The 144,179-nt window shown below is 32.5% G+C and overlaps 5 protein-coding genes and 1 pseudogene across 7 annotated transcripts; all 6 read right to left on the bottom strand.

Moving 5' to 3' along the window:
- Positions 1–29,119: 29,119 nt before the first annotated feature.
- LOC127719295 (ankyrin-1-like) lies at positions 29,120–32,926 on the bottom strand. The gene is made up of 2 exons (XM_052225307.1): positions 32,788–32,926; positions 29,120–32,175 (listed from the first exon to the last, which is right to left on the bottom strand). The coding sequence occupies exons 1-2, from the start codon at positions 32,924–32,926 to the stop codon at positions 30,914–30,916; spliced, it is 1,401 nt and encodes a 466-aa protein (XP_052081267.1). The 3' UTR covers positions 29,120–30,913.
- LOC127720629 (uncharacterized) lies at positions 32,743–35,111 on the bottom strand. The gene is made up of 2 exons (XM_052227316.1): positions 35,020–35,111; positions 32,743–33,997 (listed from the first exon to the last, which is right to left on the bottom strand). Exons 1-2 carry the CDS (start codon positions 35,087–35,089, stop codon positions 33,282–33,284), a joined length of 786 nt encoding a protein of 261 aa, XP_052083276.1. The 5' UTR covers positions 35,090–35,111; the 3' UTR covers positions 32,743–33,281.
- Positions 35,112–36,118: 1,007 nt separating this feature from the next.
- Positions 36,119–39,683, bottom strand: LOC127719294 (uncharacterized). Its single transcript, XM_052225306.1, has 3 exons — positions 38,831–39,683; positions 37,059–37,288; positions 36,119–36,142 (listed from the first exon to the last, which is right to left on the bottom strand). Exons 1-3 carry the CDS (start codon positions 39,066–39,068, stop codon positions 36,119–36,121), a joined length of 492 nt encoding a protein of 163 aa, XP_052081266.1. The 5' UTR covers positions 39,069–39,683.
- Positions 39,684–51,356: 11,673 nt separating this feature from the next.
- Positions 51,357–73,341, bottom strand: LOC127719293 (ankyrin repeat domain-containing protein 17-like; annotated as a pseudogene).
- Positions 73,342–73,400: 59 nt separating this feature from the next.
- LOC127720620 (ankyrin-1-like) lies at positions 73,401–120,764 on the bottom strand. 3 transcript variants are annotated; one of them, XM_052227304.1, is made up of 6 exons: positions 97,159–97,492; positions 96,464–96,566; positions 92,016–92,482; positions 88,661–88,890; positions 81,095–81,191; positions 73,401–76,333 (listed from the first exon to the last, which is right to left on the bottom strand). In XM_052227304.1, exons 3-6 carry the CDS (start codon positions 92,233–92,235, stop codon positions 73,401–73,403), a joined length of 3,480 nt encoding a protein of 1,159 aa, XP_052083264.1. In that variant the 5' UTR covers positions 92,236–92,482; positions 96,464–96,566; positions 97,159–97,492. The 3 variants fall into 3 exon arrangements, with proteins under 3 accessions (XP_052083264.1, XP_052083263.1, XP_052083265.1); XM_052227303.1 differs by lacking the exon at positions 97,159–97,492 and having other exon boundaries at positions 96,464–96,717; XM_052227305.1 differs by lacking the exons at positions 88,661–88,890; positions 92,016–92,482; positions 96,464–96,566; positions 97,159–97,492 and adding an exon at positions 120,551–120,764.
- Positions 114,036–116,888, bottom strand: LOC127720622 (ankyrin repeat domain-containing protein 50-like). The gene has a single exon (XM_052227306.1). The coding sequence runs from the start codon at positions 116,738–116,740 to the stop codon at positions 114,305–114,307; it is 2,436 nt and encodes an 811-aa protein (XP_052083266.1). The 5' UTR covers positions 116,741–116,888; the 3' UTR covers positions 114,036–114,304.
- Positions 120,765–144,179: the final 23,415 nt, after the last annotated feature.

The raw sequence follows: 144,179 nt of genomic DNA, 5'->3' as shown, positions 1-144,179 counted from the left end.
CGCATTCTTTTCATTTTAAGTGAATTTCGTACAACAAAATACCACGTGTCACTATACAAGTGTAACCAGAAATGGTTAAAGGAGTTAAGGTCTATACCAATAACATGAAAATATAGGCAGGGACTAAAACGCCGGTTATACTTAATATAATGAGGGCAACTTTAGGTAAGTGTGTGTACCACGTTTCAACGTAATGTTGTCTCTATTTGAACATCACAAATTAAAATACTGGCCACCTAGTATACTGTCCTTAAAAGGATGTGTGACTGTCAAGTAATTTGACCAAATTGGTAAGCTTAAAAAAAACATTACTAAATCACAACCAAGTATTAGAAGATGGGATACAAAACACCATTACCAATACTGTGTATTAAGAGAGGAAAGATTTTCCATTAATATCTGCTAATTCAACCGCTATCTACAGCTAGTGCAAATAAGTGACAATAATCAATGTTGAAGTCACTTGTTCTACTCTCACAATACGCTGCATACTTTCAATATACTTTGCAGTAAAAAAAAAAAATTTACGTCGTTTATAATGTTCGAACCAGTTCTATGTGTTAATGTAATCTTCACCTAAGCTAATACATTATGTTCTCATCCCGCTAATATCATCACAAGCAGTAGTAAAGGACACATAATTGATCTTTCCATCTTCAAAATGAGCTAGCTGGTTTCTGTAATATTTGATTCTTGCTAAGTCAGCTGTTGGTGTCGTATCAGTTCTCGGTGGTAAGTGATCGTATCCACCGGTATGTTGAGATAAGTTTGTTAGGTTCCTGAGTAATGCTGCCATTAAAGTAACATCAAACGTCTTAGAAATTGGTGAACCTGTAAATGCAATGTGTTTCTACAAGTTTTCATATTTACAAATCAATATGAACAGGTTTAAACATATCTTAGTACTTCAGTTGATGAATTTCAGATGCTTGATGAATTAAAAACCATTTATAAATTGATTTTAAATGATGACACATAACAGGATGAAGTGAGATCAATCAGAATGTTTTAAACACGAAAGACTCATGTTTTTTTAACTAGATATGAATACAAGGAGATTTGAGGTAAACGTCATAAAAAAATAACCAAAATAAATCTTCAGGACCAAAAACCGTTTGCAACAATAGAAAAATGATCGCACACTATGTCAAGCTCTACATTGTCCTCAGGCTTTCAAAACTGTGACTAAATAAAAGAAATCATTGAAAGTCCGTTGGCTTCAATTTATCTTATCAAATCAGGAAAAAAAACTAAATTAAAAGTTTTCATGATATATTTCATCTGTTTTGAAAATATAAACTCAAAATAAAAACAAAAAGATTGCATACAATAGTGAAAGCATATTTATTTTACACATTTCTGGCATCGGATAGCATTCTTCCATGGTAAGTATTCCATCAGAAGATGACTGCATGTAAAATTTAGACACATGGACGGAACAACGCCTTTGCATTTTAGTTCTAAATGATAACTTTACCAATATCCAATCGATTCTCTGTCCGTTAAAACTGTTCTTCGTTCGATTAAAATACATTACCAATATAGAAAAAGTCACGTTGCAAGTTTGAGTATTATGGCAGCTGGATTCTTTGTTTTTTAGATGTCAGATAGATGTCTCAGCAAAATATTACAAGACATACATATATTCTTTTATTAATATCAGAAATATGAAAAATCAAAATAAAACCACAATAAAGTATCTTTTACGTACCATTACTGGGAAACAGTAATTTCCATTGAGCTGCAGAAATGACACGCTTTAATTTCAAGTCTTTCAATTTTGAATATTCCCTTTTAACAGAGGCATCTAAGCAAGAAGGATGAAATTCTTTATCGAATAATGCTCGTACAGCCCTCGGTGAAATTCCATTCAACAACAATTGCATTCTCAAATAATTTTCTTCTTCCTGTGAGACATGTGTGGTTGCCATCCTGTTTATTTTATTTCTAAGCGCTTGATGTGATGCTAATTTTTCTTGTTGCCTACTTATTCTAGAATTTCATGTTTCATGCATAAAGTATGGTGTGTATTGTCTCTTTTGTGATTTGTAATTTCCAGCATAAAATGATGCTCTAACTTGCTTCACTTGGTTCGACTATTCACTGATCAACAAAATGTTATTCGAGTTGTCCAGTGATATAAGCGGTCAAAGGAATTCCCCACGTTGTCTCGTTAGCCTCATTATTGTATTTCTTGAAAGGTAGGGTTTTTGTCTATAATTAAAAAAATGCTAATATTTTTGACTGTCATCCTTGTTCTACTGATATTTAAACATTTGAAAATTCCTTGGATAATCTCGCTTGTTTATTCCATCATTTTCAAATAAATGATTACCTCCCTCGCTGTCTGTTTGTACAAATCCGGTAATCATGGTAATGTTATCCCTAACTGTTGAGTTATTCCAGTAATTATATAGTTTTATACTTTGCTGTGCAATATTTAAGAATTCGACTATTTCTAGTGTAGTTTTCGATGCTTCCTGGTTTTTCATTTGCCTTTCTAACTCAAATGTATCTACAGTATTTTTTTTTAGATATTTTCGATTATCTAGTTCTCCGTAATGTCTGTTTTAAGTCCTAGCTGTATATAAAGAATATAAATGTATTACTTATACAAATAAATGAGTGAAGTATTTGTTTTCTAAACATTAACCAATATCGTTAAGATTTATCAAATCATCACTTAGTTTTAACCCATAATGAAATATTTGATAATTGTAAATTCCAAAATTTGAATAGTTGATTTTTATACGAGTGAAATTTTAAAGCTAGCTACAGAACTAGGTTAAATACGCTTTTTTCTACATAAGGAAATACCTGTTTTTGATTGTGCTATTTGATACATAAAGGACTTTCCGTTTTGAATTTTTGTTATTTTCTTTTTTCTATTTTCAATCATTTTAGTCATGTCAAAAGTTTTTTTAAGTACTACAAATTGAATGATTTTACACAATAATCATTTTAAACCTATTGCCATGGTGGCAATGTTTTTTGACAGGTTCATGCATAAAGTCTGCCTTGTATGAATAAAGGAACAAGTTAACAAAAACGATAACATAGTAGGCTACAACAGAAATGCCGAATGTTTGTTAAAATAAAACGACTTTTAAACGTTACGCAAATGTTGTCAATAAAACAAATCAAACATACATATTCATACATGTGCTGATGTTGTCATTTTCAGAGAACTGCAATGTTCGATGTGTCCTGATGTAAAAGAGAGGTGCAAGATGCCAGAGGGACATTCAAACTCATAAGTCGAAAATAAACCGACAACGCCTTGGCTAAAAAAAGAAAAAAAGACCAATAGAAAAACAATAGTACACAAAACACAACATAGAAAACTAAAAACCAAGCAACACGAACCCCACCAAAAACTTGCGGTGATCTAAGGTGCTCCGGAAGGGTAAGAAGATCCTGCACCACATGTGGCATCCGTAGGATATGTAAGTTATTGCACTCAAATGTCTGCTGTTTGTTTGCCATGTCGTCCCATGACTTCTTTCTGAATTTGTGAATGCTTAAACACTGAACGGTCGCCTACAGCTACATGTTGACCAGGACTGCATTATGTATTCTGATCTAATACCAAATGCATTATGTTGAAATAAGCTCATTTCGACAATGAATGTCTCTTTGGTGATGCTGAGATCAACATATCCGAAATCATCCACCACATAAAAACCATGAAATGCTGATGAAACCAAAAAACAGAGTATCACATATATAGTCAAACCGGAAAAATCAGTTCTTTACACGACGGAGATACATTCCTTAATTTGAAATGATTCCACAAATTCAAACAGCCAATTGCAATAAAATAATATGCATATCTACAAGTAATTTTCTGCAGACATGTTCGTGGCAAAACTATTTGAAAGTTTAAAATTAAACAAACTCTGAAAAGTTTATAACACCGAAACAGCCAAAATTTATAATAAAAGTATGGAGCAGAATGTATAGGCAAACTAGATGATTAAAATTCGTATTAAGAACAACAACTGTATAATACTATACTGAAAAGGGGATTTCTTTAGAATAACGCCTTCATTAAATCTGTATTTCGAAAAAGCTATGATTATTCAGTACAATTGTCATATCTTTAAGATGTATTGGTCAAGCTAAATCAATTGGATCAAAATCCCTGATGCACCACACAGAAGGAAATAAATAAAAGAGTACAACATACAAAATATAAATAAGTTATCAAATAATTTTCCAGAAATTTTACGTTTGTTTTAACGGCGATGTTTTACTTTCAAAAGGTGCATCACAAACGGTCGTTGGGGTTTGTTAATGCCGAAAAAGAAATATCAAATAGTTTCCGGACAAATGTAAGTTTACCTTTTAAAATGAATAAGCTTAGAATGAGCCAGCATGCGTTTCAAAGTATACAATATGGACAAAACAATTGAATATATCTTTTTTTCTGCGTTTCGTAGAATTGACAACAAACAATTACGACTGAAACGGAAGGGTAAAAAAGAACAACATAATAATAACACCAAAATCATGAAAAAGATAAAAGAAGTCAATCTCAGCTACAAGGAAGTCCAATGCAGAACGACCAGACAAACTCAGCAATACAAATTTTCAGTGAATGTATTAATTGTTAACACAAAACATAAATATAAGTTTAGAAAAGATTAAAACCGATCAAATCAGATTAGTTGACTCTTATAGTTATTGCTAAAGGTCAATCCGCAGCATTTCCCTTTCTTTTGCATAAAATGGTATTTGAGGTTAACTAATATAATTTCGCCTGATGAATTCATATTTAGACCCATTTTTTTTTCTGGCAGACATTAAAGTTTGATATATAAAAACATTCCCTCAGTTATACTAGGGCTAGAGAATGTATCGTCAATCGTTTAAAAGAAATATGTGGGATTTGAATATTGGTTTACATTCACTAAGGGCTAGTGATGTCACAATAGCAGCGAATTCAAATATCAGCGACAGGTGTTGGAAACGTCATGGTCGTATGATAAGTGTCTCGCAAAGGACGGTTTTGTCGCAGACTTATTGGAACATTGATTAGAAGTGACCAAACATTTATGTATTTGATACTTTTGAGGAAAATATTTTCTATGATGCATTTTTTTGAGTCGTTTTGAGGCGCTCTTTTTTTTTGTTGTGAATTTTTTGTAATTCGTTAGCATGGCAACTGCAACAAATATAAGTTAAGTAATTTTTTTAGATTTAGATTGTTTTTAAGTATAGATCGTTCGGTATACTGTTCCGTCAACATTTTGAGTTTGTTTGGTCTTTTAAGTATTGTACAGTTATTACATCAATATTAATATTTTCGGATTCCTGAATTGAATGGCGAGTATTGACCTAATTCTTGGACTAAATTGTTTAGCCGATAATGTAACTATAATTGTACGTTATTTATTAGAATAAGGCTAAATAATATAATATTTTTTTTCTTAAAAGAAATAACCTATATCTAAAGTAAGTCTTAAATTGATTAATTATATCTATTTAACTGATATATTATATATATGAGAAAAAAATATGATAATGTGCCACATGATCACAAGTAGGTTATCAGTATATCATAACAATGCAAAACTGTATTTTTTGCATTTTTTACTTAATTTTTAGAATTGATAGGTTATTGCTAGTATTGATGTAAAGATAAACAAAGGCAAAAGTAGTAAACCGTTGTTCAATAGTCACAAATCGATTAATCGAAAATAAAACAGGGTTACAAACTAAAGCAGAGGGAAACACATCAACTATCAGATGAAAACAATAGAACAACAGAAACACTTGCTTGCCACAAAAATAAACGCCAAAATACATAGAAACGGACTTTTTTTATAACAACTGACATATTCCTGACTCGATACAGGACATTTTAAGAAACAAATGGTGGGTTGCACCTGGTTTTACGGCTAGCCAAATCTCCCGCTTATATGGCAATGGTAAAAATACCACTAAATTGACAACACTACATGACAAAAATGCAGTACAAACAAACGCAAGAAAACTCAGTACAGAGAAAAACATAAATATATAAAATGATAGTACATTACAACATGTAAACTGCAGAATAATTTATATAGTGTACTAAAGTTTAGAATGAATGACACTGAGCAATGTGAATGTCATCTGCATTTCGTGAATCTCACATGACGGGCACATGTTCTTTAGTTATAAGGAAGTATTTGAAAGAAATAATTGATTTATATGATAAATCTAAGGTCAAGATTTGATAATATCACATGATCATGTAAATTTGGTTATCAGGTTATCATGGATACGAAGGCATGTGAATGAATAGATTATTGTTATTTTTTTAAATGACACTCAGCAATATGAACAAATTTATCGTAGATACTAGGTTGTCACTTGCGTATTTCCTTGTGAATCTCGTTGACCATCATATGTTCATTTAGTATCGATAGAGTAATACTATCTAACTGATTGTACGTAAGGTTAACAGTAGGGTTGATGTATACAAATAATGCATACAAAATATATCAGGATTATAATGAAGTATGACGGACTAGAGTAACTTGCACAAAACGTATCTAACCAAAACTATAAGACGGCAAAATAAAAAGAAGTTGCAGTATAAAGACTGGAAATATTCACCGTACTTTTATATGTTAATCATGTTAATACCAAATAAAAGGGCGAAGGACGGGCGTGTTGTTTTCTGAAATTACCTTTTTTGTGTATTACTTAGGGGAATATTTGTGATGTCAATACTGTCTGTGAACAACATGGTCATCACAAAATAACGAATATGATAATTGATGTAAATATTTACTGCTTGAATGATTAGACTCTAAGTAATATGATTACTGTGTGCAATCATATGACAGAGATAATCAATAACAATTACAATAGAAAAGTGCATTTAATGGAAGCATATATATCAAACATGTTAAACAAAAATCATTGGACTAGGTGACACTTCATAGCCGTTAAAAAGCTTCAATATTTTATTGTATGATGTATTGTTATTCGACTGATGACATTTAAATCCTCCAAGAAATAGCTCAGGTTGCTTCATCTCAGTGTAAACTACCATACTTTTGTATGAAACAACTTGAGAACACATTTGTTTTTTGAAACAATAAAAAATGTCATCTTTATTCCGTTAGATTTTATGTTAAATAAAAATTTCATACTATGGAATGTATACTACTGCCCAATTCACTTCTGGAAATAAAAGTGATTACAAATTATGCAGGTCGATTATAGGTCTATTTGTTCAAAAACAAAATCTTTTCCTTAACAAATAATCAGAATTATTAGTCTACTTACTTCTCGCGGTATTCTAACTGTACAAGGACGTCAACAGAAGTCGAAAATATTTGATTTATATCCATATAAATGATTTATACGAATAATATAAGGTTACTATACGATAAAGTCACATGATGCAACATATGTAATCGTTACATCATAACTATGAAGAAACTGCAGCCTACAGGATTTTATATCGAGTATCAAAGTTTAGAATGTATGACACTGAGCAATGTGAATGTCATCTGCATTCTCGTGAATCTCACATGACGGGCATATGTTCATTAAGTATAAGGAAGTATTTAAAAGAGATAAATGATTTATATGATAAATTTAAGGTGAAGATATGATGATGTCACATGATCATATAAAATTGGTTATCAGGTTATCATGGATACAAAGGCATGTGAAGAAATAGATTAGTGTTATCTTCCAAAGTTTAAAATGTATGCTACACGGCAATATGAATGTCGCATGCATTTTCGTAAATATTATACGACGGTCAGGGGTCCAAAAGTTATGGAGAACTCAGGGAGAAAAATGATAAATCTAAGGTGAAAATAGGATGATTTCACATGATCTCATTATAGATAATCGATGGTTTTCAAACAAGAGGGTTTTTCTCAGCTATAATCTCATCGAAGGGCGACAGTTTCGGACGATAATCTTCTATTTGAAGCGAGTAGCATGATATGAAAAACTATTCCAAAAAAAATCAAAGGAAAAATACACAAAATAGCGATAAATTATGTTATCAGTATAACATCAGTATGAGGAAACAGCAAGCTACAGAATTTATATTGATTAATAGTATCTATCAAAGTTTAAAATATATGACACTCGATATTATGTAAGTCACCTGATCCTCGTCAATATCACATGCCGCACATGTAAGGGGAAAAAACGAAAGGTCATCATTGATTTATATACTAGTAATAAATTCAAAGTGAATATATGATAAAGTCGCATAGTGTGAATTAGGTTATCAATAGCTATCTACCAAAGTTTGAAATAGTTGACAGTCAGCAATATTCATGTCACATGCGTTCTCGCGAATCTCACATGATGAAAGAAGGTCATAAAGTACATTGAAATAATTGAGCAATTGTGTTAAAGATTAACTTTTGAATTTATATTAAAAAATTAGGCATAGAAGGTTTAATGACCTTGATACAAATAAATCCAGAAGTAAAGCGTTTCAAAAGTTTCCAATATATTTTTTAAAACTATTTTCAGTTAAAAAATGAGAACAACACGTTACAATTTTCATCCGCCAGAAGCGCTTTTCTGGACTCACCTTCTTCAGGAACGCTCAAAGCCAAATATTTTAAAGCCAAGGATGTATAAGTAAAATAACAAACAAAACAAAAACGAACTCCACGGAAAAATCAAAACGGAAAGTCCTTTAACAAATGGCAAAATCAAAAGCTCAAACACATCAAACGAATGGAATATAAGAACCGAAACAGTCGAAGAGCTAAATATGTTATATATATAGTAAATATATGTACAATTTAAATGTTTCATATAGATATATACATTTACGTGTTACAGACACACGGTGTCACCAAAACCTTTAAATTCATATTTTTTTTAACCTTTCTTGGTTCCGTATAATAGCTTAATCAGGTTGAAGTGGTTTTTGCAAGTAACCACACAGATCTTCTAGATTCAGGGATGACATCTTTTAAAACCAAATCCTAATCTGTAATGTTATGAACATATACTCGAGGTGCAGCAAATAACTCTACCCTTATTCATATTCATACCACTACCACGAATTTACTTAGCAAAAAGCGTAACACGACTTTTTAATAGCTGCAAAACAAGTAATACTGGCAAAAGTTATTTACATGATTAATACACAACCTAGACAAAAATACCAATAAAGCTTTCACACGGAAAGTAGGAGTTCTCGTCTTATGGTCACATTAAGCAGTTGCCAGTAAAATATCTTCATAATTTTCTCAATCAACTTGAAATTGTTATTTATTGCAAAAGTAATCTAGCCTCATAAATTTATCAACTAAAACATAAAATGCAATATATATTTGTCTAGGAAACAAATATGTATGTTTAAAAAAGTGGCCATTCGATATGTTAATCCCCATGTGTAGCCAAAAACAAAAACATCAAGAAGTTGTGCGCTTCAAAAACTTCAAATAACTTTTTTAAATACTGTTTTCAGTAAAATTTAAACTGTGCTTATACATAGAAGTTTATCAGAACATTTATAAAGTTTCTGTTCCTTTCAAACTTTGAATATGACGTTTGACAAAGCGACTAGAATCAAAAAGTGCCAACACGTTTCAATACGTGCATTGTTTTTCAGCTTACTACTTTCAATAACTTATATCACCTATACCTTTGTAATGGGATATTCTAAACATATTCAAATGATAAAATTCTTAAAACAAACTACAGAACTTCAAAGGAGTATGTTCAAGAAGGGTCAATATTGGCCGTCAAATTTAAATTTAATACTAATAGTTAACATTTGAAGACAAAATATGTAAAAATATCCCACAAATACAAAATTGCAAGTTCTGACGCATTAAAACACTTCAGATATAATAATGACGTCATAAATGACCACTCTTATGACGGAAATCGGAATTTTTACTAATTTTTTGTCTAAATTCAAATAGTATTTACTGCAAACAACATCGGCCACCTGCAAGGACCACCTAAAAATGTGTATCTGATCAAAATGCATTTTTGTAGAACAAACTTATGTTGGTCGAATGGTGCGGCCATTGTTGTTTTTTAGAAGGAAATAGTCAGTACACATTTATATATATAAAAGCCTGTAAGATATCATACTTTTGAAGCTGAAAAATGGTTAAAATGAACAGCATACAAAAAGGGTCTAGTTAATATAAACTTGCATATCTTAGATTATAATTATAGGTCTTTACATATAGTATTATAAAGTTTAATTTTTGGACCAGATCAAGGCATTCGTGGCCCAGCTCCTTTTCCCAAGAATTGATGATAATCAAGATATCATACAAAATAAGTTTAGCAGATACCGTATTGGACGTTGCAACAAATATGTCAGTGTCCTATGCAGCAGATTAAATCATATACTTAAACCAAGATTTCACCATTTTTAAAAGGTCTGTGGTATAGGAATAAAACATGACACATAGAAGAAAATTTTACAAAGGGCACAAAACGGTCATTATTGCCACTTGTCTATAGGGTTTTACCATATTTCAAAGGTCAGGGAAATGTCAGTTATACCGTGTATGAGGTTTAAGTTTTGATTTAATGAAAATTGAGATCATACCAAAATAGTACTTCACATTCGAATATCTCAAGAGTCCATGATTGCATTTTTTTCAATTAAAACTGATATATACATTGAATTAAACCAGCAAAAAAATCATCAAATTTCCATTTATCAGAGAACATACTGATTAAATCATAAACCGATCAAATGTAACATGTTTTATTCCATTGATTGGATGATAAAATAAAAACAAAACTCAATAATTTGAATTTGTAGATGGTTTTATGTAATTTTGTATTCGGAATCTGAGCTAGAAACACCAAGTTTTCAAATTATTTTAGAATTATTTTAGTGATGAAGTTGTGATAATCCAACTGTTTTCTTCTAATCGACAAATCATATTGATTGATCTTTTTACAGCAGTAATTTGCATTTTATATAGTTTTTGGGGGAAAAATTACAAAAATGGGCAATAATTTTATCAAAAGAGAAAAGCGGAACACCTTTTTACGTTCAAGCATGTTTGGGTTGACTGTTTTGTCCTGAAAACTAAAAAGCAAAAATATTTGATACATAATCTCGCTTCAGATCCAAAATTTTTTTATTTAGGCTTCATTTTGATACAATAATATTACAGTACCAAAACATGAAATATACGGGTCAGGTGAAATACCTTTCTAATGTGTCATAACAATTGAGTAGGTGTGTTTGAATAACAAAAGAAAAGCTTCGTGCTAATTCAAATGTTTAAACTGGATGTGTATGTCTTTCTAGGATTTTTTTTTAACTTTCGTTCACTCTTTTTTCAGATAAAAATGTAGGCAATTAACTTTTATTCATGAAATGTATAAACAAAAAATATTCATGAAATGTATATAAAGAAAGTTCACCAACACCTCCTAGAATTTTTACTAAAAGCCCTTGACTTTAAAGTGTATCTTTTTTTTTGGTGTGTGTTATCTAGGGTAAATAGTCTTCCATTATCTTTCAATCAGTTTAATTGAAGTCTGGATCTGGCATGTCAGTTAACTGCTAGTAGTCTGTTGTTATTTATGTATTATTGTCATTTTGTTTATTTTCTTTGGTTACATCTTCTGACATCAGACTCGGACTTCTCTTGAACTGAATTTTAATGTGCGTATTGTTATGCGTTTACTTTTCTACATTGGCTAGAGGTATAGGGGGAGGGTTGAGATCTCATAAACATGTTTAACCCCGCCGCATTTTTGCGCCTGTCCCAAAGTCAGGAGCCTCTAGCCTTTGTCAGTCTTGTATTATTTTTAATTTTAGTTTCTTGTGTACAATTTGGAGTTTAGTATGGCGTTCATTATCACTGAACTAGTATATATATTTGTTTAGGGGCCAGCTGAAGGACGCCTCCGGGTGCGGGAATTTCTCGCTGCATTGAAGACCTGTTGGTGACCTTCTGCTGTTGTCTGTTCTATGGTCGGGTTGTTGTCTCTTTGACACATTCCCCATTTCCATACTCAATTTTATTCAACATCTGCAAACGTTTAGTCTGCCCTTCCACAAATCCTTACATAGATTATTTTAGTGTTTTTTAAACCATTCGAAAATCCCACTTGACAACCAAATAGACACTAGATTTTAGTTGACGAAAGCCTAAAAGTACATAAAATCATGCTTTATAGGTAGTAGATACATTTGTCTTTTAAAATACAACTGTCACGTAAGGATTGTGACTATTCCATGTGGATAGATTTATCGGTGTTCAAGATTTAAATTGAAAGCGCGTCTCTTTATTTTACAAAGTATAATGTGAAGATCGGTCAATTTGCAGCTTCTAAACAGAGCCAATAAATTAACAAATCATTGAAATTATTTTTTTTATAAATTATTCAATATGTTTTTTATAAATGCCTGTGGCACGGTACGCCTTGAGATGACCCCTTCTCAAAAAGGTTACCTGTCGTCCTATGTATAGGTGTAAGCGTCAGTATCGATATGTCTTTGAAAATGTCTAGTACTAAGTGCTTGAACGTTCTAGATATATAACATAATTTAGTGCTGGTGATTTCATAAAATAAAGACCAATTCGGAAATTGTTCAAACAATTCAAATTTCATATCTCAACATGTTGCAATTGGCAATCGGAAACGATGGTTTATGATTTCAAATCTAACAGTCACATATATATTAAACATTTGAATTGTACATGCATTTTTAGAAGCTAAAGGTTACAAAGCTTTTATAAAGTGTGTAATCAGAAAAGATTTTAATTATAAGTATCAAATTGATATCACACCAGTACATAGGCAATTGCAGCAAACATTCGGAACCCATGAAAAATAAAGTATTGCTCTTTACAAAAACGGCTCTATGCTGAAGCATTGAACATGAATGTTTGCTGTTGAATAAAACAAGTGAAGTCTACGAACGAACAGGTTTCGTAATTTTGTTTGCTTTATCCTACTGAAACATTCTGAAATTGATTTGTTTGTCTCAATTCTTCTGAACAACACTAAATTATAACGATCGCATCTGTGGTCCAGTTGTAAAATAGGGACGAAAGATACCAGAGGGACAGTCAAACTCATAGATGGAAAACAAACTGACAACGCCATGGCAAAAACTAAAAAGACAAACAGACAAATAACAGTACAGATGACACAACAAAGAAAACTAAAGACTAAGCAACACGAACCCCACCAAAAACTGGGGGTGATCTCAGGTGCTCCGGAAGGGTAAGCAGACCCTGCTCTACATGTGGCACCCGTCGTGTTGCTTATGCTATTATAAATCCGGTAAATAGTCTCATTGGGTAGGTCATATTCGAAAAAAGGGAAGGGTATTGTAGTTACGACATAAGGAACATATCCGATATCATCTGTGAAACGGTTATTCCATAATGGTCAACCAACTCGTGATAGCGTCCGTAAAATTTACGAAGGGATGATTTTAACTGCACCATTTGGAACTCTTGGTTTAATAGCTTCCTTGTGAGCAGCAATCCTCTATCAAGGAAATCATGATAGGAAATACAAGCCCGGGAATATCGTATCAATTGTAACCTGGTCGTCTCGAGTCAGGAGGTCTGGGGTTTGATCCGCAAAATGTTCAAACCAAGGACTTGAACACCGATATTTGCTTCTTTTTTTGCTAGCCGCGTGGCATTAAGCAGTTAGAACTAAGGCTGTGTTCATGTTAACTAACACGATAAACATACAACTCGGCCTGTCATCTAATGCAAACCAATGTTCATTTCCATATCACCATAACAATTTCTCGTCCCAATGTGCCTGAAAAACTTGATACTAGACAATAATCACCGTCCTCCTCCTCCTCCTCCTCCTCCTCCTCCTCCTCCTCCTCCTTATCATTATCATCATCATCATCATCATCATCATCATCACTAAATTGTATTTGATTGTCCAAACAGTACTGACAAACACTATAATATTGAACAAACCTTTTTTCTGATAGAGAAGCTATACTGAGCAGCATTACATTGGTCATGTCCACATTTTTCTGAGCAGCACCAACATCAAAATTACCTAGTAACATAGTGAGTACTAAATTGTACTCAACTTTATCCAAAAGAACCTGCACCGAACATCCCTTTATTGTATTTTAGTCTTTCCAAACTGTATTGAACAACACTTCATTTTACCAGAAGATGTCTGACAAACTGCAATAAAGGTATTACATCACATCCGACTGTCCTTATCATCATTTAAAATTTCTCAAATCTGTCCGCAACTGTACTAAATTGTACTTCGAATTCAATCTCAACTAATAACGTATCTGTATTTTACACATATCAAATGAGACGCATTAATGTACAAGCCAAATTGCGTTTTCAACAATAAACTTTTCAAAGATTTTAATGTTAAGTTAATCTGACCTTTAATTAGTAGTTTCAAAGACAATAATTTAAAAAAAAACATAGTTTCAAATATGATAAAGGACGTGTTCTAATTGGCGTAACCACAAGCACTTCTTTTCCTTGATTATGGCCTACCAAATTAGACTTATCGCCGGGTTTGTATTTACATGAGCAACACGACGGATGCCACAGTTGCAGCAGGATTTGCTTACCCTTCCGAAGGTCCTGAGATCGCCGCCGAATTTTTGCTTGGGTTCATGTTGCTCAGTCGTTAGTTTTCTGTATGCGTTTGAATATCCCTTTGGTATATTTCGCCTGTTTTTTTTTATATTGAAATACAATTTAGATTTTTGTGAATACTAAATAGATAAAGCTAATAGGAAACAGAAATAAAGAGAAAATGTTATGTTTGCAACGCAGGTTTTTCTTCAGTCGCAACACAATTGCATATGTCAGGCATACACCATACTTTGTGTACTATTAACTACAAACACTTTTTTGTTGACGTCTTTGTCAAATTTTCTAATAACTAGAAAAAAGCTATATATTTAACGTCTTTGTTAAATTTATTTGTATGTAGGTATGTTGGAATACTTTAGTCAGTTGTGGTGTATGTCTGTGAGGTATGTTTTAACAGCACTGGCAGCTGGATCTCAATTATTGTAACATTAACCTATTATGTCTGTTTGGGTTGCTCACCCAATTTTGTCAATATAACGGAACTATTTACAACTGTCAATACAAGTGGGAGATTGAGCTAGCTATAAAACCAGGTTTAACCCAACATTTTCTTGGAAAAAGGCCTGAACCAAGTCAGGAATATGACAGTTGTTTTCCAATCGTGTAGTTGGTTGATGAAGCCTAACTTTGACTTTTGACTTCATCCTTTTTGAAAAACAAAAAAATACAAAAAAAAAAAATCATTGAAGTTCGGTATTTTTGTTATACTTTTTTGTAATTGTACAACCACCATCTCGTCCTCTTTTCTTCGATTGTGACATCACCGACGGAATATAATAACCGGTTTCACGTGTCAGCCAGAGTATGCTGACCCTTCTGGAAAACCTGTGAACCCACTGGTTATTTTGGGGTTCTTGTTGCACAATCTCTTGTTTTTAATGTAGTGTACTGTTTTTGTAATGTCTAGCTTTTTGCCTGGGTGTTATCAGTTTATATCGACTTGTGAATTTTTAATGCCCCCTTGTTATCTTCCGTATTTTCTATAACTCATTTCTCTCATCTACATTTACTGCAACTGATTCACATCAATAATTATGTCTAGCCGTACAAGGGATGTAACACAAACTTCAAATTTTCCCTGATTCTGTATGTATTACTAAATAACTGCAATTCAACTTCTACTGAAAATAAAGTCCTCGGTGCTCTTCAACTTTATACTTTATTTTACTTTTTCGATTTGATTGTCACTTATGAGTCTTTTGTAGACGAAACCCATGTCTAGCGTACAAAATTTAAAACCTGGTATCTATGATGAGTTTATTTACGTATGATCATTTATTTGTATTCATTTCAAAACAATTTTGTTGGTGTAATAAAAATATCAAAAAGTATAAAACATCTGGAATACACATCACAATTTCATTGACGAAAATAATAATCATCATTACTAACAAATATGTCTATAAAGATAATCTCAAAAACATTTCATTATAAAATACTATGTATATGTACAAATGCATGTATACAAATGTAAAAGAAAGAACATTTTTTTCAGTTATATGCTACAATAAGGTAATGCTAATGGCTACCATCACAAACGTATTGGGACTAGATGGTAATAGAATGATTTTATCAATCACTGATAGTTAATGTATTACTGGCAACATATATTACAATTGAGAAAGATACAAAATCAAAAAAATAAATGTAATTATAATGAACAATAATAATAAGGTCAAGGATGGACTACTTTTTACAGATTGACATAAGTGTGAAACATGTAACTAAGTTGTGATTCTACATACCAAATACATATGGTTGGCTTATTCTTATACAATAAAAATATAAAGTCTGTAGTCACATAAACTGGATTTACTTATTTTAGGACCCGTAAGAACCATCCGTTAGCATTCCAAATACTGGTAGTTACATTGAGAATGAGGTAAAAAACAGTCAGATGAATGCTGCGAGACAGACTCATACACCTTACAAAATATCTATGAGTTACATATACAATTCATTTATTGTTTTTATTTTTATAACTAAGCCATTGATCGCATCATGAAATTAAACATTTATCTCTTTCAAACTGACATGCAGATAAAAAACAAAATTTCTCATTTCAATAGACCCTTTCACAGCTATTGCAGCCATATTGAATATACTTATTGATGTCTGCATTAATGTGTAATAACAGTTGTTCTATATCTATATGTCCTGCATGACAAGCTATAAATTAGGGAGAATGTTTTTTATCACAACACTTATATATATCTGCTTTGTTGTCGAGCAGCAGCTGAACTATATCCGTATATCCTTTCTGACATGCAATATAAAAGGGAGATACTTGATCATCTTTACATTTATTTATTTCAGTTTTGTTGTCTAGCAGGACTGAACTATATCAGTATGTCCTTCTTGACAAGCTATAAACAAGGGAGGTGCTTGATCATCTTTACACTTATTAATGTCTGCTTTGATGTCTAGCATAAGCTAAACTATATCCTTATATCCTTCCTGACAAGCAATCATCAATGGAGATTGATCATAACGACTGCACATGTTTATGTCTGCCTTGCTATCTAGTAACAGTTTTACTATATCTTTATGTCCTTCCTGACAGGCAATAAAGAAGGGAGATTGTTCATCATCACAACACTTGTTTATCTATCAAAAGGGAGATTGATCGTAACGACGTTTAGCAGCAGCTGAGCTATATCTTTATATCTTTTTGTACACGCTTTAAACAAGGGAGATACTTGACCATCTGTACATTTGTCAATGTCAGCTTTGTTGTCAAGTATCAGCTTCACTATATTTTTATATCCTTTTGCACTCGCAATAAACAAGAGAGATACTTGACCAACTTTACATTTATCAATGTCTGCTTTTTTGTATAGTAAGAGTTGTAGTGTATCTATATGTCCTTGTTAAAAGCTATAAACAAGGGAGTTACTTCTTCATTGTTATATTTATTAATATCTGCTATGTTGTCTACCAGCAGCTCAACAATCTCTTTATATATGTCTGACAAGCAATAAACAATGGGGATTCTTCAGTATTACAACACTTGTTAATGTCTGCTTTGTTGTTCAGTAACAACTGTACTATATCTTTCTGGTTTTTCTCACAATAATATACAAGGAGGATGCTGCAACATTATGCCATTTATTTAAATCTGCTTTGTTGTTCAGTAACATCTGGACTATAACTTTATGACCTACTTGATAAGCTATGAACAAGGGAGATACATCATAATTATCACATTTATTACTGTCTGCGTTGATGTCAAGTAACAACTTTACTATATCTTTATGTCCGTTTTGACAAGCCATAAACAAACGAGATGCTTGATCATCTCAAACTTATTAATGTTTGCTTTGTTGTCAAGCAACAGCTGAACTATATCTGTGTATATCTATTTGTACACGCCCTAAACAAAGGAGATTCTTGACTATCTTTACATTTATAAATATCTGCTTTTCTGTCTAACAGCAGCTGAACTATATCTGTATATCCTTTTGTACAAGCTATAAACAAAGAAGATGCATGACCATCTGTACATTTAATAATATCCGCTTTTTTGTCTAACAGCAGCTGAGCTATATCTTTCTATCCTTTTGTACACGCTTTCAACAAGGGATATACTTGACCATCTGTACATTTATCAACGTCTGCTTTGCTGTCAAGCAACATCTTTACTATATCTTTATATCATTTTGTACACGCCATATACAAAGGAGATACTTGACCAACTTTACATTTATTGATATCTGCTTTTTTGTTAGGTAAGAATTGTACTGTATCTTAATGTCCGTCTTGACAAGCCATAAACAATGGAGATGCTTGATCATATTTACATTTATTAATGTCTGCTTTGTTGTCTAGCAACAGCTGAACTATATCCTTATATTCTTTCTGACAAGCAAAAAACATGGCTGAACTTCCTTTACCTTTACTATGATTTATGTCAGCCTGGTTATCTAGTAACAGCTTTGCGATTTCGACATGGTTATTAACACAAGCAATTATCAAGGCAGATGAGTCATCTCTCCGTTACTTATTTATGTCTGCCCTTTTATCCAATAACATCTTAACTACTTCAGTATGACCATTCTGTACTGCTATATGTAAAGGACTCACACCATTTTACCTACACAGATTGATATCTACGCCATTATAAAAACACCACTGAATAAATGAAATGTCCCCTCCAAAACAACACCGTAACAGGGCAGTTTCTCTTTTATTGACATGACTGATTTGTGCTAATAGTCTCTGATATGATTTATCAAAAGTATTTAAATAACACAGGAATCGTAGTCTGAACTTTGGTATGTCCATATTTATATTACAGAACACAGCTCTTACATTACCACTAAACTAGTCATCAACCATTCTTTTCATGTACATTTGATGATATTTAGGCGAAACTACAGTGATGAACTGGTTCATATCGTTATTACTTTCTAATAAAAAACTTCCCATGATGAATTCTATGTGAGCATTCTTGATTAAGCACTGAATACACTTTTTTCCAGAATAATAAGAAAAGAAGTCAAACAGTTTATCATGTTTAGCTGTGTAAACACCATCGTTTAATGTCATAAAAGTTTGTTCAAGTAAATTTCAATATATATAGCACCGTATGCGTACCACTGCTAGTGAATTGATGGTATCTTCGATCATCTAGTGTTTCAAGCACTTATAGTGCATACATTATGCGTTAATAAATCAAAACATTAAAACGTCACTAAAGTAAAAACTCCCTCATGTAAAATTTTTCTTTTATTATTTTACTATTTCTATTAAGATCCCTTTGGTCACATAGCTCGTGAAGTTTAAAAAAAAACGGCGTTAAAAAAATACTTTCGTGGACCTGATAAAGTTTTATCAAGTAAAAAACATTTCATACACATAACATTAATGGAATCTCAGAAATCAATATTCACCAAAAATTTACTGTCGACAAAAAAAAGACACCGCTGACAGAAGAAACTAACCATTCAACAAAGTATATTACACTTTATCACGTTGCAGGTTTAATGTTAATAGATATACAAAGATGTGGTATGACTGCCAATGAGACAACTCTCCATCCAAATCACAATTTATAAGAATAAGTTTACTTATTGATATTTCTTATGCATCAGTTAAATTGGGACGGGTGCCACATGTGGAGCAGGATCTGCTTATCCTCCCGGAGCACCTATGATCACCCCCAGTTTTTGGTGGGGTTCGTGTTGCTTAGTCTTTATTTTTCTATGTTGTGTCATCTGTACTATTATTTGTCTTTTTGTCTTTTTATTTTTGGCCATGGCGTTGTCAGTTCATTTTCGATCTATGAGTTTGACTATCCTTCTGGTATCTTTCGTCCTTTTTTTTCTGTCTGATTTTAAAATATCGGGTGATTTAGTTTTACAAAGACGAAAAGCAATATAAGTGACGTGACAGTTAAATTCATGTTGAATTAAATAAATTGATTTTTCTCAATCTTTATATAAAATATTTATTAAGTCAAGGTAAACAGTAAAATTTCCAGATTGTCAAAGTAGTGTCACTATATTCAATGCCTCTAGGGATATTGGTCATATTTAGTATAAGCGTTATTTACCAGCAGAAGGTGTTTCTGTTAAACGGTTGGAATGTAAATGTTCAATTTTATTCTATCTTACATCCGTACATTCAAATAATCAAAACCTTTTAACTCCTCAAAGTTATTAACGGTACTTGATGCTATTGTTGATAACAAGAAAATAGTGAGGCACGAATTATATTTCTATGTTTATATTTAAAAGATAAAGGCCATAAACATTGTTTAACGTTACAGCCTAATATTCAAACATACAAAAATCATTTCAACTTAATTTTTTAAGTCTTGGATTTTCAAATGGTTTAGCATCGATCATCACTGAAAACACATTTATTGTCAAAATGCGCATCTGCAAGTACAATACCAATCACGGCAAAACGTTCTGAACGGGACATGATATGTTTCCGCACAATATGTGACCTTCATGGGGACTATAATGATGCAAGGTACCTCATGGTATTAATAGCTCTTCATTTCCGAAGTACAATTGAGTTAATTTGTGTTATAACTTTTATCTTTGTTTACAAGCACTCTAGTATCCTACGTATATTGAATGTTGGTTGCTAAACATCAAGTGGCAAATATTTTATGAATGTTCAGGAAAAATCAACAAAAAATACAATAGTTAGGTTCTGAAATAGATGCCATTCGGGATGAAGGTCGGGGAAATTCGGTCTACCGCTAGAAAATGAGAGTATATTGGAAAGGGACAGACATCTAGCCTTGCAACAGGCGACCTATTGACCCCTCAAAGAGTTGTTGTAAGGGTTCTAACGTGCAGAGAGCGTGGAGCTCTCAACACGAGGCATCGGCTTTAACGTCCCTATTCTGAGCGGACGTGACTGCGTACATCCTACACAGCTATATGGACATATTGACCGACTTTTGAATTCTAATAGAAGTTATTCATACATAGCAGGAGATGCGTACCCTGTCGGGTTCATGTGATTTCCGTAGTTATATTTGTTAATTTGACATGTCCCTTCCTAATCAATTTTTTGAGATTTGAACATCGGTAAAATGCTGTTGTCTTCATTTAGGTACTCTGGTGTACTTTTTGGAATAACTAACACATTTGCAACAATACCTGGTATGATTGCACCGATTGTGGCAGAAGGACTCACACCAAATGTAAGTAGCCGTCCGATAATAAAATTTTTAGTTTTATTTAGTATAGAAAAAGGAAAATGTGCTATAATTGTCAATGAGACAACTATCCACCACAGTTTAAACTGTCACATGAATAACGAGGGTAATTCAGTGCTTATATAACAAGGTTTTTCAGTACTCACTTTATTCGGGGTTAAACCTCAATTTCTTTTCTTACGGTAAATAAAGGGCACAATTATTGCACACACATCGCCAAAATAATTTAGAAAGAAGATCTCTCATAGTAAATACCTGTTTAAGCATCAATTGAGGTCTCTGTATTTAAGTTATTGGTAATGACATTTTATGTTTATAAAAATTAGAAATGATTTTCAAAGAAGCACTCAAAATGTTCCTATTCGAACGGTACTAAACCTCAATTTGAATTAGTTAGATGCACAAGATATATAAATGGATATGGTGTTTAAATTTTTGATGCAAAATATCCAAACAAACATGAAAATTTAAAAGCAGAGGAACAGCGCATGTAATGCCCTTCGTCGTCATAGTCACCACTGCATATTTCATGCGATAGCCAGAAGAACCCTGTTGAGCGAATGATTTGCTGAATGTCGATCAATAAAACATAAATTAAAAATTGACATAGCGCGGTTTGAGCTGACACATATTTTCAAGTTAATGATAAGTAACAACGATATTTCAATTCTAAAATTTAATCTTTTGTTATAACTTCATTTATAAAATTATAGATACCGATTTTCGGGTGTTTTTAAAATGCATGATAAATGCCGAAGGACGGATTAACATCTATGACATCTTTGACAGTGACAAACTACAATATTAGAACATTAAAATTATTTATGAAATGAAAACCGCTCAACCTCTCAAATGCTAGGAGTTTTAGCATCATCATATTTTGTACCTGTTCCTGTATATATTGTGTAATTCTCTTTTTGTGTTTTCTTTAATTAACGATTGGGAAAGACTTTTTTGGATTTCTTTATATTAATAGGATATAATCACGAATGAATACATTTAAATGCTATAATGAACCAGTGCTCAGCGTTTTAATGATATGTATAATTCTTATACCACTTATTTCAGTAAATATAACAAATATTATGCATTTTTAAGGATACCTCAGAAGAATGGCGACATGTATTTTACGTATGTGCTGCATTCTGTATACTTGGAACGTTAGTGTTTAAAGGTTTAGCTCATGATGAAGTACAGGAATGGGCCAAAGACAAAAGTGAAAATTAAACAATTGACCAATAAAAGTATAACTATAAATGAATTCCGAGTATTCCATAGACCTGCAATATGTAAAAAAGAAATATTCTATGCTTTTCTAATTTTGTTGTGTCCTAAAATGTAATTTGATTCATGTGTAATATATGTTTGTTAATCTTTACATGTACATGCATATGAAAGAAACAGTCCATTCGTTTGAAAATATATAACATCTTACTTTGTCAACCATTTTTCAATAATTACAATGCATTTGTTGTGTAACGTAAATGAGTGCACATGATGCAAGATTCCGAAAAACAAAACAAAGTCTTTAACACGACGTAATAGAACATAGCATCACTACTCAATGAAGAGATGACCACCAAATGAAATAATCACCATGTAAAAGCTACACAGACGGAGATTAAATTAGAGAATTTTTTGGCGAAAAATTGAAACGGTGTAGGTGGGTCAGTCTGTATTCAAAGAGAGGCGAAAGATACAGAATGGACATTAAAACTCATTAGTCGAAAATAAACTGACAACGCCATGGCTAGAAGAAAATTGGACCAACAAACAAATAACAGTACACAAAACATAATATAGAATACTTAAGATTGTGAGAAACGAACCCCGCCAAAATGTGTGGGTGATTAAAACTGTAAACTACAAAAACTCCCAAATACAGCCTTCCTTGTTTGCTGTGATTTGATTTACTAAATGAACACATGCAAATATGAAATGATAATCGGAATCAATTTAAAGTAATTCTACATTGATTTTCCAACTTATATTGCTCACAGTCTATGTTATTGCAAGAAAAAGATATGAAAATCATAGCCATCGCCCTCATTAGTTTCAACATCATTTTCATCATCTTGCAAAAGCAATACATCTTCATTTTCAAATTCAGCCATTGTAATAAAATAATTTGTAATAAATAAAGGTAAAACACGTGCTTAAGGTGTATTACCACCAAATCATAGTACGTCACATCCGGTTGCAAACAAAAATAGGTCGAAAAAAATATATTCCCTTGAATTTGACAGTTGTAGATAAATGATCCTACATTTCATTGCAGTAAAACATTTCTGGGGCATAAACATATATCTTGGGTATTTCAAAGCACCATTATTTTTTTATTTTGGGTTTCTATAGAATATTTTGGAAACTTGAGGTTACATGGTTACTAAAGCTTGTACACAGGTTAAAAAAGGGGGAAAATTTTATTGGTTAACTTCCAGTGATGGTTATTTTCTTATATGCAATAAAATGTTATGTGAAATTTTTTCTATAGTACAAGACAGGATAAAACTTTACTCATGCCAAGTATTTCTTTATTTGAAACAAAGATAAATTCTGCACAATTTTTTGAAAAGTGCAAATTTAACAAAGCCTAATAGGGGAAAATCAATGGTGGTGTTACACCTAATATGGGAAGCTGTACATGCACCTCCGGGCTCATGATTTCTTTTTCAAGAATCAACGATTATTCATTGTATCTATATAACAAAACCTACCTAAAATTAGCCAATGTGTTAATGAAACTGTCCAACTAACACTTTAAATAATTACTTATAACCATTTAGTGTTTGCAATACCGATATCTGCAATACACATGACTCCGCTAAACTAAATATTGGAGTTAAACTAAATCTATATCATGTATTATGTATGAAATATATTATGCTTGAAATACTTACAAACTTAAGGTTTTTTCATATTAGGACTACCGTATTATAGGTAATGTAAAATATAGGGTATACCCTTGTTACATATGCGTATCCCTCTTCTTGTAGCATGTTCACACATTTCATTTTCATGATATATCACACGTCCCGTTTGTATTATAGATTAAAGATGCAACTCCAAATATAATGAATACATATGACGATTAGAATTTAACCTTTTAGAGGGACGAAAGATACCAGAGGGACAGTCAAACTCACAGATCGAAAACAAACTGACAACGCCATGGCCAAAAATAAAAAGACAAACAGACAAATAAAAGTACAGATGACACAATATAGAAAACTAAAGACTAAGCAACACGAACCCCACCAAAAACTGGGGGTGATCTCAGGTGCTCCGGAAGGGTAAGCAGATCCTGCTCCACATGTGGCACCTGTCGTGCTGCTTATGTTATTACAAATCCGGTAAATAGTCTAATTCGGTAGGTCAGATTCGTGAAAAGGGAAGGGTATTGCAGTTACGACATAAGGAACATATCCGATATCATCTGTGAAACAGTTATTCCATAACGGTCAACCAACTCGTGATGGTGTCCGTAACATTTACGAAGGGATAATTTCAACTTCACCATTTGGAACTCTTGATTTAATAGCTTCCTTGTGAGCAGTAATCCTCTATCAAGGAAATCATGATAGGAAATACAAGCCCGGGAATATCGTATCAATTGGGAGATATATATTCCGTACGCAGGCGCTGCTAAAATGTTGCTACATAAAAATGGAAAGTTCACCATTGGGAAGCTGAAATATAAGTTTTCAGAGGCAAATTCTTAATACTATATTGTAAGTCATATTGTTTTCTCTATTAACTGTTTTACATCTTAATCTAAAATGGATTGGAGACTGCTACAAAAAATGTGTTTTTTTATTTTTTTTTTTGTCAATATGATTTATATCTTATAAGTTATAGGATAGGGTATATTTGGTAATTTGGTTTGCAATGTCAACATATCCATCACACAGCGTTAACTATACCTTAAACTCATTTCATTGACCAGTGAATCAAGGTTAAGGTTTCTTAATTATTGTTTGTGTATGGAATTCTTGTGAGGTGTTCATGTCTGTTTGACTGATTTCAATGAACCTTGACCTGATTTTTATGGTTCATTTATCATTTTGTGTTTTGGCCTGTTGCTTAGTAACTAATTTCTATAAGTAATTGTCCTAATAACAGATGGTACATATATGTTATATTTGTATGTCAATATGTTCATAAAAAAACACGTTTCATGTTGACTAGCTATATTTTTTAATTTTTGTGTAATGAAATTCAATATGGGTATCTTTCATCAGTAAATAAAGCAACTCAAACGATAGTCCAATAAATTGTATTATCATGATTATAGAAATGCAGTAACTTTTGAACACAATGACTACACAATTTAGTTCGCTTTTATTTTTAGTGCCAATATTTCTTACTTTTATTCAAAATTATGAACCATCACTTGAAACCTATTGTTTGGATATCAGGATGGTTTGCTAAAGAGGAAAGAGTTTTTAAACCACGAGTTTCAAATGGAAGAATGAATTTAAGCCATCATTATCCTTAAACGTCACTTTCCGCTATAAACATAATTTTTTCTTACTAAATAATTCAAAGTTTGGTGACTTTGTTGACACATCTAATTAATCAAACTTTAAATGAAAGTTTAATCCGTCTCACATTTTGACTAATATTTAGAAATTGACAATGAGGTTCGGTTAAGAACAAAACTTTACGACAAAAGAGATAATTCCATCTTCCCAATTGTGAACGTTCCATTTCTATGTAGCAATATTCCAGCGGCGTCATCTGAGATCACCTTCGGTTTTTATAAGGAGTTAGTGTTGCTCAGTCTTTATTTTTCTATGTTGTATGTTCTATACTGGTGTTTGTCTTTTGGTTTATTTTTGTCATTGAGTTGTCAGTTTATATGGACTTATGAGTGTTAATATCCTGTTGGAATCTTTCGACTATCGTTTGATTTCAAAGAAATAAAAATGCTATTTTATAAACACTTTTGCATTTCAAACACGTATATCAAAGGTTTTGTAAACGTATGATATTTCAACTAGTGAACTTTTCATTTGATTTCCTATTAAACAACAAATCTAGATAAATATACCGACATTCGCATTGTTTCCACCTTTTCAAAATAATATATAAAGTAAAAAACTCAGTTATTGTCGATACCTGATTATTAGCGAATTGGTGTTCCAAAACGTACAGGGAAAACAATTGCGTCCATATTAACAAGTTGCGTTAAACAACCTGTTTCGCTCATATAAATCTAAATGCATCTTTAAAAATGCACACTCTCCAACATTAAAGACTAGAACAGAATTCCTGTTAAAACTCTTCTTTTTTGTTGATCTTGTTTAGTTGATCATTTGTTTTCTCTTCATATTTCTCTTTATCTTCCTTAATTTTTGCCTAAAACACGAAATAACTGTTGAATTCGTCATTTTAGAGCAATCACTCCTATAAAAGGTCTACTTACGATTTGGTTTTGACTTATTTATAGATATTTCCTTGCTGATCATTTGCCTTGCTGATCATATCTAAGTGTTTATCTATCTTTCATAAATTTCAAGATAATAGACAAAAACGTAAAAATTATTATCAATATTTTCATAAAAGAACTCCAATAAGGGACCAGGTTCAATCCAACATTTTTTCTTAGAATGTCCTGTACCAAATCAGGAAAATGGCCATTGTTATATTATAGTTCGTTTCTGTGTGCGTTGCATTTTAGTGTTGAGTTTCTGTTGTGTCGTTGTTCTCCTCTTATATTTGATTAGTTTCCCTCAGTTTAAGTTTGTAACCCGGATTTGTTTTTTTCTCAATCGATTTATGAATTTCAAATAGCGGTATACTACTGTTGACTTTATTTAGTGACGCTTTAGGTCGTTTGACTTATTCGTAGATCTTCATGATGATCATTTTTGCTTTAAAGATTCTCGATAAAATGCATAACATAAAAAAAGAATTAAAATCATCATTCAAAAGCAATAATTACAGTAAGTGGTCGACTGACGATTTAAATAAACTCATTATTAAGCAAATAATTTGGTATATCTTTTCTTGCTGATCACTTCACTTATTGAAGCTTTTATAGATATGAGATATAAGGTTAAACGAGTCAATCAAAAATTGATATTTTTTTTATTAAGTGGGAATAACTCCATTATGGAGTTGTCGCACAATTTTGACAATCTGGCTTTTTTTATTTTAAAGTGCTTATGTATTTTATCATTATATTCCAAATATACAACAAAAACGCAAAAGAGATTGATGGGCAATAAATCAAATCAGGAGATGATTTCGACAATTTTGACATATTTGAAGATCTTGTTTTGCTGATGATTTTCAAGGTGATAGGCAAAATTGAAGAAACACTTTATAAAAAGGTTGCTTTTCATCCCCGTTATTCAATTTTTATTCCCGTCATTCGTCTTGATCACATTCTCTAGTTCCGATAAAGGTGGTGTTGCTTTAGAATTAAAAATTGTCTTTTCAAAACACTTTCATTTGATTTTATCAAAATAAATAGTTCGTTTTATCATAAAATCAATTATTTTTTTTTGTGTTCTTTGTTACTATGACAAATGTACATACGTTTAAAGGCAATATTGTGAAACTGACTGCTAACAAAACTTAACGACAAAAGAGATGATTTCAGCTTTCCAATTATGAACTTCATTTATATGTAGCAACATTCCAGCAGCACCTGCATACGGAGTATATATCCAGTTGATACAACATTCCAGGGCTTGTATTTCCTATCATGATTTCGTTGATAGAGTGTTGCTGCTCACAAGCAAGCTATTAAACCAAGAGTTTCAAGTGGTGAAGTTGAAATCATTCTATTGTACGTTTTACGAAAGCCATCATGAGTTGGTTGACTGTTATGAAATATCCGTTTCACAGACAATAACGGATATGTACCTTATGTCGTAACTACAATCCCGTTCCCTTTTCCCGGATGTGACCTACTAAATAAGCCTGTTAACCGGGTTTGTCCTAACATTATCAAACCACAACGGTTGCCACATGTGGAGCAGGATCTGCATACCCTTCCAGACAACCCGAGATCAGCTATTGTTCGGGTTCGTGTTGCTCAGTCTAGCTTTCTATGTTGTGTTTTATTACATTTACTTCTGTTTGCCTGTTGGTCTCTTTTTTAAGCAATGGTGTTGTCATATTATTTTCGATTTAGGAGTTCGAATGTCCCTCTGGTATATTTCGCCTCTCTTTTTCAAAGATATGAATTCTGATATATGATCGTTTAGGAATTTGTATAAACTTTTTTTATATGAGTACAACAATTAAGACATACATAATATACACAGTAAGTGACAATTTTAAAAACTTTCACCTTCACATATTAAAGAAATGCTTGAATTGTGACATAAACCATAGACTCAGAGTGTACTTGTTTTCTCAAGTTTGCTTTGTTTGTGAAAAGGTTAAGAGAGGTTCTAACAAACTACAAAACCAGTTGCTTTTCGATATTAGTTAAATTCTTGAGAAGTCTTTAAAATTTCACTCTCACGTGTAAATCACCGGGCTTCTTTTTGAGAAATGCGGTAACGTTGCTGCAAATGAATTGATATGTTTTTTGTTTCAAAGATTTTATAGGATTTGAATATATGATACTTTTTTTTCTTCTAAAATACAGCAGAATAATGACTATTGTAGACCAGGCATGGGGCGAATTGCATTGCAATGTAATTCATTATATTACAATTACTTTGACAAAACCATGCATTAAATTACAATTACAATTACATGCATTTATCAAAGTAATGCATTATATTACAATTACTTTTGCAAAGTAATGCATTGAATTACAAATTACATTTGTAAATTTTCAAGTGAAAAGAAAAATCAAACATTTTGAAAAACAACATGAAGTAACAAAAGATTCTAGCATATGCAGTAACTGTTCCATATATTGAATTTTTGGTATACATGTAAAAAGTCTATTCAATACGACTATTACATTTTAATATCATAAGGGTTTCGAAGGTTTCATGGTGAATAATATTTCTGACTACCCGACTGTTTTACAAAAACTATCAAAGTAGATTGCTCTTCTATCTTTGGTTTTAATGTTTAAAGGTACACATCTCTGTGTTTTCTCAAAAACGAGATTACAGAGATGAAGTTTAATACTTATTTTAACTTAATGTTAACTTTACTTTTATAAATATGCATTTTTTTAAAAATTTCAATCAAAATATTTACTGAGAATTTCTTTCCTGATTATATAATAAACAAAGAGCTTAATTTATGACCAAGTGTCAAAATGGTGAAAAGATTGATTGTAAAACAAACAAATTAGTGTTTTATGACAATGTTCAATTATCTGTTATTTTAATCATGTGATCTTTTGACAACAATGGAACACTTTCACAGTAATGCTTTTCAAATATCAATCTTTTTATGCAGGAAAATGTATAAAATAAAATGTAATAATTAAAAAAAAAACTCTATCTGATACACAGTGTTGTGTTATTCATTTAGAATTGTAATTTGGTCATTCTAGTATTATACCACTTTAATTTTTTTCTTTTCAAGTTCTACCTGGGGCAAGGCTTAATCACCGAATTTCCTCTAGTAATTTATGTAAAGTGTGAAATATAAATAAAATAGAAAATCAATATTTAAATGATTATGTTCTTAATAAAAACATCTTAAATTCTGCTTTAGTTTAATCTCCAACAATCTGTTAAAGATATATAGTATGTGAAAAAAGTAATGCCATGGAATGCAATGTAATGCATGAAATTACACAACTTTTTGCTGAAGTAATGCATTAAATCACAATTACATGTAATGCAAAAATTGCTGCACTACACATTACATGCAATTACTTGGAAAAATGTAATGCATTATCATGCATTACAATTACAAATTTGCATTACCCCATGCCTGTTGTAGACATAATTATGTTTGTTGTGATAGTTTAGAATGCTGATATCAGCAAAGAATGTTATAAGCGAAAAACACATGTAAATTCATTTGTCATTGCAATGTTTATATTAATGCGAAAATATGTCAGTATCTGGTTGGCAACTAGCATTCATAATTTCCATTATTTCCTTTACAATATTTTTTGCAATAATAGAAATTAAATTTGCCACTTTGATAGAAATCATATATTTGAAATAGTAAATGCACGCATAGATTTTTGGATTTAGAAGTTCGATTGCATTTAAAAAAAACATAGAAAGAGTCTATCCTCATTTTATAATCAAATATTGATAACTGAACCATACTATGAAGTCAAAGGCAAGTGAATTATGTCTGACAAGCATGCCTTTGAATGTTATCCGTGTAGCGATTGCATGAATCAAATGTTGTTTTCAAACTAAAAAAAATATGTTCTGCAACTATAGCATTTCGATTAGGTTACTTTCACTGGTTTATTATCAAAACTATGAGCTTGCAACGTCCCTGATACATAATTCACTATTGTACGAGGAACGAATTGCACTGTTCTTTTTTTTTTCTCAACAGAAGTGTACCTTTGCTTTGTAACTATCTCGTTCTATATAAACTGCTTATCTCTAGAATGTTTAAAATAAGAGTCACTAAAGCAAAATTATCTTTCTCAAAGGCAATTTGTTTTGGCGATCACTGGTACTTCAATTCCAATCTGATCTTTTAAAAAAAATATGATTATTTCTTCATCCATCAAAGTGGATTATACTTAATTACCGCTTCCTTTATCAATGCTTGCCAAGTTGTTAAGTAACAATTGGACTATATCATCATGGTTTCTCTGATCGGCAATAAACAGGGGAGATGCCCAATCATTCATACACTTATTAATATCAGCTTTGTTGCCAAGTAACAATTTAACTATATCAGCATGATTGTTCTGACATGCAATAAACAGGGGAGATGCCCCATTATTCCTACACTTATTAATATCAGCTTTATTTTCAAGCAGCAGTTGTACCACATTTTGACATCCTTGCTGGCAAGCAATAAACAAGGGGGATGTTCCAGTATCTTTACACGTGTCGATGTCCGCATCATTTTTTATTAATAGTTTTACTGTATCAAAATAATTATTCGGACAAGCAATAAACAGAGGAGATACTCCATTATATCGACACTTATTAATATCTGTTTTATTTTCAAGTAACAGCTTGACTATGTTTGTATATCCTTTCTCGCAAGCAACCAACAGAGGAGATGATCCACCATTGTCGCACTTATTGATATCAACCTCGCTGTCCAGTAACATCTTCTTGCATGAATTAACCAGAGACGATGCTTCGTTATTCGTACCTTTAGAGTCTGCTTTGTGGTCTAGTAACAGCTGTACTGTATTCTCATATCCTTTTTGACATGCAATTAACAGAGGAGATGCTCCATTAGTTCTAGACTTATTAATGTGTGCCTTGTTTTCCAGTAACAACTTAATTATGTCAACAAAATTGTTCTGACAGGCAGCAAACAGCGGAGATCCTCCAGTATCTTCACACTTATTAATATCTACCTTATTGTCAATTAAAATCTGTACAATATTTGTATTTCCATGGTAACAAGCTATCATTAGGGGAGAAGTCCCATCATTCCTACACTTGTTTGTGTCTGCCTTGTTTTGCAGTAAAACTTTTACTATCTCAAAATTATTTGTATAACAGGCAATGAACAGGGGAGAAACACTATCAGTTCTTAATTGATTAACGTCTGCCTTGTTGTCAAGTAACATATTGACTATGTCAACATAATTATTCTGACAAGCTATAAACAGAGGAGATACTCCTGTATCTTCACATTTATTTATGTCTGCTTTTTTGTCAAGTAAAAACTTAATTATGCCAACATGATTATTTTGACAAGCTATAAACAAGGGAGATACTTTATTATTCTTACATCTATCTATATCTGCATTGTTTTCAACCAACAGCTTAACAACATCAAACTGATTATTCTGACAAGCTATAAATAGAGGAGATACTCAGGTGCTATCACAAATATTAGTGTTTGCCTTGTTTTCCAATAACAACTTTACTATATCTATATGATTATTTTGACAGGCAATTAACAAGGGTGATACTCCATCATCCGTGCATTTGTTGATATCTGCATTGTTATCTAGTATCAGTTTAACAATTTCGACATAGTTGTTCTGACATGCATCAAACAATGGAGTTGTTTCATCATTCCTACAAACATTTATGTCTGCCTTATTGTCCAGTAAAAGCTTTACTATATCGACATGATTGTTCTGACAAGCAATAGAGAAGGGAGATGTGCCATCATTCACAACCTTATTAATGTCTGCATTGTTTTCAAGCAAAAGTTGAACTATATCTACATGATGGTTGTGACAAGCAATGCACAAGGGAGATATGCCAGCGTCATTACATTTATTTACGTCTGCTTTGTTTTCCAATAAAAGCTTCACAATCTTCTTATTTCCTTTCTGTGAAGATACAAGTAAAGGACTAACACCATCATTCCTACACAGGTTAACATTTACACTATAATCAAGACACCACTGAATGAACGGAATATCTCCTTTAAAACAGCAATTTAACAGGACAGTATCTTGTATAATAACATTACAGGTGTGTGCTAACTTTCTCTGGCATGATATATCAAATGTTTTTATATGTGCTAGGAATCTCTGTCGGAATTCTGGCTTGTCCATATTTTTGTTACAAAATACACTTATTACCTCCCCATTAAACCAGTCAAAAATCATTCTTTGAACATACATTGCATGATATTCAGGTGGAACAATAGTAATGAACTGGCCAGTGTCCGTTTCTCCTTCTAATATAAATCGTTCCATTATGAATGAACTCAAAGCATTTTTGATTAAACACTCAATCATTTGTTTTCCAAAATAATAAGATAAAAAGTCAAAGAGTTTGTCATGGACAGTTTTGTAAACACCTTTTTCGTTCTTAAAATATGTATGTTCGAGTAAATAAAGTTCGTCCAATAACGTCAACCTTGATGTTCCTTTATCTAGTCGACAGGCCTCACAAGTGTTCTCTATTATGGTTCTTATTTCAGTAATTATCTCTCTTATGAATAATTCCTTTGTCAATATATTATTGAACATGACACATAACGCCAAGACACAGTATTTTGTGTAAAGCTTTTTTTTTTATCAACTGTTCCATCTCTGCTTCATATACTGAATACGGATTCCGAAAGAAGTCTGTAATATTGAGTTCAGAATTATCATGATAGAGTTTACAGAGAAGCGGGAAACAATTATATAAATCGCAATACTGAATAATCTCTGAAGACTTTGTTTCCAAATACAACTCTGCTATTGACTGTTTTTCAGTTTGTGACAAACATAAGTCGTCTGATAGCAAGTTGCACACCCTGTGTTTAAAAATGGATAAAGATTCAAACCTTTCATCTTTGAACACTTGTAATCGACAGGCCACAATGATTTTTGTGAGTTTATTTTGAATGATGACTTCAACACGCCTCATGACAGGTTCCCAGTTGTTAAGGTCAGACTGGTTTATATAATATGTTCCACAAAAGTTATCGATAACAAACAATGTCTTCTGATTTGGATTAAAAAACTGAACAATTTCATGTGGATTGGTTACCAGTAATGCATCATAACCGTCTCCTATCATTTTCAAAACAACATGTCGGAGAGTTGCTGTCTTTCCAACACCAGAACTAGCAGTAATAGTTACACAACTGTGTTTCCTGATAAATTCTAACACATGTTTTGCAGCTCTAGTTTCCACAAAGTTAACATCATCTTTCTTCCACTGATCCAGTATCTGACGGAATTGTACTAAAATATGAAGAATGAAATATAGTCATCAGAGAAATATCTATATATCAACATAAGCAGAGTTTTGTTTGATTTGATTTTCCTATGAAAATGAAACTAACGTGCTACGATTGCAAATGAAACAATTATCTAACAAAGTTGACGTCAAAAAATAAATAAGACATGTGTTTACACAAAACAAAATATTCAAATAACATTGTTTTGTTACTTTAGAAGATCGTTAATTTACTTATTTGTTGTTTGAAGCAACATTTAATTGTTCTGGATGTCTTTTTGCTTTTAAATCAGAATACATTTTTATGGGGCATCGCAATATATTATGACTTTATACATTTTTTTATTGACTTTCCTAAAATAAAACCTACTCTGAAAAACGTCCACTGGTATTAGAATGAAGAACGGTATGTTTTCATATTTCCAAATCAAGTATTTAGAACTTTCTTCAGTAGCAACTAACATTCTTTGGTACGATGTAGTTATTTCCAAATGTTTTGTTTGAACATTTTGTTTATCTATCATACATTTTTTTTAGAATTAACTTGCACTTATCTAAGGATATTAACTAGTTTGTTCAGATCAAAAGATCAAAAGATTGTAATTCCATCATTGATAATTAGTCAAATCGACCTATTTATTTTTACTTTGAGAATTTTGTGTTGATGGAAGTTCTTTGCGAGTCTATGCTAAAAGCAATTTCCAATATTCTAAAACTTATTTTTTATACAATTCTAGAGTAAGGATCACGATAATGTAATTTTAATTGTACTGAGATTTATTTTCGCACCAGTTCTGAAAATTGACTGGCCATAATTCATGCTCGTGTCCAATATTTTGTAGTTTTTCCTTTTGCCAAATTGACCTTGGAATAATTCTTACATTGCACACTATAGAGTAGGTCTCAGATTTGTACCATCGATTTAGTGTTATTAAATATTTAATTGGAATACATTAAATAATGTTAGTTGTTGATACTTTAAAACATTTCAAGGTTTAGGACATTTATTCATTGTTTTTCTCCTTACCTTTAAGGTTCCAAGGTACTGTTGATTGATCCAAATGTTTTGTTCTTAGCTCTTTACATTCCTCAGCCATATCTGGACCACCTAGTCTTCTTATAGCCTATGAAAATAAAATGAAAAATGACCAGATGCCACGCAATATATATGAGAATTTAACGGCATATTAAATATATAGACGTCATTGTTAACGTATATTAGATCAGCCGAAGGTGTCAAAGACAGGACTGTTCATGTGTGAAATTTGATAGTTGGTGTTTTGATATGATTTTGCCTTAGACGGGGACTTACAAGACAAGTCAATACTAAAATAAACTGCACATCTTTATTCTCAAATCATCTTACACGAACTCGCACAAAAACACTATACGGGTCCGCCCTTACACCTTAATAACCTGGAATAGCCCAACCTCGAAACGAATCAACCGTACTACATGATCATATCAGTTTGCATTGTTCCAAAATATAATTGCTATAACTGTGTGACATATTTACGAAATGAAAGTTGACATACTTGACATCTCGCCTGTTAAAATGTTTTAAATTATATCAAAACTGAAAGAATTTTAGAGCTAAGTTCGTTTGTATTCAATCTTTGTAATACATTTCAAATTAATTTACTTCATATTATTTTGTAGTCGTTTCCTATATTGCTTTACGGAAAAAATAAACTCAAAAGTTTACCAGACCCAATTTTCTCTTTGATATGGATCTTTGCCAATTTTTGATTTACAATGCTGCACAATAAACGATCATTAATCAATGAAATCCAAACATTAAATATAAAAGTGTCGAGTATTCAAAAGAATATATGAAAAAATGGACGTAAGGTGCCATATTTCATATGTCGACGCTTCACCATATGTGCATTTCAACGATTTATAAACGAATAAGAATACTTTATTAAAGTCAATTAATGGGAAGGTTTTTGAGCATATACACATATATATAGTATTAATTATACAGTATTTTCAAGATATATAACATTTAAAATAAATGAATAAATAACTATCCTCCATACATGATGGTGTTTGAAAATAAATAAATAGAATAATAACCCTTTGTAATACATGAAACATTAACTACATTACAACCACATGTATATTTAGTCACTGGAATGAACTTTGTTCTGATTTAAAAACAAGTACTAATAAATCTTGACACTGATATATTTACATTTTCAGATTCACTGAACATCAACCAAACAACTTGTTCGTACTTGAAACATATGAGCAATTTTAACATTGAATACATGCTTCATCAAGAATAAAATTGCTCTTCTTTTCATATATATCTTATCAGTGGTGCTTCAAATTAAAAATTGTCAACCAGTGATAACTTTTGTTAACATTCAAAAGCAAAAATCAAAACTAAGACGAACATTTCTTTAGAATACGCTAATGAATATCTGTCAATTTTAGGAGGATAGGCTTTGATTTTGATAAAAATAACATCTGTTATTGCAATTGAAGGTTAAGACTTTCAAGAACAAAAATATTGTATATCGTCCATTGTAGTCGTTAATATTGACATAATAAAGTTGAGCATGCACCTGCACGATTATGGATTCAAAAAAAATGCTAGCAACTGTATATTCTATAAATTACATGACATCCATCATCAACAATAAACACAACAAATGAAAGATTGTGCGACCTTCGTGGCTAACCTCCGCTTCATTTGTTCACAGCTGGATAGATGTATCATTGGTTATCATACCACATTTTCTTATGTCTATACTTAAAAAAACTCACCATAGATACTAGGACCAAAACCCTTCACGCCAGATACTAAACAAAGCCCTATCAGTGACGCTCGATTTAAAAGAGCGAAGAAAGTAAGAAGTTGAAGACCATAGAGTACCAAACAATTCCAACAATTCATTGCTTTGAGAAGCAGCCTTTAAATGAAAGTCAGTACACACATTTTGCATGTAACACCCATTAAGCTTATGGTCTTTTAAAAGGTAATTCAAAACTGGACTCTTCACAATTACATGAATTATGCATTATTTGTTACAATTATCAGATAACTGATATTCTTACCCCACTGATATTTTCCCATGCAGTGGTAAATACTGCTGTCTTCATCTTTCCACCTTTAAAATGAGCTAACTGGTTTCTGTAGTGTTTGATTCTTGCTAAGTCAGCCATGGATGAGGTATCAGTCAAACATGGTAATTTGTCATATCCACCTGCTGGTTCAGTAAAATTTGCCAGGTTTCTAAGTATTATAATCATTAATGTCACATCAAAAGTCTGAGAGTTAGGTGCACCTAAAAATATACAATAAGAGTTATATCAATTTAACATGTTCAAGGAATCAAAACTAATTATTTCAATTTATAAATGTTTTTGATTCCTTTAAAAAAAATGATACTCATGTTCTCATGAAATCCATTTATATACAGATAATATTGATGATTACAGCACTTAATTGGTTGAATCCGAAATCCTTTGAGTGAAAGTTTAAAGAAATAATGTATCAAGTCATACCTCCGGAAACTTATTAAAATATGAACAAAAGCAATTGGTGTTTTAATTTCAATATTGGAGACAGTAACTCAATGGGAAAAAACAAACGAACGAGATGGCACCATACAGCTTTTCACAATAGAAAGATACACACACAATACATCGTCTTTCGTCAATATCTAATTAAATAAAAAGTACTTAAGAGGTTCCACACGTGGGCCATATATATGGATATTTGGCGAGTTTAAATTATCTACTAACCCTTCTACTTCTCCATCATAATCAGTCATATCAGTGTACTACCAACGAACATATATAGAAAAAACACCGTTATATATATCGGTTTATTTGCAAACAAACAAACCATAATAATCAATGGTATCATGATTACGAATTGTCGCAGTAACACAGCAAGCACAAAAGGCTTAACCTGCTGATTCACAGTCCTATAGTTTTTGGATTATAAGTGAAATTTGTATCGTTGAGTTACGGTTTCATTCCTAAAATGATTCTTTTTTTATTTCAAGTGGTTTAATAAGGCCCCAAACATTTTCAATAAGTATGTCATACCTATTATCCTAAAGATTGTATTTGAATAAAATAAATCAAACAATGACTGGATATGTGATATTTTTTTTAATTTAAGTATCAGCTTTCTGTGACGTTACAATGATCATCATTTCAAATTTTCATCCATATTCAAAGAAAACAGGCTAATTGACATTTGTTTTCAGGATCAAAAGCATATAGAGAAGGTGTCGACAAAAGCCCTTTAAAATTATATGTTTTATGTTTAGTTTGGTGAAGCAAGTGCTCTAAGTTTTCTTGGCCTACATTTGGGGGAAATCTAGCAGATTTTGTCAAATTTCACAAATTCTCAGTTTTGTTTGGAAGGAAAACTTTATTAGAAAACTCTACAAAAATAATTTTATGATATTTTCTCAGGGTTTCATTCACTCAATTACAATACTTTTCCTCTTGAAATAATGGACTTTATATTTGTGGCAGAATAGGGGCCTAAATCACTTACATCATTAGGTGCTATCAATAAACTGCAAAAGCATTCTGCACGGGATGAAATAAAGTTGCCTTTTTTGTCATTTGTGTAAGTCTTTCTGAAAATATTCTTTTTAGTCGGATTTTTTTATATACCTAACAAATCTAAATGATTTATGAATCAGTTTCACTATATGCTTGTCTTGCTATAATGTGTTGTTAGCAAGTCAACTCATTAGCATACATCTCTTTTTTTCTTCTTCGTTTAAATGTTTATAATGTAAGAAATACTATGATAAGTTTTAAAAAGAACAATAAGTCAACTGGATTAAGCATCTTATACCTACCACCACGCGGAAACAGTAAATTCCACTGAGCTGCGTTAATGACATGCTTTGTTTTTAAGTCATACAGTGTTACATATCCCTTTTTAATGGTTGCTTCTAACCGAGAAGGATGAAATTCTTTATCAAATAATATACGCACAGCTCTTTGAGAAATTCCAGTCACCAATAAATGCATTCTTAAATAGTTTTCCTCTTCCTCTGATACATGTAATACACATACAACATTGGAAGTTGCCATCTTCTCCGTATTTGTTTTTATCTTTAAGCTGTTCCTTAAAACCTATTGTCAGGATATCCTTTATGTATCTTGCTGGAATAAAAGTCCAGTATTTGCTGATTTCATATATTGTATTCCAGGATTTCTGTACATTTAGGCATATATTGATGCATTTATGCATACAGTTGTGTCCCTTGATATGGGTGTTTACAAATAATCAAAGCTGTATTCCTGGATAATTTGTATTTGAATTCTTAACTGTTTTAGAGGACAATCTTTCTGGTTGCAGTTTATTTAGGTAGATCTTGAAGCTCAGGATTCTAGCCATTCTAGCGTTTTTGCAAATTCTAGAACTTAACGAGTCCCATACTCGTCTTCCTTGCTTCTTAATAACGAACGCATTTTATTATATAAGAACTTTCCTGATCTCTAGATGTTCTAATGTTTTCTGATGCTAATACTGTCTATCTTTCTGTTGTCTTATAATTTTACTTTTATTGGTTCTCAGAGCTTTTTTTCCTTTTTAACTGATGCTAAAATCTGTTTCACTATCTAGATGGATATCCCTGTCTGCCAGTAGTGAATGTACTGTAAAAATGTGTTATTCATGAAAAGAAATTGAAATTGAAAAATGCTTAACCGGAGACCCCATTAGGTTGGATCACTCTAAGATAAAAAGCATAATATTGATTGCTAATTTATCAAAGTTGATGCATTCCAAAACAAACAATTTAACGAATGACCTTGGTATTTGTTGTTCAGTGAAGATAAACATCGAAAAGGTTACAATGCTTAAAGGTGGCAAAAGACCATTTCATAAAAACCTTAAAAAAAGAAAAGTAGTATTAATCATCATAGAGTAATAAACATCTCATTGCACAAAATACATATTAATAATAGTGGTTGTGCATTGTAGCGAAATTTGGATAATAAGTCATTGTACAATGAACGTACAAAGTGTATACTTTTTGCTGTTGCAAGTTGTATATGATGGAATAATAGATAGTATTTTTTATTGTGAATTTGACTGTGATTACATGATATTTTGGAGAATAATATGCTCGTATTGATTCATAGCGAGAAATAGTGATAGTTAATGTGCAAGTTGAGCTGTGTACATTTGATATATATTCCTTGCGTATTGAAGGATTTGTGCAAGTGTAATCATGTTATTGTGCTCAATAAAACATTCACTTTGGGATACTCCTATTTGTTAAACATTGTAAATATATGTATATATATTTAATTGTTTGAATGATACTTACCTGATACATGTTGCATTTGAGTCTTACGGGCATGGTGTTTTTCCAAGTGAAAAGTATATTTACCTTTATATAAGTGTACTGTGTATATATTGTGTATTCAGTTTAGGGCGTGTTAATTGATTTGAATACGAAAACTAATCGCTCGAAACACGTATTGAACAATATGACTTTGTGTATGCTACTAACCATGCTACCTGCATTCTATACAGACAACTTTGTGCATCTAGAAAAAATGTTAAGGCATTGATGTATTGGTAGACATGGATCATAGAGGAATCTTATATATCGGCACAATATTGGTGATTTAAATTGTGTAGTAAAATAAACCGTATCAAATGAAAATCATTGTGTGTTTAATTTTACAATCTTGTTGTTATGTCTGTAAAATCGAAACCGAAAGTAGAAAAAGTAAACACATATATGTATGTATTAAACCATTATCTCACATGCCTTTGCTGTTTGAAACGCAGTATTGCTTAGTTCGTGTCCATCTAATATTCTTTTAACCAGAAACAAGCACCTATCAACGAACTAAAACAAAGACCATAATTGTAAACTAATATATGTCCAAGTCAACAGCTTTCTTGTCATTATCTCCCCTTTTCCGATAGAAAGGGAGATAATGTATCTTTGTAAGTCTCAAGTTTAATTTTATCTAAAAAGCTCGTCTCAACTCAGTAAAATGACTTTTGTCAGCATGTATGTCAAAGCACTGTCCTACATACATCAATAAGATTAGACGTTGAATATGTGATATTACTAAACTAATCATAGAAACCAGGATTAAACATCTTTTTGTATTTAAATTTATAGTGTCACGTATTAGGTGAACTGACTACAGTGAATAACATCTGAATGTGAAAAAAATCGGCCGTTTGCTGAGTTAAAATCTACTTGAAGACACCCGTCAGCAATAACCGTACGTGTGCTCGATTTTGTACAGTCCATCTTTGTGTCAGACAATAAATTATTTGTGTACTTATCGGTAAAAAATTTCGAGACTTTACTCTACACAGCTTTGTATGTACTCTATATTCAAATAGTTTTATCAATGCAACATCATGGTTGGTAGGTTCAATACGAAACTATCACTTTAAAACCACTGCAACCTTTTTCAGGGAAACATATTGATTGTTGATTGTTGGTTGCGTTAACATCAAGTGGCAAATATTTCATGTATATTTACGACAAGAACAAATTACCAATACATACAATACGTAGGTCCGGTTAAAGAGGTCCCCTCAAAGAGATATTGCAAGGGTTCTTAACGTGCAGAGAGCACGACACTCTCTCTAAACGAGACATTGGATTTAACATCCCAATTATATCCGGACGTTGCTGCTTACATGATACATCCAAAACAGCCAAACGGACGCCCCCTCCCCCTTTTTGACAAGGCTTTAACTTCCATTCGGACGTTTTTTGTCGGAAGAAGACATGTAGTGACCAAATTTCTATTTCCCAGTCACCTTGAGGGATGGGAAACAGAAAGCATCGGATTAAGAATCTATTTAACAAACAATTATTGCCTTATATTTTCTTATCTTTCTGATCCTAAAACATTAACGCGAACAAACTGACATTGCATCATGTTTTATATAGGATATTGGACAAAAAATGTTGAATTTTGTTCTATTTCAATAATTCTTATCTTATGAGCTTTGCAGAGAATGAAAAGTGTTCATTATAAAACATTTTTTCATAATTTCTGAGTATTCTAAACTATAACCTGAGTATAAATTTTCATATTCATACATAAACAAACCAAAAATTCAAATAGAACACTGATAAATGTTTATGTCAAAAGATATAGATTTCATTAAATAGTTCTGATTATGTCAAATAAATATCAGATCCTAGAAAAAAAAAAACGATAAAGTAGTTCCTTCACATTTGCAACGCTTCCAGGAAAGGTTTCTCGATTTTTCTCCTTCGAGCCCATTACATCAGATATCGGATGTTGGATAAAGTTTTCAGGTTGAACTAGTAGGACTTATAAAAGATTTCTTAGTACATAAAAGGCTGAGTATATGTTTATGACAAAAACGTATAAATGCTTCTTAGTTTCAATAAAATGAAACAAGAGAAACACGACTGCAATATCTGGTTTACTCAAAGGTTTGTTTTATTGAGAATGTTATTCATTCTTGACATTGTTTCGATTAATGTTTTTTTTCCCTCATGTTGCTATTTTTGTCGTATCTTATTACTCGTCTTAACACACGATTAATAACAAAATATTTCAAACATGCAAAGAAAAAACGTTGGCACATAAGAGTATACAAAGAATAGGATTAATATCAGATTAAAGTTCAATAATTTTGTTACATAATGTGATACTTAGAGCAGATATATGTTTGGTACCTAGTTTGATCCGCCTATTCTAGATATTATCCTAAAAATTAGGATGCCAATAAGAAATGAACAATCATGTGAGTGCTCATAAAAACCGGTCACTTCAATAGGCCAGGCAGAACTCGAAACCACTTTTACAGGTTAGTCCTGTAAGTGTTTTCTATATATATACAATATAATCTTATTCTTAAATTCCAGATAAGAGAGCTGTAAAATATTTCAAAAAGTATAAAAAACTTATTTTGCTCCCGAACGATTAGGAGTTTGACACAGCTTTTAGATACCTGTATAGTAGTCTGTAGTGTCATCCTTATAATGGTTATATGGTTCTTCGCTGAAGCTTATCATTTTATCATTGACGTGTATCTTACAATACATCTTTAAAAGTCAAAAGATTTTAAAAAAACCTGTCTCAACGCTTCAGTATTGAGGTTAAACTTCACTTGTTGCCAAATGCGTTTCACTTCGATCTGAAAAGACCAGTAGTCATCACTTCTTATTTGATATGAATTATCATTGATATGGTCATAACTTAAAATTAACTGTTTACGAAACTTCAATTTATTTTAAGATACATTCCTTAACATGTAGCTTTAAACACGTAATACTAGTATAGCGTGATTCGTGATCTTCAACTTCTTACTATAGTTAGCCTTTTTAACTGTTTTTATTTGAGCGTCATTGATAAACAAATAAACTCATCATATATACCAGGATTGAAATTTTGTATTTGCGCGAGACGCCCGTAACGAGCATCTGACGTAACAATGTTTAATTCTAGTATCTATGATGAATTCATTGATAAGGACGGCCAGTTCATTACCGAAGGTCGATACGTTTCTCTGGACTCCCCGGCTTCTTTCACCAATAAAAGGGGTCATCATGGAATTGGCGTATAACACAATTATTCACACTAACAAACAAATAAACAAAACTGATTCAACAATGTGTAAGATTTTTTAGATAGCTTTTTTTAAGATATATATATATTTGATCACAATTTAGTTTCCGTCTTATCATTTTGTTTTTCTATCACAATTTCCTCTTCATCTTTTGCCCATTCTTGGATTTCGCCTCTACTAAAACAGCCATACACCAATATTCCTAGAACATTGAAGGCAGCACACACATAGAATACATTTCTCCATTCTTCTTGTGTGTCCTTAAAAATGTTTAAATATCATGATGATAAAGTTACTGTAAGATAAATATCATGTAATAAAATCTTCCAAGAGCCGTTTTCGAAATTGAAGAGAAAGCTTCATCGAAAGAATTGTAGCGACACATTTCTAGATAAACAAAGAAAAGCTATTTCTGAAAAAAATAGTTGTTTCTAAATTTAATTTCCCTGTATACTAGGTGTCTTGATATTTTATGCAGTATTACCCGCTTATCAGCACCTTTAAGATTTTAAGAATTAATTAGAACTGAAAGCAAAGTGTGACTCAGAGTTTTGAAATTTTGCTTGAACATTTTGATCTACAATTGTTCAAAGTTTCACGTATATACTATCAATAAATAGTATTCTTGTCTTTCTTGGCTCGTACCACGTGATTGTTTAAGGGGAATGAAATCGACACGTTATAAATTCCATGCTTCTGAAGCGCTTTATTGGATTTACCTTCATCGGGAACGCTCAAAGCCGAATAATAGAAAGCCAAGGATGTATAAGAACCGAATACAGTTAAAACATGCATAGTAAATATGTCGAATAAAAAAAAATAGTTTCATGAATCTTCAACCGGGACCATTCTATTAACATGTTTTTATATACGTAAAATTGGGTTTTTCCATTTTTGCAAGCATGACAACTACTAGGGATGTCAACGAGTACTCGAGTATTCGAGTATCGCTCGGTAGTACCGAGTATCGAATACCAATAATGATACTCGACCAATCGGTTTCCTGTTAGAATGTTGTTGCCTTCTGAAAGATTTTTTTTTAAGAGCCCCTCCCAGGAAATCAAATATTAATCAAAATTAAAATACGTCTTAAATGATTGCGTTTAATTGTCATTTAAAATTCCCTCATACAGAGGTAGGCTATAAACAAAAGCTCCTTTCCAAGGCTTCACTTTTAGCCAATCGTGTCTTAGTCATTCCACCACCTCTGTACCGTAAGCGCAAATATTTTCATCAGGACTGTTAGTTACGAAAAAAAATTGAGACACTCGTCCCAGAAAAAGTTGACAAGATATTATTTCTAATTAAGAACAAACTCGTTGCACCCTGTGTCGACCCCTAATCACCCCTTTGTTGATCATTTAATGTGTTTCTTTACGATTCTCAAATACTGTTTTTTGAGTAATTATTTTTCTATAGATGTTTATTAATTAACTAATTAGATTATTGCCAGTTCACATAATTAGTACATGCAGTAAAGGAGCTATCAATTATGGTATAAAATTCCTGTGTCTATTATCTAGTAATAGGTAATGCTATTGAGGGTTTTAATCCATAAGACAACGACCCACAATACGTAGTAAAATTAGTTAAATTTTGTGTTTCCATTTTGTAGATGTCTTTCCGAGCGAGTACTCGAGTATCGCTAAGTAAATTCAAAGAGCACTCGAGGTTACACTTTGTAAATACAGCTGTTTTTCAAACCACGCTTCTTTTGGGGAGATATAGAATATTCATAGATAATTAATTTGGTTTACATACTGGTTCCCAGTTATGATCTCTAGGTTTCATCTCATAGAGACATAACTTGGGAATGTTACCAGTAAATATACATATGCATATTGTTTATATTGAAATCAGTGGTAATACTACAGTCAAGGTAGGGATAGTTAAGAAATTTATTGTTAGTTTAAACTCATAGAAGTTCGGGGCATATAAACGTTGAAAATATGCTGCACAGCCCTATATTTTGACCTTTGAAAAAAATTGTAGTGCATATGAACTTTCCATTCTAGGATATGATTTTTTTCAAAACTGCATAGTAAAAGTGGTACAGTTTTAGCCGTAAAAGGAGTTCCTATGGGAAATTGCATTGTCAATATTTACAGAAATGCAACCTCGATTGGTAAATCTTCACCGAGTTGACATCCCTTACAACTACCATAAAATAGACATGTTATCACCATTATTGTTATCGTTTTTCAAAATATTAGGCATATTCATGTCTCACTACTTTTAAATAAATCAATTGCTCGATTTTTGACTTTTTCAATATCGTGTGCCGCAACAAATGTGATACACTGATGGACTTTATTTAGGAAAACATACATTTGGTGTAAGCTGGTCAGCTACTATTGGTGCCAACATCCTAGGAATTGTGGCGAATGAATTGGTTATACCATATAAAACTCCTGCATATCTGACAATAAAATGAGCGCAACATTATGATTCCGGAAATACTTTATTGTTGGATTATAAGGTTCAAACATGGATCAAACAGCAGTAAGCACATTAAATCGTTTCATTTTATTTTCGTAAAAAATGTTTTGGTATTAATCCTGTTTTTGCAGCATACACAATATCTTAGTGATCTTGTCAAAACATTTACTAAATTTTATCATCGGTACAAGGACATCATTCGTTAATATAAATCAACATGCAGACATCTTATACGTTCAGGTATTTCACATCCAATATTTTATGGTCATATTCTTTACAAAGCACAAAAATGTCGACATTCACCTCAAAAGCTAACTAAACCTTTAAAGAGACTTATTCAGAAAGGATATAGTTACGATACTGTTGTCAGGTCATTAAGGATTGCGTATTTTGGTTTTAAAATTGATTCACTCATAAGGTCTTTGCATCGGAAATAAACACATTTATTCTAAAACCAGTTGTAGGCATGATACGAGGTATTGGGGGAGGATTGAGATCTCTTAAAAACATGTTTAACCCCGCCGCTTTTTTGCGCCTGTCCCAAGTCAGGAGCCTCTGGCACTTGTTAGTCTTGTATAATTTTTAATTTTAGTTTCTTGTGTATAATTTGGAGTTTAGTATGACGTCCATTATCACTGAACTTGTATACATATTTGTTAAGGGGCCAGCTGAAGAACGACTCCGGGTGCGGGAGTTTCTCGCTGCATTGAAGACTCATTGGTGGCTTTCGGCTGTTGTCTGCTCTATGGTCGGGTTGTTGTCTCTTTGACACTTTCCCCATTTCCATTCTCAATTTTATGTTCTTCTCATATATTTTATGATGGTATGATACGAAACCCCTAATGGGAGGGATTGTACTTGATTTTCATAAGATGAAGACATCATCTTTCAATCAGTTTAATTGAGGTCTGGAGCTGGCATGTCAGTAACTGCTAGTAGTCCTTTGTTAATTTATGTTTCATTGTCATTTTGCTTAGTTTCTTTTGTTACCTATTCTGACATCGGACTCGGACTTCTTTTAAACTGTGTTTTACTATGCGTGTTGCTGTGTATTTCTAGAGGTATAGGGGGAGGGTTGAGATCTCACAAAACATGTTTAACCCCGCCGCATCTTTGTGCCTGTCCCAAGTCAGGAGCCTCTGGCCTTTGTTAGTCTTGTATGTTTTTTTAATTTATGTTCATTTATATGTTTTGGAGTTTAGTGTGACGTCCATTTTTACTGAACTAGTATACAATTTTATTTAGGGGCCAGCTGAGGACCACCTCCGGGTGCGGGATTTTCATGCTGCGTTGAAGACCCATTGGTGGACTTCGGCTATTGTCTGCTCTTTGGTCGTGTTGTTGTCTCTTTAACATATTCCCCATTTCAATTCTCAATTTTACTTAACTGCGAACTAGATCTATTATTCCTCAACTATTTCATAGATCATTCTAACATTATAACTTTCTATATGTATAACTTACTTTGGCCCAAAGTCAACGTGGTTCACAACATAACCTGCTCTACACAATCCGTTTATCATGACGGCTAGTGATAAAAATGCCATAGCAAGGGATCTGTTTTCACATGAAGAAAATCAAGTAGCTACCAAGAATATCCCGGATCCCGAAAAAGCTAAGTGTAAGAAAGAAATCTACATATTGGCAACTGATCAAGTTCAAGATACTTTCTGCAGTTCTCTAAGAAATATGTTTTATTAAAATATTAAGCTTTCACTTTTTATCTATGTTCAGCAAAACCACTGATAAATATTGCAAAGCAAAAGTGATTATGTTGAAATCTCAGTCGCTACAAAAAGTTTATTTTTAATTGTCAATAAATGAGCAATACTTGTATTGCTACGAAATGGATATTTGAATATAACTCAATCAGCATTTATATTTCAAGAACTAAGTAATGATTATCGTGCCATACTGACTTTTTAATTGTATTATTGAATAGCAATAAAATATTTTATAATGATAGCATATGTATACATGGTAAATAATTATTCTAAAAATGTAAACTATTGCAATATTTGCAATACCATCCTAGTTTTAATTGCTATTTTCAATATGATACACACAATACTAAATGGCTTTATTATTTGAATAGACCTATCCAGTGTATAGCATCATAGGACGTTCATATTTGCCGTAGATGTTATAATTACAGACAGATTTTTCTAAAAAGTAGAAATATATTTTCGTAGACACTGCCCTGACCGTAAGGATTTCAATATTTCTATTCAACCAGTTAAAGCACTTCTTTGTCACTGTCACGATACTAGTTATATTTTGAGAAATATTCATTCTAAGAAAATAAAATTAATATTGTTCTACATTTAAAAAAGAGGCAAAAGATACCAAATGGACATTCAAGCTCATAAGTCAAAAGTAAACTGACAACGCCATGGCTATAACAGAAATAGAACAAAACACATTATAGCAAATTAAAGACTGAGCAACACGAACCCCACAAAAAACTGGGGAGGAATTAATATACAATCAACTCGGTAATTAAAAAGTGACCTTAAACAGTACATTCATGTCTGGTCATTTGTTTGTAGTTGTGTTTCTCCCAATACTATTTGATACTTGGTTTTAACAGCGTCTGGATCTAACAACAATGTGTAACAATAAAAGAATAATCGGAGTAAGTCTGATGAGTACTTTTTTTCAAACTAATTGACTGCTTCACATCGGTCAAACATTGTAAAAATAAGCTTAATTATTTTGTTTTGTATTTACCCGATAAATTAACATGTTAGGGCAAAATGTGTCAAACAATCTGAGCAATGCAAAATGAAGTATATATCAATTAAAAAATCAAATTGTCACACTGTGCAAGCAATGGCGACAAAAAGGATCTAGCAAAGCATCCTAACACAAACGTCACCCTTATCTGTTTATTGTCAATTTACCAATGATCTGAAGTAGTCGTCGTGTTGCAGTAGTTGATAGAACCTTTACTACGTACAATATCCGCTATCTGTCCTGAACTAAATCCTGATACAGCCTAGCAAATGTATGGCAAAGCACTAAGCAATCCATTCTGAAATAAAAATACGATTGGATATTGGATAAACAATAGCTTCATACGCCTTTTCCTTGCTGTATAAAGGAAAACGATTTCACCACTCTCTCTGTACACGAAAACAAAAAAATGTGGAAAAGGTTTTTATTCATTAGAGTTATGTATATAGCACACAAAATAAACAAGTCTACTTCGGATTAAGACAACACTAGGCTAAAGCACGCCTCCGTGTACAGGATTTTCTCGCTGCGTTGAATACCCATTGGTGGCCTTGTGCTGTTTTCTGCACTTCGGTAGAATTGTTGTCACTTGACACATTCCCCGTCTCCTTTTTCCTTTCTACTAAACGAGTTCTTAAAGAAATATATTCAGAAACTCCATGGAAATCTGCAAACGTGGAAGATTGAAGTCTAAATAAAAAACAATCGAATTGTTTCATGCTTTACCAATATGCAGTTAATATCGAACTATCTTCATAAATAGGATAAAAAAAACATGGGTCGCTGAGCTGTTTGCAAGGAACATGTGTGTAAAAATGTCAGATTGTGTAAGGCATATACCTTGAATTATGTCTTTTCTTGTGAATGGAATGCTAGAAGACAGTTCTTATGAAATGATGTTAGAAAATAAAACGAAAAAAAAGATCATAGTATGACAAAGTTTGGTAAATTTTCATTTATTCCTTAAAAAAACAAAATTGTCTTAAATATTTCGGCTGATATTATAAAGTTTTATAACTGTGAATCGATAGAAGCAAAGTGTTTGGAGGGTAATATAGATGTAATCATAAGATTAAATTTTCTAGTTTGAATCAACATCAATATCAACAATTTGCAAAGATATAACTGTGTCCTTTCATAATGCGAATTGTTACAAAGGTTTTACCCTAATGCAGTTTGAAACACCTCAAATACTCACAGTCTTGATATTAAACTTGTGAACTGCCTTCAGAAATGCCGGCAAACTTGTTAACAATGTGTAGTTTGTCCAATTGTTACATATATGAGCGGTGGTCAGGCAAGAAGTGCTGGTGATTTTGCCAGTTCTAACCACGGTACTTTGCCTGTCTGAAGATAAGATATCTGTCTTACAAACAAACTCATACGTCTGCATTGTTTACGTTGTGGATAAGCTACGTGACTTTGTGGATCAGTTTGAATTCGTTGACGGTTATGTATAGTATCTATACTTGTAAAATTTATTAAAACACACTCTTAGCAAAGAAAATTTACCTGACAATGTACCTTGATTTACCTGTATATAATAACCATATCTGTTGAATTTTCTGTTTACATTGAAGATAAAACTTATAAGAAACTAAGACTTCAACCCCCTCAGTCAAATTTGATTCGAAATGGTTTTGGGTTTTCCTTTAATGTCATGTTTTATTCATATAACTTGTAATGGTTTTTTTGGGATTAGATCGTTCCTTATGAAAGTAACTCCAGGAAATCGCTCCGAACGTATGAAACTGCTAAAGTGTTAGTTTTCATTTACCAATAATCGGAACTAACTGTGTTGTTCTTATCGATATTTGTTGCTTTACAGTTATGGATCACACTTGATGAATTAACTCTATAAAGACAAAAAGGAGGGTACATAAGAATAGTAAGTTAAAAAAGGCCCCAACCTGACAAATGGCTGTCATTGTTTAATTGGGTCTTAGTCGCTGTATCTTTCACATTGACTCTATGTTTCCTTTTATAAAAAAAGACAATATGTTCTACTAATTTGTTTTGAGTCTAAAAACCGATGTGTTGATATGATCATTAGGCTTCTAAATTCATTAAATAAAAATAATAAACCCACTACCTAACTTATTTCCGCAATCGAGGGCAACACAGGGATTGAATGCTATGCGACTTTCATACAAGTGAGAGGTTAATCTAGCTATAAAACCAGATCTAATCCACCATGTTGTCTATAAGGAAATGCCTGTACCAAGTCAGGAATATGCCAGTTGTTTTCCATTCGTTTGATGTGTTTAAGCTTTTGATTTTGAAACTTGATAAGGACCTTTCCATTTTGAATTTTCTTTGGAGTTCGGTATTTTTGTTACTTATGTTTTCATTATTGAACTCCAATGTTATAATTTATTAACAATGCTAAATTTTGTCAGAAATAAGATAAAACTACTTTACCCTTTTAGACGTGTCATATTCTATGGCGTTGTTTATGTAATCTCTCTCAACCTCACTGATCCAACTGTCCAAGGATGTTCCGAAGGGGTGTCACGTACCACCACGAACCATATAACTACCCAAATGGCAGTAAGACCGCCTAGAGGAAAAGAAAAAAAAACAAGAATGATATAAGACATAGACTTGTCCCTTCAGTACATAACAGGAAGGAGATAGCAAACAAGTTGTCTTAAATGTCTACATATATTAACATTTGCTTTGTTTTCTAGTAACATCCTTACTACATCCTCATGATTTTTCAAACAAGCAATAAATAAGGCAGATGTACCATCATCTGTACACTTATTTATGTCTGCCTTGTTCTCCAGTAACATACATACTATAGTTTTATATCCTCCGTTACAAGACGCAATCAGTGGAGATGCACCTGTTACTTGACACTTATTGATGTCCGCCTTGTTGTCCAGTAACAACTTTACAATATCCTCATGATTAAACTCACAAGCAATCAGCAGTGGAGATGTTTCTGAAACTGTACATACATTAATGTCTGCATTGTTCTCCAGTAAAACCTTGACTATATCTATTGATCCATTTTCACAAGCAATGAACAAGGGAGTTACTCCTTCATCTCTATGCTTATTAATGTGTGCCTTGTTTTGCAGTAAAAGTTTTACTATATCTATATGTCCTGCTTGACAAGCAACCATCAGCGGAGATAATCCTATAGTTATTAGCTTATTAATGTCTGCCTTGTGGTCAAGTAACATATATACTATATCAGTATGTCCGTTTTGACAAGCAACATACAGTGGATGTATTTCACCGTCTGCACATTTATTAATGTCTGCATTGTTGTTTAATAATAGCTTCACTATATCTGTATATCCCTTCTCACAATGGTGAATGGTAAATTGCAGTAAAATTGCATGTTTTAATAGAGATCAGTGGCACATACATTTCTGAGAAGAGCGGTTCAAAAAAGGTCCTAGGATAACTAGAGAAAAAGATATACGATACAAGTCGAAAAAAGTGAGCATTGCGTCCTCTAAAACAATTTTGCCGCAATAAGAGGTGTATGTCCTTACATCTTATGTTCCAAGGTACCGTTGAATTGTCTAGTTGCTTTGTTCTTAGCTCTTTACATTCCTCCTCCATATTTGGACCACCTAGTCGTTTTACAGCCTAGGAAATTGAAAAAATAACACACTGTAAGTTTTTGATAGACAATAAGAACCCAATACATACAGGATAATAATGGACTTGTGAGTGTTTTTGTGTTCAACTGAAATGCGTTTATTTCCTTAAATTAAAACTTTCTGCTGTAAATTAAACAAGATATGCATAAGTTTTTTTTTAATGATGGATATATCAGCTTATTACATGGACTGTGTTGCAAATAAAACATTATGTGTGCTTAAACACTGTCATTGTTTTGACGTCCTGAACAGTACCGACCGAAATGTCTCGAGTAAACAGAGTTATCTATACATTTACAACCAAGGGACTTAATATTTAACATAAGGATACCATTCCAGAAACAGTTAAAGTAGTAAAATTTTACTATGTATTATCAATTCAAATAATCGAAAAAGACTGTATGTTTTGTAAAACAATATTTCTAGGCTCAATAAGCTAGGAGGATATATCAAAGATAAAAATGGGTCTTGATATACTACTACCGGTATTGATACTCTAAACAATGAGTCAGTGCTCCGTAATTAGGGCATTTGGATGTACGGTTATATGCCGATAATATTCGAACGACGTGTCCCTAGTGTCCCATCACAGGTCATCTTTCATAGAAATGAAGGACAAAACAAGTATCATTTCATCGAGGACTGGCGAATTGAGTATCAATGTCTGTACTGTAATATTACAAGTCACGTCAGACAAGACCGTGAATGTGTGAAATATTTTTGTTTTTCGGAAATTGTTTTGTTATAAATAATGCCGTAAGTTTTCTGAATGAAATTGTTACCCATTTTTCAGGTCGGTGCCATTTATTACTGGCTGGTATGAAATTTTTCTCATGTTGATGGCCTTAAGGTTGCCTTTAATTGCTTACATCATGTTCATTTGAACTTTAGTGGATAGTTGTCTCATTGCCAATTACCCTACATCTCCTTGTTTTTATATATCGAAAATTCGTTATATGTCTAGCCACAATGACATAAGAAGAAACAAATGAGACAGTGATCGTATAAATCTTGTTTATAACTATCGCTGTCAATCATGTGAAATCTAGTTTACTAGGCACAGATAGGCTTGTTCGATTTTCTACTATATAGAGACAGGACTTAATTCCAAAACATAAATGAAACAACTAAATTTGTAAATAATGTCATGAATTTTTTTTCTTATTGATATATAAAATCAATGTTATAAAAATGGCATTGTTATCAGAACAATGTTTGAAACATGAACAACAGTATACCACACGTTAGTATAAAGGGTGCACACATAATGAATGTTTACATGCTGACAAAAAAAAAAACGAACACACATGTACTGCACACCCCAGTATATTGCAAGAAAAACATCTGAAAACTGAATAATCAAAGTATCCAGAAAAGAAATTATGCTCAGAAAATCCGTGTAAATATGAACTATTAATTTTCATTTTTTTTCTGTTCGAAGAAATCCCCCAAATTAATTGCAGAAAATTACACCTTAAATTATATGTCCGCTTTATTTTAACATACTATTCTGGTGTCTTTTTATATAAATTATACAAAAAGGCTGATAAGCATATATCTTTAAATATTCAAAACTAATAAAAAGATGCTCTATCAATGTTATTCGGGAAAACTGTTTGTAGTTATGTACATGTTTATTTTTACTCTTAACGATTTTCAAAGTGACACACAAAACAAGTCCTGTTGTATTTGTTACCACTTGTAAAAACATGATCAGTCTTTTACCAGTATTTCATTGAATAGCAATAAAAAGGTATAAAGCTTTTAATTTTAATTTTGGAGGCATCATACCTGTCGGAATAGGACGAAATATCATCAATGTAGCTGAAATATTTGGTAATATATTATTAAATAGTTAAAAACATTGATGAATAACATCTTTCACAGGAGATCACATTGTTCTCATTTTAAGTGAATTTCGTTTAACAAAATACCACGTGTCACTATACAAGTGTAACCAGAAAAGGTTAAAGGAGTTAAGGTCTATACCAATAACATGAAAATATAGGCAGGGACTAAAACGCCGGTGATAATTTATATAATGAGGGCAACTTTAGGTAAGTGTGTGTACCACGTTTCAACGTAATGTTGTCTCTATTTGAACATCACAAATTAAAACACTGGCCACCTAGTATACTGTCCTTAAAAGGATGTTTGACTGTCAAGTAACTTGACCAAATTGGTAAGCTTAAACAAAAAACATTACTTAATCACAACCAAGTATTAGCAGATTGGATACAAAACACCATTACCAATACTGTGTATTAAGAGGGGAAAGATTTTCCATTAATATCTGCTAATTCAACCGCTATCTACAGCTAGTGCAAATAAGTGACAATAATCAATGTTTAAGTCACTTGTTCTACTCTCAAAATACGCTGCATACTTTCAATATACTTTGCAGTAAAAAAAAAAAAATTACGTCGTTTATAATGTTCGAACCAATCTATTTTGTGTTAATGTAATCTTCACCTAAGCTAATACATTATGTTCTCGCCCCGCTAATATCATCCCAAGCAGTAGTAAAGGACACATAATTGATCTTTCCATCTTCAAAATGAGCTAGCTGGTTTCTGTAATATTTGATTCTTGCTAAGTCAGCTGTTGTTGTCGTATCAGTTCTCGGTGGTAAGTGATCGTATCCACCGGTATGTTGAGATAAATTTGTTAGGTTCCTGAATAATGCTACCATTAAAGTAACATCAAACGTCTTAGAAATTGGTGAACCTGTAAATGCAAGTTGTTACTACAAGTTTTCATATTTACAAATCAATATAAACAGGTTTAAACATATCTTAGTACTTCAGTTGATGAATTTGAGATGCTTGATGAATTAAAACCCATTTATAAATTGATTTTAAATGATGACACAAAACAGGATGAAGTGAGATCAATCAGAATGTTTTATACACGAAAGACTCATGTTTTTTTAACTAGATATGAATACAAGGAGATTTGAGGTAAACGTCATAAAAAATAACCAAAATAAATCTTCAGGACCAAAAACCGTTTGCAACAATAGAAAAATGATCGCACACTATGTCAAGCTCTACATTGTCCCCAGGCTTTAAAAACTGTGACTATATAAAACAAAAAACTATCAAAGTTCTGTCATTACAATAAAAAGTCCAAATACCAAAATAAACTAAGGCTACAAATTAAATAAAACCTCAATACATTTTGCAAAAGATACAGAGATTTGGTTTGAATAATTGGCACTAAATATATTGGATGTGCACTGAATGATAATTAAATCTTAGATACATCATATTTTTATTATTCGTTGATAACTTTGATCTAGCTGTCAGTAAATGTGAGTACTCTCAGATCTGTTCGTAAAGCTGTTTTTGTTGTGGGGACGTATTGATACCCTGTGGTTGTTTTTTTTTTTACTTGTTTTTTTCTACTCTGTATCGACCTGATTAGTTCAGCCCTTATTAACAGATTTTTACAGTTTGTTCATATGATGTGTTGTTACATCACTGCATGTACCTGTTCCATTCAGGTGCTTGTAATTCAGTGATTGTCGTTTGTTACTCTATATTATATATGTTTTTTGTTCATTGTTTTGAACATTACGTTAGTTTTGTCGTTTGAATTGTTTTAAATTTGTCATTTCGGGCCTTTTATAGCTGACTATGGAGTATGGATTTTTCTCATTGTTGAAGGACGTACAGTGACCTATAGTTGTTAACTTCTATGTAAAGTTGTGTATTGTGGAGAGTCGTCTCATTGACAATCATACCACATCTTCTTATTTTTATACTGACATCAAACAATCACCTTTGAGACTCCTGACAAAGGACTTGCACATAAATATGGGGTGAAGTTAATCTATATTTTCAAGAATTCAGCACGTCTTTTTTAAATCTCATGATCAATCAATGATCTCACAATGGAACGTGAAATATAAACAAATACAAGACATGCATATAGCTCTTAAGTGAGTGTGCTTTAGCTACAGAAATCAGGGGTACTTGTTAAACAAACAATATCATGATCATACCACATTAAATAATGCTTGCATATACTCATCCGTTTTTACGTAATGAAAAAACTCCTATTTCTTTCTCCTCTTTATTAATGTGATATTCTAATTTTTAGTGATATCATTCAAAGTCCGTTGGCTTCAATTTATCTTATCAAATCAGGAAAAAAAACTAAATTAAAAGTTTTCATAATATTTTTCATCTGTTTTGAAAATATAAACTCAAAATAAAAACAAAAAGATTGCATACAATAGTGAAAGCATATTTTTTTTACACATTTCTGGCATCGGATAGCATTCTTCCATGGTAAGTATTCCATCAGAAGATGACTGCATGTAAAATTTAGACACATGGACGGAACAACGCCTTTGCATTTTAGTTCTAAATGATAACTTTACCAATATCCAATTGATTCTCTGTCCGTTAAAACTGTTTGAATGTTCTTCGTTCGATTAAAATACATTACCAATATAGGAAAAGTCACGTTGCAAGTTTGAGTATTATGGCAGCTGGATTCCTTGTTTTTTAGATGTCAGATAGATGTCTCAGCGAAATATTACAAGACATATATATATTCTTTTATTAGTATCAGAAATATGAAAAATCAAAATAAAACCACAATAAAGTATTTTTTACGTACCATTACTGAGAAACAGTAATTTCCATTGAGCTGCAGAAATGACACGCTTTAATTTCAAGTCTTTCAATTTTGAATATTCCCTTTTAACAGATGCATCTAAGCAAGAAGGATGAAATTCTTTATCGAATAATGCACGTACAGCCCTCGGTGAAATTCCATTCAACAACAATTGCATTCTCAAATAATTTTCTTCTTCCTGTGAGACATGTGTGGTGGCCATTCTGTTTATTTTATTTCTAAGCGCTTGAGGTGATGCTAATTTATCTTATTGCCTACTTATTCCAGGATTTTATGTTTCATGCATAAAGTATGGTTTGTATTGTCTCTTTTGTGATTTTGTAATTTCCAGCATAAAATGATGCTTAAACTTGCTTCACTTGGTTCGACTATTCACTGAACAACAAAACGTTATTCGAGTTGTCCAGTGATATAAGCGGTCAAAGGAATTCCCCACGTTGTCTCGTTAGCCTCATTTTTGTATTTCTTGAAAGGTAGGGTTTCTGTCTGTAATTAAAAAAGTGCTAATATTTTGATTGTCATCCTTGCCCTACTGATATTTAAACATTTAAAAATTCCTTGGATAATCTCGCTTGTTTATTCCATCATTTTCAAATTAATGATTACCTCCCTCGCTGTCTGTTTGTACTACTCCGGTAATCATGGTAATTTTACCCCTAACTGTCGAGTTATTCAAGTAATTATATAGTTTTATACTTTGCTATGCAATATTTAAGAATTCACCTATTTCTAGTGTAGTTTTCGATGCTTCCTGGTTTTTCATTTGCCTTTCTAACTCAAATGTATCTACAGTATTTTTTTAGATATTTTGGATTATCTAGTTCTCCGTAATGTCTGTTTTAAGTCCTAGCTGTATATAAAGAATATAAATGTATTACTTATACAAATAAATGAGTGAAGTATTTGTTTTCTAAACATTAACCAATATCGTTAAGATTTATGAAAGCATCACTTAGTTTTAACCCATAATGAAATATTTGATAATTGTAAATTCTAAAATTTGAACAGTTGATTTTTATACGAGTGAGATTTAAAGCTAGCTACAAAACCAGGTTTAATACGCCTTTTTCTACATAAGGAAATGACTGTTTTTGATTGTGCTATTTGATACATAAAGGATTTTCCGTTTTGAATTTTTGTTGTTTTCTTTTTTCTATTTTCAATCATTTTAGTCATGTCAAAAGTTTTTTTTAAGTACTACAAATTGAATGATTTTACACAATAATCATTTTAAACCTATTGCCATGGTGGCAATGTTTTTTTTTGACAGGTTCATGCATAAAGTCTGCCTTGTATGAATAAAGGAACAAGTAAACAAAAAAGATAACATAGTAGGCTACAACAGAAATGCCGAATGTTTGTTAAAATAAAACGACTTTTAAACGTTACGCAAATGTTGTCAATAAAACAAATCAAACATACATATTCATACATGTACTGATGTTGTCATTTTCAGAGAACTGCAATGTTCGATGTGTCCTGATGTAAAAGAGAGGTGCAAGATGCCAGAGAAACATTCAAACTCATAAGTCGAAAATAAACTGACAACCCGTTGGCTAAAAAGAGAAAAAAAGACCAACAGCAAAACAATAGTACACAAAACACAACATAGAAAACTAAAGACCAAGCAACACGAACCACACCAAAAACTGGCGGTGATCTAAGGTGCTCCGGAAGGGTAAGAAGATCCTGCACCACATGTTGCATCCGTAGGATATGTATGTTATTGCACTCAAATGTCTGCTGTTTGTTTGCCAAGTCGTCCCATGACTTCTTTCTGAATTTGTGAATGCTTAAACACTGAACGGTCGCCTAGAGCTATATGTTGACCAGGACTGCATTATGTATTCTGATCTAATACCAAATGCATTATGTTGAAATAAGCTCATTTCGACAATGAATGTCTCTTTGGTGATGCTCAGATCAACATATCCGAAATCATCAACCACATACAAACGTTGAAATGCTGATGAAACCAAAAAACAGAGTATCACACATATAGTCAAATCGGAAAAATCAGTTCTTTACACGACGGAGATACATTCCTTAATTTGAAATGATTTCACAAATTCAAACAGCCAATTGCAATAAAATAATATGCATATCTACAAGTATTTGAAAGTTTAAAATTAAACAAACGCTGAAAGGTTTATAACACCGAAACAGCCAAAATTTATAATCAAAGTATAGAGCAGAATGTATAGGCAAACGAGATGATTAACATTCGTATTAAGAACAACAACTGTATAATACTATACTGAAAAGGGGATTTGTTTAGAATAACACCTTCATTAAATCTGTATTTCGAAAAAGCTATGATTATTCAGTACAAAATTGAAAACAACACGTTTAATAATTTCATGCGTCCGAAGCGCCTTTCTTGATTTACCTTCATCAGGAACGCTCAAAGCCAAACATGTGAAATCCGAGGATGTATAAGTACCGAAACTATTTAAGAGCTATATGACAAGCCATAAACAAGGGAGATGCTTGATCATCTTTTCATTTATTAATGTCTGCTTTGTTGTCTAGCAACAGCTGAACTATATCCTTATATCCTTTCTGACAAGCAAAAACATGGCTGAACTTCCTTTACCTTTACTATGATTTATGTCAGCCTGGTTATCTAGTAACAGCTTTGCAATTTCGACATGGTTATTAACACAAGCCATTATCAAGGCAGATGAGTCATCTCTCCTTCGCTTATTTATGTCTGCCCTTTTATCCAATAACATCAGTATGACAATTCTGTACTGCTATATGTAAAGGACTCACACCATCATACCTACACAGATTGATATCAACGTCATTATCAAAACACAACTGAATAAATGAAATATCCCCTCCAAGTCCAACACTTGTTGATGTCTGATTGCTTGTCCAGTAACAGTTGTACTATATCTTTCTGGTTCAACTCACAAGCAATAAACATGGGAGATGCTTAATCATCTTTACACTTATTAATGTCTGCTTTATTGTCTAGTAATAGTTGTACTATACCTGTGTGTTCTTCTTGACAAGCCATAAACAAGGGAGTTGCCTGATCATCTTTACACTTATTATTGTCTGCTTTGTCGTCTAGTAACAGTTGTACTATATCTGTATGTGCTTCTTGACAAGCTATAAAGAAAGGAGTTGCTTGGTCATCTTTACAATTATTAATGTCTGACTTGTTGTCTAGTAATAACTGTACTATGTCAGTATGTCCTTCTTGACAAGCCATAAACAAGGGAGATGCATGATCATCTTTACACTTATTAATGTCTGCTTTGTTGTCTAGCAGCAGCTGAACAATATCCTTATATCCTTCATGACATGCAATGTAAAAGGGAGATACTTGATAATCTTTACATTTATTTATATCTGCTTTGTTGTCTTGCAGAAGCTGAACTATATCATAAATATAGGAAGATGTGGTATGAGACAACTCTCCATCCAAGTTAAAATTTATAAAAGTAAACCATTATAGGTCAAGGTACGGCCTTCTACACGGAGCATTGGCTCATACCGAACAGCAAGCTATAAAGGGCCCCAAAAAATTACTAGACTTAGTGTAAAACCATTCAAACGGAAAAACCAACGGTGTTGTCTAGTAATAACTGTACAATATCAGTATGTCTTTCTTGACAAGCCTTAAAAAAGGCAGATGCTTGGAACAGTTTTTCACTTATTAATGTCTGCTTTGTTGTCCAGTAAAAGCTGTACCATATTTTTGTGACCTTCTCGACAAGCAATAAAAAAGGGAGATGCGTTTTCATCGTTGATGTCTGCATTATTGTGTAATAACAGTTGTACTATATCTATATGTCCTGCATGACAAGCCATAAACAAGGGAGATTGTTCTTCATAACAACACTTATTTATATCTGCTTTGTTGTCTAGCAGCAGCTGAACTATATCCGTAAATCCTTTCTGACATGCAATATAAAAGGGAGATACTTGATCATCTTTACATTCATTTATATCTGCTTTGTTGTCTAGCAGGACTGAACTTTACCAGTATGTCCATCTTGAAAAGCCATAAACAAGGGAGGTGCTTGATCATATTTACACTTATTAATGTCTGTTTTGATGTCTAGCATAAGCTAAACTATATACTTATATCCTTCCTGACAAGCAATAAACAATGGAGATTGATCATAACGACTGCACATGTTAATGTCTGCCTTGCTATCTAGTAGCAGTTTTACTATATCTTCCTGGTTAAACTCACAAGCAATAAACAAAGGAGATGTTTGATCATCTTTACACTTATTAATGTCTGCTTTGTTTTCTAGTAACAGTTATACTATATCTTTATGTCCTTCCTGACAGGCAATAAAGAAGGGAGATTGTTCATCATCACAACACTTGTTTATATCTGCTTTGTTGTCTAGCAGTAGCTGAACTATATCCTTATATCCTTCCTGACATGCACTATAAAAAGGAGATACTTGATCATCTCGACATTTATTTATATCTGCTTTGTTGTCTAGCAGAAGCTGAAATATAACAGTATGTCCTTCTTGACAAGCCATAATCAAGGAAGATGCTTGATCATCTTTACACTTATGAATGTCTGCCTTGTTGTCTAGCATAAGCTGAACTATATATCTATGTCCTTCCTGACAAGCAATAAAAAAGGGAGATTGATTGTAACAACGTCTAGCAGCAGCTGAGCTATATCTTTATATCCTTTTGTACACGCTTTAAACAAGGAAGATACTTGACCATCTGTACATTTATCAATGTCTGCTTTTTTGTCAAGTAACAGCTTCACTATATTTTTATATCCTTTTGTACTCGTAATAAACAAGGGAGATACTTGACCAACTTTACATTTATCAATGTCTGCTTTGTGGTATAGTAAGAGTCGTACTGTATCTATATGTCCTTGTTAAAAGCTATAAACAAGGGAGTTACTTCTTCATTGTTATGTTTATTGATATCTGCTATGTTGTTTACCAGCAGCTCAACAATCTCCTTATATCCTTTCTGACAAGCAATAAACAATTGGGATTCCTCAGTATTACAACACTTGTTAATGTCTGCTTTGTTGTCTAGCAGAAGCTATTATTTTACAATTTCTATTAAGATCCCTTTGGTCACATAGCTCGTGAAGTTTAAAAAAAAAACCGGCGTTAAAAACATGCTTTCGTGGACCTGATAAAGTTTTATCAAGGCAAACATTTCATACACATAACATTTATGAAATTTCAGAAATCAATATTCACGAAAAATTTTCTGCCGACAAAAAAAAAGACACCGTTGACAGAGGACACTTACTATTCCACAAAGAATATCACACTTTATCACGTTGCATGTTTAATGTTAATAGATATAAGAAGATGTGGTATGAGTGCCAATAAGACAACTCTCCATCCAAGTCACAATTTATAAAAGTAAGTTTACTTATTTATATTTCTTATGCATCAGTTAAATTGGGACATAATTTCTGTCTGATTTTAAAATATCGGGTGATTTAGTTTTACAAAGACGAAAAGCAATATAAGTGACGTGACAGTTAAATTCATGTTGAATTAAATAAATTGATTTTTCTCAATCTTTATATAAAATATGTCTATTAAGTCAAGGTAAACAGTAAAAAGTCACATTCAAATTTTCAGATTGTCAAAGTGGTGTCACTTTATTCAATACCTTTAGGGATATTAGTCATATTAAGTATGAGCGTTGTTCACCAGCAGAAGGTGTTTCTGTTATACGGTTGGAATGTATATGTTCAATTTTATTCTATTTTACATCAGTACATTCAAATATGCAAAACCTTTTAATTCCTCAAAAGTTATTAATGGTACTTGATGCTATTGTTGATAAGAAGAAAATAGTGAGTCACGAATTATATTTCTATGTTTATATTTAAAAGATAAAGGCCATAAACATTGTTTAACGTTACAGCCTAATATTCAAACATACAAAGGTCATTTTAACTTAATTTTTTAAGTCTTGGATTTTCAAATGGTTTAGCATCGATCATCACTGAAAATACATTTATTGTCAAAATGCGCATCTGCAAGTACAATACCAATCACGGCAAAACGTTCTGAACGGGACATGACATGTTTCCTTAAAATATGTGACCTTCATGGGGACTATAATGATGCAAGGTTCCTCATGGTATTAATAGCTCTTCATTTCCAAAGTACACTTGAGTTGATTTGTGCTATAACTTTTATCTTTGTTTACAAGCCCTCTAGTATCCTACGTATATTGAATGTTGGTTGCTAAACATCAAGTGGCAAATATTTTATGAATGTTCAGGAAAAATCAACAAAAAATACAATAGTTAGGTCCTGAAATAGATGCCATTCGGGATGAAGGTCGGGGAAATTCGGTCTGCCGCCGGAAAATGAGGGTATATTGGAAAGGGACAGACATCTAGCCTTGCAACAGGCGACCTACTTACCCCTCAAAGAGTTGTTGTAAGGGTTCTAACGTGCAGAGAGCGTGGAGCTCTCAAAACGAGGCATCGGATTTAACGTCCCCATTCTGAGCGGACGTGACTGCGTACATCCTACACAGCTATATGGACATAATGACCGACTTTTAAATTCTAATAGAAGTTATGCATACATAGCAGGAGATGCGTACCCTGTCGGGTTCATGTGATTTCCGCAGTTATATTTGTTAATTTGACATGTCCCTTCCTAATCAATTTTTTGAGATTTGAACATCGGTAAAATGCTGTTGTCTTCATTTAGGTACTCTGGTGTACGTTTTTGGAATAACTAACACATTTGCAACAATACCTGGTATGATTGCACCGATTGTGGCAGGAGCACTCACACCAAATGTAAGTAGCCGTCCGATAATTAAATTTTTAGTTTTATTTAGTATAGATATAGGAAAATGTGCTATAATTGTCAATGAGACAACTATCTACCACAGTTCAAACTGTCACATGAATAACGAGAGTAACTCAGTGCTTATATAACAAGGTTTTCCAGTACTCACTTTATTCGAGGTTAAGCCTCAATTTCCTTTCTTATGGTATATACAGGACACAATTAAAGCACATACATAGCCGTAATAATTTAGAAAGAAGATCTCCCATAGTAGATACCTGTTTAAGCATCAATTGAGGTCTCTGTATGTAAGTTATTGGTAATGACATTTTATGTAAAATTATAAAATTAGTAATGATTTTCAAAGAAGCACTCAAAATGTTCTTACTATTCAAACGATACTAAACCTCAATTTGAATTAGTTAGATACACAATATATATAAATGGATATGGTGTTTAAATTCTTGATGCAAAATATCCAAACAAACATGAAAATGTAAAATCAGAGGAACAGCGCATGTAATACTCTTCGTCGTCATAGTCACTACTGCATATTTAATGCGATAGCCAGAACCCTGTTGAGCGAATGATTTGCTGAATGTCGATCAAGCTACATATGTACATAGTTAGTCATGATTCGGAAAAAAGATGTTTCGTCTGATGCAACAAGCTTCCATCTGCAACCGATACATTTATAGCAATAACTTTCAAGAAACTTTTGAAACTGATAAGATCAGATAATTAGATTAGAGCAATCTCTTTGTTTGTAAGCATTGTCTAATAGGATATAACAAACAATCAATCAATTATTAAAACAATAAAACATAAAATAAAAATTCACATAGCGCTGTTTGAGCTGACACATTATGTGTATTTTTTTCTAGGTTATGATAAGTAACAAAGATATTTTAATTCTAAAATTTAATCTTTTGTTATAACTTTATTTAAAAATTATAGATACCGATTTTCGGGCGTTTTTTAAAATGCACGATAATCGCCGAAGGAGGGATTAACAAACCAGTTTATGTTCATTTTTGACAGTGGATTTTGCAAACTGCAATATTAGAACATTTAAATTATTTATGAAATGAAAACCTCTCAACTACAACTCAATCAAACAATAATCAGCTAAATGATAGCCGAACTGTACATGGTTCATAAGTGTTTCTCGTTTCTCGTTTTTTATATAGATTAGACCGTTGGTTTTCCCGTTTGAATGGTTTTACACTAGTAATTTTTTGGGGCCCTTTATAGCTCACTGTTCGGTGTGAGCCAAGGCTCCGTGTTGAAGACCGTACTGTGACCTATAATGGTTTACTTTTATAAATTTTTACTTGGATGGAGAGTTGTCTCATTGACACTCATACCACATCTTCTTATATCTATGGGTTGTATTTTATGTTTTACAGTTAGATGAACCTTTGAAATTGAATAGATTCGTTGAAGATTCCACTTTTTGGGGCTAGGTGATTAAGCATCATCATATTTTGTACCTGTTCCTGTATATATTGTGTAGTTCTCTTTGGGTGTTTTATTTCAATTACGCAGGGGAAGTAATTTCCAGTAATTTCTTTATATTAATAGGATATAATCAAGAATAAATACATTTAAATGCTATAATGAACAAGTGCTTAGCGTTTTAATGATATGTATAATTCTTATACGACTTATTTAAGTAAATATAACAAATATTATGTATTTTTAAGGATACCTCAGAAGAATGGCGAAATGTATTTTACGTATGTGCTGCATTTTGTATACTTGGAACGTTAGTGTTTGGAGGTTGAGCTCGTGGTGAAGTACAGGAATGGGCCAAAGACAAAAGTGAAAATTAAACAATTGACCAATAAAAGTATAACTATAAATGAATTCCGAGTATTCCATTGACCTGCAATATGTAAAAAAGAAATATTATATGCTGTTCTAATTTTGTTGTGTCCTAAAATGTAATTTGATTCCTGTGTAATATATGTTTGTAAATATTTACATGTACATGGATATGAAAGAAACAGTCCATTCTTTTGAAAATATATAACATCTTACTTTTATTTGTCAACCCTTTTTCAAAAATTACAATGCATTTGTTGTGTAACGTAAATGAGTGCACATGATGCAAAATTCCGAAAAAACAAAACAAAGTCTGTAACACGACGTAATAGAAAATAGCATCACTACTTAATGAAGAGATTTCAAGCGAATGAAATACTCACCGTGAAGATGCCAAACAGACCGAGATTAAATAAGATAATTTTTTGTCGAAAAATAAGATAAATTGAAACGATGTCTGTATTGAAAGAGAGGCAAAAGATACAAAACGGACATTTAAACTCATTAGTCGAAAATAAACTGACAGCGCCATGGCAAGCAAAAATAGGATCAACAGAAAAATTACAGTACACAAAAAAAAAAACACAATATAGAATTCTTAAGATTGCGATAAAAAACGAACCCCGCCGACAAAATGTTGGTGATTAAAACTGTAAATTGCAAAAACTCTTAAATACAGCCTTCCTTGTTTGCTGTGGTTTGATTTACTAAATGAACGAATGGAAATATTTAAGGAATAATTGTAATATTTTGTCTGTCTATAAAGAAATAACCACACAAATGTGTTGCACACTGAATAAACCGCGTAGCGGATTATGTAAAGTGTGCACCACATTTTTGATGTTATTTCGAATAGACTGATAAAATATTACAGTAATTCCTTATAATTAAATTTTAAATTCAAATTTTCCGAGTAAATCATGAAAATACGTTGTTAACGTCACGGTCACATGGCAAAATAGTGTCTATGAGCTGATAGCTGTCAGCCAATCAGAAGACGCGTTTCATCCAATTTTGAATTATGAAATGATATTCGGAATCAATTTAAAGTAATTCTACACAAATTTTCAAACTTATATTTCTCTCAGTCTATGTTATTGCAACTTTCAGTCTTTTCGGTTTAGGAGTGACGGTAGATATCAAAGGGTTATTCAAACTCATAATTCGAAGACAAACTGCAACGACAGAGCAAAACACAAAAAATGACAAAAACTCAAACAACAGTCAACAAAACACTGCATGAAATCTTCGTCAAAATATTATTTTTTTAGCCAAAATAAAAGAGAACCCATTACTATGGCATTAACGGTAACATACTTGTCTTATTTTTTCATGTTTATCAATTGCTATCAACAACAACATTTCAAGAAAATGCGAGACTATGCATGCAGCGACTTTGTTGGTTGCTACAGTGCTACAGGGAATTGCTTTTAATATACAGTCCGCCAAAAGTTAAGCACCACCTAAATATAACTGTCAATATTTTTTTAACTATTGCGAAAAAAATATTTATGTTTGGTGTTATGAATTGCCTATAGCATACACTAAGAAAATTAATTTCGACCAAAAAAATTAAACTCCGATATACCCGCCAAGCAACCTTTTATTAAAGGTCATCTGCACTTTTACAAATACACTGTTTCGATGCCTTTAAATCATCTTCCTACTGTCCCGCGTACAGGTGAAAGTTGACCTTCACCAAGTCACTGTGAAATATGGCAAGCGGTAAGTTATCTGTGACTGAACGTTGACAAGCAATTGACATGTCAAATGCCGGTAGGAGCACTAGGAGCATTGATAACCATTTCAATGTTAATCGCACCGCCATTGTCAGATTTTTACAACGTCATATTGACACAGGAACTGTTAATGATAGACCAAGGTCCGGAAGACCCCGTTTAACTACCTATCGTGATGACAGACTACTTATTGGTCGTGCTAAAGCCAACCCATTTACTCCTGTCCCATAACTTAGACACCACTGGCCTCCAGGTGGTCGTGTTAGTGTTCGAACATTGGTCCGTCGACTTCATAGAGGCTACCTAAGAGCACGTCGTGTTGTCAAAAGACGTGCCCGAACAGCCAGGCACCGTATAATCAGGTTTCAAAGGGCAAATGACCATCGACGATGGAACATGAGAACCTGGCAAAATATTCATTGGTCAGGTGAGAGTTGGTTTCTGTAACGACCAATAGACGGCAGAATACGAGTTTGGCGGGGAAATAAAACTGCCTATCCCCAAAACAACAATTGCCCTACGACAGTAATCGTTGATGGTGGTGTTACAGTATGGGGTTTCTTCTCATACTGTTGTAAGCTGGGTATGCATATTTCGCAGGGTAACATGAACAGACAGACATACAGGGATTTGGTGCTTAGAAACATTGTAGTCCCTCATTTTGAGAATCCCCAACTTGCGTCAAGACCCTCGTACATGGACGACAACGCTAGATCACACAGAGCAAGGGTTGTAACCGATTACAAAGATCAAAAAGCCATTGACACTATCTTTTGGCCTTCCATGTCTCCAGACCTGAACCCTATCGAACATGTCTGGGATGCCATTGGCAGAAATCTCAATCGCAGAGATCCACCTTTGCAAAATCTTGGCGATTTACGAGGGGCAATTGTTGATGAATGGAATAAATTTGCTCAGCTAAAGTTCAGAAGGCTTGTACAGAGTATGAGACGCCGTGTCATAGAACTGTACCGGAAGAGAGGTGGTTACACATCCTATTGACTTAAATATTGACATTAAATTTGCCGAACATACCAAAGATTATTTGTAGAGACTTTTAACTATTTTGGGTGATTAATTGTTGTTAAAAAAATAAAATCAAAGTAAAACTTCTGATTTGTGTAATTTTCACTATTTCTATGAACGCAAAATTCAAATGCATAGAACCTGCATCAGTGACCAAACTTAAGTTTATGGTTTGTTTATTGCATATGTTAGCAAAATTGCTACATGAATATTTTCTCTTTTTCGAGGATTAACTGGTTTTTTTAAATGAACAAAATTTCGATGCAACAAAGATAGGTGGTGCTTAACTATTGGCGGACTGTATATATAAGTTTTATCCGTTGTTTGAAACTAAAGCTTTGTTTGTTATTTGACTAAAGCCAACAAGCACACAAACACAACAATAAACTAAATATGCATACAGTTTGATGCTGTGAAACGGAATCCTTTTGACAATCAAAACCATTTTGTTTAGAAGTTGTATCTTGCAAACTACAAATAAGTCTTAAATTTTGTTAACCATGAAACATTAGGGTACAACTAAGTTTACTTAAAACATTATTACCCTTTCGTTTTCTCTTCTGTGATCGATTGTGATATCACTGAATGAGACTTCTTACTCATTTCTTAAGCAATATCACGGGTGCTACTAGTGTGACAAGATCTGCATACTCTTCTGAAGCACACACCATATGTTGCGGTCCTTATACATCCTTATACATCCTTGGCTTTCAAATATTTGGCTTTGAGCGTTCCTGATGAAGGTAAATCCAGAAAAGCGCTTCGAACGCATGAAATTTATAACGTGTTGTTTTCAATTTTTTTATTTTTTTGATGAGGTATCTGTTATATATTCTTGACCTTTTTATGCATTGGTTGTTCACTTGTTTGTGTTTTCGTCTTATTTCGTTTTCTGCCTTCATGTTGTCAGTGTCTCTTCGCCTTTTAACGTACTCTTGGTATCTGGCACTTTTTGGTTTCAGTGACGGTCGTTTTGTAGAGCTCGTTCCATGGAATTTTCATTGTATTCATATACACAAATTATAGGACATTTTGTAAGAACTTATTACACACATTAGCTTCCTCACACTATTATATTGTGTTTATCAAGGTATAATATCACTGAATTTACAGTAAAATATAAGATGAAGGTTGCAATGGGAAACTAGACATGTTATTAAAATTTGATATGGTATGGATTGTACCAAGTTGCAAATGTTTAAGATTGAATTTTAGCCTTGACTCGCTCGGAATCTCCCAATGTGTTCTCTAGAAAGGATAGTCGCTCATTGTTAAGGCTAAACAACAGTCTAAAGCTAACTTACGACATTTGGTCTCTGACTGAAAAAAAAAGTTGTCCCGAATGCTACCATACCACATCTTCTATTTATTCACTGGTTACACAGAGTAAACAGAGATTAAGGTTGACATGTTTGATTGCTCATCATTTGCAATTGCTTTTCAATTAGTACCAGTTTTGCTACCGATATAGAGAATTTGCTGCAAAAATAATCACCGAGATCAGGTTTCTATTAATTTAAAATTCGAGAATTTATTTATGTCCGGCTTGAGCAAGGGAACATAAAAAGATACACTCTGGAATATTTTGGACATAATTGCATAAAAATGAAATTCAAGTATGAAAAACACAAATTTCCCTTTGCTTCGCTTCATGTCGACATTTACATGTAGCCCTCAAAGGAACAGTAGAAGTTCCTAAATTGTATTTGCCTGCTCGAACTCGGTCTTCAACGAATAAGTTGAAATAAAACTTTAGTCAGCTAGCAAACGGAATGTCGAGAAGTATAAACAAATGAAGATTCCTGCTCCTGCTCTGTTGGCATTGATAAAGAAGGAAAAGGAAGCATATTTGTATCTAATTGAATTAAGACGACGATTATTGATAGTTTGAAGGCTCATAAAAAGCACAATTTTTACTTCATGAAAGTGAAACTAATTTATGCCATTCTCGAAATGAGAAAGATTAGAACTCGTCGACAATATTAGCAAATGCGTATGCTTTCAAAGAGGGGTAAGCGCTGTTATGTAATATAAAAAGTAGGTAGATAAAAACGATAGAATAAATAAATCTTAGACCTACGAACAGCAAATGATACCATAGCTAAGAAAGATGAAACAATAAACACCAGTCAACAAAGGTAAGATTTAACCGGAATATAGAACATCAGGAAACATGTTTTACAACAAACAACCATAATGATGGTATGAAGGATCAATAATGCATACAACCTTCACTAGAAAGTGAAATTACGAAAATACCGAACTCCAAGGAAAATGCAAAACTAAAAGTCAATTACTCAAACAAATCAAACGAAATAAAGAAAAGCATTTTGAAAGAGCGCACTACTTTTATTTCTTTAGGTTTATTCATATGCTTACCGTGAAATTCTACATCATCTTTTGGTTTATTTGTATCATTATATATAACAAAGTTATCCAAGATTCAATATGTTGCTTAGTAAACAATGATATATTTAGTATTGTACGGTCCCTGAATGTTTTATGATATATGTATATACATGTTTATAAACAAGTCTAAATTGAAAACTACGTTCAAACCTATGACTGCTTGGATAAAAACCGCAATTTTTATACGTGTGCATGCAAAACAAATTTCTTGATAGAGGGGTCTAAATACAGCACAAACAACATTCTCCAAAAGACCAAAAAAGTGAAAAAGTATATTTTAACAAAACGCATTTGACTAACAGGTCGAACAACAGATGTTCTTAAACCCTGCTGACTGCCATTGGCGATTGCCAAATAAACGGATCACAAGATGTTACAAAATGAATCTTTTAAGATTATTAATTTAATATCAAACAGAAAACAATAAACTTGCGGAAAGGATGATATACCGCTAACAAAAGGTGCAAAAATTAGAACACCATATCCGGATTTTGACAATTAACGTGTATTCAGTGATGTTAGGGATCGAAATGTTATTTGAAAGGCCATATAATTTACCTCAATTTAGGATAGACTCTTGAATTTTGAAGAGTCGAAATATTAGAAATGGGATGAACAGATCATATAAACCCAAAGGAAAATATAATAAAAGCCCAAACGAAAAAATATAAACAAGTCTAAATTGAAAACAACGTTCAAACCTATGATTGCGTTGGATAAAAACCGAAATTTTTATACGTGTGCATGCAAAACAAAATTTCTTGATAGAGGGGTCTAAGTACAGCACAAACAACATTCTCCAAAAGACCAAAAAAAGTGAAAAAGTATATTTTAACAAAACGCATTTGAGTAACAGGTCGAACAACAGATGTTCTTAAACCCTGCTTGGCGATTGCCAAATAAACGGATCACAAGATGTTACAAAATGGATCTTTTAAAATTATTAATTTAATACTAAACAGAAAACAATAAACTTGCGGAAAAGATGGTATATCGCTAACAAAAGGTGCAAAAATTAGTACACCATATCCGGATTTCGACAATTAATGTCTCTTCAGTGATGTTAGGGATCGAAACGGTATTTGAAAGGCCATATGATTTACCTCAATTTAGGATAGACTCTTGAATTTTGAAGAGTCGAAATATTAGAAATAGGATGAACGGATCATATAAACCCGAAGGAAAATATAATACAAGCCCAAACAAAAAAATATAAACAAGTCTAAATTGAAAACAACGTTCAAACCTATGATTGCGTTGGATAAAAACCGCAATTTTTATACGTGTGCATGCAAAACAAAATTTCTTGATTTTTATAATTTCTATAACGCAGGAATTCTATTATTTTATTCTTTTTTTTTTCTTTTTAAAATAATCGGTGCTGTATAGTATGATAACAAAAAGTCAAGGTTTGAGATTTTTATTTTTTTGTATAATTTCATAAGCGACTCGACTGTAAATTATCTCAGTTTGAGAGGAAAATTCACAAATAAGGGTCACTAAATCATTGTTACCTTTTTCTCGAGCAATACGTAGGGTTGAGAAAAGAGATACATCATCAATGGCACATTCTGTTCCCTTTTCCAACAATATTTTGACGATATCTATATGTCCTTCTTGACAAGCTGCAAAAATAGGGGATGCACCATTTCGGGTACGTTTATTTATGTTTGCCTTGTTTTCCAACAATAGCTTTACCATAACTTTATATCCATTGTGACATGCCATATACAATGGAGATGAATCATCATTCCTACACTTATTGATGTCTGCATTGTGTTCTAGTAATAGCCTAACTATGTCTGGATAATTATTCTGACTTGCAATAAACAGGGGGGACGACCCAGTATCGGTACACTTATTAACACGTGCCTTGTTGTCCAACAGTAGCCTTACAATATCTATATATCCTTTCTTACAAGTAATAAACAAGGGCGATGTTTCATTATCCCTACACTTATTTATATCTGCTGTGTTGGCAAGTAACAGCTTTACAATCTCTATGTGTCCTTCAAGACATGCAATGCATAGGGGAGATGTTTCATCATTCCTACAATTATTGATGTTTGCCTTGTTTTCCAATAACAGCTTTACTATATCTATATAGCCATCCTGACAAGCATTGAACAGAGGGGATGCTCCCGTATCTACACACTTATTGAGATCTGCGTTGTTGTCCAATAATAGCTGAACCATTTCTGTACATCCTTTCTGACAAGCAATTAATAGAGGTGATGCTTCATTATTCATACACTTGTCAATGTCTGCATTATTTTCAAGTAACAGCTTAACTATATCCATATGGTTATTCTGACAAGCAATAAAAAGGGGTGAAGCATCATAGTCCATGCACTTATTAATGTCAGCATTGTTGTCTATTAATAGCGATACGATATCTACATAATTGTTCTGACAAGCAATATACAAAGGTGATATTCTATTATTAATACACTTCTCAATGTCTGCATTGTTGTCCAGTAATAGCTGTACTATAGCTGTATTTCCATGTTCACAAGCAGAACATAGGGGGGATACTTCATCATTCATACCTTTATTTATGTCTGCTTTGTTTTCCAGTAATAGCTTTACTATGTTTTTATATCCTTTCACGCAATAAACAGGGGAGTTATTTTATCCTTCATACATTGATTGATGTCTGCTTTGTTGTCAAGTAATAGCTGCACTATATCTGTACACCCCTGTTGACATGCAATAAACAGGGGAGATAGTTCAACATTCACAAATGTATTTATATCTGCCCTGTTGTCTATTAATAGTTTTACTATATCTGCATGTTTGTTCTGGCAAGCAATAAACAGAGGAGATATTTCATTTTTCATTCTCTTATCAATGTTTGCATTGTTGTCCAGTAAAATCTGTACTATATCTTTACATCCGTTATGACAAGCAATAAACAGTGGAGATTTATCATCTTTCGTACACTTATTAACGTCTGCGTTGTTGTCTACTAACAGCTTAACTATATCTACATATTTATTCTGGCAGGAAATAAATAGAGGAGATATTTCATTACTAGTACATTTGTCAATCTCCAACTGGTTGTCAAGTAACAACTGTACTACTTCTTCAAATCCTTTCTGGCACGCAATAAACAGAGGAGATACATCGTCTGTCGTACTCTTATTAACATCCGCATTGTGGTATAATAACAACTTAACTATATCTACACAATTGTTCTGACAGGCAGTGAATAGAGGAGATGTTCCATCACTTAAACATCTATTTATATCTGCATTGTTGCCTAGTAACAGTTTTGCTATTTTAATATGATTGTTTTGACAGGCAATATACAGAGGCGAAGCATTACCGCTAATACACTTATTTGAGTCTGCGTTGTTGTTCAGTAACAGTTGTACTATGTCTGTATATCCCCTCTGGCAAGCAATGAACAGAGGAGACGCTTCATAATGCATACTTGTATCAATTTCTGCCTTGTGGTCCAATAAAATCTTAACTATTTGTAAATGATTATTTTGACAAGCAATATAGAGAGGAGATGCTATATTGTTCATACATATATTTATGTCTGTAATGTTTAGCAGCAACAATTTCACTATATCATGATACCCTTTCAGACAAGCAATGAATAACGGAGAAACTTTGGAATACAAACACTCATCAATGTCAGACTTGCTAGCAAGTAACAGCTGTACTATTTGTAAATGATTATTTTGACAAGCAATGTACAAGGGGGATGTTTCATCATCCATACACTTATTAATGTCAGCATTATTATTCATTAATAGCTGTACTATATCAGCATACCCTTCTTGACAAGCAATATACAGGGGAGATACTTCCTCATTCATACACTTATCGATGTTTGCATCATTGTCAAGTAACAGCTTTGCTATATCGGAATTTCCATTCTGACAAGCAACGAACAGTGGAGATGCACCGGTATACATACACTTATTTATGCTTGCTTTGTTGTCCAATAAAGATTTCACAATATCTAAATGACTATTCTGACATGCAATAAACAGAGGAGACATTTCATCATTCGTACACTTATTAATGTCTGCCTGGTTGTCTAGTAACATTTGAACCGTTTCGATGTATCCTTTCTGACAAGCAACAAATAAAGGGGATGCTTTATTATTTATACACTTATTAATGGTTGCTCTATTATCCAATAACAACTTCACTACTTGAGTATTGCCTTCCTTTGATGATAAATAAAGTGGAGTCATACCATCATGCCTACACAGGTTGACATCAACACCATGATCACAACACCACTGCATTAAAGAAATATCACCTTTTAGACAACACTGTACTAGTACAGTATCGCTATTATTGCTATCGCGAGTTTGTGCTAATTGTCTTTGGTATGTTTTATCAAGTGTTTTCAGATAACAATGTAATATCTGTCTAAACTTTGGTGTATACATATTTTTATTACAGAACACTGTTACCACTTTACCATTAGACCAGTCATCAATTATCCTCTGTATGTAAGTGTCATGATATTCAAATGGAACAACAGTGATGAACTGGTCCATTCCGTCTTCTCTTTCGAATACAAATCGTTCCTTGATGAGGTCACTATGCCCATTCTTAATCAAAGTTTGAATCATATATTTTCCAAAATAGTTTGATAAAAAATCAAAAAGCTTATCATTTATAGTTTTGTAAGCCCCGCCTATTTTTTTGATAAAAGTATGTTCAAGAGAATCGAGTTCTTTCAATAAGGTAAATCCTGTTGTTCCTTTTTCTAGTCTACATGCTTTGCATGTGTTTTCTATGATGGTTCTTATTTCTGTATTTCTATCTTCTGTGAACACTTCCTCCTCTAACTCATTGTTGAACATGACACACAATGACAAAGCACAGAATTTACCTAGACATCCCTTTATCCTAATTTGTTCCATCTCTACTTCATACGCAGAAAATGGATTCTGAAAAAAATCTGATATATTGCGTTCAGGATTATCATGATACATTTTGCACATAAGTGGAAAACAATTATGTAAATCAATATAGTTAATAATACAGGAGGCTTCTGTTTTTAAATATATTGCTGCTATTGATTTCTTTTCTGTAGATGATAAGCACAAGTCTTCTGACAACAAGTTACATACGTTGATTTTGAAAACCGACAGTGATTCAAACTTTTCATCTAGGTACACTTGTAATCGACAGGCCACGATAATTTTTATGTGTTTGTATTCAATAAGTTCTTTAATACGTTTCATGACCGAATCCCAGTTCTTAAGGTCAGTCTCATTTATCGAATATGTCCCACAGAAGTCATCAATAACGTACAAAGCCTTCCGATTTGGATAATAAAATCTAATGATGTCTTGTGGATTGGTTACTAGTAGTGCATCATACCCTTCATCTGCCATTTTTAATACGACATGCTGAAGGGTTGCTGTCTTTCCAACTCCAGAACTAGCAATAATAGTTACGCAACTATTTTCTTTGATACATTTAAGCACATGTGTTGAAGCTTTCGTCTCTACAAAGTTAACATCATTCTTCTGCCACTGTTTCAATATCTGACTGTTTTGTTCTGAAATATAAATGCATCAATGCTATGGGTCATTTTCATTGAGTAACACGAAACTATTTTGCCAATTAAAATTATATTTTGAAGATAATTTTCTCTAATTAGCTTTTTTTACCATACTTTGTGATCATGCTATCCAAAAATAAAAAAAGGCGAGTGTATCTAGAAAATCAAGAGCGATATACAATTCACTCCACAAAAACTAAACAAAAAAGCGAGCGTTTCAAATCGTCTTGTTGAATTTTGTTTTTATAATTACGACGTTAATCATAGTTTGAAGCAGAAGTTAAAGTTTTTTTTCGAATTGAATGTCTGTCGGTATTGTTCTTTGTACTGCAGAACATGTCTTCTTGTGTTTTTTTTCTGAGTGTCGTGTTTCCGGAAATTATACATAATTTTTCCATCTTCGATTTCTTTTACATGTTTTATTCACTCATGATTAAATCCGGCATGTTAGCCAATTTGTCAAAGCTCAATTGTTGAAGAAATCCCTTGAAATTTTGTAACTTCAGACACCAAAGCGTAAGTTAACATGCAGTATACTTTTGTTTAAATATGTATAAGTTTTGTCAGACAGGAATAATCTTTTTAAGTCATACAGTTCAGGTGACAAACATTCTATTTTTTTGGTCCGGTTACACGAAGCTGTTTTAACTTGGTAATCGTACAGTCTTCTGTAACGTTAATGGGTCATCGTAAATACTCTTTTTCTATTTTTAGATATTATATATTACTAGGTTTGTCCGTCACTTTTCACGGGGATCGTTTTTCTCCTGCTTGAGACTCAATGTCCAGACTTGGATAATTAAACCTTGTCTGGACAATATTTCTTTAGATTGGGGAAAACTTTCGTACTGGTAAGTTGTACTTTAGATTTCATTTTATTTATTTTCAATGTTTGACTTAAATATTTATTTCTTTACATTTGATATATTCTTTGGTTTTAGAGTCAAACATTTCTAAATGTTTAATTTACGTTTCCGTTCCAAACAAATTGTACACTAGTTGGATATTTTTATGATTTCGGGTCTATAAAGAAATAGGGTACATTCTGGTAGCGATATTGAGAAAGATGGTTAATCCGAGGGATATTTTAGAGTAACGGTCGTCAATCTTCGGAATTGTTCGAGCCTTACTCTGGAATTGAATTTTGTATTATCGCCTGCTTTTTTAAGGTCTTGAACTGGTCAATGCTATTGAAAAATGTGTTTCAGACATTGCTCTGGTTGGACCGAGTATTTAACGGGAATAGATTTAATGCGATGTTGTTTTGTTTTACTGGACAGACTTTGATTCATGGTACATGGAATTACGAGGTTCATGTTCGAGTCGTACAAAGTCAGTGGGAACCAGTGGGTATATTTATTTTATCTCGCAAGGTGCGACGTCACGAACTTGATTGATTAATTTAGTTTTTGTTAAGGACGAATTTTGTACAGCTTTTAATATTTCAAGTAAATAGACACGTCTAAAATTCTAGTGGGTGAATCTATTTATTTCAATCAATTGGATAGCACTAAGGCTAAACACTTTCCTTGTACTTTGTTAATTTATTATGGATATTTTTCACTGCAAATGCATCGCTCCGTCTCATCATACAAGGTGAGGTTCGAAAATGTATTGATATATTAGGATTAAAATTTCCTATGGATATACCGCGATATGTGTGTATTATTGTCTTGTCTATTAAATATGAAACTGTTTTATGAATCTTGGTTATTTGTTATATGAGCGAATACATTGCTTGGCGCAATCGTCACCTCTTGTCATTTCTATGTTTATTAAACCTGTCTTTAGTTTAATTTATTGGTTCTTGGTGTTGTCATTGTGGTGTCCGAATACCTGGAGCGAAAGCAAAGACCGTTTGCGTTGCACTCACATGAAATCTTAAAATTAATGTAAATGAGCTTAATATACTGTTTACTGTGATTAGGGTATTTTCTCTAGAAAAGCGTAGACTTTGTGGTGTTTGTTTATTTGAAAATCACACACATTATTTGCTCTAAAAGGCGACTGTTTTTGTCAGTAACAACCAGTGATGTGTTATTGTTTTTGCTGTAAACGTGTATATAAATTAATTAATTACTTTTATTGTGAACGTTTATATTGTTCAGACTAAAAATATGATAAAGAGACAAGCATTTGTTACAAGATCTGGTATTAAACACTTCATGTAACAGAAAATATGGTTTTAAAAGAAAATGTTTGTTTTGATTTTTTGACAGTTTATTGTGTATTGTATATGCTGTATTTTTACAATACTAATTGTTAGTAAAGTATTGCTTATTTTGTATTTTTCAGTTTTCACCCTCTCAGGAGGTTTGTTTATCAGGTAAAGAATTGAATTTTATTTGTCGTTCGTGTGAGCCAAAACACTGAGCTTTCAGATTAAAATCGTCTATGAAATTTTGTCTCCGATAATAGATCGTGAGTCAGCATGATTGTTAAAACATCAAGTACTTTGAACATGTTTTAAGTAACTGTGACCATTGTTTGATACTGTTTAGTTTATTATTGTTTAATTGGTACTTTTGTTATTCCTTATTATGCTATTTCTGACTGAAGTACTTTTCCTATCCTGATTGTTATGTATTTTACTTTTAATTCACTAATTACGATTTCAAAAAGAATAGGATTGAGATCTTAAAATAAACTAATCAAACAAAATCACACCTTGTCGGCACTTTGTTGAGTATGGAATATTGGTCTCCAGATGGCTTTTGATTCTTTAGCAAAATTCATTTTAAAACTGTGAAGCCTTAAGTTTGAAGATCGCTCATCATTTCCGACATGATAGCGAAATTCCATATATTTTCTTTTGCATATATTTTATTCAGGGACTCTTAAATGTATCATTCCAAACAAAGATGCATAGGTGCAGCAAATAGAAAAGATGTGATAACTAATTTATTTCTATCTAATTCACAGGTTATAAGAAAAAAAGGGACTGTAAACATTACACTCGACATTGTATCTCCATAATTTTGGAATGGTCTTGTTAAGTCATAGATAAGGCATATTTTAAGGTGTTTCTTGGCGTATAACACACCACATGGTGTGTTAAAAAGCAAGAAACACTTTAAAATAGGCATTATTTGACTTATATACCGTAAAAAAATATAATTTTCTGCAAAGATTTTCAGGAATTGTTTCCTTTTTTACCGTTCACATTGAAGTTGGATATTCTTTTTGTAAGCGTTAAGGTATAACAACGCCCTATGGCTCATTTTTTTAATGAATTAATTAATCTAGATCATGTGTTAACGATAGAAATCACTGTCAAGTTACAATATAAATGGTATAGTTATTGCATGAAGCAAGAGACAACTGAATTGTTAATATTTACGAAAAATACAAGTCACTTTGTAAGTAATTTATTATATGATCTATATAAATGGGTGCTGAGTTTTTTTTTCTCTTGTTTCATGACATTTTTATCGCGGAAAAGCAAATTATTTTTTCCACAATTTTTATCGAACTTTTCAGAATGTCTGTTTTCTCTCTTTCGCTGGCAATACATATTTTTCTTCACGAAATTGAAAATCAGGATGAAATATTATTACATCCCCCCATAAAGAATGCTGCTGTTCCCCTAGAGAAAATAGGACTAGTTTTGTCATTTAATTGAGTAAAGGGTACTAGTCTCAGCCTAATACAGGGAGGAAAGAATTATTCCTGACTTAAAATTTTAAAAGTGTTAAAGATTGAAAATTGTACAATAACACCCAATTGGCAACAACACACGGATTAAATGTTTTAGTAATCTGTAGTTTGCATTTTTATCAGGAAAGAAAAAAATGACCCGACACATTATTTTATGCCTTGAAGCACATTTCATTGAAACTTGGTATCGTCCAGGTTGTTCCTTCAAACGATTGACCTGTCGTTCTAAGAGGAAATAACTCTACATAGGTATATAACCAATGATAACCATAAATAACATAATTCACCTCAGTATAGACAATGTGTTTTTAGCTGTAATGTTGCTAATACAAAAAAGTCATTTTCTGAGGAACATGACGGGTGCCACATGTCGGGATTCAATTGCTCACCCAGTATTTTATTGGGTTCGTGTTGCTAATTATAGGGTTTTTTACTTAATGTTTTGTTATTGTTATTTGTCCTTTCGGTGTTTTTTTTTTTTTCTGTCATCATGTTGTCACTTTTATTGGGTTATGATTTTAGAATGCCCCTTTGGTATCTTTTCTGTTTTTTTTTACCTAAGTAAGCTGAAACCACAGAACAAAATTTTCCTTTAAAAATCATTTCAGGGGCAGATCAAATTAAGAGAAATATAGGGCTATTACTTTAATGGTAACTGACGGAACAATGACATTTTAAAATTGAACAACATTTCATGGTAAGTAATTTTCTTCCGTACTATGTTGAAACAGTTTCAATCATTTTCGTCATTTTACGGGGGGGAAATTATTTCGGTATTTGCAGCAAAAGCGAATATTAACTTGACCTGCATTTGGTGATTTGTCATTATTTTGCATAATATATATTTGGTTCAAACACATATAAGTTTAGAATTCAGAAACTTATTTTTTTCTTTTTGGAATGTTTATTGCAGTAAAAATTAAGATAAAACAAAACAAATCTGAAACAACACATGACCTTGATGGTAAAGAGTACCGTTGCAGAATTAGATTTCTGCTTTTCCATTCAATTTAGCATGGAAGTCTACTCTGGGACAAGATACTCATAGTTTTTTCTCAAATTACTTTGGATTATTTTAAATGTTTTATGTTCTGGCTTTACCTCTTATATTCCAAGGTACTGTCGACTGGTCTAAATGTTTCGTTCTAAGATCTTTACACTCCTCATCCATATAATGACCACTTAGTCTTCCTACAGCCTATAGTTCAAAATTTAAACATGAACAGGTGGCAACAGTTTATTAAACTTAACTGTCCGTACACATTGAGATGCATATTACATCGATACATATAATATAGTTGATGAATTTCGTGTACCATTAATATCAATTAAGGCGACAGTAGTTTTAGATATAAGAAGATGTGGTATGAGCGCCAATGAGACAACTCTCCATCCAAGTCACAATTTGTAAAAGTCAACCATTATACGTCAAAGTGCGGCCTTCAAAACGAAGCCTTGGCTCACACCGAACAGCAAGCTATAACGGGCCCCCAAAATGACTAGTGTAAAACCATTCACACAGAAAAACCAACGGTCTAATCTAAATAAAAACGAGAAACGAGAAACACTTATGAACCACATCAACAAACGACAACCACTGAACATCAAGTTCCTGACTAAGGACAGGTGCAAACAAATGCAGCGGGTTTAAACGTTTTAATAGGCGCAAACCTTCACTCTAACCTGAAACAATAGTGTAATTGTTTAAAAAACACAGGATTTTGATAATATCTTTGAAAATAAAGTAATAACGTCGGTGTGTTGTTTTTTTAGAATCAGTGCAGTTCTACACAAAGTAAGAATTTGTATCTACATTTCCTCAACCGTGTACTGAAAACACGTACATCAAACATAACATATATGTTATAAATAACAGCCTAAGAGTCTATAAGCTGAAATGTCTCACTTGATCTTCTGATGTATTTTAAATGTAATCACATTTATATTGAAATTGCATTACGGGGCCAAATCACTTCACCATATGTTCACTGTGTCATTAATATGTCTTAATCTACGCTAGAGGAAAAACAAAAAACAAACCAATACAAAACTTTAACACAAAGTTGACGAGCGTATAAAACCTAAGAGAACCAAAAGTAAAATAAAAAAAAAATCAGAGGTATACATGAGAAAGATTCATTTCCTTTAAGAAATAATTCCAAAAGTTTAAAACAGTGAATACCCTTTTAGACTAAGGTCTTACTATATATTATGAATTTGATATTTCAAATGATTAAGGAAAGAAGGTCAAAATCAGATAAGCCCTGTCCTACCGACATTTACACCTTAGAATTATTCTATATACCCAATATAGCTGGAATTTTACTTTTTAGTAGTTATCATTTTTAGCTGACAAAAAATGTCACTGATGCGGTCTTTTCTTGTAAGTTTTATTTTCATAACATGTTAAAATCATTCGAAAAAGTTAGGTTGTTCTTTTTGGTTTGCAGTGCTCATTAGTATCGTGCTTCATTAGTATTCTTAGCGTTTTGATGAAAGTGCCACTGACAAGAATTACCAGAAGAGATGCGCTTAGGTGTATAATATTGTTAACCATGTACATGTTTCTTTGAAAGTTTTTATATTTTCTAAAATAAGACATTGTCACAGAACTGAAGAGTGACCAATAAACCTGACGAGAAGATCAAAGTCATTAGAAGACTATTTACCAAACTTGAACACCATACAATCATTGTATGATACGACATGTAAATTATTGTTGACTAAATACTTAAATATCGATGTTCAGTGAACAGTTTAAGAATTAATGTGACTATGATTTGATGGTAAACTTCATTAAAACTATACTTTAGATCAGGAATGAACCGTACGATACCCTCATTGATAGTCAAGGTCGTTAAACACCAATAGTTGTAGGAATGAACTGATTCCACATAGTCAGATTATCATGGTCAACGAATCGTCAAATCAAATTCAATATTGAAATTCATATAGTATAAAAAGTTCATAACACAATGAACATGTGTGCTTAGTTTCAAAATGATGGGATTACATTTTCTATAGGTAAACTATCTTAACCAGACACTTAGGCACAATAAGGGACAAACGAACACAAAGTAGAACAGACGAACGCAGAGCAGTGTGTTCCCTTCTATGATAGGCGCAGCATTAAAACTCCTTATCCTTTAAGTAGTCAGTGAAACATTAATATGATGAATTGGATAACAGACATATGCAAATATAAAGCACATGTATTCCAATTAGCATTTATTCAGCTCTTTCTACTCTTTTTCCTCTGTGAATCTTAAAAGAGAGAACTAACGTCTCATTCAGTCAATAAGCACAGAAGTTTAAAAATATCGAACTCCTAGGTACAAATGTATATTCAAAAAGGGGGAAGGCCATACAAAGTGAACAATCAAACCTTATCAACCAATGGAACGACTTGAATACATCTGTCATATTCCTGACATTTGTTGAAGAAAACGATGGGTTAAACCTGTCTTATTGTAAGCTAAACCACCCACTTATATGATAGCTGTTTATAGTTTCGTTATATTGACAAATTTGGGTAAGCAACCCAAGCAGACATAATAGGTTAATGTGACAACAGAGATGCATTAGTCAAAACTGTGTAGACATACATCACAGACATACAACACAACTGACTTAAAAAAATCAAACAAACATAAATATTAATCTTACTAAGACGCCAACAAAAAAGGTGTAGTAAATACTAAAAACTAATTATAGATGCCAAGACCAAAAGTTTTACGCCAGACGCACGATCGTCTACAATGACTCATCAGTGACGTAAATTAGACAATGATGTAACCAAAAAAATTGTAGATAAAGTTAATAGTAAACGCTTTCTCGATAAAGTAAAAATTATGTAAATTTAAATACAATGGTAAACAAAATAGAAACAACACTGTCAAAAACCTTTTGAATCACACCTCACAAATGGTGGGATGCATAAATACCGAGTCACGTAAAGAGTCATACAACCAAAAGAAATATAATAGCAAGAAGACAACAAAAGTAGAATCTAAAGTAAAATAAAAAGATACACAACTTCAGCACCTATAATCTATATCTCAAGATCACCTTGTGTTATTTGTGAAGTAGACACTGAATATTTATCTATTAGGTCTTTCGGATGATTTTTTTTTAGAAAAAGGACGAGACGTTCTATGACAAACCTTGGCTGGTTCAGTAAGTTTTGGCACAGACACCGACGTTTTACAAAATCTAAGTACAAGTTGCAAGCTCTTGAAAGTCGTATTGGTTAAGAAATATACACTCCATACGCAGGTGAACTTGTAATGTTACTGCTACATGTGCTAAGCTGAGGAAAAATTGAAATCGTGTCGTGCCGTTTGTCATATATTTGGTACAGAGATAACCACTATTGTCAAATTCGAAGTAAGTGTCTACAAATGATGCAGAGGAAGCTGTATCTGTAATTTCTTTAATCTCTATTTCAGGAGGATATATTGATATATAAACTTGGATTGTTAATGGAAAGAACATCATCAATATACCTGTGTGTGAAATTAAATAATCTAGGGTCTTTGATCATCTTGTTTTTTTTCCCGACTCATATGAAAATAAGAAAAGGTTGGCCAGAAGAGGTGCACAGTTTGTTTTAATTGAAACGCCGACAACGTGCTACAACGAATATATTGTCAATACGAAAACTCAAGCATACTGATCACTTGTTCTTCGGTGTAGGATGTTTTATTTCGGGTTTGATTTTAGCAAAATATGTCGAATTATATCCAAAAACATTAAGTTTGCCACGTATGGTACCATTTTTATGGAGGAAAGCATTGTGGATTATTTCTTTATGACAGATTTTTTATTTTTCATGTTGTATGGTGGTAAAAAGGGTGGAAAAATTGAAGGTTTTAATTGAATTTATTTCAGAAAATGATCGAGATTAAGAATGTTCCAGAAGTTCTTTTCAGTTCTTAAGAAACAACATATGGTTAATGCCAATATGCGAGTAAACAGTATCACAGTATTTCTGTAATCCCGCTTTTAAGGCAGACACAATTTTAGTTAATCAAATGGACAATTTCTTTGTAGAACATGCAGATAAGCCGGCAATGTACCGTTGTTTGTATTTTTTATTTGTACAGAGCTTTGTGAAGTTTAAGTCCCTCTGGTATCTTTCGTCCCTCTTTTTAAAGTATCAATTTAAAACAATTTCTTCAAATTTGTTGTTCATTGAAATATTCAATGAGGCCATGCAGGATTTTTGGTTTGCCAAGATCTCATCTTTATCAAAGGTTACGTTTATGTACATGGGATTACCCGAGTGTTCATGTTTTCCTAATTCTTTGATAAAACGCTCACAGTAAAAGGATTTACATACACAAACAATATTGTTTGAAGCTTTGTCCACAGGAACAGCAACATATTTTTTTCATGTTGATGAATTGTGGTTGTTGCAGTTTCCGATAACTTATTATAGTTATAAAAGATACTAAGCAAAAACGAAAAACATTGCTAATACATAATCATCATTTAAAGGGCACACACTTATATCAGGAGTCAATCCACGATCTCGGTCACACTTATGTATATGTAAATCTTGTCTTACCGGTAATTGTTAATTGTCTTTATATATTAAAGATTTAAAGATTATAGTAAAGTAATGACAAAAAAAAGACAATAAATCTCTGTAAGAGTCGTCGACAGCTTTGGTGAAAGAAGACAAAAGGTAGTCTTTTTTACATTTCTTACTCTTTCAGGTTTTCTATTTCAATGGCGACATTCAAGATAGTAGACAAAACCTTTTTTACCGGTATGTTCAATTTCTAGCCATGTCAACAATTTTGATTGTCAGTCAGAATCACCACACACATGATGTAAACTATTTTGTGTCAGTTGGCTGAGTAATTTAAAGAACAACATTTTTTATTTGTAAACGTTTATGAACGACGACAGGAGAAAACGACAAGGCGACGACGAAAGGCGAAGACGACAACGACAGGCGAAGTAGACAACGTACGTCAAGTGATAAGAATAGTTCATTTGACCTTCCACTCATGAACAGAAGTATCTTAGAAAAATTGATCTGACTCAACATTTTCAGTCCCTTATGAAAATAAGTAGACGTGACATTATTGCAAAATCACTAGTATCACCATGTAGAACGCCACATGCGGGGTGTCGGCTATGTTTGACACGGGGTGGCAGTTTTGAAGCAGAGAAAAACGATCAAGGTAAATTCAAGTATCAAAATTTCTTTTTGGAGAATTGTTAGTACCAAAAAACGTATTGCACGGAAGGAAACGAACCATAATCTATTTCCAGCAAGCAGAAGCAGACGTTTTCAGTGATCTGTTTTCTCAAACACCTCTCCCTAGTTTTCCGTGTTGCAGATTTTGAGGCTTCATATGCCAGTTTCAGGATATAAAACTACTTTTGAAGATTTTTACCCGTATGATTTATATATAAATAAATTCCTGTTATTGAATTTAACCAGATGCCAGCTTCTAAGTAAAATAAATATTGAGTTTAAAACTAATTTTTCATCAAAATACAATGAGTCGCTCGGGGTGTCAGATTTTGCGTCTCAAGGGGTAGAGGCATTTATTAATGAAAAGAGTAGATTTGCATATAATTCGGCTTTTATCTGATACTTTGTAAATTGAACATACCTACTATGTTATGATGACAAATTACAAACTTAAAAGGTATTTCATTTAGCCCATAATTTAGTCTTTTAAGTAATGTGCATTTTTAATGTTAGAAATAGAGAGAAAGCCTGAAAGTAAACAAATAATGGAACGTGAAGAGATGTGATATGTTATTTGATTTTGTTTTATACGTTTAAATCACAAAACTGTTGAATATATTTTGTAACACACGTATGAATGCAAAAGGGTGTACCCGATTCATACATAAGTTATAGTATTGAGCTAAAAGAGATATGTGCAAATCATTTACGATCTCGAATATACATTTTCGTTAAAGACATTGAAAAAAGTCACGGAAAGATAAAAAAAAAAACTGATCTGTTCATAGCATTAACTTGAATTTCTTTTCTGTGCAACTTTATTTAAAAAAAACCAAATATCTTACATTAAATAAACTTATTCTAAAAGGTTACCTATTCAACACTGTAATTAAATCTTTGAATACTGTTTTAATAGGTGTAAATTAAATTTTAACCAAGATAACTTAACGTTGAGCATTGATCCACTACTTGAGGATTCAGATGAGCCTTGATGATGCATCAATTATAAGTGAAAAATCTTGTGATAAACAATATAGATTAAAACAGTTGCAAACCAATGAAGATGAGGTCAAAAACAAGGGACATATAATAACCTTCAGAACATAAGGCATATGCAAACAGGATTTTGAGTTTCTCTGTCTTCTTCTTTCTGAAATTAATTTTTCGCTGTTTCTGTCGCCAGATTAAGCATTTCTATGTCCCCTAGTCTGCCAGTTTTGTTGAAGACAAGGCAAAGATGCATTATCAATTAAGAGTTTATAATGTATTCGAAAACATTGTTCCACTGTCGTTAATGACTTGCCTTGAATGTACAATTTCTGCTATTATCATGAGTTTTATAACGGACCATTCGAGATGCAACCTTCAGTTTCATGTTTCTGGTATTTGAAAAAAAGGTTGGTTATTATATTATGTTCTGTACCAAAATTTGATAATTATTACACTAACGATACCATTTTTAGGTGACAATCAAGTTAGTTTAGTCTGTGAAAACATGCTTTATTTATTAGCAGTAATTGGTTTTCAACAAACTTTTAGTAACTTTGAGTACTCTTATTTGGGTGCTTTGTGTCTATTATTTTTTTAATCTTAGTTTTGTTTGTACCGCGTACCGATCTTTTTGTGTTAAACCCAATGCAACTGATGTTTACAGTTTTCTCTTATGCTGTTCTGTAACACCACCTTCCAAGGCTATGGTAGGGTTAAGCGCTCACAAACATGTGTAATCCCGACATATTTTTTTAAGTGCCTGTCTCAAGTCAAGACCCTGTAGATGAATTCATCATAGATACAAGGATTGAAATTTTGTATGCCAGACGCGCGTTTCGTCTACAAAGGACTCATCAGTGACGCTCGAATGAAAAAAATTTAAAAAGCCAAAGTTGAAGAGCATTGAGGACCCACAATTTCTAAACGTTTTGCCAAATACAGCTAAGGTAATCTTTTCCTCGGGTAGAAAATCCTTGGTATTTCGGAAATCCAAAGTATTTTCAACTTTTAATTAATAACAATGACCATATCAATGATAATTCATGTCAACACAGAAGTGCTGCCTACTGGGCTGGTGATACCCTCGGAAGAAAAACTCCACTAGCAGAGTCTTCGACCCAGTGGTTGTAAATACACTCATCACATATACAAGTAGTTCAGCGGTTGCCGTTGATTCGTGTATGTCGTGTTTTGTTTTTCGTAAATTCTTTTGTTTAACATTCTGCCGTTTGTTTTTTCAATTGAAAATTTCCCATTTTTCATATAAGGGCCTTTTTATAGCGGACTGTACGGTATGCGTTTTTCTCATTGTTCAAGATCGTACGGTTGCCTAAAATTGTTTACATACAATACATTTCAAATTTGGAGGATAGGTGTCTCATTGGCAAGCATATCCAAATTCTAATTTTTATATAAATGATACTCCTATCCCAACAATTACCTTAGGTAAAAACTCATATTCTTACCCCACTGATATCTTCCCACGCATCAATGAAGAAAGCTGAATCTATCTTCTCATCTTTTTGGTGAGCTATCTTGTTTCTGTAGTATTTGATTCTTGCCAAGTCATCAGTACTGTTTACATCATTTGGTGAAGGTAAGTGGTCATATCCATTTGCAGGTTGTTGCAAACTTGTCAGGTTTCTGATAAGTAATACCATTAATGCGACATCAAAGTTCTCAGAGTTGGGAACATCTGTGAATATGTTATTTAGGTAAACTAAATTTACGTTTTCTATAAATCAAACATGTGTTAATTTCAATTTATAATCGATAGTATATCTGTAGATGAAAATTGAGATGCATCCTGTAATTAACAGACATTCATAAAAGATAGGAATCATTTTCTGTATGACAATACGAGGTTTGTATAATCAAAGAGGGACGAAAGATACCAGAGGGACAGTCAAACTCATAGATCGAAAACAAACTGACAACGCCATGGCCAAAAATAAAAAGACAAACAGACAAATAATATTACAGATGACACAACATAGAAAACTAAAGACTAAGCAACGAACCCCACCAAAAACTGGGGGTGATCTCAGGTGCTCCGGAAGGGTAAGCAGATCCTGCTCCATATGTGGCACCCGTCGTGTTGCTTATGTTATTACAAATCCGGTAAATAGTCTAATTCGGTAAGTCACATTTGTGAAAAGGGAAGGATATTGTAGTTACGACATAAGGAACATATCCGATATCATCTGTGAAACGGTTATTTCATAACGGTCAACCAACTCGTGATGGCGTCCGTAAAATTTACGAAGGGATGTTTTCAACTTCACCATTTGGAACTCTTGGCTTAATTACAATATGGTCCTGTCCAATTTAGAATCATGCATTCAGAATGCAAGTATGGTCCTTAATCAGCACTAATTAGAATTTGTAGAAAGACAGTTTTTAAGCTAAAATTAAATTAGCATTTTTCAAGGGAAATACATGCAGTTTTATGTAGTGCCTTAATAGAAATTGCTTGAATGGCAACAATGCATTACCAAACGGCTAGAGCCTCGTGTTCATCATGAAATACAAAAGTCACGAATGATGATACAAAAGCAAGCCATATCATAAGCTCTGATACATACCTCTTTAAGCGTACACCATAAGAAATCATACCTTTTCATTTTGAAATCATTGTAAAATAACTGAAGTGACATATGAACTTTTATATTGGACAAAAATGAGAAACACAAATATCATTGCACATGTACACCAAACATCATTTATTCATTTATCACAACAGAAGAAGGACATATCGTTTGGTGTTGACATCTCAGAAAACTAAATTGAGAAATAAAGTCTACAAACTTGACATTGCATATATGTTTAGGACAAATAAATATCAGAAAACTGACAATGAATATCATGTCAGTTAAGGCCTTACCGAGGAAACAATACTCCGTTCCTATCAAATTTTCATGTAGAATAAATAAGGAAAAACTATATCAAGAACACAAAAATGACTAATGAAAAATAACGATATTTTCCCTCTCAATTTATTAGCTTTGAGTTTGGTGCTTTGTCTTATACATTACACAACGGTTTAGTGATGCAATATTGAAGGTTTATTATCGGATTTTCTACTGTACGGTATGCGTTTTCATAGACTTTCGGGTTTTCTATGTGGTGAAATATCAAATACGATTAAACCGTCAATACAACGTCTTGTAACGTGAATTTAGAGGGAATTCAGCAGTTTCAAAAAAAGGACGTCAACTTTGAAGTCATCTTAAATCCTTGAAAAGGACATTGTTGTACTTATTTTATTTTGAAATTTTTGCTGTTTCCATGGTAACGGCGGCCATTTTGAAAATTCCAATATCAAATAACAATTCTGCACATGCCAGGTAACATTCCTGTAAATTTTCAGAAAGTTTGGAGCATTTTGAAGATTTCGACATTTTTGCTGTTTCCATGGTAACAGTGTCCAGTTCCAAAATTCTAAAGACAGATGCAACATTGGCACATGCCATGCTACATATCCATAAAGTATTTTTGGATTTGAACTTATATTCTCTAAGAAAATGCAGCTTTCATGTATTTTCCCACAGGGTCAATGTTAAACTCTCGCCCTGTTTCTATGTCATTGGCAGCCATTTTGGAACTTCTAAATAATGTCTGTGTATCTAGGCATACCAGGTGACATTTCCATAAAGTTTCTTAAATTTGGGTCTTAGAAAAAAAGGATTTTTTACATTTTTTTAGTTTCCATGGTAACTGTGGCCATCTTGCATATTCCAAAGTCAGGTGCACAACTTCACATGCTGGTCAACATTATAGCATAGTTCAATCAACATTGGTCCATTCAATTCCGAGAACTTGCGCTGACAAAATGTGTGGAAGAAGAATAAAAATAAGGAAAAAAAAAAGAAACGTAGAATAACAATACTTCACCACAACTCCGTTGAGGGTGCCATAATTACAGTGATAAAAAGCAATGTAGTTCATTACTTTCAATTACCTAACTTACTGACTTTTAAAACAAAACACACACAAAACTACAATTTATGCTTATCAGACTTCGTTCTGTTTAGAAAAATTCATTACATGACTTACCTGAGGTTATTGAACATACCGGATTATTGAAGTCGAACAAATTTTTGAAAGCTAAATTATTATATTTTTTAAAATCCATATTGCCAAGAGTAAGTAATGAAAATCTGATACAGGCCATAGTTATATTACAGGAAGGAAGACGTGAATGTACTCTTGCTAAACAAATTCACACCAGAAACTCATCTTACGGTCCTGAAAACAACGGTACAGGAAGACGATATTTGTCAATGACCACCCATGACCAGATCAATACGTAGTGTCAATGATATGCCAATACAATTTGATTACGCAACGTTATTTGCAAGATATTTGTTCGGCCGCAACACCAACTGCTGATCAAGTCGTTGAATATCATTGCAGACAGATTCACAACATAATTGATTCCCCTATAATGATATTCCAAAGAAATGGATCGTCTGGAAAAAAACATTTAAAGCCCTAAATTTTAAACCGCATAATTGCCAAAACAACCACTGTAGTGGATGGGAAAACAATTCTCTTTATATAGACTGAGTAGGATTGTTGTCTAATGTACAATAATACAACGTCTCCCTATTTCATATCAATTACTCTCTACGTTAAAAAACATTTAAATTTGTAATTTTATAACCGAAAATAAGAAAAACATATTTAATTACCGCAAGTGTTGTTGGCCAGCTGTTTCATTGTCTCAGTCCTTCTCCGAAATTTTATTTTTGAAAGCTCGTTAAACATTTTACGTACGTCAATTCAAACAGTTAACTGGATTTAAAGTATAATACTTACCATTATAGGGTAAAAGTAACTTTTGCTGCTCTGCGTTAATTATACGTTTAGATTTTAAGTTATTATATTCTCGTTTCATTGTTGTGTGCAAGCAGTGAGGGTCAAATTCTTTATCAAATAAAATCCGTACAGCCTTCGTAGAAATGTCGTTCAGCAACAGATGCAGTCTCAAATAGTTCTCTACTTCCTCTGAAACATGTGATATATTGGCAGTTGCCATCTTGTTTGTTTTCTTTCTTAGTCCTTAAGCAGTTCCTTTGAGTTTAAGGTCCAAATAGTCTTTCTTGATGTCTTATAAATCTAGTATTATAAATACCAGCTAGCATTGATGCCTACAGTTCTCTATCTTTCATTTGGTTCTTTCAATATAAACTGATAAAGTAGATTGTATTCCTTACTGTCCAGTGATTCAGGTTGTACTGGTTCAGATGATTATCTCTCTTGTTGCTGTTGAAATCTAGTATATTCTGAAAACACAGGACTGTTATTTTAGATATCAATGGTAATGGTTCAAAGTATCAACTGACATTCTTAAATATGTTTATTTTGTTTTTGTATTCAAGATTAACAAACTCAGAGGATTATCTCCCTTAACGAGTTTAAGTTCTAGTATTCCTTAGTATGATAGTATCTCAAGATTTATTGTCGTTCCTTCTAGTTGATAATTCATAAGTGACTGAATATCTGAAATACCGTATAGCGGGTTATTTTCGCGGGTGTAAAATTTCGCGATTTAGGGGCAACAAAGTATACGAAAAATTTTGGCGGTTTTTATTCTGGCGGATTCTTTAATCCCAATTAAATATTTTGGCGGATACTGAAGTGGTTCCAGTTAAAAAGTTGTAAAAATTGACCAACATGGGTCTATTGTTATGGTTAAATGATTGTTTTTCCTGCATGAATTTATTTATTGATTATTTTTATACAGTTAATCAATAGAATACCGGTACATAGTTATTTTTCACAGGTGTACAAACTTCTTGTAAATGTTACGGTTGATCAGTTACGAAATTTACCGGACCTTTGATATACTAATTAGATTATAAAATTATCATGAGTGACTTGCAACTCTTATATAATTTGACACTAATTAATAGGGATAAAATACCTGACAGCGTACCTTACACTCTTATATTAGTATTTATTTTATCATGTAACCAATACACTAATTAACACCTGATAACCAGTGAACAATGGCCTTTGGCATTTATGTTGTTTAAAATAACAAAAAACCCTGATTGATCCGTCAAAAGGGAAAAATAGATAGTTTACAAAACACTTTAACTTAGAAAGTATCGCACGTATGCATAAATTTTCGCGGAATTTATTTTCGTGATTTCTCCTGGCCCGCCAAAATAAGCGAAAATAAACATCCCGCGAAAATAACCCGCTTTACGGTATATGCCTTGTTGCCTGCTAGATCTATTGGCACCTGCAATGTTAGAATGTGTAATCCATGAACAACAATTAGCTGTATCACTCAATTAATAAAAATCTGAGTGTTGATTCTTTAATAAAGTTAAAGTTACAAAAAATAGTTTACGAACTCTCTTTTTAATTTAATGTAATAAGAAAAGAACTGATTTATAGACCATACATTTTTGTTAATTGTTTGTTTATTAATCTCACTGCATTTGAGGACAGACATTATACCAAAAGACCTTAGAGTTGGTTACCTTTGAAGAAACATCTACAGGAATATACAAAGAAGCAATTTCTTATTCGTGGTACAATCGTCACTTAGTCCTTTTAGTGTTAATACAATTTTTAACCACTTGTTAAAAACACATAATTGAACGTCTTTCAAATTGTCTCATATTTGCTCTTAATAAGACAAAACAATAACGCTTTATCAAATATACACTGCTGATGGCAATACACCATTTAAAACTTCTTTTTTATTTAACATCAGTTCCATTATAGTAGTTGACGAAACTACAGTTTTGAAAAATCTTTGTCAATGTCTACATGAAGAGAAGCGATACTCATCTCATAGATACATAATTTGGGAATGTTAACAGTATAAATGAACATATACAGCGGCCGCTTGGAATTCTGAGGAGGAATCAGAGTGAAGGGAGGGGTAGTACAAAATTTTAATATAAGTTTAAACTTTGAGAAGTTCTGGGCTTATAAAGGTTAAAAATATGCCGCACAGCCCTATATTTTGACTTTTGAAACAAAATAGTAGTGCATATGAGCTTTCCATTTTAAGATATGATTTTGTACGAAACTTCACAGTAAAAGTGGTACAGTTTTAGCTATTAAGGGAGTTCCTATAGAAAATTGCATTGTCTATATTTTCAGAAATGCAACCTATAAGCTTTTGTTAAATTGCGCCTTAATATAATAAAAAAAAAATGATTATACCTTTTGCTGATTATAAACGGCAGTCAAAATATTATTATTTCAAAAGAAGTTCTTAAACTTCTGTCATTCGATGTCTATCTATACCAGACCTAGTAAAGTAGTATGTGATAATCACGTTAACATATGAGTACATCAAGACTGGCAACTACATTTTTTTTTATAAGAATTTTACATTTGCCATTTGATTAGAGACTTTCCTTTTTGAATTTTCCTCGGAGTTCAGTATTTTTGTGATTTTACTTTTTATGTCAAATCGTAGATAAAAAGCTTAAATATTTACAGTTTAGATTTGCAAATGTATCGAAACTATTTATTTTGTCTACGCTTTACGGTCGACTATTAACTCTATTTAAACAGTGTGTTTTCTACAAAAATGGGAATCGCAAATACATAGTTTTCTGTTTAAGACCATGATGATCTTGCTTTGTGAATGACATTGATTCCAACAACAAATGCGCCATATTCTGGAACTTTTGATTTCTTCATTGATATTTCAATTGTAAACACTACTTAGACTTGTTTTTGTAACAATGTGGATCGGGATTCATATATAACATTAAACGCAACAAAAAAAAAAAACTTGCGAAGGTGTTAAAAAATATTTAAGATAAGTCACATAATGGTGATCCTGGAATAAGGAATAATAACGAAAGGGAAAGGTAAGATACTTATCTGGAACTTATTCGTGATGTTAAGGCGGATGGAAAACTTCAAACTAGGATCTGAGTCAAACTTGACATTTTAGCCTTTCACTTGTCAACTTCCTATTTCCCAGCAGTAACATCCTCTTCCTGTCGTATGGCCTTTACTTATCTCTATTTTCCGTAGTATTTATGTTTGAGAGATCAATTAACTTACAAAGGGTATAATGCGTACTAACTACTTAGGGTTTATGGTCTTCTCAAAGCATAGCTTATATTCGCCATGTTAAGTAAATAATATTTTATAAACAAACTATATTTGGTAAGAAATGTAAATAATTTAGTAATTCAGTGCTTTGGTATTTTTTCATATTATAAACATATAAATATAAAGTAAAACGTTTTTTTTTAATTTATCTTTTATATTTTAAGATAATTCTTATAGTAATCCATGTTCACAAGCAATCAACAATTGAAAATACGCTGATATTGTTGTCTTGGAAATATTTGTTTTATATAGTTCGTAAATGAGATGAAATTAAATTATTCATAACTAATTACCAACTTTTGACAAATATGTCTTGTTTTCTTTTTCCTCGATTATATCCCTTTTCTCTCTTACAATGTATTATATGATATTGTTATACTTCACGTACAGCATTTTTCTCTCACACGGTTCAGCGGGATACAATTTTTTTAATGTTACTCTTTTGTACTGACAAATCAAAAATCGATAATTTATACAAAAATTGATCGAATATATATCGATAATTTAAGATACAATGCCCAAGTGCTACAGTTCTGCCTCATGATGTTTTAATAGACAGCGTTAAGATAAAGGAAAATACATCTTGTATATGTTTGTTTCGTTTGTAATGACTGTAATGTTGTAATGTACAATACATTCAGTATAATAAATTAAATACAACTTATCTGCGGGTATGATACTCTATTTTATGCAGAAGAAGGAAATATAATCATATCAGGATCGAATGATATTCAATATGCATTTGTTAAAGACATTCGATCTTAAACGCATATATCTGGTTACCAAATGCATACTTACTCGTCTTTAAATTGTTGTTTTGATTAATTGCTTACAAAGAAAAGCATTTAAACGTAATTTATCATAATATAATGTAATATTTATATGGCAGTCGTCACATGCAATGATGCGTTTCTAAAATTTTAAATGATCGAAAATTTCACGTATAACATTAAAATCAAAATTGATGTTACTTATTCAAATCCTCACTCACATTCTATATTAATCTGTATAGTACTTAGTTGTTTCATTCTTGAATGGTGGTTATATATTCTTCAAAGGTTGAACAAATAGATATACATGTTATATTTTGTTTACATGAATTCAGTATTCAAATGTTTATATAGATAACCAGTTTTGATATGTTCGTTCAATATTTCGTTTGTACTTACTTTTCTGTCGAATATATCCCTTTTTCTCACTTTTTCTTATATGATACTGTACTGATTTAGGCGGGTATCTAACCTTGGTTTTGCCGAACATGTAAACATCATACTAAATTATAAAAGACTGAATATATGTATTTAAATATAGTACATCCAGTTATTATAGGTAAAACACACTAGTATATATATTTTATTATTTATCGAAAATCTAAGGCCTTTAAAGTAATATATTACACCTAGTATTTTGATCAATAGCCAAGATAAAAAAAACGGAACTAATCAGATCATTGTAAGAATTTGTTTAAATGCATTTTAAAGTCATATACAACAAGTCTTGTAATTATAATGTTTTGGAAATTATTGAATAAATGCATGTATATATACTAAACTAAGTCCTCTTTGCACGTTCTTTACATTTATTTTATACCTATAACACATTATGGACAAATAATATGTCATTCAGTAATTGTTGTTTGCAAAATAATAAACTTTCAAGTGTGTTGCTGAAGTTAACCGGAAAGTGAGCTTGATAAAAAATCAAAATCAAGGAGCACGAGTAACTAAATGAATTGATAGAGCAATGTATTTTGTAGTTATATTGTTCATGTGTTCTCTTTTGTTAATTTAACTTTTTCGTAACAGTTGTTAACTGATTTGGTGTATTGAATTTGTTTTTTTAAGAATCAATTATTACTATTTACCTTCCAATGCACAATTGTTTACATTCTTTCATAACGGCTTCCCTCGTACGTGTGCTCTGCGGTGACAAAATATTTAACGTAGTAAATGTCACTACATACAGGGAAAAATCGACGAATTAGGATACGGGAATACACTAATTCAAAAGCAGTACATTTCTGAAGACTTTGTTAACATAAATGATTTTCTATCACAAGAAAGTCCACTTTCTCGTGTTTTTTTAATGAAACTCAGCTATTCAAGTATATAAAAAATAATCAGCTTTTTAAAACAAAATTGAAGTACCATATGACTTAAAAGTAATAAGTATCAAATAATAAAACATTTTGCTGAGTACATACAGCAATCAACATTGTGAAGGAGTATTTCCACAAGGTCCTCAAATTGGCAACTAGAAATCAGACTTTGTAATACTATATTTAAAAACCTATTTTTACAATCTGGTGTATGCAAATTTAAACACTTTTGTTGTCTGCTGTTTGTTTTAATAATGTTGACAGCTTCAACAGTACAAATGTATGATATTTTACTTGTTTTAGCCAATTTGCCTGTCTGTATGCATTTCAAAAAGGTCTGAAAAGCATATGTAATACCCCTCGACCAAAATAAATTTGTTACAAAAAGATATATGGATCATATACACATCTTCACAAAAATTATGGTGGTCCTTATATGTTGCAGATATTGTTTGAAGCAAAAGCTATTAAAATATAGGACAAAATTAGTCAAGATCGTGATTTTTGTCATTAGAGTCACCTTTACTGATATTCATCTTGCGAAGATCTTAAACAAATATTTAAGATAAGTCACCTAATAGTGAACTTGGAATAAGGGATAGTAACGAAAAAGGTAAGATACATATCTGGAACATATTCATGATGTTAACATGGTTAAGGCGGATTTAAAACTTCAAACTAGGATCCGAGTCAAACTTGACATTTGAAGCCTTCCACTTGTCAACTTCTATTTCCCAGCAGTAACATTTCTCTTCCTGTCGTATGGCCTTTACTTATCTCTATTTTCCATAGTATTTTATGTTTGAGACATCTATTAACTTACAAGAGGTATTATGCGTACTAACTACGTAGATCGGGTTTATGGTCTTCTCAAAGCATAGCTATTATTCGGCATGTAAAGTAGATAATATATTCTAAACAAATTATACTTGGTAAGAAATGTAAATAATTTACAAATTCAGTGCTTTGGTATTTTTTCTATTTTAAACATAAATATAAAGTTAAACGGTTTTTTTATTTGTTCATATTTTAAGATAATTCTTATAGTAATCCATGGTTACATGCAATCAACAAATGAAAATAGGCTGATATTGTTGTCTTGAAAATATTTGTTTTATATAATTCGTAAATGAGATGAAATTATATTATTCATATCTAATTACCAAAAATATAAGTCTTGTTTACTTTTTCCTCGATGATATCCCTTTTCTATCTTAAAATGTATTATATGATATAGTTATACTTCACGTACAAATGCCAGATTTGGATTAGTTAATTATAATGAAGCATTTTACTCTCACATGGTTCAGTGGGAGACATTTTTTTGAATGTTACCCTATTGTACTGAAAAATCAAAAATCGATCATTCATAGAAAATTGATCGAATGAATATCAATAATTTTAAATTCAATGCTCAAGTGTTACAGTTCAGCCTCATGATTTTTCATAGACAGCATTCAGATAAATGAAAATATATCTTGTATACGTTTGTTACTTTTCTAATGACTGTAATGTTGTAATGTACAGAACATTCAGTATATTAGATTAAATCAACTTATCTGCGGGTATGATACTCTTTTTCTTGTAGAAGAAGGAAATATAATCATATCAGGATCGAATGAATATACATTTGTTTCAATAGAGCACATTCGATCTTAAACGCATATATGTGGTTACCAAACGTACTCGTCTTTTAATTGTTCTTTTGATTAATTGTTTAACAAAGAAAGGCCTTTAAACGTCATTTATCAAAATATAATGTAATATTTATATGGCATTCATCACATGAAATGATGCGTTTCCAAAATTTTAAATGATCGAAAATTTCACGTATAACATTAAAATTAAAATTGATTTTCCTTATTTTAATCTTCATTCACATTCTAAATTAATCTGTATAGTACTCAATTGTTTCATTATTGAATGGTGTTTAGATATTATTCAAAGGTTGAACAAATAGGTATACATGGTATATTTTGTTTATATGAATCCAATATTCAAATGTTTATATAATAACCAATTTTGATGTGTTCGTTCAATATGTCGTTTGTACTTACTTTTCCATTGAATATATCCCTTTTCTCACTTTTCCTTATATGATACTTAACTGATTTAAGCGGGTACTCAACCTCGTTTTTGCCGAACATGTAAAGATCATAATATAGATAATAAAAAAGACTGAATACATGTATTTAAATATAGTACATCCAGTTATTATAGGTAATACACACTAGTATATATTATTATTTATCGAAGATTTGAGGCATTTAAAGTAATATATAACACCTAGTATTTTGATTTATAGTCAAAAAAGATTTTATCAGATTATTGTAAGCCTTTGTTAAAATGCATGTTAAAGTCATATGAAACGAGTTTCTTGTAATTATAATGTTTTGGAAATTATTGAATAAATGCATGCATATATACTAAACTAAGTCCTCTTTGCACGTTCTTTACATTTATTACACACCTATTACATATTATGAACAAATGATATGTCATTCAGTTATTGTTGATTGCAAAATAATTAACTGTCAAGTTTGTTGTCGAAGATAACCGGATAGTGACATTGATAAAAAAACAAACAACACAAAATCATGGAGCACGAGAAAGCAAGGGATTTGATAGAGCAATGTATTTTGTAGTTATATTGTTCATGTGTTCTCTTTTGTTAATTTAACTTTTTTGTAACGGTTGTTAACTGATTTTGGTGTATTGAATTTGTTTTCTAGGAATCAATTATTACTATTTACCTTCCAATGCACAATTGTTTACATTCTTTCATAACGGCTTCCCTCGCACGTGTGCTGTGCGGTGACCAAATATTTAACGTAGTTAATGTCACTACATACAGGGAAAAATCTACGAATTAGAGTACGGGAATACACTAATTCAAAAGCAGTATATTTCTGAAGATTTTGATAACATAAATGATTTTCTATCACAAGAAAGTAAACTGTCTCGTGTGTTTTTAGTGAAACTCAGCTTTTCAAGTATATAAAAATAATCAGCTTTTTAAAACAAAATTGAAGTACCATATGACTTAAAAGTGATAAGTATCAAATAATAAAACATTTTGCTGAGTACATACATCAGTCAACATTGTGAAGGAGTATTTCCACGAGGTCCTCAAATTAGCAACTAGAAATCAAACTTTGTAATACTATATTTAAAAACCTATTTTTACAATCTGTTGTATGCAAATTTAAACACTTTTGTTGTCTGCTGTTTGTTTTAATAATGTTGACAGCTTCAACAGTACAAATGTATGATATTTCACTTGTTTTAGCCAATTTGCCTGTCTGTATGCCTTTCAAAAAGGTCTGAAAAACATATGTAATACCCCTCGACCAAAATAAATTTGTTACAAAAAGATATATGGATTATATACACATCCTCACAAAAATTATGGTGGTCCTTGTAGGTGGCAGATATTGTTTGAAGAAAAAGCTATTAAAATATAGGCCAAATTTAGTCAAGATCGTGATTGTTTTCATTAGAGTGCACGATTATGACGTCATCAGAGCTTGGTTAATTTGTATTTGTCAAATATTTTTTACATAATTTGTCATTAAATTTTAATTGTATCACTAAAGGTAAATTTCACAAGATTTTAGGGCAATCTTAGACCTTCTTGAACCTACTCCTTTGTTTAAAGCGAAACATATCGTTATAAGAAAAAGAATAAGAACATTTTTTTCTATTCAGTGATCTTGCACATGTGCAATTTTAAACTAGTGACTGAACTTGTCATTTGTGTTGATCTGAAAAGCAGATGACCATAGAATCTTGATGTTAAAACTATGGATTTATTGAATGCATGCAAATAACATGAATAACTGATTTTCCAGAGAACTTTTTTTGTGAAAAGAGGAATTTTTTACCTCGAGAGGCCGCATAAGAAAGGGATTTTCGGAGTACGCAAAATCATGGAAAACGAATTGCAGTTCGTACCCCGGAAAAATTTAACCATACACGTGACAATGTCTCAGATTCGAAGAAAGTCATTATATATATCCAATATGGACCGCGCAATCAAGAGGGTCCTAATTACCACCTACTTGAAATGAATAGTGCATATCAATTTAAATCGCAACAGGTAAAAATAGTTTAATTTCTTTTCAGTGACCACGACGGTGTGTTCATGAAATTAAAAATTAATGAACCAGAACGCGGTCACGGAACGTGGAAAATGAACTCATCAGTTATTGAATCGGATTTATTTAGAAATACGTTCGAAAGCATTTGGGGAAACTGGAAATAAAAAAAAAATCAGTTCAAAAATAATATTGAATGGTGAGAGGAAACTAAGATACAAATAAAAAGTATTACTATAGAAGTTGCAAAGCAATTAAACGTTACAGAAAAACAAATAAGGGAGTGGGAAAAAAGATTGGATAATATAACGGGAACCGATCCTTTCAATAAGGAAAACGAATTAAATAATTTGAAAGCTAAAATTAAAGGTTATTACGACAAAAAAGGCGAAGCAGCCAGAATTAGTTCTAAGGTTAATTGGTACGAGCAAGGCAAAACATCTACAGGGTACTTCTTTAAAATCGAAAAAAGAGGGGCGCGGAAAAATTATGGACTAGAATAAAGGGTTCAGATGGAAGGTATAAAGATGATATAGAATCTATTCTAGAAGAACATGTAGCTTTCTACAAAAAAGAATTTACGTCCCAGGGGTGGGATAGGGATGCTTCAGAAAATCTATTACAGAATCTAGATCATGAACTAAGTGAAGAAAATAAAAAAATGTGTGAAATGGAAATAACTTTGGATGGAATTAGTAAGGCCGTTGAAATGTTTAAACTTGATAAATCCTCTTGGGAAGACGGAATTGTGTGGTATTTGATAAACGACGACTTAGTGGCGGTTATTAAGGAAATTTTCGACAAAAATTTGCTCTGTGAATCTCAATACAGAGGTATGATAACGCTTGTGTAAAACTGTAGAGAGAGAGGACATAAACAAATTGCCGTCATATAACGCTCTTGAACACGGACTATAAAATCATATCTATAGTACTTGCGGAAAGGTTAAAAAACGTACTATCGCAAATAATTGATTTGAATCAAAAAGGTTTTGTCATACGCGCAACAATTTTTCTAGGCAATAGATTACTGCAAGATATAATATATTTTTGTGAATTAGAAAATGAGGAGTGTGCAATTTTATTCTTGGACCAACAAATAGCATTTGATAGGGCGGAGTGGGAATGCATAGATTTTTGTTTATTAAAATTTGGGTCTGGGGAAAAATTCAGGAGTTGGGTAAAATGCTTTTCATTAACGCTAAGACTGTATTCATACGAATGGGTTTACTTCTAGATTTGTAAGCATAACTCGTTCAATTCGTCAAGGATGCACAATCGCTTCTATGTTATATATTCTGCAAGCAGAACCACTTGCAGCATCAATTAGAAACAACCCTAATATAGAAGGAATAACACTTCCAACTAGAACCGGGGACTATATTAAAACAAAGCTAAATATGTTTGCTGACGATACTCAACTCTTTAACAGAAATGAGGAGTCTATGGATGAAACATTTAAAACTTTAAAACGGTACAAAAACGCTTCAGGGGCTAGAATGAATATGGAAAAGACTGTAGGTATGTATTTAGGCAGGTGGCGAAATAAAAAACCAAAATTTACCCAAGTTAAATGGTCTAAGCGGCCTGTGAAAGCATTAGGGTTTCAACATGGATATGGGGTGGACTTAGATCAAATGTGGTTAGAAAAAATAAATTAAAAAAAATCTGAATGGAGGTTTGGAAATCAAGAGATCTCACATTTACGGGGAAAGTTTTAATTATTAAATCATTTGTACTGTCTATGATTGGGTATGAAATTGAAATGAGAGGTATTCCAGATATATACAAAAACAAATAAATAATATTAAATGGTCCTTTATATGGGACGGGAAAACAAACCAAATCGCAAGGACAGTGTGCTTTTCACCGAAAGAAAAAAGGGGGATATGAATGATAAACTTAAGGGACTTTATAAAATCAAAACAGTTGAAAAGTATGTACAGTATTGTAAACTAAAAAACACATAAATGGAATGCAATAGGTTAATAATGGTTAACATCACTAGACGAAAAATATGATACAGACTTTTTTAAATGTTTTTGTTCGGACACTAGAGGTTTTGGGCAAATAAAAATGTTTAAATATTATAAAAAAAACTGTGATTTCCTGGACTGACTTGCAGAAAACTAAAAATCCGTCACGAAAGAGGACCTTTTAGAAGAAAATATATTTGGCAATTGTAAATTCAAGTTCAAGGGTCATGCCTTATATTATGCAAATGTTGCCTCCAGTGGAATAAAAAAAAATAAAAGATATATGGGACTTAAACAATAAATCCTTTTTAACTTCTTTCGAAATTCTTAACAAGCTAAAAGGTAAAAGGCACAATATAGCCGCATTAAAGCTTCATTAACGCCTGAACAAATTGAACTTTTAAAAACAGACACTATCATGCAAAGTCATTTTGATAGACATATGAAAATAATAAATTCTTGTCAATTTAGAAAAAACGGAGTTGTCGTCAATGCCAAAAAATTGTGCCTTAAAGATATTCGATACTTTTATGAAAATAATACAACTCCAAATAGTCAGTTTAAGTGGAATTTACATTTTAGGAAGGAACTACCTTTGGGAGATATTTGGGACATTTTGAATAAGAATTTAGCTCACAGGAAAACTAGACAACTTTAATGGAAGTTACTTCATATTATAATTTACACGGAAGAAAAACTGCAAAAAATGAATCGCTCAAACGGAAAGTGTCACTTTTGTAATGAAAAAGAATCACTATCTCATCTTTTTATATGCAGTAAACTGGTGGAAGACGTTTGGCGGGAAATTTTTGAGAAATGTGGGAATTTTGTTCGAAATTGAGTATCGAAAAATTACAAAAATCCGAAATGAGTATCATTTTGGGTGTCATAAATGCAGAAACATCTTATTTTCAAATTATAGATACGGTGCTTCTTATCACGAAATGGGTTATTTGGAAAACTAGAAACATCGCAAAATATCGAAAGAAAGGGATAAATAAATCGAGGATTTTGAATATGATAAAACATGAAATACAATTTTTGTTCAAATCTCTTAAACAAAATACGAACAATGAAGCCATTTCTACTATGTGCGAGACTTTTTGTTTATAACTATATATTTTTGCGTGGTCAGGCTAGTGTAATGACCACTTCAATACTGAATAAATAATCATATACATTGCACTCAACTCCCTCTATGTACTATGCATTTTCTATTGTGTATAAAAACTATGTCTATTATATACTTGTAAGTAAGGACATGTTGTATCAACAGGTACATATTATAAGCAAATATTTACTCACCAGATCTTCGAAATAAATCCTTTTTGGGAAACAAAATCCTAAATCCAACTTTTTATGAATGAATTACACATTTCCTTTCAAATAATTTTTAACGAGTAGCACGTGGCAAAAGATCACTCGACCAGAAATTGAATGTAATAGAAATTAACATAACAAAAGAACGGAGTGAAGTGCTATAAAATTGAAACTGCTTAATATATACAGGTTACTCTTGTGAGAAAAAAATATACAGATAGAATGAATACTTTATTCAAATGATTATATATGGTGTAATGTATAAATATATAGATAGATGATAATTACTTGTACATTTGTACATAGATAGATGATAATTATAAAGATAGATGTTAATTATAAAGATAGATGTTAATTATTTATAATGGGAGTTTTTTTTCCCTCATTTTCTTTTCCCCCGACAAATGAGACTGTAAAAATTCGGGGCCCCCTTAGGTGCTTCCCTGGACAACTTAGGGTTGATGTAACAGGTGATAATCAATAAAATATGTTTAAAATTAAAAAAAAAAATAAAATAAAATAAAAATAAAAAAATAACGCATATCAACCCATCTAAAACATTTCACAAGATAGTTTTCATTTAAATACATGCGATGTTAGTTTTTAAACAATTAAACAACTTAACAATATGTTTTTAAAGAAAACCAGTGAAAGTCACAGGTGATGTGATTTCTCTATTCGCTTCTTTGACTTATTTATGCACAATTAAATAAAACAGACAACCACATTTGATTTGTTGATGGCAAAAGAAACAAATATTTTTGTGAAATGAAATTTCTATGTGTTTTAGTATTTATTTAATCAATCAACATTACAAAGACAATGTGATTAATCAGAATGCATCGGTTCATGTAAAAACAGTTAACTTTTATTATCCACAACACTTATCTTGAAACCATTGTCTGATACATAGACAATTACGGTTACTCTATCTTTTTACATACTAAATCTACAATGCAGTTGAAAACTTCACTTTAGATAATATCAATTTTCCAATTGTGAACTTGTCATTCTGTCTAGCATCATTTAAGGAGGTTTAAATCTCCAAGTTCTTACCGTATACAAGGACCTGTTTTTCATATAATTGTATGCTAGAGGTTAACTGCTTACCATACAAGAAGTTGTTAAAGTTAAGTGTTATAAATAATAAAATCATGTTGTATGGTTTTTGAATTGTTGGTTCTTTTCAATGACTGAAGTTTATTGTGATATCATTCAATGCGAATTATCATCAAATCGGGATTATATCAAGGAATCAATCGAGGAAACAATTAAGGTTTTAGAAATATACGAGCATCGGGAGCTAAGGTAAATTATGAAGAGACTGTAAGGGTATATTTGGGTCGTTGGAAAAATAAAACACCAAAATATAAAAAAGAAATAGATGGTCAAGTGAACCAATTAAAGCAATGAGAGTTATTCATGGATACAGTGTTAATTTAGAAGCTACTAGAATATGCCTGCGAAATCGTGGTACAATTGGGCAAGTGTTGAAACAAAGAGTGTGGACACAATAATAAGGTGGAAACAGTAAGGATTTGGACACGGTTAATGCATTTAAATTTTATTTCTTTAAAGAGACGATCCAGTCGTTTTTTCGCTAATAAATTCGTAAGTCTAAATTATTTCATCTGTTAGTCAAAACATTGGGTAGGGGGGTTTACACATAAAAAGGGGGAGGGGTCTGGACGTCGGGTGCCTGTGTTTACACATAAAAATTGGGAGGGGTCCGGACGTCGGGTGCTTGTGTTTACACATAAAAAGGGGGAGGATCATTTCGACACGTTCAGAGCCCATTTCATTTTTGAACAGTTCTGCACCTGAGTAAAAAGGATGGATGTCGTTTAATTTAGCAAAATGATGCACTTACAATACAATACAGGATCCTTATAGGCCTAACTGTCCTTTTTTCTAACCTGTCTTCTTACTTTCACTTTGATTTAGCGGGCAGTACGTCGACTGAGAATGCGCAAACGCGTATAAGACACGGATAGATCGAATTTGGATATTTTCTCAAAAAAAATTTTCTGTGGAAAAAAGATTGTTTCAAAGACAAATTTAGGAAGTACAAAACACTACATTTATACGTTATATCAAAAATATTTCCGACTTTGTATGGTTTCAGAGGAGTTGCGACTTAATGAAATCGGTCTCTTCTTTTAGTTGTATAGATATGGTTAGAAAAAAATAAAACAATTAAAGCGTGTCTTGAGGTTTAAAAATCTCGTGACCTAAAATTCAAGGGCAGGGTTTTAATATTAGAATCGTTGATTATATCTAAAAATGGGTTTGAAATCGAAATGCAAAGAATACCTGAAAAATTAAAAAAAAAGAAATAAACAACATCATGTGGAATTTTATATGGGAGAGAAAAGTAAATTTAATTAAAAGGGACGTGTGTTGCTTGCCAATAGAGGAAAAGAGATGGGTATGATCAACATAAACTGGTTCATTAAATCTGAACAAAGCAAAAGTATGCAGAAGATTTTAAGATCAGAAAACGACAACTGAAACACGATAGTCAAATGGAGAAATATGATAACCAATATAATTGTGAAAATTTTTCGGATTGACGAGGATTACAAATGGAAAATTTTCCAAAATTTTATCTTGATTTACTAAAAACGGGGTCTAAATTTTTTAAGTATACAAAGTCCAATAAAAAGAAACGATGTCCTAAACCAACAATTATTTGGAAACATATAATTCAATATAACAGAAAACCTGTTTTCTTCGCTAACTTCGGAAAAATCGGAATTAATACAATTAAAGATATTTGGGATAAAATAACGAAAAATATCAAAAGTGACAACTTTATTATACAATATTCCTAAAGATAAAAGAAACTGGATTTCGGAATTGAAAAGACTGAAATTAGCTATTCCAAAATCGTTCAAGGGCAGATTAAAAGATGTCAATCTACAACCCGAACCACAAAAAATGGTTATAACGTGAAAAATACTTTTCAATTTTACGATGAACGAATAAAGAAGGTAATCCCAAGTGAAATATCTTTGAAATTAATCCAGTATTCGTTAAATTTAGATATAATTCCAAAATGTGAAATAAAATGGAATAATCAGTATAATTCGGAAATACCTTGGAAAAAGATATGGAGAAATTTAAATAAAAATATATTCTCTAGGAAAGCAATTCAAATTAGCTAGAAAATTGTTCATAACATTATCTACACGGAGCAAAAATTATTTAGAATGGGCAAATCCAATAATGGTAAATGCCATTTTTGTAAAACAGAAAATGAAACCCTCACACATCTTTTTAACAGCTGTAACATTATAAGGGTTGTTTGGGAACATATTTTTGATGCTTTTAAAAAGTATTATTTGCTGAATAATACAACAGATATCCCAATTAGGAATGAACTTATTATACTAGGAATGTACGATAACAATACAAAATATAATGTCATAACCAATACGATTCTCAATACAGTTGAATGGATTTTTTGGTAATGTAGGAATATAATCAAATATCAATCTAAACGTATTACGTCCAGCCAATTGATATCATATGCAAAACGGGAACTGGGCAGTTTAATTGAATCTATGGATATATCATTATCTTAAAAAAAATGAAATAAAACTTATTGCAAACCTCATACCTTAAATCAGTTACTTATAAATTGTGTATTTACATTCTTTTCCTTTTTGCAACATTAAACATCCACCAACAGAAATATAGTATAAATGTATTAACAACGTCGAGGATGTGACCTATCAAATAAACTAATCATAGATACCAGGATTCAAATTTTGTATTTGCGCCAGACGCGCGTTTCGTCTACAAAAGACTCAGCAGTGACGCTCGAATAAAAAAAAAGTTTAAAAGGCTAAAAATCACTGACCGACACATTACAATGTAATCCAGGTGTTAAAAGTACAAAGAAGTAGGGCCATTTTCCAGTGAGTTTTTTTCATTTGATTAGCTAGGTAAATCATGTTTTTAAATAGCCCGATAGATACTAATTATAGTTTATGAAAACGCGTCACATCATCTATTTTCATACCTTGAACAGGTAACCCTACAATAATCAAGGCCAAGACTATTGTTTTTTTTATCAAAATCAATGATTGATTTTGTTTGTAAATGCCCCTGAGGAGCATTAAAATATGAATTATCAACTAATAGATATTCAAAATTAGTTTTGTATAAAAAAAAAACATCAGTTAGCGTGTTAATGTTGGTAGGTGATTTGTAGCGTACATGTATTTCACAACTTTGTTTAACTTAAAACTAACAAAATATTAAACAAGAATGTGTCCATAGTACACGGATGCCCCACTCGTACTATCATTTTCTATGTTCAGTGAACTATGAAATTGGGATAAAAACTGTAATTTAGCATTAAAACGCGAAAGATCATATCATAGGGATCATGTGTACTAAGTTTCAAGTTGGTTGGACTTCCAATTCATAAAAAATTACCTTGACAAAAAATCTTAACCTGAAACGGGACAGACGGACGAACGAAGGGACGAACGGACGGACAAACGAACGAACGGACGCACAGACCGAAAAACTTAATGCCCCTAAGTTGCGCCTAAAAAAGGGGGTTAAATATAAATACAAGAAACATTTAATAATCTAATTATCTGATATAAATCAGCTAATCTAATTCAAGATCGGTCTCTGTTTTAATGCCAAGAAGCCAAAAAATATTGGACGCATTTAACTGGGATGTTGTTTTCCTCAATCTGGATGTATCAATATCTATACACTGTTCCAGCTTTTAAGGTTTATCGTCTATATGAACCGGACAACAGCTTACACCAGTTGGTACTAGAACGGCTTGCGTAACAAACACATGTAATCTGGTATTTTCTGCATGGCATTGTACCAAATGGATCGACCCTATGTTGTGATACAGATTCAACACTTTCTTGATGTTTTACCTACAGTCACGATTGGTAGTGTAAATGATTTTTTCTGTGGTGTTGTTTCATTTCCTGATGACTTAGGTTCCGGTGTCGGGACAGTGGTACAATGTAACAATGCCAGTACTAGTATCTACACAGTTGGTGGATTGGCGATAAAATTACTGTCTGCATTTGTTACATATCATACCATTTTCTAAAACGTTCTTGTTCAAGATTTAGAAAAAAAAATTTTGTTGTTTTGAAATTTTTCTGCTATGGCCTTTTTTGTTTGTTATGTGTATAACACACACAACATTTGGGCTTCATTGCTATATAATCAATTCTCGTGTTATTGGTTATGTACAAGCACCTACTTCAGTGTGACTCTTTGAATTAAACAAACATCCGAAAAAATGTGATAGAAACATAACATTTTAATATTTCAACATAAAAAATGAGAAAAATTAGCGTGAGATTTGAACCCCATCTTAAAAACAATCCTTTATTTACAGTTTTAAGCGCTACCGATGGAGCCACGGCGACTCTTGAAAACAAAATCGATATTAAGCAGCTGTATAGGTACAATTTAGTGATGTTCCATTTTTTATTAAAAAAGTTGTTTTTTAGGTATTAAGGACACACTAAACCAATATCATTTTTGAGGGAAAAAGTTGTATAAATTACAACAACAACAAAAAACATAACTTTGTTTTGGTTTGAAGTGTCCTTCTAGGGGGATTCCCTGTTTTTCCAACATAAAAACACGGTAAATTCCGCATATTTGAATTTCATCCTTTTTTGGAGGTTAAATTAACTATTTTCCAGACATAACATAATACATAAAAATCGATATATTGACCAAAACTCATTTTTATTTTATGTTTTGATCGTAAATTTTATTCTTTCAGCACTTTTTGAAATTGGCCCTTCCGTGAAAATAATTCAGGGGAAATTGGCCCTTCCGTGAAAATAATTCAGGGGAAATTGGCCCTACCTCTTTTTAATGTCAATTATAAGTAAAGGTAATGTGTAGATTGTAGTGTGTATTTTGATGTATTTATCTAATGTAGAATGTTATACTGTTTGATCGCAAATGATGTCTGTGTAATGAATAAGAATGTAACTTATGTGCTAAACTTAGAAAATATTTTTTTTTTAATAGAGTCAACCGTTTATCCATGAACGATGGACCATTGTAAACACAGGGCCCCTTGTGTATACTTCTCTGGGTTATATAAGGTAAATTATATTCAGTATTCAGGTGTTTTTCAATAAATGCATTTCAAGTCTTAAAACAAAGGTTGTTATGATGATACATTTAATAAAAAAAACCGAGAAACACGACGTCTGCCACTAGTGGAGCATAATCAGCTTTCCCTTATGGAGAACTTGAGTTCCCGTTTGTTTTTGCCGAGTTGCTCTATCTTAAGCAATCTTTTATGGACTTTTCTTTGTTAATGTGTGTGCATTGGGGGATGGTTCTCCTGTTGACAATCTAAATTGGCTCATTATATTACCTCAGGTTTGTGTTTTACTTAGATGCATATGTCTTTATGGATTAACAAGATACCAAATCTCATAAATCAATCAAAAAGATATAAATCGGGGTTACAAACCAAAAATCAGTAAATTGCCATGTACTCAAATAGAAGGAAGACAGAAACGTCGACATGGTTATATATACACATTCTTTCAAAAAGAACTCGTTCAAAACATTTATTTTAAGCATTCCAATTCAGGTATGTATATATTGTTCAAATAGAACAGCGTTTTTCTAAAAGTTTCCTGATTGTATAGTCTCTCAGTTTGTTTGGAATATTTACAAATTAAAGTTAGTATATGATTGTGACCATTTATGTTAGTAAATTGAAATTGGGAGCAAATGGATTCACCAACAGTGGAGATGTTTCCTCACTCGTACATTTATTAAAATCTCCCTCGTTGTGGAGTAACAGGTTTACAATATCTAAATAGTTTTTATTACAGGCAATCAACACAGGAGATACTCCAGTATAGTTGCACTTATTAACGTCTGCCTAATTGGCAATTAAAAGTTTTACAACATGAACATGATAATTATAGCAAATTATATACAGAGGAGATGTTCCATCAATCCTGCACTTATTAAAGTCTGCCTTCTGGACCAACAACACATTTTCTATACCGATATTGTTTTCGTGACAGGCAAACTAGAGGGAAGATGTTCCATCTTTTCTGCACTTATTGATGTCTGCATGATTTTTTTGTAAATACTTTACGATATCTATATGATTTGTATGACAAGCAATGAAAAGCGGAAATGTGTCATCATGCATACACTCATTAATTAATGTCTGCCTTGTTGTCTATCAGTAGATTTACTATACCTAAATGTTGATTGTGACAAGCCAGATAGAAGGGAGATACGTTGCCGTACCTGCACTGATTTACGTCTGCCTCTCTATTCAATAATATCGCCACCACTTTTTTTTTGTAACAATTAAAGCATATACATGACATACATACAATATGATACAATCATGTAAAATATATACAGTGTCATTATTATAAATACATTATAATTAGAAATATTTGACATTATCTATAGAACAGATAAAAAGTTAAAGAAAATATGAAAATAAATAAACAAATAAATAAATAAATAAATAAATAAATAAATACATAAATACTTCTCTTTCCAATAAAAATCTTTCCATGAAAAAATAACTACATGCATTCCTTTTTAAAAACCGAATCATTTTTTTTTTCGCAAATAAAAAGATAAAAGGTCAAACAGTTTATCATGCATAATTTTGTATTTAATTTATAATGCACCGACTACTGAACTAAGAACCAAGACTAGTCGGTTCGAAGTCGGGAAGGGATATATGTCTTCCTTGTGGACAGTTCCCTTGTTTCATCATTTTATTGTATTATATTGTCCAATCAAAACTGTATTGAACTAATCTGTCTCTAATCGACAAGCTATACTGAGCAGCATTACATTGCTAATGTCCATATTTTCTGAACAGCACCATATTTCCTCTTTCTAAATGACCCATGAGTACTAATTGTACATGACCTTATCCGAAAAACTGCAACGGACAGCCCTACATTGTATTTTATTCTTTCCCAACTGAACTGAAAAATACTAAATCGTACGTAGTACCTCTGAACATCTGCACGAGACAGCATTATATCATATTCGACTGTCCTTATTATCACTTATATTTAGTATTACTCAACTCTATTCGACAGAACAACATCTCTTTTCAAACCATAGAAACGGAACAGTACTAAATTGTACTTCAAATTTAATCTTGAATGTAATTACCCGTCGAATATGTACTCAAGGCTGAACCTTAACTGATAACTTATCGGCACCATACTCATACCAAAGGAGACGCATTACAATGCGTCACCGAGGAACAAGTGATCAGTTTGCTGGAGTTTCTTATTGACAACAAATTTGTTGAATTTGGAAGAAAGTAGACTTTTTAAGACCTTGTTGATAAATATTCCATATCAACTTCACAAATTGTACATGATGGTCTTGAAATATATTTTTTATAAGTACTGAAGTTGTTTATCATATTGATTACGTGTTATAGATTTTTTTTATATGTCCTTGTATATTATTGACAGTAACTGTTATAGATATAAGAAGATGTGGTATGAGTGCCAATGAGACAACTCTCCATCAAAGTAAAAACTTATAAAAGTAAACCATTATAGGTCAAAGTACGGAGCCTTGGCTCACACCGAACAGCAAGTTATAAAGAGCCCCAAAATGACTAGTATAAAACCATTCAAACGGGATAACCAACGGTCTAATCTATATAAAACGAGAAACGAGACACTTATGAACCACATCAACAAACGATAAATTTACTTTTCTAGTAACAGCTGTATTATGTCATCATTTCCTTTATGCCATGCCACAAACAATGGAGATGATTCATTATCCATACAAAAATGACTGTCTGCATTGTTGTCTATTAACAATTGTACTTTATGTTTATGTCCTTCTTTACAACCCATAAACAAAGGAGATGCTTCTTCGTCGTAACATTTATTAACATCTGCTTTGCTGTTCAATAACAGCTTTACTATATCAATATGACTTTATTGACAAGCCACAAACAAAGGAGAGGCTTCATTATACATACACTTATTAATGTCTGCCTTGTTTTCCAGTAACAGCTTTACTATATCTATATGACCTTTCTCACTAGCCACAAACAAATGAGAGGCTTCATCATACATACACTTATAAATGTCTGCCTTGTATTCAAGTAACAGCTTTACTATATCTGTGTGTCCTTTCTGACAAGCTAAAAATAAGGGAAAGGCATCTTCATACATAAACTTATTGATGTCTGCCTTGTTGTCCAGTAACAGCTTTACTATATCTGTGTGTCCTTTCTGAAAGCAACAAATAAAGGGGATATCTCATTATCCATACACTTATCGATGTCTGCCCTGTTGTCCAGTAACAGCTGTACTATATCTTTATATCATTCCTTATAAGCAATCCACAGGGGAGATATCTCAATATTCATACACTAATTAATGTCAGCCATGTTGTCTAGTAACAGCCGTACTATATCTTCATATCCTTTCTGACAAGCAATTATTAAGGGGGATATTTCATTATCCTTACATTAATTAATTTCTGCTTTGTTGTCTAGCAACAGTTGTACTATATTTATATGTCCTTCCTGACAAGCAATAAATAAGGGGGATATCTTATCAATACTACACTTGTTTAAGTCCGCCTTGTTATTAAGTAACAGATGGACTATATCTTTCTGGTTAGACTCACACGCTATATACAAAGGAGATTGTTCACATGTATTACACTTATTAATGTCTGCCTTATGGTCTAGTAACCGTTGTACTATATCTGTATGTCCTTGCTGACAAGCAATTAAAAAGGGAGATGCTTCGTTATCTTTACATTTACTAAGGTCTGCCTCACTGTCTAGTAATAGTTGTACTACATCTATATGTCCTTCCTGACAAGCAATAAACAAGGGAGATGATTCATCATCCTTACACTTATTGATGTCTGCTTTGTTTTTTAGTAACAACTTTACTATATCTTTATGTCCTTGCTGACAAGCAATAAAAAAGGGAGATGCTTCATTATCCATACATTTACTGAGGTCTGCCTCATTTTCTAGTAACAAATTTACTATACCAATATGTCCTTCCTGACAAGCCATAAACAGGGGTGATGTTTCATCATCCATACACTTATTGATATCTGCTTTGTTTATTAATAACAGCTGTACTATATCGTTATGTCCTTCCTGACAAGCAATTATAAATGGGGATGCATCGTCATTCGTACATTTATCAATGTCTGCCTTGTGTTCTAGTAACAACTGTACTACATCTTTATGTCCTTCCTGACAAGCAATAAATAGGGAAGACGCTTCTTCATCGTTACACTTATTAATATCTGCTTTGTTGTTTAGTAACAGCCGAACTATACCTATATATCCTCCCTTACAAGCAATGAATAAGGGGGAGATCTCATGATCCATACATTTATTGATGTCTGCCCTGTTGTCCAATAACAACTGCACTATTTCTTTATGTCCGTCCTGACAAGCCATAAACACTGGAGATTGTTCATCATCGTTACACTTATTGATATCTGCTTTTTTTTTTAGTAAAAGCTGTACTACATCTATATGTCCTTCCTGACAAGCAATGGACAAGGGGGATGTATCATTATCCATACACTTATTACTGTCTGCCTTGTTATCTAGTAACAACTGTACTACATCTTTATATCCGTCCTGACATGCCATAAACAGGGGAGATGCTTCATCATCTTTACACTTACTTATGTCTGCCTTGTTTTCCAATAGCATCTTCACTACTTCAGTATGACCTTCTTGTGATGATACATGTAAAGGACTCAAACCATTATTCCTACACAGATTAATATCAACACAATGATACAAACACCATTGAATAAATGGAATATCACCTTTAAAACAACTCTGTAAAAGAACAGTATCGTTGTCAGTGTCATCACATGTTTGTGCTAGTTGTCTCTGGTGTGTAATATCAAGTGTATTTAAATAACATAGAAATCGTCGTCTGAACTTTGGTATGTCCATATTTATATTATTGAACACATCAATAACCTTACCACAAGACCAGTCATTGGCCATTCTCTGTATATACATCTGGTGGAATTTAGGCGGAACTATCGTGAGGAACTGGTGACTGTCTTTTTCTCTCTCTAATAAAAAACGTTCCATAATAAATTCACTGTGTGCATTCTGGATTAAAAACTGGGGCATCTTTTTCCCAAAGTAATACGATAAAATATCAAACAGTTTATCGTGTAAAGTTCTGTAAACACCATGTTCCTTTCTTATGAAAGTTTGCTCAAGTGAATCAAGTTCATCCAATAAGATTGACCTTGACGTACTTTTGTCCAGTCTACATGCCTCAAAAGTGTTGTATATTATGTGTTTTGTTTTTTCATCTATTTCCTCTGTCAAAACTTCGTTTCTTAAATTATTATTAAAAATGACACACAATGCTATTGCACAGTATTTACCAAATTTTTTATTCTTCTTCAGATGTTCCATCTCTTCTTCATACACTGAAAATGGATTCTGAAAGAAATCTTTAATCTTGAGTTCCGAATTAACATGATACAATTTACAGAGCAATGGGAAACAATCAAATAAATCACAATACTGAATAATCTCAGAAGCGTCATCTTTCAGATATGTCTCTGCAATTGACTGTTTTTCAGTTTTTGACAAGCATAAGTCTTCTGATAACAAGTTGCATGTATTGGTTCTGAAAATTGATAATGATTCGAAGTGTTCATCTTTGTAGACTTGTAATCTACAGGCAACAATAATTTTTGTGTGTTTATTGTTATTTCCAGTTAATTTTTTAATACGTTTTATGACTGATTCCCAGTTGTTTACATCGGATTGGTTTATTGAGAATGTTCCACAAAAGTCATCAATAACAAACAATGTTTTCTGATTTGGATTAAAAAACTGAACAATTTCATGTGGATTGGTTACCAGTAATGCATCATACCCGTCTCTTATCATTTTCAAAACCACATGTCGGAGGGTTGCTGTCTTTCCAACACCAGAACTAGCAGTAATAGTTACACAATTATGTTTCTTGATAAATTCTAGCACATGTTTTGCAGCTCTAGTTTTCACAAAGTTAACATCATCTTTCTTCCACTGATCCAGTATCTGACGGAATTGTACTAAAATATGAATAAATGATATATATAGTCATAAGAGAAATATCTATACATCAACATAAACAGAGTTTTGTTTGATTTATTTTCCCCATAAAAATGAGAAGAACGTGGTACCATTGCAAATGAAACAATTATTTAACAATGTTGACGTAAAAAAATCAATAAGACATGTGTTTACACAAACGAAATATTCAAATTACATTGTTTTGTTGCTTTAGAAGACCACTTATTTACTTATTTATTGTTTCAAGCAACATTTAATTATTCTGGATGTCTTTTTGCTTTTAAATCAGAATACATTTTTATTGGGCAATATATTATGACTTTGTACATTTGTGTTTGACTTTCCTAAAATAAAACCTACTCTGAAATACATCCACTGATACTACAATGTAGGACGGTATGTTTTCATATTTCCAATTTCAAGTATTTGGAACTTTCTTCAGTAGCAATTAACATTCTTTGGTACGATGTAGTTATTTCTAAAAGTTTTGTTTGAACATTTTGTTTATCTATCATATATTTTGTTTAGAATTAACTTGCACTTTTTTAAGAATATTAACTAGTTTGTTCAGATCAAAACTAATTGTAATTCCATCAGTGATAAATAATCATATCAACCTATTTATTTTTACTTTTAGAATTTGGTGTTGATGGATGTTCTTTGAAAGTCTATGCTAAAAGCAATTTCAATATTCTAAAACTGATTTTTATACAATTCAAAAGTAAGGGTCACGAAAATGTGAACGTAATTGTAGTGAGATTTATTTTCGCACCAGTTCTTTTGAAAATTGACTGGCCATAAGTTATGCTCGTATCTTCTCAGTTTCATTAAACTACAAATTGGTTCAATATTTTGTAGTTGTTTTTCATTTTGTCAAATTGACCTTGGAATAAGTCTTACATTGCTCACTATAGAGTAGGTCTCAGAGTTGTACCATCAATTTAGTGTTATTAAATATTTCATTGGAATACAGTAAATAATGTTAGTTTTTGATACTTTAAAACATTTCAAGGTATAGGAAATGTGTTCACTGTTTTTCTCCTTACCTTTCAGGTTCCAAGGTACTGTTGATTGATCCAAATGTTTTGTTCTTAGCTCTTTACATTCCTCAACCATATCTGGACCACCTATTCTTCTTATAGCCTATAAAAATAAAATGAAAAAAATGAGCAGATGCCACGCAATATATATTGGAATTTCACGGCCTATAAAATTGTTAAAGGATTTGAAAAAGTAAAATCACAAAAATACTGAACTCCCAGGAAAATTCAAAACGGAAAGTCCCTAATTAAATGGCAAAATCAAAAGCTCAAACATGTCAAACGAATGGATAACAACTGTCCTATTCCTGACTTGGTACAGGCATCAACCTAATGTGTCAAAGACATGATTGTTTATGTGTGACATTAAATAGTTTGTGTTTTGATATGACCTTGACTTTGATGGGGACTAACAAGACAGGTCAATACTAAAATAAACTGCACATCTTTATTCTCAAATCATCTCACATCAACTCGCACAAAACAGTATACGGGTCCGACCTTACACCCTAGTAACCTGGAATAGCCCGACCACGAAACGGATTCAACCGTACTACATGATCATAGCAGTTTGCATTGTTCCAAAATATAATTGCTATAACTGTGTGACATATTTACAAAATGAAAGTTGACATACTTGAACATTTCGCCTGTTAAAATGTTAAAATTATATCAAAACTTAAAGAATTTTAGAGCTCAGTTCGATTGTATTCCATCTGTGTAATACATATCAAATTAATTTACTTCGTATTATTTTTGAAGTCGTTTCGTACATAGCTATACGAAAGAAATAAACTCTAAAGTTTACCAGACCTAATTTTCTCTTTGATATGGATCTTTGCCACTTTTGATTTACAATGCTGCACAATAAACGATCATTAAGCAATGAAATCTAAACTTAAAATACATAGGTGTCGAGTATTCAAAAGAATATATGAAAAAATGGACGTAAGGTGCCATATTTCATATGTCGACGCTTCACCATATGTGCATTTCAACGATTTATATACGAATACGAATACTTTATTAAATTCAATTAAAGGGTACGTTTCCGAGCATATACATTCATATACATAATATTAATTATACAGTATTTTTAAGGTATCTAACATTGAAAATAAGTGAATAAATAAGTATCATCCATACAAGATGGTGTTTGAAAATAAATAAATAGAATATTGACCCTTTGTAATAAAAGAAACATAAAATTCATTACTACCACCTATTATATTAGAAAGAAGATGTGGTATGATTACCAATGAGACAACTCTTCACAAGAGACAAACAAACACACAAATTAACAGCTAAAGGTCACCATACGGCCTTCAAATTTTCAAAGCCCATACCGTATAATCAGCTAAAAAAGCCCAGAAATCACAAATGTAAAACAATTCAAACGAGAAAACTAACGGCCTAATTTATGTACACAAAAATGAACGAAAAACAAATATGTATCACAGCAACAAACGACAACTACTGAATTACAGGCTCCTGACTTGGGACAGGCACATACATACAGAATGCGGCGGGGTTAAATATGTTAGCGTGATCCCAACAATCCACCTAACCTGGGACAGTGGTGTAACAGTACAACATAAGAACGAACTATAAAAATCAGATGAGAAAAGGCTTAACTCATCAGATGGATACAAATAGAAATACATCTAACCAAAACACATAGTTGACGTGACCGGGTACTTGTACATCCCAACAACAAAGAGACACTAAGTACAGATCTGAGAGTACTCGCAGTTACTGACAGACAGTTCAAAGCCAATTACAACTAATACAAAAAATCATGCATCTTTGACTAAATTGCATGTATATTTAGTCACCGGAATGCATTTTATTCTGATTTCAAGACAATGTATATCTTATCAGTGGTGCTTCAAATTAAAAAGTGGCAACCAGTGATAACTTTTGTTAACATTAAAAAGCAAAAATGAAAACTAAGACGAAAATTTCTTTGAAATAAGCTTAAGAATATCTGTCAGTTTTAGGAGGATAGGCTTTGATTTTAATAAATTTAGCATCTTTTAATGCAATTGAAGGTTAATACATCCAAGAACAAAAATATGTTAATCGCCTATTGTAGTCGTTTATATTGATATTATAAAGTTGGGCATGCACCTGTCCGATTATGAATTCAGAACAAATTGTAAGCAACTGTATATTCTATAAATTACATGACATCCATCATTAACAACAAAAACAACAAATGGAAGATTGTCCGACCTTCGTGGCTAATCTCCGCTTTATTTGGTCTCAGCTAGATAGATGTATCATTGGTTATCATACCGCATTTTCTTATTTCTATACTTAATACACTCACCATAGATACCAGGACCAAACCCCTTCACGCTAAATGCCATAAAAAAGACCCATCAGTGACGCTCGATTAGAAAGAGCTAAGAAAGTAAGAAGTTGAAGAACATTGAGTACCAAACAATTCCAACAATTCATTGAGAAAGTCAGCACACACATTTTGCATGTAACACCCATTAAGCTTGTGATTTTTAAAAGGTAATTCAAAACTCGATTCTTCAAAATTACATGAATTATGCATCATTTGTTGCAATTATCGGATAACTGATATTCTTACCCCACTGATATCTTCCCATGCAATTGTAAAGAATGCTGAATTCATCTTTCCGTTTTTAAAATGAGCTATATGGTTTCTGTAGTGTTTGATTCTTGCTAAGTCAGCTATGGGTGTGGTTTCAGTTTTCAATGGTAATTTGTCATATCCACCTGCAGGTTCAGGAAAATTTGCCAGGTTTCTAAGTAATATAATCATTAATGTCACATCAAAAGTCTCCGAGTTAGGTGCACCTATAAATATACAATAAGAGTTATATCAATTTACACGTGTTTAACATATTCAAGGAATCCAAACAACTAATTATTTTAATTTATAAATGTTTGTGATTGTTTTGAATAAAACGATATTCATGCTCACATGAAATCCATTAATATACAAATAATATTGATGATTACAGCATTCAATTGGTTGAATTTGAAATCCTCTGCGTGAAAGATTTAAGAAATAATGTGTCATACATACAGGAAATTATCGAAATATGAATAAAATCAATTGGTGTTTTAATTTCAATGAGACAGTCACTGAATGGGGGAAAACAAACGAACGACATCAAGATGGCAACATACAGCTTTTCACAATAGAAAGATACACACACAATACATCCAGTCTTTCGTCAACATTTAATTGTCCAAGTTAAAAACGAACATTCAAATATGATATAATAAAGTACTTAAGTGGTTCCACACGTGGGTCATATATATGGAGATTTGGCGAGTTTAAACTATCCTTTAACCCTTCTAATTCTCTATACCAAAGAACATTGAATAAAAGCAGATATAGAAAAAAGTAAAATCACAAAAATACTTAACTCCGGGGAAAATTCAAAACGGAAAGTCAGTAATCAAATGGCAAAATAAAAAGCTCAAACACATCAAACGAATGGACAACAACTGTCATATTCTTGGTACAGGCATTTTCGTAAGTAGAAAATGGTGGATTAGACTTGGTTTTATAGCTAGCTAAACCTCCCACTTGTATGACAGTCGCATAAAGTTGCATTATATTGACAACGATGTGTGAACAAAACAAACAGACATAATAGGTAAAAATGTCAAAAATAGGGGAACAGCAGTTAACATTGTGTTATTATCTTAATCACTATAAAAACAAACAAATATGTAAACAAACATTTACCATGGCACAAAAACGGGATTTATAAGTACAGAGCCATGTCGTATGTAACAAAGAAACACAAAAAGGCATATAGACAAAGCATATTAGCAAAAATGAAAGATAAGAATACAAAATTATCATAGAACAATAACACAATGACGGAATGTATTAGTGATTTGTAATAATGGATACCACCAAAAACAGACTAAACAGTAAAAGTAATATTAATAAAACAAATAAAAGAATACTATAACACGTTACTAAGATGATAAACAAAGTCAGTACCCAGAATCTATACTTCAAGACCATCGTATTTATCAACAAGGTCTTGGCACCTTTCGATGATTTTTTTTTTAGAAAAAAGCACTGTCATATAACGGTTTATTTGCAAACAAAGTACAAACAAACCATAATAAACAATAGTATCATTATTACAAATTGTCTCAGTAACAAATCAAGCTCAAAAGGCTTAACCTGCTGATTCACAGTCCTATAGTATTTGAATACGTGAAATTTGTGTCTTTGAGTTACGGTCTCATTCCTAAAATGATTCCTTTTTTCATTTAAGTTGGTTCAATAAGGCCCCAAACGGTCCCTATTTCTAGCAAACATTTTCATAAGTATGTCATACCTATCATCCTAAAGATTGCATTTGAATAAAATAGTTCAAACAATGACTGGCTATATGATCATTTTTTTATATTTAATTATCAGCTGTCTGTGACGTTACAATGATCATCATTTCAATTTCATCAATATTCAAAGAAAACAGGCTAATTGACATTTGTTTTCAGGATCAGAAGCATAGAGAGCATGTTTTATGTCAAACAAACAACCTGATTTAAATATTTAGTTTGGTGAACCCTGTGCCCTATGTTTTCTTGGCCTACATTTGGCGGAAATCTAGCAGATTTTTTCAAATTTCACAAAATTCTCAGTTTTGTTAGGGGTGAAAACTTCATTAGAAAACTCTACAAAAATCATTTCTCAGGGTTTCATTCACCCTATTACAATACTTTTTTCTCTTAAGATAATGGACTTTATATTCTAGGCGAAATAGGGGTCGTTCAACACTTACATAACTCTGTATCCATTAGGTGTAATCAATAAATTGCAAAAGCGTTCTGCAGGGGATGAAATAAAGTTGCCTTTATTGTCATTTTTGTAAGTCTTTTCTGAAATTATTCTTTTTAGTCGGATTTTTTAATATATCTAACAAATCTAAATGCTTTATTAATCAGTTTCGCTATATAATTGTCTTGCTATAATGTGTTGTTAGCAAGTCTACTGATTAGTATACACCTCTATTTTTTCTTTTAAATGTTTATAATATAAGAAATACTACGATAATTTAAAAAAAAACACAATAAGTCAACAGGATTATCCATCTAATACTTACCACCACGGGGAAACAGTAAATTCCACTGAGCCGCGTTAATGACGCGCTTCATTTTCAAGTCAGACAGTGTTTCATATCCCTTTTTAATGGATGAATTTAACAGAGAAGGATGAAATTCTTTATCAAATAATATACGCACTGCTTTCGGAGAAGTTCCAGCCACCAATAGATGCATTCTTAAATAATTCTCCTCTTCCTCTGAAACATGTGATACACATGAAACATTGGCAGTTGCCATCGTGTTTGTATTCTCTCTAAATTATGGATGGTTTCCTTAGGCTGATGGTCACAATTGCTAATCTTGCTGCAATTTTTCTAGCATTGCTGATAAAAGTAGTGTCTCCAATAATCACTGTAAATTGTAGCAAATAAATGGATGCCAACAGTTGTCGCCATTGTTATAAGGTATCACCTTATTTACTGATAATCTGGAATGTTTTACTTGCTAACCAATATTTAGTGTTAATGGCTCAGAGGAGAGTCAACTCCCTTATTCAATAATAATTGCAATATATCTTTGCACTAAGTGGTGCATTCTTAATTTGTTTTAGTTGTCAACATTAACTTACATGACTCTATGAACATTAAGTTATTTCAGGATTCTCATCTTTTTTTTTCACTTGCTTTCTTGGCAATTCAGTATTTGCTTATACAGGAAAATTGTCTGTTTTTCTGCCTTTGCTATTGAAATTTGATTTTCTGCTTATAATTTTCCATTTTATAACAATAAGTCTCAAGGATTTTTTTTCTTTTCTGTCCTATTTATTACAGGATTTTATATTTTCTATTCAGTTAAATGTTATTACTGGTTCCCAGAACTGTCTTCCATAATTCTTTATCATGCTAGCATTTGCTTATATTCTGAATTATCCTTCATGCTGCCGTTTATTCCAGTAAAAACTAAAATGCAACAAAAGCTAATGTCATGAATAAGAAAATAATCAAGCGACGATGTGCTAGAAAAGTAGTTGTTATGTAAAACATTTCGCTACTGTCAGTGTTCAAGTGTTATGTTGATAATCACAAAACTATTTATATTTACCAGTAAAATACTCACTCAAAGCGTTTAAAAATAATAAAAAACAATTTTTTGCAGTGTTTTTGTGTATTTTAGTTTTCATCTGAATGTAACATGACTTTATTACGAAATAAAATCAATTTCATTTAAAAATTCGAATGAAAAAAAGAGAATTGAGAAATCTTGCAATCAATCTCCTGAATCCTTCCATTTATAAATGTCACTTACTCAAGTGTTATTCAGGCTTTATTTAACATGTTTAACCATCGAAAGTTTAGAAAGCAAAGTTAGCGAAACCAAAGGGATATTCAACATGTTCAAACTCATAACTCGAAAACAAACTGGCAGTGTCATAGCAAAAAAACAAAACAAATAACGACGGAAAGACAAACAGCAGTAAACAAAACATAGAAACCCAAAGATTGAGCAACCGGAATCCCATCAGAGAGAACCAGAGTGATGTTTTACAAAATACGATTGAAACCTGCCTAAAACAAGATACTTGTACCTACGTTGACCATTTATTTTTATGAATCAAAGCAGGACCAACTCTTTTAGATGTGAATGGGGAATACTTGTACAGTGTAGAAAAGTCAATAGTTTTATGCAATTGAAAGAGGAAAGAGACTTAGATTGTATGAACTCTAATAGATCTATGACATTTTTTAGTATTCACATCTTATTCACGCCGCTCCTAGATTAGGTAGTTTAACAAAAACTGTGAGGCCTGTCTGATAAAATTTATGTTTATAATTACGAAAGAGTTTTCGTGGGAACTTGGAAGACCCATCAAGATAACGTTATTGTAAAGATACTTCTGTAGTTTAGGTATCCAATACTGTGAAGGAAGATCAAGTTCTTCATATGTGGTTGAAATTATAAAGGAACATAGAACAGACCTATGATTATTCAGAATTTCTTAAATGTGAAGTGTCTTAGGAATTTATGTCAAGTTTCAAAGTAAATTGTCACTACCTAATTCCTTTATCAAGCAGTTTATGTGATATGGTTATATGGTTTACACACGCTAGTTTATAGATTTTGTTTCCTAAAATGTTGTGTCTACAGCAAGAGACTTACTCCAATCATATACGGTTTTGATTATTTGAAGATATACATGTAAATATAACAGATCACGGTAAAATATTTCTCTATCGATAAAAATGCATGTGTATTTAAGACAGCCAGTCACTTTATGTGAAAATAGGGTTTTAACCTTTATCGTGACCAGGCAGTAAAGATTTTAACAATATACGCGGCGATTAGGGCCACACTATATACATGAATACACAAAAAATAAGCAATACTGTATCCATTGACAGTAAAGTACAAAAGAGGTCTTTCGCTTGGCATATTTGAAAAAAAATTTGCTTCACAGGTAGATTGACAATAAAATTAGATATAAATTGAAAGCAAAATTAAACACTTACTATTTATTGGTTTTTAGATCTCAAGAGAAAATTATTTTAAATTCGAGTCGCTTCGAAGTGTTGGTGAACATGTTTTAACTATTCACTTTGCCTCCATTTTGTTTATGTATATTTTACATTTGAATTTGGATTATTTATGTACGTCTAATTTAGACCAAGAATAAGAAATACGTTTTTACAAATTAAATACAAAAACGTTAGAATGAATTCTTTGTTCTAAAGTATGTTACAGTTTTTTCATTGTTGGAACCTGTTCACCGTATCGAAAGTTAAACAATTCAAACTTCCTTTTGAAAAGTAATTTAAACCATTGTGTTAATCATGTTATCCATTTAGGAGAAACATACCATTTAAAATCTGTCAAACTTAATGTATAAATCAAAATCAATAAATTGTAATTAATTTAGTCAGAAATACACGTTTACCTGTTAACGGAAATTCTAATCGTCTTATATTTTTCATCATAATACAATACTTTGTACGAGGCTTTTTCAACAAAACAGAGGGGCCTCGGTTGCCGGGTGGTCGAAGTAGTTACTACTGTAATCACAAGCCAGTCAACACAAAAAAAAAACACTCAGAGATCGTGGTGATAAAAGTAGAGGTATGAACAGAACTAGGTCGTGCAATTGTCGTGGTTATGACGTAGTAGAATCGTTGTGAGGTCGTGCTGAGGACGAAGTGCGTAGTAGCAGCGTATTATTGTCTTCCCTGTCGTATTATAATCGTATCAATAAGTAGTAGAAGCGTAATAAAGTCGTAAAGAAATCGGGATAGTCTCAATGGTAAGGTCGCAGCGAAATATTTTCCATTGGCATTCCCGATTGCACCACGTTTACAATACGATGCTTCTACGCCCACCCCGATCTTACTAAGTCCTTAGTACGACCTTTCTACGCCTCTACTACGACTAGTTTTGGCCACAACTCCACTACAAATGTTTTGAGCATGTTCAAATTTGGTCGTAGACCTCCACGATCATAAAGATTTGGCACGTCCTTACTACGACGTTACCTCGACCACCACGATCTTACTACGACTTCCAAAATTTTTCATAATTTCCGAGGTCGTAGCGGGATCGTGGTCCTACTGTGATGGGGGTATTACCAATTCTACACTGTAACTAGATATTTGAATATTATTTTGTAATTAGTAAATTAAAAACAAACTAAATAATACTGTTATATACATATGCACATTCATGGATCTACTATCTGTCGATATCTTATCTTGGCATTGCACAAGGTCATGTTTTTGTTTGACTGTTTATGACGTCTTTACACTAAATCCATTGGATGTTGGATGTGTAATGATTGATAATTTAGTTTTAGATGCATGATTTTTTTAATAATTGTTATTGGTCTTGAACTAGCTGTCAGTAACTGCCAGTACTCTCCGATCTGTACATAGTGTCGTTTTGTTGTTGGTATGTACAAGTCCCCGGCTACGTCCACTCTGTGTTTTTGTTAGATGCATTTCTATTTGTATCCATCTGGTGAGTAAATCCTTTTTCAACTGATTTTTATAATTCGTTCATATTTTGTACTGTCACAACACTGTCCCAGGTTAGGGGAGGGTTGACATGTTTGACCCCGCCAAATTCTGTATGTTTGTGCCTGTCCCAAATCATGAGCTTGGAATTCAGTGGTTTTCGTTTGTTCACGTGTACATATTTGTTTTTTCGTTCATTTTTTTGTACATAAATTAGGCCGTTAGTTTTCTCATTTGAATTGTTCATGTGTTGCTTTACATTTGTCATTTCGGGGCCTTTTATAGCTGACTATGCGTTATGGGCTTTGCTCATTGTTGAAGGCCGTACGGTGACCTATAGCTGTTAATTTCTGTGTCATTTGGTCTCTTGTGAAAAGTGGTCTCATCCGAAATCATACCACATCTTCTTTTTGACACTATAATCAATAACAAACATATGTCACCATGGACACGGTGTCGTCTGATAAGGCAGGTGTCCCCTCATCACCAGACATGACAAATATCACAAACATGACTCATTCAGATCATCATACTAGTGACAATAGCAATAGTACACATACACAGCCATGTTCAGTTCTCCTTAAAGACATTTTGGATTTTGATGACTCTGAACAACACTGTCTCATTTCGAAATGTGGAACTAATGGCTGCAAAACTTGTGACATTTTAATAACAGACGCTCAATTCACTAGCAATTTAACTAAAAAGTCTTACTTTACTAGAAGTAACGATGATCTGAATTGTAAATCTTTAAATGTCGTCTACGGATTAGAGTGTAACCTTTGTGGATTGGTTTACTTCGGTGAAACGAAAGGAAGGCTAAACAAACGTATGTGCGGCCATAGATCAGATATCAACCTCAATGCAAACGACATTCTGTACCAGCATTTTAATCAGCCTGATCATTCCATCGTTTCTATGATAGTTCGTATAATCGAAAAAATATACTACAAGACTAACAATCCTCAACTTGCAACGCCTCTCCGTAGACAAAAAGAGAACTACTGGATTCGACAACTGGGAACTGCGACACCATATGGTTGCAATGACAAAATTGATGGTATAGGTATTCTATCTAGTCCTTCCTGTAGCTCGGTGTATGTAATGAATATTTTCAACTCTACTCTTCGACGTAGACGCAGTCATGGTCATCGTCAATATACATCACCTACTTTGCATGATGTCTCTATTAATGACTTGCTGCCATTTATACTCATCACATTCGCACGAAACTGTATTCATTACCCCTTTCAAAACTTCATTCTCTGTTTAATTTATGTTTGGAAACCACTGTTACAAACCCTCATTCAAACCAATACAAACTTACAGCTATCATTTCGGATATTGCAAGTCACAGACTTTTCAAACCAGTTCGCATTGGAAAAGATGAAAAAGAGAAAAGATCTTTTCTTAAACTTTCCTTTGCCAACAAAGGTCTCGATGGCGTCAACTTAGGCAATATTCTTCATCATAAATTAGTTCAGTCGAAATTACAACCTTATTTTAAAGATCAGTCTGTACCAATAATTTCTTATACCTATACCAAACCAATTGCAACTAAAATTTTCAATTACAAATACGTTTTGCAGGATCTCAACATTGACGACTTCAAGTCTAAACCTCCTGATTGCACCTGTGCTACTTCCCAATTCACATATAATCCGGCTGGCCACGTTATTTCCGGAGACCTCAACATTGTCAATAACACTTCCCTGCGAAATTTGTTATCCAAAGGTCCGAAATATCGTGAGCCTAAATCCATCAATTGGAAATACAACTTCAAAATACTGATGGATTCAGTCGAGGATTATGCCAGGCAATGGGCTAAACGCGAGAAAGAAGACGTAGATACTCTTTCCGAATGGATTAAGGCTGTGAGGTCGTTGATACAAATCCGAATTAAGAAACTAAATGAACATATCAATACCCACGCTACGTCAATTTTTAAAGACCCAAATGTTGCAAAACACTTGTCCTACCTCCATGACAAATATGTTGTTGTCCCCGCAGATAAAGCCCCGAACAGCATCGTTTTTGTGTGGAAATATCATTACATAGACTGCTTGAAAAATGAATTAGGTATTGACAATTCACTTGGAAACTCAACATATACCCTCACGACACTTACCAAAGAGGAAATCCTGGATAATCATAGGTCTGTTCTGTGTTCCTTTGGAATTTCAACCAAAGATGAAGAACTGGATCTTCCATCACTGTATTGGATACCTAAACTACATAAGTGTCCTTACAAACAACGGTATATTGCTGGGTCTTCCAAGTGCTCCACGAAACCTCTTTCTAAATTATTAACATCTATTTTATCAGCAATCAAAGCCGGGCTCCAAAGTTATTGTGAAACTGCCTATTCTAGAGGTTGCATTTCTGTAAATATTGACAATGCAATTTCCCATAGGAACTCCTTTTACGGCTAAAACTGTACCACTTTTACTATGAAGTTTTGAACAAAATCTTATCCTAGAATTGAAAGTTCATATGCACTACAATTTTTTTCAAAGGTCAAAATATAGGGCTGTGCGGCATATTTTCAACGTTTATATGCCCTGAACTTTTCAGAGTTTAAACTAACACTAATTTTCTTAACTACCCCTACCTCGAATGAAGGGTTACCACAGATTTCAATGTAAACAATATGCACATGTATATTTACTGGTAACATTCCCAAGTTATGTCTCTATGAGATGGAACACAGAGAGCATAACTGGGAACCAGTATGTAAACAAAATTAATTTTCTATGAATATTCTAAATCTCCCCAAAAGAGGTGTGGTTTGAGAAACAGCTGTATTTACAAAGTGCAACCTATACAAACATTTATTCAAATAGAAAACTCTCTAAAATCAGTTTTTCTCACATTAATACTCATTTATCAGAATTATAGCCTGAAAGAAATCACTGTGTATACTCTAAGTTTTTTTTACTGAACATTTTATACCCCTCCCCTGTTTCAATTTTTAAAAGAATTTGAAAACAAGACTTTAATTATTGCCAGCTTACCCTATTTGCATATTTTCTGATATAAAATGCCTAGAACCTGTTTAAAACTGTTTTGATAACATATTGAAAGCATATCAGAATACTATAAATGTTATGTTTAGCAGTCAATCATTACAACATTCAAGATTATATAAAATATCCAATCCTGCCTCTGTCTCCAGTCCACATCTTACTGTATGCCTATTTGTCAATTAAAGTTCACATTTTCTACCTCAAATGGTCAATTTAGAATTCTTGTCACAACAGTATCATCTGTAACCATATATCTGACACAATTTACCTAATAAATATACTAGAAGTGTTCAAACAAAGCCATATTTGCAATAGTTGTATGTATGCAGATACCAGTCTGAGATATAAATTCACTTAAAATGTTATAGAGATGACTGCTAACATCTAATTTTTGCATACCTTCCAAGCATAGTTATTGTTTTCTATATCAAGAACTTAAAAATCATAAAATCATAGCATTTACAAGTTAAATTATCTGTTTTATGACCCAGGGGGTAGGCAATTTTCTCTGTTTTTTGCCCCTGGGGCCTCAAATTTCCTAAATTATTCTGCTGTTTCTAGTAATTTGGAATATTTAGTACATATTCAGGATAGAACACACTATTGTAAGTTTTGTTGAGATATTTTTGTATTTCTAGCTTGTATTTTTTATGCCGTGGTGACAAAAAAGCAGATTTAGGTGTTACGGCTTACTTTTGGGTTAATGACAGGACACAAACATCCCATAAATAATATTCAGGAAGGATCCATGAGTTTCAATGACTGCGAAGAGTAAATATAAGCACTTCTTGAACAATTTAATTTACAAACATGCAAATATTATGAATTAATTTTGTATTCAGGACTTTAAGTAAACTATGCATACTGTAAACTGTGAATTTATGCTGAGTCATCATATCTAAGGCCCAGGATTCTATCAATCTTCATGAAATATTTATAAAACTTCATATTTGAGTTAATTTCTTTAAAATCTGTGAGATAAAGCAAATTTGGTTAAATTCTGAATGTTTTCTTTTTTCACCCTATATAGGTTGCATTTCTGTAAATATTGACAATGCAATTTCCCATAGGAACTCCTTTTACGGCTAAAACTGTACCACTTTTACTATGAAGTTTTGAACATAATCTTATCCTAGAATTGAAAGTTCATATGCACTACAATTTTTTTCAAAGGTCAAAATATAGGGCTGTGCGGCATATTTTCAACGTTTATATGCCCTGAACTTTTCAGAGTTTAAACTAACACTAATTTTCTTAACTACCCCTACCTCGAATGAAGGGTTACCACAGATTTCAATGTAAACAATATGCACATGTATATTTACTGGTAACATTCCCAAGTTATGTCTCTATGAGATGGAACACAGAGAGCATAACTGGGAACCAGTATGTAAACAAAATTAATTTTCTATGAATATTCTAAATCTCCCCAAAAGAGGCGTGGTTTGAGAAACAGCTGTATTTACAAAGTGCAACCTAGAGGTAGCGTGAATCAGATGTGGATACTAAAAAATTCCAAAGATCTTTTAGAGTACATACAATCTAAGACTCTCTCATCTTGCACTAGTATTAAAACATTTGACTTTTCTAAACTTTACACAAGTATTTCCCATTCCAAACTAAAAGACAAATTGAAAGAGTTGGTAGTACTTTGTTTCATTAAAAAGAATAGCGAACGTAGATACAAGTATCTTGTCTTGGGGAGGGATAAATCCTACTTTGTAAAGAATCATTCTGATTCAAACAAAAAATTCTCTGAAACTGACATTATCAAGATGCTTGATTTCTTGATTGACAACATATTTGTTACGTTTGGAGGACGTGTTTTTCAACAAACTGTCGGAATTCCAATGGGAACCAATTGTGCCCCTCTTCTTGCCGACTTGTTTCTTTATTATTATGAGGCTGACTTCATACAGGAACTTCTTAGGAAGAAAGAAAAGAAGTTAGCAATATCCTTTAACTCTACGTTCCGCTATATAGATGATGTTCTCTCACTAAATGATACAAAATTTGGTGACTATGTTGAATGAATCTATCCCATCGAACTGGAGATAAAGGATACTACAGATACAGTTAAGTCTGCCTCATATCTTGACTAACATCTAGAAATTGACAATGAGGGTCGGTTGAAAACAAAACTTTACGACAAAAGAGATGATTTCAGCTTCCCAATTGTGATCTTTCCATTTCTATGTAGCAACATTCCAGCAGCGCCTGCATACGGAGTATATATCTCCCAATTGATACGATATTCCCGAGCTTGTGTTTCCTATCATGATTTCCTTGATAGAGAATTGCTGCTCACAAGGAAGCTATTAAACCAAGAGTTCCAAATAGTGAAGTTGAAGTCATCCCTTCGTAAATTTTACGGACGCCATCACGAGTTGGTTGACCGTTATTGAATAACCGTTTCACAGATGATATCGGATATGTTCCTTATGTCGTAACTACAATACCCTCCCTTTTCACGAATGTGACTTACCGAATTAGACTTTTTATCGGATTTGTAATAACATAAGCAACACGACGGGTGCCACATGTGGAGCAGGATCTGCTTACCCTTCCGGAGCACCTGAGATCACCCCCAGTTTTTGGTGGGGTTCGTGTTGCTTAGTCTTTGGTTTTCTATGTTGTGTCATCTGTACTATTATTTGTCTGTTTGTCTTTTTATTTTTGGCCATGGCGTTGTCTGTTTGTTTTCGATCTATGAGTTTGACTGTCCCTCTGGTATCTTTCGTCCCTCATGGATATTCTGTACTATATATCTACATATTTCGTTTAATGCTTTTAATACAAAACCACAATCAAATCTGCCGTTTAAAACATGCTGTGGTAAGTGTTGCCCATCTATATTATTTTATTATAGGACTTTGTGGATATGTACCGCTTGTCGTCGTTTTTGTTTTTTTTTTTTTTTTTTTTTCTATGGTGTTGTCAATTTATCCATGATTAAAGGTTGCATTTCTGTAAATATAGACAATTCAATTTCCCATAGGAACTCCCCTTACGGCTAAAACTTTGCCACTTTTACTATAAAGTTTCGTAAAATATTATATCCGAGAATGGAAAGTTGATATGCACTACTATTTTATTCATAGTTCAAAACATAGAGCTGTGCGTCATGTTTTCAACATTTATATGCCCGAACTTTTAAGAATTTGAACTTAAACTAAAATTCTGTACTACCCCTCCCTTTACTTTGGGTCTTCCTCAGAATTCAAAATTCGCCGTAAACATGGGTTTATATACTGGTAACATTTCCAAGTATTGTCTACATGAGATGAAACATAGAGATCATATATGGGAACCAGTACGTTAACAAAACAAAATATCTATGAATATTATATATCGCCCCAAAAGAGTCGTGGTTTGTGAAACAGCTGTATTTACAAAGTGCAACCTATAAAATTTCTATGCTAATGTTACGGTACAGCTCATTTATATATTAAATAAATAATTTTGTTGTTGTTAACAATATCAAGGACCGGGTAATGCCACGTATTCTCATCTCATTTTATCCGAGGAATGATTCTTTTATTGTTCCTTGATATTGTTTCTCCCATATTTCGCAGAAGAAAATATTGTTCCAGCATTTTATTACAATCGTTAGCGCAAAGGGACAAACATTGGACATACGATAAAAAAATATGCGTACATTTAACTGATGCCAGTAAATATTGTATAATCTCTATATAGTTAAAATGACGTTAATCCTCTTGTCAAATATTTATCAAATCTTTAACAAAGATGAAGTTTGTAAGTCAATTAGATATAATCAGATGTATGATCTTTCTAAATAATAGTTTGTCTGCAATTTAAATGAACAATGTGGCTGCGAAACTTTAATCTTGATTCATAAAACAAAAAAAACCCATTTTAACATTTATTAAAAATCGATAATTCCCATTTGCTATTTTTCTATGCATAGATATAATGATCAACAACTGGTGTTAGTAATGGAAAACAGCGATCTAGAATAGTGCAAAACAAAACTTGATCCATAATATAACACATTATCTGCCAATTGCTTTTTACATTGCATTTTTAGTTTCATAATCGAGCAGCTTGAATCGCCTGTGACCATTAGATTTCCATAAATAAAAATATCAAACGTTCAAATGTACTTAATACATACTGTGTACGAATAAGGAAATGTGGTATATTTGCCAATGAGACAACTATCCACCAGAGTTCAAATGAAGTAAATGTAAGCTCCTTTATGCAACCGTGAAGCCTTCAGCAATAAGAAAAAAAAATATACCGTATATTCGGCTAAAAATGGCTCTGACATGAACTATGTGAAACTATTCAAACAAGATAACTAACGAGTCAAACACATCAAACGAATGGAAAACAGTGTCATATTCCCGAATTGTTACGGTTATTTCCTTATGTAGAAAATGGTGGATTTAATTTGATTTGATAGCTAGCTTAACATCTCACCTTTGTGACAGTCGCATAGAAATTATTCATATTGACCACAATGTGTGAGCAAACCAAACAGACATAATAGGTAAAAGTGTCAAAAAGGGGGTACAACATTCAATATTGCGTTATATCTTAATCTCTTAATTTATAACAAAAAAAGTTTCGAGAAGCACATAGGACAAATACGAACCAACAACAAACACTGAACTACAAGCTCCTGACTTGAGGCCGGCCAATAAAAAAGTCGGCGTGGCTACACATGTTTGTAATTGCTCAACCCTCAAAAAGCCATACGAGCTAACTATAAAAGTTTATTAATTGCACTTGGTTTTATTAGAAAATCGGTACGACAAAAAAAAAATATAACAAAAATATCGAACTCCAAGGTAAACTAACAAAAGGGAAATCCATAGAAACTGACAAAATCAAATGTTATTAACAAACTGAAAAAGTGAAAAACACTTGTCATATTCCCGACTTTGTACAGGCATTTTCTTTTTGTTTTTTTTTTGTTTAGGTTCGTGTTGTTCAGTCTTAAGTTTTCGACGATGTGGTTTGTGTTTGTATTCTGTTGATTATCTTTTGGTCGGTTTAGTTGCTGTGTGTTTGTTGCCTCATCATTGTCGTTTTAACCCATAAGTTTGATTTACAATGGCATTCTGTTGGTATCTTTCGCCTCTCTGTCATAGTAAGCTCTGATATCTTGATATATTGACAATGAGGATCGATTTTAGAATACAGTTTAGGAAAACAGAGATGATTTCCATTTCACAATTGTGATATTTCAAGTTTTACTTATATAAGGAATATTTATCTCCTCGATCATAAAGATTTGGCACGTCCTTACTACGACGTTACCTCGACCACCACGATCTTACTACGACTTCCAAAATTTTTCTGAGGTCGTAGCGGGATCGTGGTCCTACTGTGATGGGTGTATTACCAATTCAACACTGTAACTAGATATTTGAATATTAATCAAAGAATCAAGTTTCAGGCAAAAACATAACAAACAAATAATTAATGTGGAAATAACGGCCACAGTTCACTTTGAATGACGAGGTCTGACATGATAACAGAATGCCGACATGATTGATTTAACTGACAAATCTGTGCACCATTGGTAGCAATGAATGCTCAAGTTCCTCAAGGTTCATCCTAAAGAGAACGAGGGTTATGATCCCCAAATACGTCGGGTCTTATTCGCATCACCCCCTGGTTTCAGGGGAGTAAAGATTAACAGTTTCTATATCATAAAACTCTATATGCACGCTGAATACATAGTCCATACTATGTATCATAAAACAGTCAAGCTCGAACTGGTACCAATTTAGAACCGGCCACTCAGGGTAGACATGAGATGGTCTCAACAGAACTTCCTGCGATACCGCAAGAAAGTAAAAACCTAATATGATCCGACGTACAATTACGGGAAACGATCATAACCACTTAATCTTGCCAGATCCCGACATCCTTTTTGACTGTGACGAATGATTTTATTATAAAATAATGAACAATTAGAATCAAGTAATCAAGATAAATGCTGATCTTTATCCAAATAAAGTCAAAAGTTAAATGCATTCCAGGCGAAGAACTGATAGCAGGTATTGATAATTCAATTTTCACACTGCTGGTGTCTGAATATTTAGATAACAGTGGTAGCCATTCATGAAAATTAGCATTAACATATAAAGTTCTCGAACGTATGATTCAGCAAGCAAATACATCGGCTTGTTTGTCTCCTTTTTTTGTCCAAAATGTTATAGGTCCGGCCTGTTCTGTTCATTCTGAAAAGATAAATAAAACAGCAGCAGACACAAGAATTGTTATTAGATGGAAGATTGCAAGGGGAGGTGGGATGGTTCTTGAAACTTTTACATATCTACAAGAGTGGCTAGTTCAATGTAATGCTGAAGATTCATGTGACGTTGATTATCGGGAAACGAGAACCAAATCCGAATGACGCAGTTATCATTTCTCTTTCATTAAATTGGTTTATCTTATAAATGAGATAAACCGTATTAATCAAAGAATCAAGTTTCAGGCAAAACCATAACACACAAATAATTAATGTGGAAATAACGGCCACAGTTCACTTTGAATGACGAGGTCTGACATGATAATAGAATGCCGACATGATTGATTTAACTGACAAATCTGTGCACCATTGGTAGCAATGGATGCTCAAGTTCCTCAAGGTTCATCCTAAAGAGAACGAGGGTTATGATCCCCAAATACGTCGGGTCTTATTCGCATCACCCCCTGGTTTCAGGGGAGTAAAGATTAACAGTTTCTATATCATAAAACTCTATATGCACGCTGAATACATAGTCCATACTATGTATCATAAAACAGTCAAGCTCGAACTGGTACCAATTCAGAACAGGCCACTCAGGGTAGACATGAGATGGTCTCAACAGAACTTCCTGCGGTACCGCAGGAAAGTAAAAACCTAATATGATCCGACGTACAATTACGGGAAACGATCATAACCCCTTAATCTTGCCACTTGAGTGTGTCTATACACACTCATCAGAATCCCCCCCCCCATTTTCCACAACCTAAAAGTCCATCTAAGTGAACTAGCTAAGAAGGCATTACTCTTTGTTAATACGTTTGAATCTTGGACAATAATAACTTTCCTTTTGTAATAGCTTTGTTATAATGGGGCTGTTATCCTTCCATGATATCCCCTCAGCAAGATTTGTTTTGGACGATATTACTTCTTTTGTTGTATTATCCATGTTATTTTAAATCATCATAAAAACGCAATATTTTAGCAGTAATACATCCACTGATAAACCGATCATGAATGATCAATAGGTTTACTAAAAGAGTTATCTCGCTTAACCGGTTTAGTTGAACAAATTTATTCTAAAACACATATGTTCGGTACTTGTTAAAATATTTTTAATAATGCGATAAATCAGGAAGTTTTCTTCATAGAGATAAACAGTCTAATCAATAACATTGAACATCTGTCTACAAATTCGGAGATTTGGGTAACAACTAGACTAATTGCTCACTGCAAAAGTACAATCCACGATGGTGGTATACATGTACCATTAATCTACCTAATTGCTTTGTTAATCTGCAATATGCACTATTAGTTTTGCAAATCTATGTTCCTCTACAAAATTTACGAAAATGCATCACCTGTATATATAATTCATGCTATTCTAGGCACCCCTTCAAAGTCGTGTACATTTGTATATATTTTTATTTTCAACAAGTAACGTGACCAAAATTTTGAAACCATGGGTGTATAACGTACACTTTTAAAAATTAATTTATTCGTATCAATCAATATATAGAAAGTACCACACTTCCTGTACTAAATCGGCAACCACATGCATTCCTACTAGTACTTAAAATTCGGATACAGCTAAGCAGTCCGTGCAGCTTTTTGGAAAGTTCAAACTTGAATAGTTTTACGTCGAATATATTTTGTGACCTAAAAGAACTAGGTGCTAGAGTGAAATTCTATGTATTACTCTAAGTAATGGGTGTATATAGATGCATAGTTGATTAATTCCGACTAGAATTAAAAAGAATGAGTACATCATCTCTGTGAATAGATAGGAATGCTAAATGTTCCTTTTAATAGAAGGAAATAGATCAAGAGTATTTGAAATGAATTTAAAAATTCATTGCGGCTCCCATCTGGATAATAGACGTGTTTGTCTGTAAAAGTCCTTAACTTATTTACCACATATTTGTTTTGTTTCCAAAAATAGTTGTGGGAAAGCCCATAGTTCGTGCTGACATGTAAAAGAAATGTGATAGTAAAATACAAAGGTATCCTCAATGTTCACATATCCGTGTTAGATGATGATGACAATCAAAAATATTATAAACAATACATGTATATATACATTAACATTATCGCACTTCAAAGAAAAGAGGATATTGTGTACCATGCTCTGCCTGCTGCTTCGTGAGTTTATAAAGTAATTTAATAATTGTGTCAAAAGTGCACATAATTCCCTTATTTGCTCAAAGTTGACTTGTTGATAAATTAATTGACCTGTCCATAGTTGCCTATTAACTACTGGTTTGAAGAAGACGTAGTTTATCTTCGTGAACTGATTGAAGTGTGAATTTGGGCAAGGTATATTCTGATCGTATTAAATTCATTCGTAGCATGTTATGTTGTTGTTCTGGAAGTCCAGTGTCTGTTGTGTATATATATACTATCAAGGACAACGGTAAATGAGTTTTAGTGAGCTATCTGAATAACCTATACCAATAGTAATAACATATATCATATGTTGAGGTCTTTTTTGAAATATCAACTCAGCTTTGCTTGTATAACTATATTTGCTTGTATAACTATATTAACTCTATTTGCGTAAGTAAGAAAATTTAGGGTCGGGCATGATATGTATGATTCAACAACGTAAACATGAGCTCTGTAGATCTCTCAACTGACTTGATATTTAATATAAAAATCAAATATCAAATTATAAGCATATTATACAACAAGAACACATGCATATAAATGTAAATAGCTAGGCAAACATGCATAAATTAAAGCAAGCAAGCTAACAAGAAAAGAAACGCAAATTGAAAAGTATATATATATATACATGTAACTGAGTAACTCACTCATGTAAAAAAGAATTGGTATGATTGCCAATGAGACAACTCTTCACAGTAGACCAAATGGCAAAGAAATCAATAACAATTAGTCATCGTACTGCCTTCAACAATGAGCAGGGCCCATACCGCATTAATAACAATAAGTCATATTACTGCCTTCAACAATGAGCAGAGCCCATTCCGCATTAATAACAATAAGTCATTTTACTGCCTTCAACAATGAGCAGGGTCCATACCGCATTAATAACAATAAGTCATTGTACTGCCTTCAACAATGAGCAGAGCCCATACCGCATTAGTGAGTAATTAAAAAACCCCAAAAGAAAAGTGTTAAATAAGTCAAACGAGAAAACTGTAGGCATAAATTATGTACATTTTATTTATAGTAATGCCGATTTACGTGTATCAAACAGTATTAGGAAATATTTAAGACTGTTCAAAGAATTTGCACGTGTAAATACTTTAATCGAAGCCATCGACTCTGATTGGATTTATTCTAAAGCTATAGCGTCATCCGCCACAAAATTTGTCATTTGTCTTCTAAATCTCATATAGTGTTTTTCATTTACTACGTCAGCTGAACCATCTAACACATAGTGTATAATTGTGTATAATAAGTGGTATAATGTTATTAATTGAGACAAAGGTTGACGAATTTGCACTTATTGCCCTTGTGTGTAATAGCGCTAGGTGCGTCTTTCAAACGACTTCATGGTGATATAACATATTGTACATTAAAGCAGAGACATGTAAAACTTACTGTATTTATGTCTCTGATTAAAGTCACAGTGCAATCATATTGCTCATGTGATATTCAAATTAAATATATGACATCAAATAATAATAATAAATAATCCTTTCAGTAATCTTATCTTTATCACTATCAGATTAATCTTATTTATTATGAGATAAATATCAATTAGAATAATTATACGCCACAAAACATCAACTTTTTTATAAATTCAACATACCAAGATTAATGTTTGACGAAATCAGCAAACCGCTGGAACCAGGTTATGAATTCTTTGGATCAGTGGTTCTCCTATTCTTTTGAATCGTGTTTTCCTTGTGCATGTGCCGTGTGGAATTATAAATGTGAGCTCCTGGTGTGAAGATTTTGTTCTGCCATTAAATTGATCACCGGTCCATGAGCCACTGACAAATTGGAAGCTGTCCCTGTCATTGGTGCATTGTATAATTTTTATGGCTAAGATACATTAATTAAATTGTTCTATGATCTTTACACATCCATACATGTCGAAAGAAGCTCGGGATGTTCCTCGTGTTGATGGCATCGGATCGTATGGTGACAGTTCGGTTTACCTTTTAATTTCGTCATTTGCTGGCCCTTGCAAATGAAAATCCTTTCTTGGAGAATTACCTTGTCTCTTCGATAGTTTCATATCAAAATACTGGAATATGACATGCGGATGTCAATGATTTTTTACGATTGCATTTTTGAAACTTTTACATATCTACAAGAGTGGCTAGTTCAATGTAATGCTGAAGAGTCATGTGACGTTGATTATCAGGACCGAGAACCGGATCCGAATGACGCAGTAATCATTTCTCTTTCATTAAATTGGTTTATCTTATAAATGAGATAAACCGTATTATTTTGTAATTAGTAAATTAAAAGCAAACTAAATAATACTGTTATATACATATGCACATTCATGGATCTACAATCTGTCGATATCTTATCTTGGCATTGCACAAGGTCATGTTTTTGTTTGACTGTTTATGACGTCTTTACACTAAATCCATTGGATGTTGGATGTGTAATGATTGATAATTTAGTTTTAGATGCATGATTTTTTTAATAGTTGTTATTGGTTTTGAAATAGCTGTCAGTAACTGCGAGTACTCTCCGATCTGTACATAGTGTCGTTTTGTTGTTGGGATGTACAAGTCCTTGGCCACGTCCACTCTGTGTTTTTGTTAGATGCATTTCTATTTGTATCCATCTGGTGAGTAAAGCCTTTTTCAACTGATTTTTATAATTCGTTCATATTTTGTACTGTCGAACCACTGTCCCAGGTTAGGGGATGGCTGGGATCCCGTTGACATGTTTGACCCCGCCAAATTCTGTATGTTTGTGCCTGTCCCAAATCATTAGCTTGGAATTCAGTGGTTTTCGTTTGTTCAGGTGTTACATATTTGTTTTTCGTTCATTTTTTGGTACATAAATTAGGCCGTTAATTTTTTCATTTGAATTGTTCATGTGTTGCTTTACATTTGTCATTTCGGGGCCTTTTATAGCTGACTATGCGTTATGGGCTTTGCTCATTGTTGAAGACCGTACGGTGACCTATAGCTGTTAATTTCTGTGTCATTTGGTCTCTTGTGAAGAATTGTCTCATCCGCAATCATACCACATCTTCTTTTTGGCACTATAATCAAACATATGGATATTCTGTACTATATATTTACATATTTCGTTTAATGCTTTTAATACAAAACCACAATCACATCTGCCGTTTAACAACATGTTGTGGTTAGTGTTGCCCATCTATATTATTTATTATAGGACTTTGTGGATATGTACCGCTTGTCGTCATTTTTGTTTTTGTTTTTTTTTTTTTTTCTATGGTGTTGTCAATTTATCCATGATTAAAGGTTGCATTTCTGTAAATATAGACAATTCAATTTCCCATAGGAACTCCCCTTACGGCTAAAACTTTGCCACTTTTACTATAAAGTTTCGTAAAATATTATATCCTAGAATGGAAAGTTGATATGCACTTCTATTTTATTCATAGTTCAAAACATAGAGCTGTGCGGCATGTTTTCAACATTTATATGCCCGAACTTTTAAGAGTTTGAACTTAAACTAAAATTCTGTACTACCCCTCCCTTTACTTTGGGTCTTCCTCAGAATTCAAAATTCGCCGTAAACATGGGTTTATATACTGGTAACATTTCCAAGTTATGTCTACATGAGATAGAACCTAGAGATCATATATGGAAACCAGTACGTTAACAAAACAAAATATCTATGAATATTATATATCGCCCCAAAAGAGTCGTGGTTTGTGAAACAGCTGTATTTACAAAGTGCAACCATAAAAGGTTATGTGCTAATGTTACGGTACAACTCATTTATATATCAAATAAATAATTTTGTTGTTGTTAACAATATCAAGGACCGGGTAATGCCACGTATTCTCATCTCATTTTATCCGAGGAATGATTCTTTCATTGTTCCTTGATATTGTTTTTCCCATATTTCGCATAAGAAAATATTGTTCCGGCATTTTATTACAATCGTTAGCGCAAAGGGACAAACATTGGACGTACGATAAAAAAAATATGTGTATATTTAACTGATGCCAGTTAATATTGTATAATCTCTATATAGTTAAAATGACGTTAATCCTCTTGTCAAATATTTATCAAATCTTTAACAAAGATGAAGGTTGTAAGTCAATTAGACATAATCAGATGTATGATTTTTCTAATTAATAGTTTGTCTGCAATTTAAGTGAACAATGTGGCTGCGAAACTTTAATCTTGATTCATAAAACAAAAAAAAAAACATTTTAATATTTTTATGAATCGATAATTCTCATTTGATATTTTTCTATGCATGGATATAATGATCAACAACTGGTGTTAGTAATGGAAAACAGAGCGATCTAGAATAGTGCGAAACTAAACTTGATCCATAATATAACACATTATCTGCCAATTGCTTTTTAAATTACATTTTTAGTTTCATAATCGAGCAGCTTGAATCGCCTGTGACCATTAGATTTCCATAAATAAAAATATCAAACATTCAAATGTACTTAATACATACTGTATACGAATAAGGAAATGTGGTATATTTGCCAATGAGACAACTATCCACCAGAGTTCAAATGAAGTAAATGTAAGCTCCTTTATGCAACCGTGAAGCCTTCAGCAATAAGAAAAAAAACATATACCGTATATTCGGCTAAAAACAGCTCCGACATGAACTATGTGAAACTATTCAAACAAGATAACTAACGAGTCAAACACATCAAACGAATGGAAAACAGTGTCATATTACCGATTTGTTACGGTCATTTCCTTATGTAGAAAATGGTGGATTTAATTTGATTTGATAGCTGGCTAAACATCTCACCTTTGTGACAGTCCCATAGAAATTCTTTATATTAACCACAATGTGTGAGCAAACCAAACAGACATAATAGGTAAAAGTGTCAAAAAGGGGGCACAACATTCAATATTGCGTTATATCTTAATCTCTTGATTTATAACAAAAAAAGTTTCGAGAAGCACATAGGATAAACACGAACCAACAACAAACACTGAACTACAAGCTCCTGACTTGAGGCCGGCCAATAAAAAAGTCGGCGTGGCTACACATGTTTGTAATTGCTCAACCCTCAACAAACCATACGAGCAAACTATAAAAGTTTATTAATTGCAATTGGTTTTATTAGAAAATCGGTACGAGAAAAAAAAAAGTATAACAAAAATATCGAACTCCAAGGTAAATTAAAACTAGAGGCTCTCAAGAGTCTGTGTCGCTCACGTGTATTTGCTGATGCTTTGGAATTCATGTAAAATAAAGTTAAAATCATAATTAATAGTATTAGATATTAGATATTATAATGATATCTAAGATAATAACAAAAAACTGCAAATTTCTGTCAAATTACTAACTCAGGGGCAGCAACCCAACAACGGATTGTCGGATTCGTCTGAAAATTTCAGGGCAGATAAATCTAAATCTGATGAACATTTTTGCCGCCTGTCAGATTTGCTCTAAATGCTTTAGTTTCAGAGATATAAACCAAAAACTGCATTTTACCCCCAAGTTCTATTTTTAACCAAGTCAGCCATGATGGTTGGAAGGCGGGGTCATCGGACAAATTTTTTTAAACTACATACCCTAATAATGATTATGGCCAAGTATGGTTAAATTTGTCTGAGTAGTTTCAGAGAAGAAGATTTTTGTAGAAGATTAAAAGACTAAAGGAGTCGATTGACAATTTTGGTCATAAGACTTATTTGTATATCTTACTTTGCTGAACATTATTGCTGTTTACAGTTTATCTCTATCTATAACAATATTCAAGATAATAACCAAAAACTGCAAAATTTCCTTAAAATTACCAATTCAGGG

This window comes from Mytilus californianus, unplaced genomic scaffold (assembly GCF_021869535.1).
Source record: "Mytilus californianus isolate M0D057914Y unplaced genomic scaffold, xbMytCali1.0.p SCAF_11, whole genome shotgun sequence".
Lineage (NCBI taxonomy): Eukaryota > Metazoa > Mollusca > Bivalvia > Mytilida > Mytilidae > Mytilus > Mytilus californianus.
The sequence above is the reverse complement of the archived record's forward strand: the minus strand, read 5'-3'. Positions and strand labels throughout refer to the sequence as shown.

What these genes read in the sequence shown, in the direction of transcription:
- LOC127719295 (XM_052225307.1), bottom strand. Translation starts at nt 32,926, where the DNA reads ATGATTTTTGACTGGTTTAATGGGGAGGTAATAAGTGTATTTTGTAAC. An exon ending in GAGAAAGTTAGCACACACCT is followed by an intron (nt 32,176 to 32,787) that starts GTAATGTTATTA and finishes ATAGCACCTGAG; the next exon opens with TATCTCCTCTATTTATAGCT.
- LOC127720620 (XM_052227304.1), bottom strand. Translation starts at nt 92,235, where the DNA reads ATGGCAACTGCCAATATATCACATGTTTCAGAGGAAGTAGAGAACTAT. An exon ending in GTTACTTTTACCCTATAATG is followed by an intron (nt 88,891 to 92,015) that starts GTAAGTATTATA and finishes ACATATTCACAG; the next exon opens with ATGTTCCCAACTCTGAGAAC. An exon ending in CGTGGGAAGATATCAGTGGG is followed by an intron (nt 81,192 to 88,660) that starts GTAAGAATATGA and finishes TTTGAACTATAG; the next exon opens with GCTGTAGGAAGACTAAGTGG.
- LOC127720629 (XM_052227316.1), bottom strand. Translation starts at nt 35,089, where the DNA reads ATGGCTGAGGAATGTAAAGAGCTAAGAACAAAACATTTGGATCAATCA. An exon ending in AGTACCTTGGAACCTTAAAG is followed by an intron (nt 33,998 to 35,019) that starts GTAAGGAGAAAA and finishes TTCATATTTTAG; the next exon opens with TACAATTCCGTCAGATACTG.
- LOC127720622 (XM_052227306.1), bottom strand. Translation starts at nt 116,740, where the DNA reads ATGATAAGAGACGGGTATGATGCATTACTGGTAACCAATCCACATGAA.
- LOC127719294 (XM_052225306.1), bottom strand. Translation starts at nt 39,068, where the DNA reads ATGGCAACTTCCAATGTTGTATGTGTATTACATGTATCAGAGGAAGAG. An exon ending in TTTACTGTTTCCGCGTGGTG is followed by an intron (nt 37,289 to 38,830) that starts GTAGGTATAAGA and finishes GTATATTTTTAG; the next exon opens with GTGCACCTAACTCTCAGACT. An exon ending in CATGGGAAAATATCAGTGGG is followed by an intron (nt 36,143 to 37,058) that starts GTAAGAATATCA and finishes TTTTTAAATCAG; the next exon opens with AACAAAGTTCATTCCAGTGA.